The 101,027-nt window shown below is 44.4% G+C and overlaps 1 protein-coding gene and 3 long non-coding RNA genes across 5 annotated transcripts; 1 reads left to right on the top strand and 3 right to left on the bottom strand.

The window, feature by feature from the left end:
- Positions 1 to 7,080: 7,080 nt before the first annotated feature.
- On the bottom strand, positions 7,081 to 10,834 carry LOC101787181 (uncharacterized). The gene is made up of 3 exons (XR_216217.4): positions 10,629 to 10,834; positions 8,085 to 8,192; positions 7,081 to 7,918 (listed from the first exon to the last, which is right to left on the bottom strand). It is a non-coding gene; the product is annotated as an uncharacterized LOC101787181 (long non-coding RNA).
- On the top strand, positions 9,060 to 45,081 carry LOC134470986 (uncharacterized). 2 transcript variants are annotated; one of them, XR_010040277.1, is made up of 4 exons: positions 9,060 to 9,454; positions 23,047 to 24,849; positions 35,980 to 37,230; positions 43,468 to 45,081. It is a non-coding gene; the product is annotated as an uncharacterized LOC134470986 (long non-coding RNA). The 2 variants fall into 2 exon arrangements; XR_010040278.1 differs by lacking the exon at positions 9,060 to 9,454 and adding an exon at positions 16,858 to 16,988.
- Positions 23,028 to 71,340, bottom strand: LOC134470984 (eukaryotic translation initiation factor 3 subunit L-like). The gene is given in 10 exon segments (XM_063228183.1): positions 23,028 to 23,463; positions 23,466 to 24,660; positions 24,663 to 26,558; positions 36,199 to 36,322; positions 38,437 to 38,556; positions 45,975 to 46,031; positions 49,661 to 49,804; positions 58,067 to 58,161; positions 59,200 to 59,283; positions 70,989 to 71,340. Coding segments are annotated over 3 exon segments (1,926 nt in total). The 5' UTR covers positions 25,014 to 26,558; positions 36,199 to 36,322; positions 38,437 to 38,556; positions 45,975 to 46,031; positions 49,661 to 49,804; positions 58,067 to 58,161; positions 59,200 to 59,283; positions 70,989 to 71,340; the 3' UTR covers positions 23,028 to 23,083.
- Positions 71,341 to 73,595: 2,255 nt separating this feature from the next.
- Positions 73,596 to 97,836, bottom strand: LOC134470985 (uncharacterized). Its single transcript, XR_010040276.1, has 7 exons — positions 97,778 to 97,836; positions 96,905 to 97,002; positions 95,705 to 95,848; positions 92,128 to 92,184; positions 79,967 to 80,086; positions 76,626 to 76,746; positions 73,596 to 73,754 (listed from the first exon to the last, which is right to left on the bottom strand). It is a non-coding gene; the product is annotated as an uncharacterized LOC134470985 (long non-coding RNA).
- Between the last annotated feature and the right edge of the window lie 3,191 nt (positions 97,837 to 101,027).

The following is a 101,027-nucleotide window of genomic DNA, read 5'->3' as shown; positions in this document are numbered from 1 at the left end:
TGTCTTTTTGAGACAGGATCTACCTGTGGAGTTCAGTCTGACCTTGAACTCACTATGTAGCCCACGATGGCCTTGAATTCACAGCGATCTTCCTGTCTCAGCCTCCCAGGTAGTGGGATTATAGGCTGTACCACCATGCCTGGCATCTTCCTGGTAGTCTCCTCTGCCAGGTCAGCAACCGTCAAGGCTGGGGACTGAATGGCATCACCAAGGCTTAGAAAATGGGACCCAGAGGGTGGCGCTGTGGTGCCCTGAGGGCTGGGAGTGCAGGAGCCAGGGCTCCTCTGACCTGCTCGTCCCTCCTGCCTCTGCTCCTCCTTCTGCCCTTTGCAGTTCCCTGCTCTCTGCTGTGTCACCGACCAGGGAAGAGGAACTATACCGGGGGCCAAAGGTCAGTGTCACTGCAGTCCAGGCCTCCAGCTGGTCTCCTGCGCCTTCCACCTCAGTTAGCACCGGTGACCCTGTGGGGACAACCTCACTCCTCTCACGGGAACCTGCCGCCCCCCAGCGGGCAGCCCCAGGTCTCGCTTCTGTCTGAATGCTGCATAGATGAAGAATCAGGCCTCCTGGAGACTTCCTTTGTGGGCCCCAGTCTTACCTTTGAATATCTTTTCTCCTGCTAATCTGTCTACTACCGCTGATTTTAACACATGATCACAGAGACAGAATTCTAACAATGAGAGGTGAAGTTTCAGTAAGTAAATTAGAGCAAAGTAATTTGCAAATGGGATAGGGACCAGGAAATGGAAGAGGGAGGGGTGAGGAGGCATAAAAAGAATTAAGACGTGTTAGGGGCAGGTGCCAGCGGCCCACAATGCACATCCTTCTGTAGTCTACCCCTGTACTAAGGCAAACATTAAAATAAGAATTGGGAGCAGAGGGGGAGAGGAGCAGGTCAGAGGTCAAGCCCAAGGCTCAGCCCCATGCGCCCCACCTGTGAGCTTCAGCCAGCCCTGGACTTGGTGCCCTAGTGGTTTGGGTCCTGGAGGCAGAGAACCCTCTGGCTGTGACTTGACTCATTCCGTGCTTTTCCTCTTGAGAGTGCTTGGTTCTTTCTGGTCAATTTCCACGTTTCACAGCAATAGGCCCGCCCCAGCCAAAGATGGTCAGAGATTTATTTCCTCCCTCCCTCCCTCCCTCCCTCCCTCCCTCCCTCCCTCCCTCCCTCTCTTCTTTCCTTCCTTTCATCCTTCCTTCCTTTTTTCTTTCTTTTTGGCACTGAGAATTCAACTCATGACCTTACGCTTGCCAGGCAGGTGCTTATACCACCAGAGCTTTATTTTAAAAAGATAATTTGGAGGCCAGGAGTTTCACTCCACTGCAGGCACTCGGTGGGCTTCTCTTCTCCATGCTGGAGTTTGCTCCTTTCTTGGCTATAGTTTTCTTACAGACAGCAGCGTATAGATGGCGTTGCACAGTGTGTGACATTTTAGGCTTAGCTCTTTAGCTTACAGTGGTGCCCCTGAGAATCAGATGGTTGTGTGTACTGAAGGTAACCAGAATACGCCTCTTTGACCTGAGATCTACCTTGAGCTAAAGGCAATCAGGAAGAGACTTTTCTACCTTCCTTCTCCCTCTCCTTCCTAAGGAAAGGCAGGCTGTCTGTCCATCCTCTTCTGGACATCACTGAGATCCGAGTGCTGGCTGCAGAGGAGGCTGTAAACAAGGCTTTCCGCAGGAGAGGGTCTGAGGTGAAGGCAGAGATAAGGACCACACACCTGTCCCACCCACCGAATAAAGTTGCAGGCTCACAGACTCTGTGGACTCCATCCCAGAGAAAGAATTTCAAGGATGCATCCGTAAGAGGCATAGGAATGCAAAAGTACACACTCACAGAAACAGATCAAGGGGCCTGGAGAGGGAGGCGAGTTATTTCTTGGAACCAGAAACATTTACGCTTCTCTTATGGGAGTGGAAACCCCAGAAAGGTTGCCCCCTCCCGGAAAGGTGTTGGCCAGTGTTGCGGGTGTGAGTCCAGTCTTTTTAAAGAAGTGGATAGTTTAGGCACGCTTTGAATTCTCTCAGCCTGTTCATCTTAGAATCACATTCCTGCTGTTTACACTCTTTAAGGCCATCTTGGGACTTACAGTATTCCTAAGGAAGCCTAAGTGTGAGGATGAGGCAGGAGATTAGAAGTGGGCGACCAGAAAACCAACTGGCCGGAGTGCTCCGGGATCCTAAGACCGTGACTAATTCACCGAAAAGGAGTGACCAATCAGAAAGCGACACTCTCAAATCCTTCATTTCCATATGGGCACAGCCAATCAAAAGGCACTGTTGCCGATTATTTACATAGGGCAGGAGGCCACCGGAGCTTTTGATAGGAAGATTGTCTCAGCGCTGAGCTGCTGCGAGGTGGAGGCTGTTGCAGATGACGACCCCAGGGCCACACGGTCCTTTTCAGGGACTCAGTTTCGCCCTGCAGACTGCACTTCTGTTCTGTCTTCCCGCTGCTTTTTTCCGTGTGTACTGTCCGAAGATAGGAAAGAAGCCTTCTGCGGTGACTGCGCATCTGAAGGGAAGGAGCCTGCTAGCCTCCTTTTATTTTGGGGCGTTTACTCAAACGCAACCAGTGAAGTTTAGCAGCACACAGACTCTAGCTTGTTTGTTAGAGAAATCCAGTTTTCAACAGCAGTGAAGGAAAAAGCTAAATAAATGTATCTGTGTTTTTGTGACCGCAGGGCTCTTAACAAACATATTTTACTGGAGGGCTTAGAACCTGTATCACGTCTCCGTTTTGTAGACCTGAAGACCTTTATAGTGATGAGCTCCAGATAACATAAACACAGCCTGGTGTAGGCAGCCAAGTTAATTTATACCACAGAAGTAATAAAGACGAGGAGCCGGAATACTTATGTTGCCATTTTCCTGGTATGAGTACACCTGTAAACAAGAAGCTGACTCTTTACCCTAGAGGTAGTTGAAAAGTACACTGAAATAACTCGATGGGAATATACTAAGAGGCTGAAGGAAGGGGTAGTGGGACTGGGTTATGATTTCTTGTGGCTGTGGGATAATGCATTGCAAATACAGCTGGAGACAGCCAGTGGGGGCTGCTGCAATGTTTAGAATTCCTTGCAATATCTAGCCTGGCTTTCTATTTAATATCGTTATTACTGTAGTCTTTTTTTCGAGCTGGGCATAATTCCAGCATTTGGGAGGCTGAGGCAGGAGGACTGCTGTGAGTTCTCGAGGCCAGCCTGGGCCTTACTATGGGCTATGGAACTGTTGGATGTTTAAGAGCAAGTTAAAGTAAGATCCATGCCAATCAAAATTTCCACCATTGCTTTGCCGTCTGCCATGTGCCTGTCTGCCTGTCTAGCTGGCTAGGTAGCTCTTCAGGTCTATCTGTCAACTTCTACTAAGGCTCCTCGGGATTGCTTTTGGGGTTCTGTGTGGGGCCCTTAGCTCCTCTACCAGCTATGTCATCTGCCAGCGTGGGTCACAGTGTTGTTTGCCTCATGGATTCCCTTGGAAGCACGAGGGACACTTCTCTTTAGTAACTTTCTTTGTAGCACAGTGCACTCTGGTCAGTTCTTGTCCTCTTGATTGGCCAATGACCTGGACACCATATGACACTAACTCTAAGACATTGTCACTCTCGTCTTACCAACCAACCTGAGACATCTTATTTTATTTTATTTTGGTACCAGGGATCAAACTCATGACCTTTCACTTACCAGGCACTTGAGCTGCTGAGTTAAATCCCCAGCCCCGCCATCTTACTTTAAACCATATGAACAAAGATGAAGGATACAATATACCTGACAACAAACATGCAGAAACACACATTTTAACCTAAGTCACAAAACTTTTATGTTACTGAAATTTAAGATTCTTATTTGCAAGTTTTACATAAGTTTTGAGCCTAGTAGTTTCATCCTCTGTTTTAAGTGTGTTTGGTAATCTTTTAATGTCTGTATAGATATATATTTTTTTAAATGGAAGGGCCTAACAGATCCAGAAGTTTAAAAGGGGGAAGAAAAGAGAAATTGATATGAGCTCAAGAAAAAACAATTTAAATGAAGCAGCTGTAGGTATTTTAACCAATTGTTAAAAGCATACATTTGTTGGCAGATAAAACATGCATGACACAAAACAATTACTGTACATTAAATCAGAGCTCACTTTTATATGTTAAATTAGAATAATCTTTTTTCCTTAGTTGTAGGTTGGGCTGGGGGTTTAGCTCAGTGGCATAAATGCCTATCTGGCAAGTGTGAGGTCGAGAGTTTGACCCCCAGTATCAAAAAAAAAAAAAAAAAAAAAAAAAAAAAAAGTCTACTGTTGTCCTTAGTTTTAGGTTTATAAATACAGATCATCAGAATTTTCCCTAGGAGGTATCATTTAACCCATTTTCCTTATGTAAATTGTAACAGTATTTTTTAATAAACATTCTAAGCTCCTTTGAATACCTTTTGCCTTTTAGTTAACACAATAGACTTACAACTAGTAAGAGCTGTAAGAGGGAAAGAGAATGAGAAAGTAGGATGGGATCTTTGTTCATTTTTTCCTGTATTATAAAATACCTTCGGAGACTGCCAAGCTGCATTTCCCTGAGACATGAAGCCCTTTGCTTCCGTATTTGCCTGGTGTTATGGTCTGTGCCTGGATGCCCCCGCCAAAGCCTCATGCAGTCATGGGGGACTTTCAAAGGTGGCTGAATCCAGAGTTTGTGATTGTCTAGTGCTGAGACTGGTGGTATGAGTGCCACACCTGCCCTGGGGTGGGTAGCTAGCATACAACATCAGGGAGGAAAAGAGGCTTGCTCCTTTTGCCTTGTAGCTCTGGCTGTTTTTGGTGTCTGCGGCAGCCACCATGAACTGTTTTCCCTCAACACACTACCCTGCCTTAGAGCCAGCTGAGTATGGACTGAAATCAGAAAACTGTAAGCTAAATAAACTTTCCCTTCCTTCATTTTGGGTGTCAGGGATTTTCCCGCAGCAATGAAAGAAAAGTAACCAAGACACCTGACCTTTACATGCTGAGATGTGCAGAGGTGGCTAATAGAGAAGCAGATATTCACTTAATTGGCCAAAAGAAGTGACTCAGTCTGGCCAAGGTGCCAGTGAATCTCAGCAATAACAAGGCAGCACCATGCAGATGAGAATTCTCCTCCACTCCAAGGGCTGGAATGGTGATTCCAGCAGAAGCCTGAGAGATTCTAGGCCTAAGACATGATATAGTATCTCAGCTGAGGATGAAGAATTATACCTTCCTGGCGGTAAAGGCACCAGTCTTGCATCCATCCCTGTATTGCCAATTGGAGACAAAATTGCTGTTTTTCATTACAGTCAGTGCTTGTAAAGTTACTTTTCCCTAGTACTCTGCTGTGACCTACACCCATGTCCCTGATTGATATAAATAAAAACTGTGAGCTTTTGGGCTTGTGGCCCTTTGTTCCATATAGAACACTGTGTCATCCCAGAGCTCCTCAACTGCAGAGCTTTCTGTCTTTGTCTTTATTTTGTATCTGTGTTGTCATATTGACACGTAGGTTACATTGACATGCTCCTCAGGGGTTTTGGTAAAATACATTGTGTCTGGCCTCTAGATTCTCCCACTGGTGGCATGCAAATATGTCCCTCCAAAGTTCTCTATCTTATTCTCCCAGAAACCAGCCCCAGCACAGGCTGCCCCAACCAGCAGAGCACTGTCTACTTTTTCCTGCTGCGGCATAGAAATGGGAGAAAGAAGAACTCCGCAGGCCAGCATGGTGCGGTAGAAGGAGAGCTGGGCTGTGTATCAGGAGGCTGGGAATCAGCTTCATATGCACAGACTGTGAGTGTGTTTCCAAGAGGCTCCCTTGGAGTCTCAGTTTCTTCATCTGTGAAATGGGCTGAGGATATCTATCTCCATATGGCAGTTAAACTCCACTATGTCACCTTGATCATTGGGATTCACCCAGAAGATTGGTGGAGCACACATCTGGGTGTGTCAAGGTGGGTCACGGAAGTGTAGCCTTGGATAAATGGTATGTTTGATCCCTGCTCCCTTCTTCTCTGGTGCCACTCTTCTGCTCAAATCACCCTTCCCTTTCCATGATGTTTTTGCCTTGGAGCAAGCTGACCTTGGCCTGAACCCTCTGGGACCTTGAGCCAAATTCAACCTCTCCTCCTTTAAGTGTTGGATGTTGGCTACTGTGCACCAGAGGTAGGCAGGATGATTAGTATGCTGTGTGGTTGGGGATCAGTACCCATACCTAGCGGAGTACAGGTGCCAGGCAAACATTAGCTGCCCTAACTCTCAACCTCAGGCTCCTCGATTATGATGGCCATGGGAGCCTATTCTAAGGTGTGTAGGTGGTCATGGGCCCTCTGATTGGTGGTACCAGTGTATCACCGGAGGTCATGACTGTGGGGAGCTTCAGGTCCGTGAGTGTGGCTTCAGGGGCCCTTCCTACCCTTCCCTCGAAGTGTAGTAGTAGCTTTCCTCACCGAGGTCAAGTGAGAGGTTTGAGCACAGCTCCTTCCTGAAGTGAGGAAAAGGCAGTGGGCACATTCACAAAAGGAAGGTTCCCTGGCCGCCTGTAGATGCCTTAGTTGGGAATGACCTTGTCCGTAGCCACTGCTGCCATCTTGAGTCACCAGGGATCATGTCCACCACCCTGACTATGTGACCTGCTTCAGGGTGCCTTCTGGAAGAGGACAGATGGGAGTGAGAAGGGGTTGGAAGAGCAGGTAAGGGCACTGTTGGTCTACAGGGCAGCTGGGGAGAAGAGCCCTGTGGTGGGTGACAGGGTGGTTCTGAGTTGTGCATCTGTGGGTGTCCAGCCAAAGCAGTTCCTCCTCTGGAGCAGGGCAGGCTGTGGCACCCTCAGCTGCAGTGATCACTGCTGCCCACTGACTGCAGTGGCCTCTGTTGCACGCAAGCTCGCCGGCAGGAGAGACCTGAAACACCGTGCTCCTTGTGAATGGAGACGCCTGGCCCAGCACCCCTGGGTGTTGCTGTTGCTACTTAAGCGCTAGGACATTGTACTCATCCAACAGTGTTCAGGCAAATGTCCAACAGCTGCCTGTGTAGGCTCAGTGCAGCCTCAGGCACCTCCAGTTCAGATAATAAAAAATTACCACAGGCCAGTGCCCAGAGTCCTTACTTTATTGAGAACCACAATGCACAGAATTTTGGTGTAAGTTTCTTTATAGTACTTGCTGTATGGAATCTGAAACTCTTAACAAATTAAAGAAGTTATTAGTGCATATTAATGATCCAGAATAATGGGTCTGTGTCAGTTTCCAGGCTTTGTAACATGCTTTATTTTCCCTCCACCCTCCCCTTCCCCTTAACTGCCACCCAAGCTTTCATTGTTTTTGTACCATATAAGCCAATGGAAGTGCCATGGCTTTGACCCTCCAAAACTGTGAGCTGCATAAATTGCTCTTTTTGTGCATACAAGCTTGCATCAGGAGTTTTGTAAGAGTGAGGAAAACTGGTGAATATAAGCTCTCGGGAGGCCAGAAGTCCTTGAGATTCAGGATAAAGGTCACATTTACATCTGAACAGATCACATCAATGCTCCCCATGGATTTATGAGATACAGCCTTTGCTAAATGAGCAACTGAGAAGAGATGATCAGCTGCAAGCACTGGGGTCTCCAGGGATCAAGGGCAGGAAAGCACAGGGTGTGGCCTACAGGGCTGAGTTGGGAGCTACAGCCACACAGAAGCATAAGACTGGGGGCGGCGACATGCTGTCATGGGCCCCTCGATTTCTGCCTTCTCTTTAGCAGAGGGCAGCAGGATCTCCCAGCTGAATGGAAGCACGAGGTCTAGGGTACAAGCGTGCGGGAGCCATTTGGGACCTGGACAAGAAGGACTCGACTTGGTCCCAGTGGAAGACACTTGACATGCTGGGGTCAGTTGGCACCTCTCCTGTTGCTCGGTGGTGTCTGAGGTCTCCTACTGTTATTCTGGAAGCCCTGGAAAGCAGCTCAGGTTAAAGAAGGCCAGCGGCTTGGGCAGTGGAGGCCCTGCAGGCTCCTCCTGTGCTGGCCAGGGAGAGAGAGACCCGGCTGGTCTCACCTCACCCTCTGGGGACATCCCTGCCGCCGCCCCCCCCCCCCCCCTGCGCGCTTCCATACTTACAATGCTGCCTGCAGCTCCTGGAGCAGCAGCAGTGCTCCCTCGCCAGATGGTAACCAAGATGAATAATACGCCTCCCACCAGGAATCTGAGAAGATGTCCCACAGGGCTCTAGAGACAGAATGGGGGACAGGACATGTTCTGTGCTCCCAACCCAGATGACCAGGCCTGAATCGGGCTCTGTGTTGGGCCATCTGAGGGACTTTCCCAGGGCCTGGCCTCTTGGCTTCCTGGGGGAGCTGGCTTTGTGTGAGATCAGAGTGGGGGATGAGCTGCTCACACCCCCCACCCCAGGCAAACCCTTGGTAGGTACGTGGGTGCCTGGGGGCTGAGGCTGGGGCATTGCACAGAGAGAGGGGCGACTGCTTAGTGTAGGAAGGTAGGGGCTGGGGTTTGGGGTGCTGTCCAGCCCTAGGGGACAGAGCTCCTTTTTCTCCCCTCTGCAGGCAGCGGGAGGTGGGGACTTTCCCTGATTCCCATGAATGCAGCCCCCAACCCCCCAGGGAACACTACCACAGAGACAGGGAGCTGCGCTTGTACTAGGGTGGGAAGAGCGGGAAGCCCTGCAAAGCCGAGCAAGGGCCGACCCTGAGCCCCTGACCCTGTGCTTGGGCAGGCCTGGAGCCGTCTCCTGCTGTCTGCCCCCCAGGGCCACCGGAGGACAGAGGTTTCAGGAGGGCTCAAGGACAGTGTCCAGGCCTGGAGCTCAGGCCTGGACAGGACAGGATAGGACAGATCAGAGGTGTAGGCAGCTGCTCTCTGCACTCAGGGCCCCGGCCTTGATGCTGCCTCCCAGCCTCCTGTGTGCCCCTCTGCTCCCCGCCCGGCTCCCCACGAGTGCCCTGATGGGCTCCCTGTGGGTTCTCCATGGTGGGAAAGCCTGGGTGTGCTGCAGGAATTCGGGTCAGGGTGAGGGGACACTGCAGAGGTGTGGGGAGCAAGGAGGGGGAAGGGAGGGAGAGAGAGAGGAGACAGAGAGACAGAGAGATAGCAGATAAAGGGGGGAGAGAGAGGGAGGCGAGACAGAGACAGAGAGAGGCAGAGAGAGAGACAGAGACAGAGAATCATTGTTCCACTTAGCAGAGGAGAGGCCTCTGGCTCGGCCCCAGTGGAGTGTGAGAGAGGAGTTCACTGGGGGAGGACACAGGACATTTGGGGTCACTGTCACAGGGAGGGGCTTTCCAGCCTGACCAGGGAGCGATTAGTGAGCCAAGAGACAGGAGAGGAGGATGGGGCCTGCAAGACTGAGGAAGAAGCTCTTGGTAAGCGCTCCTGGTACCAGCTGGCTGGGAGGAGAACCAGAAGCAGCTACCTGTGACCCAGCCAGTTGGGACTTAGGCGGCTGCACAAGAAAGCAATTTGCCTGCCTCTTGGTAAGCGCCCCTGGGGCCAGCTGGGAAGAGAAAGTCAGCTGTTCCTGTGAGCCTTCCAGCGTGTGGGCTGAGAATCAAACATCTCCCCACCCCAGCAACTGGGGACAGAGTTCTGAGCATCTCCTGGGAGGATGACCACATGCAGTATGGCAAATAAGGGGGATTTCCTTCTATGCTCTGTTTAAAGGCAAAGGTTATTTTCACTGTTACGTTTTATAATGATTGTTATGCTCTATTCAATATTCTCCTTCAATTGGTTTTACAATGGTCTGTTATTGGTTTGATTTCGCTATACCTAATTGATTGGACAACTATTGTGAAGATAATGAGATGTATTGTAGTACCTCTTACTACTATCCCGGAATCCTGCTTTGAAGTTCTGTACCAATGTCACTACATTGTCTCAATTGGCTTTGTTTTATCTTGTTCTGTTGTATTTTTACTACATTCTAATGAAATTAAAAAAAAAGACTGAGGATGGAGAGAGGCAAGAGAGAGAGAGGGAGACAGACAGACAGAGACAGAGAGATGGAGACAGAGACAGAAACGGATGGACACACACACACACACACACACACACACACACACACAGAGGCAGACAGCAGGCAGGTCGTGGACTGTGAGGTCTGGGGCAGGAAGTGGTTGGGGCCAGGAGCAGAGTGAGGCTGAGAATGCTGACAGGGTGGCTCCGGAGAGCACACAGAGGGGGCAGCATGATGGGGGCAGGGAGCAGCGTGGGGGGGCAACATGAGGGGGGCAGGGACTGCGTGAGCCGGGGTAGGAGACAGGGGGCAAGGAGAAGGGGCTTCTGGGAGAACCTATGGGACAGAGCGGCTGACCAAGTGAGGCTCTGTGCCTCTGAGCAGGCTTTAAGCAGGCTCCCCTCGAAAGAAGCACCCAGCTGGGGCCATGGGCACCGAGACTTAGGGCAAGGCCATCTCTTTCCTTCCTTCCCTGCCACCCGCCTGCCACTGAGCCCCGTGGATGCAGAAAACGGACCTGTGCTCTGCAAGTGCCCACTGCCTCCTGGGAAAGTGGACGTGGTGTGAAAGGGGAATTTTCCTGGGAGTTTTAATCAAAGCTGGTGCTCGGTCATCCCAGGGTGGCCCAGTACCGCGTCCTGCTGTGCCACGGACCTAGCATGGATTTCTTGTGGGAATCTAGAGGCACTTACTGTTATCATCCTGAAGGCACAGGCACTGCACGCGTCCGCTGATCTGCCTGGCGTTGTATTAGAAAGAGCGGCTTGCAGAAGGAAGGTAGACTTCCTGTGTGTGAAAAGACAATATGTGAGCTGTGGAGAACTAAGCCAGCCGGGGCAGAATGTGCACACGGAGCCTGTCTAAGGTTGGTATTTATGAGGCAAAAGCGAAAGCAAAACAAGGAGCTGTGTGATTTGCTGAACTCAGGAAATTGGAACTTGAAACTCCATTTGCTTTGTGTGTTACTGGGTGCCGATGATTGGCTGAGGCTCAGTTGCATTTTCCTCTAAAGCGAGCCTTTGGAGGAAATGAATGACCATTTGTTTCTCTTATGATTCCAGTTATGGTAAAGTTTAGGACACTTCTTCCTGCAATTGGTTTTGCTTAGAGAAGAATTATTCAGGCTCAGTTTATTTTATTATTTTAAAATTATTATTTATCTTTTTTAAACACAAGTTCTTGCTATGGAGCTCAGGCTGGCCTCAAACTTACAGCAATCTTCTTGCCTCAGCCTCCTGAGTGCTGGAATTATAGACATGTACCACCATGCCCAGCTCAGTTTGTTTTAATTCTGTTCTACTAATGAGATCCCTGTGTTTTCATGTTTAGTTTATTTTTCATTGCTTGAGTCCATTATCCATTAACGGGGCATGGAAAACACACACACACACACACACGCACACACACACACACACACACCCCACACAGTCTGAGGTTGCAATGTGGTATCAGTTGGTCTAACACATGTTAATGGAGCAAGAAGAATAATTTCCACTGAGTACTCAAAATACACTTGGGGTACAGCCAGGTGAGAGTGGGAAGCTGCAGGTGCAGGGACAGGAGTTCTGACCTCAGCCTTCTGCCCCTGGCCAGCAGAGCTCTGCTTCTGGCTGTGCGCCCTGCTGGCTGCTGACCCATGAGACCCTGTCCTCTCCTTCTGTTTCTGTCTGTCCCTGGCAGAGTGACCATGGGGCGCCAGCTCTGCTCAGGTTTCAGTGCCATGGCTGAGGGTGCGTGTGGAGAGATGAGGGCCCTACAGAGACATGGTTCTGGGGATGCTGCAGGGACTCCGCAGGGGCACTGCCCCCAGGGAGCAGTAGGCTGTCCCCCAGGTGCTGAGGGGTCCTTGCTAGGAGAGGCATCTAGAGGCTGGGATCAAGAGGGCAGGCAGAGGGCAGAACATGGGCTCTGTCCACCAGCACCCTGGTGACTGCAGATGGAAGCAGGCAGTGGAGGGCTCCTGCCTTGAGGCTGCAACTGGGTCACAACCTGCTCTCTCTGTGACCCTGAGCACAGGGCACCAGGACAGCAGGACTGAGGGCATCAGGTCAGGGTGAGAGGAAGCAGTGAGAAGGGAGCCAGGCCAGGCTGAGGTTCTTGGGCAGCAAGGGCCAGTGTGTGGGCTGGGAGAGGCAGCCATAGGAGCAGGCTGGGGAGAGTGGGCGGCTGTGACCAGTGTCCCAGGTGTGGCCTGCACTGCTGGCTCCTTCCAGGAACTCTGGTCTGGTGCCCTGGCTCCCAGGAGGTGTCGGGAGATGCCTGTGTAGCATGAGGTGTCCCAGCACTGGACTCCACAGTGCACAGCTGTGTGTGTGTGGCCTTGGGCTTCTCAAGGCCTCTTCAGGTCTAGGAATGAAATCTCCAGGAGGTCCTGCAGCCCAGGTCCTTCCTGACCAGCTGATGGCATGTAAAATGCCCCAGGTCACAGAGGGGCAGGGATGCGAGGTCGGGGTGTGGGACAGCCTGCCATTTGGCTATGTCTTTGGGGAGAATTTAGAGTCTAAAGCTATTGCCCAGGGGAGGAGCACCTTTGGTGTTTTGTAAGCAGAACAAACACAGGCTTTCCTTGCTGGGCACCTGTCCTGGTAAAGGGGATTCTGACGGCCTTGGGCCTCGCCCTGTGGGGCGAGACCACTGGCTTCCAGGCACCACGCAGGGACTGCACCATGCAAATCCTACTGTGGGAGGAAGATGCAGACACCCTGGGCCCCTCTGGAGTCTGATCTGGCCCGCAGATTGGTCCGTAGGCCTCTCCTGGAGAGGGGACGGGGATGGAGGGCTGGGCAAGAAAAAAAGAGAGACGGAGACAGGATGAGATTCCAATCGAGTCTCGTTTATTCAGGAAGTGTACATGGCTTATATAGAGTCAAAGGGGACGTGGCCTTACAGGATGGGCTGGCTTGGATCTCCTCATATGCTGTGGGCCTATCAGACTAGTAGGAAGTCATACTAGGCACATAGGTAAGCGGACGTGATGTCAACAAGAGGGGATTATGGGAGAAGTAGGCTGAAGCGGGAAGGTGCTTACATCATGCGTATTGTAGGCAAGGGGAGGATCATGGGAAATGTAGGCTGACACACAAAATGCCCTCAGGTGGGAGGGGCAGGACAGCGGCACCCATTCTGAGCCGCTCCCTACATCTCCTCCCTTATTATTATATTTTTTAGGAGTATGGCAGGCCCTGCGAGGACAGCACCTGTCTTGGGTCAAGGACTCCTCATATGAACCCATTCGAGCCTTACCGTCGTGGGCCTACAGGACAGCCGTTGGTCCTGGGCCTGTCTTAGGTGGCCGATGGTGTAACATATGTGTCCTAGTTGCCCGTCTCTGACTGCCTGTCCAGTGCCTCAGGGCATTTGGACCACAGTATCATGTGGGCAATAGGTGGGTGTTTTTTCCCGATAAGTTTGTTGTTCTGCCATCTCCAACCGATGGTAATATACCTGAATGGGCTTTGCCATAAATGTATCAATCCTGTTTTTAAGGAGTGTCATGATCCTCTGAAAAATACAAGGTCCTACAGTAAATAGTAACAGCAAGGCAGCTAGGGGCCCCAAGAGGGGGTCAATGTAAAGGAAGAGATCCCCCACATGGAGGAGAAGGTGGTTTTTCCGAGGCGCTTTTTTTCTCTCTCTTCGAGGTGTTCCCTTAGCTTAGCTGTGGACTCTGACAACTCCTGAGTGGTTGGCATAAAAACAACACTCTTCCTTGAGGGCAGCACATAAGCCACCCTCCTTCATAAATAGGAGGTCTAGCCCTCTTCTATTCTGTAGGACTACCTCAGATAGAGACATCAGGGACGCCTGTAGAGCCATCACAGATGTTTCTATTTCTTTTAAATCTTGATCTACTGCTGCCTGTAATTGAGCTAGATGCTGATTTCCCAACACTAGAGCTGTAGTCCCTGTTCCTATTCCTGTTGTGACTCCTAACCCTAGTAATACAGCTAAGGTGAGTGTCGTGGGTTCTCTCTTAGATATATAGCTGATCTGCGATGCCTGGAGGTAGTAGTCTCCTGGGTGGAAGGTTATGCGAGGAAGAACCTATACAAGAACACAAAAATCTGTAGACTTGTTAAAAACAGTGGTTGCTATATAGGGTGAGGGGCCAAAATTGCAGGCCCAAGACGTTCCTGGGGGTGGAATGAGGTAGTTATTTGGCTTGAACTCTGAATGAAGCTGGGCACAGAGTCATGCTGCCAGTGTTGGTGGATGGCTGGAGTCCCCAAGACAAGTCCCTCTACCTGAGACGTCAGGGAGAGTCAGCTTGTGGTGATTGCCACAGTCACAGGCAGATGAGCTAGAAGAACTGTTAAAGGTTAAATTGAGGGCCTTTCCTTCATAATATGGGGGAGGAGCAGCCAAGCATAACCAACAGGAATGGGTGAGATCAGGTTGGGTATGATTTAAAGCCATGTATGCCCCTTTAATCAAACTGAATAGGTTAGAATGTGAATATTGAGGGGCAGGTACATGATCTGCCTGGTGGGGGGGGGCTTGATAAACACTTATGGTTGGGTGACTTACTGTGGTTTTTTGAACAACAGTAACAGGATCTGTATTGGACTGATTGTATTTTGGATTTGGATTATATTTTGGCTTTAGAGAAGGATTTGGGCCTATGGGAGCAGATGAAATCTGTAGGCGAACCTTTTTTATGAGAATAAGATTTCCCCTGTCTTTGCCTGACTCATAGACTCGAAGTCCCCAGGTGCATCCTGTCAGCCAGCCAGGGTCTTCAGGAGTGGTGACAGTGATGTTTAGAACCTGACAGGGTCTTTGATTGGCTGGTAGGTAGTCATCTAGGCTGCACCCCAGCGGCCCCAATGTCAGTTTAAGGTGTTTATCGGGGAAGGCGGGTTGCCATCCTGTTGCAACTGTTTCACAGCCCCAATGAGCACAAAAATATTCTCCCAAGGAATTACAATATGATCTGCCCCCTGTTGCTGCGGGACAAAGGTAGAATTGACTTTGTCTGGGACATTGGAGCCCTGGAAAGAACCAACAGGGTGTGGGCACAAACCATGGACTTCCTGATCCTACCCAAGTCTAAACCGTCTCTTGGTCATTCCAGTGGTTAAGCTCCCATTTCCAGGGTTGATAGGGTGGCATGGAGGAGGAGCATGGCAGCACCATTTTGAGTATCAGGGCAGTGCATGCCATTTTGAGTATCGGGGCAGTGCACACCATTTTGAGTACTGGGGCAGTGCATGCCATTTTGAGTACCCTCGTGGCCTCCAGAAAAAGGAAGTGGCAGCAAGTTGCTATCTTAAAAAAGCTCCGGGATATCAAGAACCACAGAGCTGGGCGGGCTGGGTGTTTTAGATAAGTCCGGTGGTTGTGGAGTACAATTGCGGGAGGCAGATAATGCAGCCTCACCCTGAGCAAGCATCTCTGCAATCTGGGGATCTGTGTGACGTTGTGTCAGTAGCTCAGAGATTAAAGTCCAATCTGAAAAGGTGGTTACCGGGACCTTTTCTGGGCCAAAAACCCCATAATAGTCTTTGAGAGCATCTCCTACTCTTTTCCACCTATTTGAATCGATGGTGCCTTCTAGAGGGAACCATGGACACACTGAATGTATAAACTGAAAGTACTGAAGCAAATCTTTTGTTTTAACCTTAATCCCTCTAATCTTGAGTGCCTCCCTGAGGCCAATCACGAACCATTCATGCTCACTAAGTGCTGGCCCCATGCTAATCCCGTTCACCTACCGTGATTCAGGCGAGACATAAGGTGGCCCTCCGCACAGATCACAGGAACGAAGTCCCGAAACAGTCATGCCGGCCGGCGATTTACTCCCGTGAATGGTCCTGCGTCATTATCCCTCGTGCCAGGTCGAGCCTCCACATTGGGCGCCACTTGATCCGGCCCACGGATCAGTCCGTAGGCCTCGCCTGGAGAGGGGACAGGAATGGAGAGCTGGGCAAGAGAAAAGAGAGACAGAGACAGGATGAGATTCCAATCGAGTCTCGTTTATTCAGGAAGTGTATATGGCTTATATAGAATCAAAGGGGACGTGGCCTTACAGGATGGGCCAGCTTGGATCTCCTCATATGCTGTGGGCCTATCAGACTAGCAGGAAGTCATACGTAGGCACATAGGTAAGTGGACGTGATGTCAACAAGAGGGGATTATGGGAGAAGTAGGCTGAAGCGGGAAGGTGCTTACATCATGTGCATTGTAGGCAAGGGGAGGATCATGGGGAATGTAGGCTGACACACAAAATGCCCTCAGGTGGGAGGGGCAGGACAGCGGCACCCATTCTGAGCTGGAGTCAGCCCTGCACCCCACATGACCAGGCAGCACCGTGGCTGCACAGTTTCTTCACCATCCCTGGAAGCCATCATGATGGAGGATTTTAAGGGTAGACCACAGATAACTGGGTCGAAGGTGAGTGCATGTACTTTCGCTGTGGCTTGCCAGTTTCCTCCAGAAAGTTCTCCTGGGCAGCATGGTTGACCGTGTGTGGACATTTTTCCTTCCTACAGCCTCATCTATAGGACAGACCTGTCATTGTGTCAAACATTTCCCCAAACTGCTCAGGAGAAAAGTGGTGTTTCAGCATAGTGTCAGCATGTAGCTCTCTTATCACACGATAAACACACTTTTGTAGGTTTAAGCCTGCTTTAATCTGGTTAAAATTAAATTGAACGGCCTATGCTTGACGTTTATGGCTTTGGTTTCTGAAGAGACTATTTTAGGAACCCTGGGGGCAAGAATTTTCCAAGCAGCTTTCCGAGGAAAAAGGAATTTACATAATGTTAAGTGCTTCCGAGGCCAAGACCGTGGGTGGGCACAGAATATTCCTCCTGAGAGGGCTCGGTCCCAGGGGCAGAGGCAGCAGTGGGCCAGACACTGTGTGGTGTGAGGAGGCGTGGGAAGCTGGGAGGTGGCCTGGGCCATCTGGAACGTAGAAGAGGAGAGGAAGGAAGTGGAAGGAAAGGCAGCACCAGGGGAGTGGTCCTGGCCTGCAACAGTGGGGCTGGACACTGCAGAGGACACCGGCAGAGCCTGGGGTCAGTGGCTGCAAGGCCCAGGATTTCAGCAGGGTGAGGGCTGCTATTGCTAGTCAATGTGCTGAGGGCTGGGGGTCCTGGCTGTGAAAGGGTCCCAGGCAGCTGAGCTGAGGCCAGGGAGGAGGCAGGATGCAGGTGAAGCTGCATGAGGAACTAGGGTGTGGAGATGGTGATCAAGGTGGTGTGGCTGGAGAAGGGAAGCTCAGTGCTGCAGGGCTTAGAGAGGTGACCCTGGAATCCCCTTGTGGGAAGGGAAGAGGCCTTGTGGGAAGGGAGGTTCCTCTTCAACTTCCAGCTACTGGGGTGGTGCATATGGGGTGGTGCACAGTCTCTCCATATGGAAAGCTGAATAGGCAGGTGGGGCGGGGTGCTGTGGGGGATGTAGCACACTGGAACGCAGAGAGAGTTTGGCTGGGGCAGGACACTTGGGGGGGTCACTGTCACAGGGAACAGCTTCCAACCCTGGACAGGAAGAGATGGGCTGGTCAGTGAGCAGAGAGAAAGGAGAGGAGGATGCAGGCTGACAGATGGGGAAAGGGGTGAAGCCGGAGATGGGAGACAGAGATAGAGAAAGAGACAGAGACACAGAGAGACATAGGGAGACAGAGACAGAGACAGAGAGACAGCAGGCAGGTGGGGTGTGGAGGTCCAGTGAGGTTGGAGTGGGGTGGGGTTGGGGGACAGGAGCTGAGCAGGTGTTTGCAAGAGTGAGGCTGAGAGTGTGGACAGCGCCGGCTGGGGAGGGTGGAGAAGTGGGCAGGGGGCTGCGTGAGAGGAGGCAGAGGACAGTGCGAGCAGTGCAGAGGTTCCTTGGAGGATCTTTTCAAGGAAAGGGGCTAAACACAAGGGCGGTAGCCGGCAGGAGAAGGTGGCTCTGCTGGCTTGTTGATGAAGTGGCCTGGCCGGCCCTGTGCTGTCTTTGGCAAAAGGGGAAACTGGCCAAGGAGGGCAGGTGAGAGCCAGAGGCGCCGAACTGGTTTGGGCAGAGGGTATGTGCGGTTCTGGTATGGAGGGACTGGAGGGACCGGGTCCAGCTGGCCTCAGGCAGCAGGCACAGGGCTGCCCCATGGAGTTCTGGTCTGGTCCTTGACTCGGGGCTGACATGAGATGCGCCGTCAGTGCAGAGTACATGCTAGGTTTCAACACTTGATACTCAACATGCCACATACCAAATCAGTGCTTCTCTCCTGGTTACACGCTGAGACGTCATACTTTGGATATTAGTGTACATAAAGTACAGTATAAAAGTTGGCTTCATGTGCCACTTTCTTCCCTTGTCGTGGCAGCTGAGACACTTAGGTCACTGCCCATGGGACAACGTTGTCCACAAGGCATGGTCAAGTTCAAGGTGATTCCTGTGCTCTAGCACCCAACGCACCCGTAGCTGCTTTGCTGGGACACAGCCCTGCTCAGGCTGGCACTGTCTTCTGCCGCTGCTGAAGGCCTGTAATGCCCTGGGTCTGTACCATGTGCCTGCTCTGTGTCCTGGGGCAGAGGGCCTCAAGCTGGCTGGTGGCACGGGGCACCAGGTGCAGGCTGTGCTTCCCTCTCCAGCTATACCTTGCAGGGTGCACTGGCTCACCAGGTCAGCCAGGGGACCAAGGCACAAGCCAGTGTCTGGGTTAGGCCAGGGCCTCTGAGCTCAGTCCTGATTCCTTTTTGCTGCCCAGTTTGGGGAGGATGCTTGGTGACTGGGCCCTGTGAAGTGGATTTCTAAGTGCTAATGAGTGAGAGCCCTAGGGTCTCAGGCAGAGGGGGGGCACTCGCCACCCACGGTGGCTGGAGTGGGTGTGCATGGCAATGGGGCTGAGGTCTGTGGTGAGGAGCAGGAGACCCCTTGTGGGACAGGTGGTGCTGAAGACATCCAGGCCTCGCTGCTTCCCAGCTGCAGCGGATGCCGAGGGCTACTGAGCGGTTCCTGAGAGATCAGCAGAGACTCATCTTTGTTCTGTTAAAATTCACATGACAGAAGTTACCATTTGAACCATTTTAAGCATCACAGGGCATGGGATGAAATATGTGCAAATAGCCTCACCACCTAGGCCCAGGACGTTTTTCATCAAAAAATGCTTTTTAGTGTGAATCTCCAGAACTTTGGCTTCTCATCGTGTTCTTCAGCAGTGTCCTGCAAGAAAGGTTTTCAGAGTAAATTATCTTGAAGAAGGCTGGGTTGATCAAAGCCTCATGGGGCTGCAGGGAGGGGACAGTGAATATCAGCCTCCCCGAGGCCCCTGTCTGCACAGAGCACTCTGGGGCTGGAGTGTGTCCAAGGAGTGTCTTCGGGAAACTCCACCCACGAGTCCTTGGGGGGTGGGGAAGCGGAAGGATGGTGTCTCAGGTGAGTGTTTTGAGAGGACAAGCTCCCTGCTCCCTGATTCGTGGTGGAGTGCAGAAAGCCCTCCCCACTCACAGCGCCCCCTTTTGGAGAGAGCTCTTCCAGTTACAGGGCCCAGAGGTTCTAAGACCCGTGGCATAGATGGTCTGCTTGATGTTGGCCACAGCCAGAGGAAGGCCTGATGCATTTGCTTCTCCTGGAAGCAGTGCAAAGATCATGGGCCTTGTTGTGAGCACGGTGGCCAGGCTGCTCCTTGCTCTGCCTAGGGGAGCCTCGTCCCAAAGCTCTATGAGGCCCCCCAGGTGAGTTATACTTTCTCTCTCTCTCTTTCTCTGTATTCCTTGGGTGTCAGCTCCTGTGGCCAGGATGCAGGAGTCAGCCCATATGTCAGTAAGCACTGGTCTGGTGACACTAGGTATGAAATGTGGAGGAAGTGTGTGTCCCCTTTAGGTTTCCCTCAGGACATAGCCTATATGACATCATCTCTAGATATGGCTTACCAGGCAGGAAGAGTGGCTGATTTTCTGCAGTCACTGAGATGGAACCTAAAATGATAAATGGTGAAGAAGAGAGGGCCCTGGAGTTGAGCTACCCGGTTTCAGGAGTCTGTGGTTTTGGGTACACGGGTTCTTCCACATATGCAGAGACCCTTGAAGGGACCATAGCTCACTGGGGGAGACGGACCAATGAACCCTGGGCCTGTGCTTCCACTCAGACCTCTCTGCAACCTGGAAGCCCATGACTGTGCCTGCCCTGATTTACTCAGTATGGGAGTAATGTGGTCTGAGAGAGAGAGAGAGGAGTTAACAAGAGTTCACGCTTGCTGACACCAGCATGAAGGGCTTTTGAAGGGTTTTGCTGAGACACAACTCACATCCCACTCACAGAACTCATTTCAGCTGTTTCCTGTGTTGCATTGTGCAGCCCCCTACAATCCACAGTGGGGTCGGCTCCCTGTCCCTCTCCCTTAATCAAGACCATGCCCAACCAGCAGTCCTGCTGGCTCGCTCAACCACCCAGGGCCTCTGCCATGTACTGAATCCCCTGAAACTGTGAGCTCCATCCAACTTCACCTTCAAGTGATATTAGATATTCTGTCTCAGTGATAGGAAAGCCGACAAATACAGAAAATTGATACTGACATGGGGTTGAAATCCACAGAGGTATATATCCATTAGAGGAAGTGTTAAAGAGGTCAGCAGCTCTGGGCAATGGGCATAGAAAGGAGCTGGCACAGCGGAAGCTCTTGCCACCCCTCACAGCACATTTCTGGTTGGTGTGGTTGTCTGCAAGGTCAAAGTCTCGGAAGTGGGGTCTCAGGGTATTTTGTAAATGTGGCGCCTACAGATCCCGCCCCCCAGACTCACCCTCCAGCTGTCAGTTTATGCGAGCAACATTTGGGTGCGGGCTGGTGGTGCAAGCCTGTCAGGTCTGGGTCAGAACCCTGGTTTGCCACTGTGGCCTGCGGGGTCCCCACTGACCCAGGCCTTCTTGGTTGTGGTGAGCCCTTACATCCTTGGGTGTGTAAACTGCGTTCTTCCCCTGCTGGGCAAGGACTTCTGCCCTCAGCCTGGGCTCATGACCTTCTGCCCTCACTGGGCCAGCTAGTCCCAGGCGCGCCTGCGCCTGGCATTCCTCTCCCTTCCTGGACAGCCTGCATCGGAAGGTGAGGGCTCAGAGTGCTCCTGTTAAAGTCTGCGTGCTTGGGGACTGAGCAGAGCAAGTTGCAGGGACTGAGCTGGGGACAGCTGGGCCAGGCCAGGCTGCAGGCAGAGGACAAAGACCAGCGATGATGGTGTGATGGTTTGTTCAGCCCTGAAGGGGAGTCCCAGCCATTGCAGGATGGCAGCGGATCTCCAGACTGTGAGTGCAATTAGCCTGCCATGGAAAAGGAGATCGGCACACACAGTTTTTCCTACTGCGAAATTCAAACCATGGATACATCAAAAAGTAAACTACAGGAGTGGTGGCGGGAACCAGAGAGGCAGACTCTTTGGAGATGGGAGCAGGTCCCATATGATCATCCCATGACCCACAGGCGCCTGTCCGTCCACGTGACAGTGAGTTTTGTATACTGCAGACTTTTCCACAAATGAGCAAGCCTGGCCCTAGGCCCGAGGCAATTCCTGCTGGCCTCTCTAAAAGACTCGGGTTTGGTGGGGCTGGTCAGTTCCCGTGGCTGTGGGATTTGGGATTCCTGTCCCAGCCCTTTCCCTGCCCTCTCCTGCTGGATCCCACCCTGGGCTGCAGAGTGAGAAGGCCTCACTCACTCCGGAGCTTCAGGATCTCTGGGCAGGTACCAGAGCTAGGGGTCCCCAGGAGCTAGGTGGATGTGACCGTTGGAGTACACAGGAGCTCACAACACAAGTCTTAGGGCCACAGGATTATTGGGGGGTGCCACAGACATAGAATTGGCCACGGGGCCCGCTGACATCCTACGATTCATGTTGCTAGAACGCTGCCACGGTGGAGCCACGCTTCACTCCTGCACCGGAGAGTCCCCATAAAAAGAACCTTTTTTGTCCTGGGATCTCTCCCTCAACCCAAAATGATTAGCATGCAAACCCTTCTGTGTCTGCTTTTGGGCCACGTAACAAAGATGTCCACTGAGTGGTTTTGGAAATAACTGGCAAAGAGTAGGAGAGCAGAGACTCCAAGGACTGGACAGGTCACAGCTGCTCCTCCTCCCCTTCCTGGCTTCTCAGCCAACACTGACGCCTTCCTGGTGTGGAGAATGTGGAGGATGTTCCCTTTTAGGGGAAGGTGAGGAGTGGCGTAGAGACCCAGAGAAGCACAGGTGTTCTAAAAGGTTGTCTGTTCACTGCAGTTCTCCCCTAGGGATCCATAATTAATGTGTCAACTTGGCCAGGAAAGCGTGCCGGACTAAGTGTCATTCCTGGATGTATCGGGAGGCCGTTTTCCAGGAGACCAGCGTTTGACCTGGGGACTGAGTCAGCCATCACTCTGGGCTGTCTGGCTCCATCCAGGCCAGCAGTGATGATGAATCCAGCTGCATCTAGCCTGAGTGCTGGAGGGATTGCTAGGCAGCCTCTGCTTTCCTTATAACCCTGTTGACTGTGAGTCCCGAACTCCCCAGCACCGTGACAGCTGGCAGTCACCACAATGATGACCCAAAAGAACCACAAAGGGCAGAAAGAGATGGTACCTGAATTCTGGGAGAATCTCTGCCCATCCCTAAAAGTCACCAACATTTCTCACTGTGTGAGCCTATCCTGCCCTCCTTGCTTTCTGCTGACCTAGGTGATTTTTACTGCACTTGATTCTGTACATTTGTTTTCGTCTCTACCCATACTTTTTCTTTTTTTGTTTGTTGAGACAGGGTCTCCCTATGTTGTTCCTGCTGGCCTCAAACTCACAGAGATCCTCCTGCCTCAGCCTCCCCTGTGCTGGAGATACAGGCATGTGCCACCACTCCCAGCCCTACACATACATTTTTATTGTGGTAGCATAATACATAGTATAAAAATTTACTACTTTGTTTTAAAGTGACATTAAGTACATTCATGCTGTTGTCCAATTGGTAAAAATATAAAATGGAAAGAATATAGCATGAATATTTTTGTTATTTTATTATTTATTATCAGTTAGTTTTAACTAGTATATACAATCATTAAAAATGCACATCTGAGGTAACATGATGTTTCAGGATATGTATACACTGTGTAGTGTTTAAATCTGAATAACTATTTCCTCAAACACATCATTTCATGTGGTAATTTTCTTTTTTTTTTCTAGCTCCAAAGACCCTTTACTGAAATCAGCATGTAACATTTTAGTCCTCCATTTGAATAAATTTCAGCTCTGCTGATGGCTGATGAGGTAAAGGATTCACAGGGACAAGAACTCTTCCCAGCCACAAAAGAGGTTCCAACTGACCACTGCGGACGTCCTCAGGGCTGCTGTCCCATCTTCTTCTGGCAACCTTGGTGTCTGAGGTGTGGATCATGTCCTTATTGATGTAGAAGTCCACCTCAGAAGCAGACTGGAACTCGCCGTCCAGGGTGGAGATGCCACTGGTCCACACTAGGTTCTTCATCTTGTGCTTGAAGACAAGCAGCTGAATGCGGAACTCCTGCTCAGTGAGGTCCAGGAAGCCAGCCAGCTTGGCCACAGGCATGGTGGTGTAGAGCTTGAGGAAGCTGCGGATGGTGAGAGCTGGGCCTGCTGCTGCACCTCGTTGGAGAACACCTTGAGCTGCTGCAGGAAGGGCTCCTTGTGGTAGTTAGGGTGCACGTTGTCCATGGGTGACAGGAACTTGGGGCAGGAGTAGCTGAAGAGCTCCTCGTAGACCTGCGGGTCGCCCTTCTGCATGCGCAGCATTTTGTCCCCATACTTCTCCCGCAGCTGCAGGTGGATGCTCTCGTCCATCCGCATGGGGTACCTGGTGAGGGCGATGGCCAGCAGCGCGTGCATCTGCTCGTTCTGCTTGTTGATCATCTCATACTTGTACGTGGTCCTCTGGAACATGCTCTTGGTCCTCTGGATGTAAAGGAGGATGTTGGCAAAGACCCAGATGGCATCCTGGTAGCGTCGCATCATCAAATATGCAAACCCCACATAGTAGTAGGTGGTGACCTGGCACTCGGGCACACGGGAGTACATACTCTTTTTGTTCAGCTCAATGTTCTCCAGCACCTTGATGGCCTGGTAGTAATCCCCCAGCAGCGAGTGCAGGTGCAGCAGTCCCACTAGGCTGAAGTAGCCCAGCATCTTGTAGAGGGAGTGACATCCATACTCCCCTGCCACACTCTCGGGGTCACCTCCGCTCGTGTACACCTCCAGCTGCCGGTTGATGTTGGATTTGTCCACCAGGGAGTGAAGGATGTTGAGGACACTGTGGACATTCCAGATTTTGGGGTTGGATCACAGGAAATCAATCTCCTCCTCTGACTTCTTGGCCGTCTTACAGTGGTACTGACTAAATGACTGGAACTGGTACATAAATTCATCGATGATATCCCAGAGCCACTGGTTGGGCAGTTTAAGGGGGGCAGGCCCATCTGCACTGAGGATGTAGTTGAAGAGGTTGCAGTAGTTGTAAGAGGACTCAAACCTCTGCTGTAAGGAGGGTCCCCCTCTGACTTTGGCATATATGTGTCTGTAATATAATTCTTTGTACAAAATCAGGAAGACAGCATCGTTGCCAACCTGTGGAGCTATGGCTTCGGCCTCAGGCCAAGTAGTATTGTTAAAGAATCTTTTAGTCAGCTTGGTCCAGCTGTTCTCATAGATGTCCTGGATCTCATACACCTTCTGGTCAATGACATCACTAGAGATGCGACTGGCCTGAAGCTCGTATACCTTCTGGTCAATCAAATCTGAGACAGTTTTGTGGAAATAGTGGGTGAAGAGTTTTTGATCACTTCAGGGATCACCTGATAGGTCTGTTGTTCATACTCATGTTCATAAGCAAGGTCCTGCTTTGGATCTCCTGTGTGCATATCATAGTTGCCAGGGTAAGCGTAGGGATCGTAAGCAGCCTCAGACTCATAGTCATCAGCTGGATAAGACATGGCTGCGGCACGAGTGAACCACCAGGTAATTTTCAAAACCCTTTCTTCTAGCTCTCTAAGGATGGGATAGAATTTACTGCTAAAGTACTTGGCCTCAAGTTTTAAATTACAGATTCTGTCTCCTTCTGTTTCTGTCTCTGCCTCTGTCTCTTTGTGTCTATCGCTGTGTTTCTGTCTCTGTCTCTCCATCTCTCTTTGTCTCTATTTCTGTGTCTGCCTCAAAATGTCTCTCTCTCTCTGTTTCTCTCCATCTCTTTCACTGTCTGTTTCTCCATCTCTGTCTCTCCATCTCTCTCTGTCTCTTTCTTCTCTGTCTCTGTCTCTGTCTCTGTCTCTGTCTCTATCTCTGTCTCTGTCTCTGTCTTTAACCACACATAGGGCTGTTCAGAGCTTTTGTTTCTTGTTGTGTTAGTTTTGGTAATTTCGTCTTTTGAGGAATTAGTGCATTCATTGAAGTTGATGAGTTTATACTATCTGAATACCCACCCAACACCTTTAGGATCCAAAGGCAATGAGTGAGCACCCTCCCTCTGTCACTTAGCAAGGGGTGGATTCAGTGAGAGGTGCCCGTCTCCATGTCTCCATGGATGTGACAGGCAGGTGTCCTCACACCACCATGGGGCCACAGCCCCATGATGCTCCGGTCACTGTGGCAGCTCCTTCCTCACCTTTCCCCCTGACATCTCCTGGCTGTGTATGTCACTCGAGCCTGCCCTCGCCCTGTGGAATTGCCTCTGGGTGCTTGCACAAGGGGGCATCCAGCTGTCCCTTTGAGGAGGACACGGGGCACAGTGGTGCATCATCATAGTAGGTCCTGCTCTAATGATTTATCTTGATTCTCTCTGTAAAGATCCTAAGTAAGGGTCACTTTCCAGGGTGGGGTGGGGGTTAAGACCTCAAAGTGAGGGACACCATTAAATGCAAAACAGCCCCTTTCCGAGGCTCTCTGGGCTTAAAATATTGGCACATTTTCTGTTTTTAGACGTGAGCTTTCATCACCAATACTGGGGAATAAGAACTGCCTGCCTGGTGGCCTATGTCACTGCGCTGCTGATGTAATGCCAAGCACTGGTAACAATAAGCAACACAATTTATTGAGGCATGAGTATGAGTTAGGAGCTCTTCCTCTAAGGCCTTCTAATGATACGCTATCGTTTAATCCTCTGGTCTACTCTGTGGGCTAAGGACTGAAATTTATTTATTTATTTATTTTTGGTACTGGGGATTGAATTCACGACCTAGTGCTTGCCGGGCAGGCACTTATGCCGCTAAGCTAAATCCACCAGCCCCCAGGACTGCAGTTTATGTTTTATCGGTGAAGAAACAAAACCACAGAGAAACTGTGAGTCTTGATGTTGCTATGCCAATATCATGCCTGCCTCCAAAGCCAGGGCCTTTGCTCCTCTCAGATCAAGGAATCCCTTCGGTCTTCCCTGTCTTCTCCAGCGTGAGATAAAAGGGCGCTTAACTCAGATCTCAGATCTGTGACCCTAGGTTGATCCATATTGGCTTTTAGAAAGAAAAGAGTCCACTTGTGATCAAATTGTGTCCTTTACTGAAGACCTGGAAAAGAGAGAACTGGGAGAGATTTCATTAGAAGGCATTTTCTACAAGGCTTCTTGAAAAAAATTACAGAGTTCTCCACTGATTCACAATCTTTGGGTTTGGACCGGAGTCACACGCGTTCACTCGAATCCTCTGAAGGCTGTGATGATTCCATGACAGTTTCGAGACCTGTGGGTGGTGAGATGACCATTATTATCTGTGACATAAGAGCTGTGTCCTGGGCCACTGAGTCAGAACAACACCACCAACCCACAGACACGTTAGCTCAGAGTGGGACCACAGAGAAACCTCGCTGAGAAAGTAGCACCTGCTCTGTCCTGGGGTTCCAGCTGGGGGTGTGTGCCATGGCTCACAGGGTATCACAGGTGACATGAGCTACAGCCATGCTAAATGGAGACACTGTCCCCCTCCAAGGGACCCGTGAGTCCTGCATGTCCTCGGGCAGAAGAGCTGTGCAATGCGCCTGGGGTGCAGAGCCGCCTGGGTAGGCAACAGCCTCACTGATGGACGGGTCGTTTTCCTCCTAGGTAACCGCCTGGTGTTTCCTTTCTCATGTTGTGAGTCCACTGCACAACACTGTGTATTCTTAAAATGTGGGGGCGTTTTGAAAAGAGGTTCCTCATCAAACTAAATAAAATCTGTATTTCAAGCTACAGCCAACTGTTCCTGGAAAGCACGGGAATTAGAAAGAAGGGCTGATAGAGGGTAGTCTCAGCCACCCGGCAACTCTGAGCACCAGGCTCATCTGTGTCCACGGGGTCAGCCAGGCTCCTAACTGCCTCTGCCCCTGCTGCTCACAATCAGATTTAGAGCACCTGGCTGACCTCTCAACCTAGGTATCCCCATCTCTGGTCTTGCTCTCTTCTCGGATTCACCTCTATTCTCCTGCCAGAACGACGATGGGGACAATGTGGTGGACGCCTCCCCGGCCCTGGAAAACAGCCTGCTGCTGGTGCTCTGCTTCAGTAGGCCACAGCAACCCCACTCCCTTTGCCATTGTGGAGTCCAGAGCCGGGCTTGAGGCAACTTAGAAGATGGGCAGTGAAGAGAGGGTTCCTGGGACTTGTGAGGAGGAGGATGAGAAGCACGAAGAGGAGGAGGGGGAGAGGAAGAGGAGGATGAGTGCCAGGAGGACAATGAAGAGGAGGAGGAGGATGAAGGAGGGAAGGGGGAGGAGGAGGGGGAAAGGAGAGGAGAAGGGGAGAGAAAAGGGAGTAGGGAGGAGGAAGAAGAAGAAGAGGAAGAGCTGTGTTCTCTGCTGACCGTGAGCTAGGAGCTGCTTAGCCTGGGCTGTCTCCTGACCATGAGGTGGGACAGCCTCGGGTGAGCGTGAGGAAGTCAGAGCAGGAAGCTGGAACCCTTCTGGGTCCCTGGTGAGTCCCTGAGCTGCTTAATCCATCGAGCTGGAAGTCCTCTGGCTTTAGTTCTGCTGGCCTAAGAGATGCCAGCAGATGCCAGTGTGATATGGGGAGAGGGGTGGTCTTTTAATTCGCTGCAGAAAATATTGTAATGAAAATAACTATATAAGCCCACGTTTGGATGAAGGCACACTGTGTTACAGACACGGCACTATTGACTGAATTCAGAATTCTTTAACAAGGGAGGTAAGCTCTGCTAGGGTGTGGGCTCTGGCCGCCTTCCCTGCCCGATCTTGATTATAGAAGAATTCCACACACAGCTCATCCTTTGCACTGCAGTCAGAGTTTTAGGCTGGCTCAAAAACACAGATATGTTTTGAGATTATTGATCTATCTTGAAAAAAATCAGGCAAACAGGATATGTAAGGCGATAATACTGTAAACCGTTAAACCTATTTTCTCCCTCTTATTTTTCAGTGATTATGTTTCTGTCCTTTATTCATGTAGCCTATTATACCGATTACTTTTATCTTAAACGAATCCGGAATTCCTAGGATAAAGCTCACTTGGTCATAGCATATAATCTGTTTTTATATGCTACTGGATTTGCTAGTTTTTTGTTCCGGAATTTTGTGGCTATTTTCATCAGGAATGTTGGTCTGTTGAGGGGGTTAATTTATCTGTTTAAAAATTTTTTTTGTCAGGGTGTGATGGCACATGCCTATAGTCCCAGCACTTGGGATGCTGAGGCGAGAGGATCACTATGAGTTTGAGACCAGACTGGGTTACAATGGGAGCTCAAGGCCAGCCTGAACTGCATAATGAGACACTGTCTCAAAAAACACACACACACAAATTTTTTTTTGTGCTTGTGCCTTTGATGTTGTATCCAACATACCATTGCCTAACCTAGTTATAAAGAATTCTAAGAGTTTCATGGTGTTCTTGTTTCTAAGGGTTTATGCATTTTGAATCAATTTGTGTACACTATGGAAGGTAGTGGTCTAACTTCATTCTTTTCCATGTGGATATCCAGTTGTTCCAGTGGCACTTGTTGCAAAGATTATTCCTCACTGACTTGCTCTGATCCTTTAGTCAAAACACCAATAAGTCATATAAAGATTGATATGTAAGCATTTTTTTCTGGGCCTGACTGTATTACTGATCTTCGTCAAGACTTATGCTTGCCCTACAGTATCTTTTTTTTTAATCGGCACGGGGATCAAACTCACAACCACGTGCTTGCAAGGCAGGCACTTATGCCGCTGAGCTAAATCCCCAGCTCTGCCCTACAGTATCTTGATCACTATAACTTTGCAGTAAGTTTTGAAGCTAGGAACTGTAAATCCTCCAACTTTGTTTTCTTTCAAGCTTTCTATTTCTTTCAGTAAGGCTACTTGGTTTCCTTTCCATTTTCTTTTTCTTTTTTCTTTTTTCTTTTGAAAGTAGTAAAATTCAAAAGAACAAGAAAGAATAAAGCCAACTGAGACCATGTAGTGAAATTGGTATAGAACTTCACAGCAGGTTACCAGGATAACACTAATAGGTATCGCAGTATATTTCGTTATCTTTACAATAGTTGTTCTTTTGATCACATATATCAAAATAAAATGAAATACAGAACATTATAGAACTTCTCAAAACAGCATATTGACTAGAGCAGAACCATTAATTAGAATAAAGCAAAACAGTAATAAAAATATTTGCCTTCAAAGAGATGGCAGAAGGAAATCCCCCTTCCAAGAGATGTTCAGATTTCTGGTTCTTATTTGCTAACGGGGGGGGGGGGGGCAGGGGAAGGGGAGTAGGGGAAGTGGGATGTTTGACTCTAGGCCGTGCACCAGTAGGTTCACTATTGCTTAGTAGGGAGGCAGGCTGGTTGCTTGGTTTCCCAGCGTCCTAAGTTCCAACATGGCGTGGATCTCAGAAGACACTAGTGGTTCTCCTCCTGGAGGGGCTGTAGTCTGCCACACCACAGCCACTTACCAGGGAGGCAAGCTGCTTGCTTGGTTTCCCAGTATCCTAAGTTCCAACATGGTGAAGATCTCAGGAGACACTGGTGGTTCTCCCCCTGGAGGGGCCGCAGTGTGCCACTCTGCCACTGCTTACCAGGGAGGGGAGCTTCCTTTCCATTTTCATATGCAAGTTAGCATAAGCTTGTCACCTATGAGAATCTGAGAATCAGTAGGCGTTGTGTTGAACTCTAGACTAATTTGGGAGTTGCTACCACCTCTGTAAGTCTTCTGATCCATGAACATGTAAAATATTTCTTTTCCTTTAATTTTTTTTCTTTTTTTTAGTACTGGGATTGGAATCTAAGGCCTTCACACTCCTCATCCCTTTTTAAAATTTATTTTTTACTTTGAGACACAGTCTCACTACATCTTTAAATTGCTCAAGCTGGGCTCAAATTTGCAATCCTCTTGCCTCAGCCTCCCAGAATTCTGGGATTTCAGGTGTGCACCACCACAGCTGACTTGTTTAAATCTTTAAAAATTGCTTTCAACCATGTTTTCTAGATTGTAGTGAGCTCATTTTACTCTTAACTTGTTTCATTGAATTTATTCCTGAATATAAAGTATATAGATATTTGTTACTTTGCTATTATTGTAGTTGTCTTATTTTATATAGAAACAAATCTGATTTTTATATATTGATCTTGTATCTCATAATCTGTTTGAAATTACTAGTTAAGACTTTGTGGATTTTCCAGCAGTTTATATGCTTAAGACAGAGTCACTGGCAGCGTTAGTTTTATTTCTTTCTTGGCTTCATCCTCGATCCTTTCTTTTCTTTTTACCACCTGATTTTCCATGCAGTACAATGTTGACCAGGAGTGGCACTGATACCCTGCTGCTGTTGCTGGTCTTGGAGGAAAAGGACTCAGTGTCTCCCATGAGAATTAAGTGAAGTACGATTTTCTCTTTATGCCTTTTTTCAGGTTGAGGAAATTGCACTCTATTTGTAGTTCGTTAATTTTTTCTATCAGAAACTGTTAGGTGTCGTGAGGCCCTTCTCTGTCTGCTAAGAGGATGGTGGGCGTGGCTTGCTACATGGATTGGTCCTCCGAAAATGAACTGGCTTTCCCCTGGGGGACGCACTGACTGGTCTTGAGGTAGAAATTGTAACTATGTTGCGGCTCTGTTTGCTGAAGCACTGAGGACTCAGAGTTTGAGGGCTTTTGTGCATGTTTATGTGCAATGCTTTCCTCGGGATCTCTTCATGTGAGGTTAATGTTAGCTTTGTGGGACGAATCAGAAGTTTTTCTCTCTTCTAATTTTTGGAAGAATTTGTGAAGGATTAGTGTTAATTCTTTAAACATTTGGTAGCATTCACCAGCTGTCTGGGACTGGGCCATATTTTAAGGACAGGTTTTATTGTTGATCCATTGATAGGTCTACTGAGAAGACTTGTCTCTGAATCAGTGTCAGTAGTGTCTGTCCCATTTCATGTAAGTAATTTAATTTGTTGGCATATAATTTTTATAAGAGACCACGGTAGGCTTTTTACTTTTGTAAGGTTGTTAGCAATATCCCTTCATGTAGTCATGACTTAGCAAATTAAATCTTTTCTTTTTTACTTGGTCTTGTAAGAACCAGCGTCGCAGGGAAGAAGACCCCAAGGACTCAGCTCCTAGTGAGGAGTAAAAAGTTTATTTCCATGCGCATGGGGTCCCCCAGGCAAACAAGTGCGGAGGGCCCTGAGGGGGAATTGTGCAGGGTTTTTAAGGGCGCAAGCCGGAGGCAAGCAAGTTTACAGAAGCAGATTGCATTGGTTAATTTTGAGCAGCATAGGACTTGGCAGAAGTTGATTGGAGGGGTTTGGGGTTGAGTAACCATGGAGACTGGGGGTCCTAGCCCAGTCACTATGTGCCCAGAACAGAACAGTTACTTGTCTTACTTATCTCGTTGAGACAGAACAACCTTGCAGGTGTTCGGTTCTGATAGCTCTGGGGAGTTAGGGAGTTAACCCTTTCATCACCCCTTTCTTCTTGTAAATGGCCTTTAGGAAGTTAAAACTTAACCTAGTTAGATTTTAAAAAAAAAGGAGAAGAAAAACAACAGATAAAACGAGCTTTCTTGGTCTCTTCAGTCTGTGTAACTGAAGGTTTGTCTCCCCACCCCTTTTTGAAGAATGAACTTTGAGTTTCTTTTTCTGTTTTTTCTTTGTTTCATTTATTTTCACTCAAGTCTTTATTATTTCCATTCATCTCACTTTGAGTTTAATTTTTTTCTCTCTCTTTCTAGCTTTCAGGATGGAAGGTCAGGTTTCTGATTTGAGGCATTTAGGATTTTTTTTCTTAGAGGTTTCAGTTGCCCAATGTTGCTTTGAGGATCCCCTGGGCTTCTGGCCCCCTCAGCTCTTTCCTCCCCTGCGCAGCCCTCCCCGTGTACACATGTAGAGTGTTTCTGGGATCTGACTTGCATTTTACCCTGTGCTGGCCGGGATGTGTGTGTGTGTGTGTGGGGGGGGGCTTGGCCAGAGCTGCTGTGTCCCTCCCCCTGCTTCCTCCCCACCTGGGAGACTGGGCAGTTTGCTTCGGTGACCTTTCCTGTGGAACTGCCACTCGCCACTCTGACTCCTGCCACTCCGGACTCTACTGCTGCCTCGTGGAAGGGGTGGGGAGCATGCTGGGGAGGCTGAGGTCACGGAGGGCGGTGTATGGCTGGGTCTGTGCCCAGAGCCTTCCAGAAGGTGGTCTGGTTCCAGCCCTGCCCCTTCCTGACCCAGGTCTGCAGCTGCTGTGTGAGCCATGCTTCTTAGTCGTTCTCAGGCTCTGTCCACAGGGTGTCCTGTGCCCTGGCCCCGGCCCCCTGTGCTGCTCTGCTGACCCTGGTGACCCTTCTGTGAACGGTTTCTGCAGCAGTGTGGGCCAGAAAGTCTTGTCAGTGGACTTGAGATTTTTGTCCTGAGTATCACGCATGGAGTAGTCATCTCAAAGAACAGTGAACACTCAGAGCTGTTGGCACCTGAGGGCTCCAGGGACCAGTGGCCCGCAGAGGCCAGCTGTGGACACTTGGCATGCAGCACAGGGTGGGTCAGATGGTGGAGGCCTGCAGTGGCAGTGACCAGGTCTCTGTCGGCTGTTGGTGCCCAGCGTTGCCTGGGGATCACAGGATGGCAGCCAGGCTGCCCTTCACCTGTCCCTGATTTCCATCCTGAGCACTTCTGCTGACTGGCATTGGCTTAGAGATGTCCAACTCTGTTTTTCAATTTTCATTCTGGTTCATACATTTGATAATTTTAATTCACTCTCTATCTTCTGGTAATTCAGATTTTCTGCAGAATTATTTTAAAAATTGTTTTATATTTGTGGAACAGGGGATTCAACTCAGGGCCTCCTGCATGCTAGGCAAGTGCTCTACCACTGAGCTCCATCCCCAGCCCTTTTTGTTTTCCTGCTGAATTCTTGCAGTAAATATTTTACTTAGTTATCATACTTTTCTGCTCTAGGATTTCTGTTTATTTATATTTTCCTTTTGGTTAGACACTGCTCTTGTAACTTCCTTTAAAAATTTCTAAACTTCTTTCATTCTCTGGGTACACTTTTATTTATTTATTTTTTTCTCTTTAATTTTTTTGAGACAGGGTCTTGCCATGTAGTTCAGGCTGGGCTTGAACTCACTATGTAACCCATGTTGGCCTCACACTCATGGCAATCCTCTTGTCTCAGCCTCCTGAGTGCTGGGATTACAGGTATGTGCCACATGCCTGGCCTGGATATACTTTTAATTGCCAATTGAAAGTTTATTTTTTTGATATTAAGTCCAACATTTAGGCTTCCTCAGAAAAAGTCCAGTCTTATCCCTGTTGTAACCTGCTAACCAGTTCCCTTCACCACCTTGCTGTTCTGTAAAGCGCCAGCCCCTCTCTCCCCCCCGAACTGCTCCATAAAAGATGATAAAATTGTTTGTCCTGATGGAGACATCTGTTCCAAGAAATGACCCACCACAAAAAAACCACAACTTTGTACTTACATTAAAAACATGTTATGTACATGAAAAGTCCCCAGGTCAAGCTGTACCCAAAACTATGCTTGAGAGCTTTCCAAAGGATACCCACTGGCACAAACAACCCCCCTTGCTTTGCGGTTTTTGTCTTCAAAAGCTTCAGACTCCTTCACTCGGGGTGCTCAGTCTAGCAACTGCCTGACTGACATCACTGGGTACCAGCTAAAATAAAGCGCTTCTCTTTTTCTATTTTTTCTGTCTTGTTGTTTTTGAGAGTTGCTGGCAAGGGGACTAGGGGCAGAGGTCCACTCTTGGAGTCTGGGGGTGCCACAATCCCCCCAAGGTTTAGGCTATTTTCCATTTCTTTGCACACCTAAGAATGTATTTGGTTGAAAACTGGACATTTATTTATTTTCAGGACAGGGTCTCACTATGTAGTCCCGGCTGGCCTTGACTCTGTGGCAGTCCTTCTGCCTCAGCCTCCTAGGTGCTGAGATTACAGGCGTGTGCCACCATGCCTGGCCAAAAACTGCACATGTAAAATGATACAGTAGTAACACTGGTACTCACAGCCCACTGGAGGTTAGGTTTTGTTGCTCTATTTGTGGGTTTCTAAACTAATTATGCGTGCATGTTTTTTGTGTGTGGCAGAATCTCTACCCTTAGCTTGCTGGTCACCTGATTGGGTACAGATGTTCTTAACTGCTTTCAACTAGTGAGTTTTCCAGTCTTTGCTGAGAGGCTGTGAGTGTATGTGTGTGTTCACGTGTGTTCATGCACGTGTATATGTACATGTACATATGTGTATGGGTATATCTATGTATGTGTACATATGAATATTGTGCATGTGTGTGCACTTGTGTGCATGTGCATGTGTATATGCATGCATGTGTATATCTGTGTTTAAGTGTGTATGTATATGCACATGTGTGTGTATATGTTGAAGTGTGCGTATGTGTGTGCATGTGTACATATGTACGTGTGTGCCTATATCTGTAGGTGTATATGTGTTTATGTGTATGTGTGTGTGCATGTGTATGTGTGTGTGTGTACATGTGTGGTCTAGCTGGAGGAAACATGTTAAAACTCCGGAAACAGCCTGTCTCTCAGCCCTCCCTTTCTGCTGCAGGTAGGTCCACCAGGCCCTGGTCAGGTGCACCTAAGTCTTCTCAGCAAGCACACACCCTGCTGTCTGTATATCTGCATAGTGTCTGAGTGTCAGGTGTTCGATGGAATCTCGCTCCTCAGTATTTACGAGTTTTTGTTGGTCTTCAGTTTCCCCCAGTGGGTGCCTGTGCCCTGGGCAGCTGTGATGTCCAGTGCCACCAATTGGCTCTCAAACACCCTGCAGGGGAAGCTGTTTGCGGTGACTGACCTCTGAGTGAGGTCCAGCTGGAGAGACCTTGCTAGTAGGCAATTCTGGGGAGCTGCCGGACAAGATGCTATGGTCTGGAGGATATGGCTTCAGGGTGTCCCCAACAACAGCCATGCGCTAGAGGCATGGGCCTGCGGTGGCAGCACCAAGGTGCAACTTGGCTGAGGTGTTGGGATCCAGGGGATGAGTCCTGGTCTCACATAGCAAATGAGTTCATGGCAAGGCTGCTCTGTACCTGACCCTGGCCACACTCTTTACCACCTTGTGATACAGTCTGGGGTGGGGCCACGGGTCTCAGAAAGGTCAATCCAGTGGACCCACTGGACCTGGATTTTCCATTTCTAAACCTGTTAGCTAAACAAACATCTTTTCTTTATAAAGTACCAAGCTCTGGGCATATTATTATGGCAAGTTAACCCTGACCAACACACGCTCAGTGACGTGGCTGCCGAGCTGGCATTTCTCACAGGGACTGGGGTTGGTTGCACTTAAAGCCCACTGTGGGGAGAGTGCTGGGGAGAAGGGGCAAGGCCAACTGTCACAGCACAAGAGGTCACTGGTTTTACCAAGATTTAGCCATTTCTCTGAGTAAATGCTCCCTGGATTCTCGCAAGCCTTTGGCTCATTTCTAGAATTTTAAAAAAGTTGGTTTTGACAACTCTGCCAGTGTTTTATTATCTTTATGGCAGAATGTATTTTGGGAAGTTCTTGCTTTTTTTCCTATTCCAAAAGTATGCTAGATTTTCCATGTTCTCTAAGAACTTTGTTTCCTAAAGAGATTCGAAATGTCAGAAACCAACACTTTAAAACTAAAGCAGCTCACAGCCTATGGCATTCAGTGCCCATGTGCCTGTGTGACCCTGAGCCATCACTGACATACACATCTTTTTCTCTTAATCTTCTAGGAGACTAATGGCACGCCTACCACATGGTTTTCCAGGGACACTTGTACGACTTCAATTTCCTACGAAATCAAGTGGACAGTATCCTAGAGGGTCTCCAGGCACAACGGACCTTACTTTAGAAGCAAAACATATGTGTTTACCAATTCTAGTTAAACCTGAGACCCTCAGAGAAGAATCCCCTCTTATCTTCCTTTGAAAACCAGAAACAAAATTACTGACCAAGTTCTTCAGAAACTGCTTCGTGGTGAAGGGCTCTTTCCATCCAGTGTAGGACCACGGTCGTGAGGATCAGCTCTGCGATGGTGCTGAGCAGTAAATAGTGTATGAGCATCATGCCAGCCATCTGCAGTGGGAAGACGAGATATTCCACACGTCAGCAAGCCATGGAAAGCCGCGCTAGAACAACATTTACCAAACAGGGAGTAGGTATCATTTATCATGGCAGTTTCACATGACTGTGATTGTTTCTGAGTATTTTTCATAACAACAAGTACATTTTAAGTTGACTACTTCTGTACATACCTCTGAAGCACTTTAATTCTAAGAGCAACCCTGCAAGCGGACACCAATATTCCTATTTTACACAGGACAAGGCTGGAAAGTAGAGATCAGAGACTGGCACCATACTCAGCTGGAGCTCTGCAGAAGTTGGCCCCGGAGCTCTTGTGTTTCTCGCTTGCTTCAGTGAGGCTGATCAGATGACTATGCCCAATGCTATGTGGCTTAGCTGTGTGTTCTGTTTTCATTACTTTCCATGGCCTGCGTGTTATTTCATGAATCAGGTGCAGTGCTCTCTCCACGTTCCTAGCAAAACCTAGAGGAAGTGTTTCTTCTTTCTCAGAAACAGGTGAAAAGAGTTTGCAGTATTTCTCCTTTGTGTCCACTCACATCTCCCCACATCAAGAGCAAGGACTTGGGTGAGCAGTAATTTGGAGAGAAGGAACTCAGACCTTTCCTCTTTCCCCCCACCTGGAAAGGGCTCTGTTTGTAATGCCAACTTCTTCCCTTCAATGTCAGATAATTGTCTGCGCTCCAGGAAACCCTGGCCTGCAGTCTCTCTAGGTGGAGAAGCCTAACTGGGACCTACCTAGGTGAATGTATTTAAGTCAGGAAGGGCAGTGCCAGCGAGTTCATTTGGCTAAAGACTTGAAACTTGCTCTCCCACAGTGATCATCAGCACAAAGGCTGGTAGCTTTGTCTACTTTCTCTTGATCTTGTATCTCATTTTCCTTGGTTCAGGACGTGAGAAAGGTAAGTGACCATTTACTGGCCGCCTGCATCCCCTCCTATGTCTGCTGTGATAAAGGACCACAAACTGGGTGGCTTGACACAACAGAAATTCACTGTCTCATGGTTCTGGATGCTGAAATCCCTAGTCAAGATCCTAGCAGGACCACGGTCTTCTCAAAGCTTCTGAGGAGGGTCTCCCCTGGCCCCTAGATGCCCAGGTTTCCCTTGGCATATGGCAGCATAGCTCCCATCTCTGCTGCATGTGGTCATCTTCCTTATGAACTATCTCCCTCCTTACGGTTTGAATGTCCCTTTTCCTTTTAGGGTATCAGTCACATTTCAACTTTGCTAATCACATTGTCAGTGACTTCATTCCTAAAAAAAATCATATTCTGAAGTACAGTGGATTGGGATCCAAAAATTTATTTTTGGAATGCAGATCAACTTGCAGCCAGTTCCCCCAAATCCATGTCTTTCCCACATGCAAAATTTATTCACTTTCTCTTAACATCTCCAAAAGTGCTGACCTACTTCAGTATCAATTTTAACTCCAAAATCTACCCTAAGTACCATCAAATCAAAAAATCTCAGACTGTTATTGAAATCATTTAGGGGAGAGAACTGGGGATGGTTCATCTCAGAGAAAATTTTCTTTCCACTGCAAGCCTGTGAAACTAGAAAACAGGTTATTTCAACATTGGAGTCATTCGTAGTATCAAAAGAATTTATAATTTTTTATAGGTTTTCGTTTTATCCGGGTACCTTCGTAAAATGTTTTTGTTTTTTGTACTTCTTTTTGAGGGAAGTTTCTAGACATCCTGTCATTTTATCTTTTTAAAACTATACTACCTAGTATTATTTTCAAGGTAGTTGTTCAGATTGCAAGATATAGGCATGCATAACTGATCAAACAATATAAGCACAAACTATTCAGTGAACTAAAATATACAAACGATAACTAACATAGTTATACTACTGGTTTCATTTTATTTTCAGATAATTTTCTCTCTCTTTGAGGATTCTGATGTTTCCAAATTTTGGAAGGAAATTAATTTTTTAGTACGCACATGAGAAAATTGGAAGGAAATGCAGTTGTTTATGTTTATATTCCTAAATGGCTTACACATTCAGTGGCATTTTCTATGCCTAATTCAGTTCAACATACATTATTCAAAAAAGGTTTTTCATTTATATCTAAAATTTTGACTTATTAAAATTGGTACTTACATTTGACCAAGTGTATATCGTTCCATGTGATTCAAAAATTGCAAACGCTATCCCTAATATCACTAAACCAAATATAGTCACCAGGACACTTAAGAGGTTCAGGACAGTTGCTAAGATAATCTGTAACAGACATGCAAAGAGAAACTGGTCATGGAAGGCATGAACAGATTTTGATGAATCAGTCATTCTGCCAGCCTGCCTAGAACATGCAAGTTGGAGTTGTTTTTTTTAAATGTGTGTTTGTGGAATCTTAGAGTTGCTAATAGCAGGATTCCACCTCAGATTTATCTAGAAGCCAGTAGGGTAAACCATTTTTATTTTCAGAAGATTTATTCAGGGATTCCACAAACAGTTACAGAATGCCTACAATGTGCTAAACGTCATGCAAGGACAGTGTCATGTTTCTACTGGTGAAGCTTCTAATCTAATGGGGGAGATGAAACATTAGACTGAGTTTGTTTGCTTTTTTTTTTTTTTTGTACCAGCGATCGAACTCATAACCTCGCGCTTGCCAGGCAAGCACTTATGCCACTGAACTAAATCCCCTGCCCAGCTAGACTGAATTTTATCTAATGAAATTCAATAAATATGGTATGACACAGATGATGGCAAGGGCTGGAGTCCACTCGCATAGCATGCATAAGGCCTCGAGTTCAATTTTCAGTACCCTAAAACAAGCAAACTGAGAACAAAATCCCTTTTCAGGGGTTTCCAAACTTGCTTTGAGACAAAAACTGCAGTATTTTGAATGATGCTGAAGGCTTCGCGTGAGCTGAGCAGGACAGTGGGGCCTCTTTCAGCTGACGCTGTGTTTCATGTGTGTGTGAGAGAAACAGTAACACGTTAAGGGGAAGAGGTTTCTTTTTGTAGAGATGTGAACAAGGATGCAGTTTGCTGCCAGTCGGTGAGAGGAAGAACGTCAGTGGACCTATGGGTGTTGTCTTCTAGGAAGCCTGCTACTATTTTAGGGGCTTTCCTCATTGGTTTTATGATAGCTTTCCCAGCTTCTTCCATGAAAGCCAGAGGAAAGATTTCCTCTTTCTCGTCAGTCTTGCAATGCTATTACAATGGGACTGCCACTGAAATGCTCCCCTGGGATTATCAATCTTGAGCAAGAAACTTTAAAATGAAGAGAAAAACACTGAAATCAGTTCCAAGCTTGGGCAGCAATGATGTCGCATGTTGGGGGCAGTGGTGACTGGGTGTTGGAAAGCAGCTGTGATTCCTCAGGACGGAAGCACCCAAGCCTTTCACCTCCCACAGATGCTAGGAGCTTGACGTCTCAGGAGGTCCCATTCATGCCTAACAGAGCCAGATGCAGCTCATAGTGATGGAGAAGATTGGACAAGCACGTTATGAAAGAGAGGATTATGTGTAGACAATTCCAAGAGCTTGGAGAGCAGGGGTTCAGGGAAACATTTGGCATTTGGAGTGCTCAAGGGCAGATGGAGGAAAAGTGATTAGAGAGGTTGCTGAGGATATAAATGGGGAATAATCATGATTAGTACGATGTGACAGGAATTTTAGATTTTATTTTTACAGATATATACCATTGGAGTTATCATGCAGGCAGCTACAGAAAAACTTCTACTTGGTGCAAGTTCGGGTTGGGATATGCTCCAGAAAATGCACGCACAGTGTTTCTCCTTGCTCACCTTATTTCCATTTATGAAGACAAAGAGGTTTGTGAATCAGGTTTCTTATACAAAGCTATTTATGCTTCAGATTTCCATTTGAAGGGTTCTTCCAGCATGAAGCTATAAAGAACTCTGAACCAACTGCCCAGCCAGAGTTTGAAAAATTGCAAAAATAATTTTGATCATTTACAATCTCTGGAAAAAGCTGTAAGGATATACAGCAAGTGAAGATACAATTACTCAAGGACATGCCACGTTTTCTAGAGAATAAGAACCACCTGGAAAATAATCAGCCTTGAAAACTGGAGAGAAAAAAATACCAGCCCTGTCAGCTGACTTAGTTTATATGAGTTCACTCAGATGATTCTGCAGAGACAAGAGTGTCTGAATTGCCTGACATCCATTTCTCAATGTATCCTCATTGTTAAGAGTCATATAACTATAGTTATAGTAGCCATAAATGTGGAATTGACTCAGATGTGCATTGTCTTAGTTACTTTCTGTAGAGGTTTCAGTTTGTAGCTGGCTGGCTCCAAGGCAGGTTGGCATGTTGGAAAGGAATCACAGAGGAGAAATAGTTCGTGGCAGTGGAAGGCAGCAAGCAGCAAGTGACAAAGTGACCCTTTTCCTGTCCTTTATATCTTATCCAGCCTACCCACCCTTAGGGCAGGTACCACTCACACTCAGAGTGGGGCAGCCTTAATCCTAGCATTGCATCATGAATCAGTCACAGCATCAAATCCTTGATCCAGCAGCACACCCTAGACCCAGCCACCTCCCAAAAGTCCCACCTATGACAACATGAGACTTTGGTGATGGTGAGGGCAGCTAGATGCAAGCTGTGACATCTACCAGCTGACATGGAAACAGGCTTTCTGCAACTCCATAGGTAAGAAGAGTCAGGGCAATAACAAATAATCTATAATCTAGGGAAAGAATACAAAGAGCAACTCTGGGAATCAGGAAGATTTAACAGCATAGGGAATCATAAAAGCAACTCAGGCAAAAGCAGGACGTGAGTCACACTTCAACGCCAGCTCCCCAACAGTTGGGCTTGGGGAACCCATATCCAAAAGTATTTGGCCACCAGAGCACGCAGTTGATACCAGTAGTTACAACAGACTAGAAGTCCAAATGGCAGGAGAAATTTGTAGTTCTTTACAAGTTTTAAATCCAGTGTGGGGATTTGGTCTGAGAACAGCTTCTGCACAGGAAGCTATCTTTTGAAAAGAAATTTAGTGTACTGCTGAGCAAACTCTCAGGACCATAACCAAGTTCATCCTGAGAAAGTTTTTTTTTTTGTGTGTGTGTGGTTAGGACTAAATTTTGGGGAATTAGAAAAATGGAGTAATCAGTTGAGGACACCCTGCTGCCTTGATCGGTGAGAGACGGTTGTACAGGACCATTGGGTTGAGGTAGAATCTCACATGACTTCTGGAGAGGGCTGAGCCATGGAGACTGTGGTCCTGCCCTCTGCGGTGAGGAGCAAGACCTGGTGGATGCGGCTTCAGGAGGAAGTAGGGTATGAGAGCGCAGAGACCGTGGTGATTGGGTTGTGTGTTTCCCTTTCTCATGGACTTCAGAAGCACATGGGATGCACTTGCCCACCCAGAACTCAGTGGCTTGTTGGCTCCCCCAATCCAGAGGCATTCTGTGGCTACATCATGGCTTAGACATTTGCCACAGCTTGGGAGCACTAACTAGAGTCCTCTGTGATAGTCCTCCCCCTGGTGTGGCCACGTGGCACTGAGACTTGGTCAGTGAGAGGGGCTTGCTGAGGTCCAGGCATTTGATATGTCCCTTGGTGTTTAGAAAGCCTTTGGAACGCTGACCCTGACCCAGCAGGTGTGGTCCAGGTATGAGTGCTGCGTGATCAGCAAGAAGTGCCGACATTTGCTGCCCTCCTGGGTGCACACTTACAAAGCCTCCATGGGGCAAAGGGTGGTGGTTCAGCCAGTGTTCCCTCCACTGGCCCTCAGGTAATGCGGGGATGGCCCGCTAGAGTGCAGCAGGGTCACAGGTGTGGGCTGAGGGGAATCATCATAGGCTCCCACAGCAACACACACGTCCTCCCACACCTGATGCATTTCAGCAGCTGATGACCCAGAAAGAAGTGTCTCAGCACAAGTGCTTGGCAGGAGGGACTGGGGACTCAATTCTTTTCTCTTTTTCTCCATCTACCTTATATTCTTTTTATTTGCCACTATTTTTATGTTAACTTATTTAATAAGATTCTCCATTGTTCTCGTTTCCCTCCTGCACTTTACTTTTTATGTTTTTGATCTAAGGTCTCAAAGATTGGCCTTCAATTTAGTATATATCCCTGGTTGACTTTGAACTCATGCTTCTCCTGTCTCAGCCTCCCAAACTCTGGGATCAAATTTTATTAGTTTTTAATGTTTTAGTTTCATTTGTAGTATTTTTGTTCCTTTATTTTCTATCATTTTTTTTGTCTTTTTGAGACAGAGTCTCACTATGCAGTTCAGGCTGGCCTTAAGCTTTGTATGTCAGTCTGCTCTTGAATTCACAGTGATCCTCCTGCCTCAGCTTCCTGAGTGCTGGGATTACAGGCGTGAACCACCACACCCAGCTTTTTCTATCATTATTGGTGATACTTTTTTTAACTGGCTGCCACTGTTTTTCCATATCTGGTTTATGTTTTGGTTATAACTATTATTTGTTTTCTTCTTCCTGAAAGTTTCTAAGAATCAAGCCTGGGTGGCACTTTGCTGATGACTTTCACCCCAGTCTGAGAAGAGAAACTGCACCTTACCACAGTCACAGTCAGGTTCCACACTGACCTTGGCAATGTTTCAGTGTAGAGAACAGGAGAGACTCAAATCCTTTGCTGATGACTGTGCCCTAGATAGGCACGGCTGAGTGGGGCTGAAGTTCTGCTCCTGAACATGCACCAGCATAGCAACAGTAGATAGGAATAATACAACTGTGAGGGACATTGCACACAGGAGGGACCTCTGCACAGGTGTTATGGCTGTGTCCAGATGTCCCCCAAAGCCTCTTGTGGTCATATGGGGCTTTTTCAGAGGTGACTGAATCTAGAATGTGTGGTGGTAGGATTAAGGGTGGTTGGTAATTAAGGGTGGCTGGTTTGGCACTGCTATAGTCCTGGTCACCCGGACAGAATATAAAAAGGGACAGAAAGAAGCTGCTAAGGTTGCTTGCTGGTTCCCTCTCTTGCTTGTTTTTTCTCTTTTGCCTGTTATAAACTGTGATGCCCCTCTGCCATGTATCACTCTACCTTGGAGGCAGCTGATTATGGACTGAAACCTTTACAAACTGAGTTAAATAAATGTTCCCTTCTTAATTTTGGGTGTTGGATATTTTGTCTCTGGAGTGGGAAAAGTTACAATAAGTGACTCTGATATTCTTCCAGGGAGAACTGGAGGTGCAACCCGAGACAGCACACTTATCTGAACCACCAATGGAACCCCACTCTTGCAAGAGAAAGTGGACTTCAGACTCCAACATAACATGCACTGTATCAAAACCATCAATCAGAGCTAAAGAAGCCATAGGGAAAATGTACTGAGAAGTCCAATTGGAATGAAGCTCAACACTACCCAACAAATCAATATCCCAAGACATATCATCAAGAAAAGAGTGCTCCTCAAGGAGGACCTTACATAAAAGTGGGAGAGATCCAGTCCCACGGATGTGCATATCTCAACAGAGAAATACAAAAAATGTGAAAAAACAAGGAACCACTGATCCTCCAAAGATTCCTAAGTCTAGTAACTGCTTCCAAAGTTGCTGAAGTAGATAAAACATTTACAAAGAAATTTAAAAATGATTTAAAATGTTAGATTCAAAAGGGATATAAATAAATAGCTGAATGAATTAAAAAAGATAATGTGGGCTATGAAAGAGCAATTCAATAAAGAGGTAGAGATTTTGAAAAAAGAACCAAACAGAAATCTTAGAAATGAAAAGCTCAATAAGGCAATTAAAAAAAAACTCAGTTGAAAGCCTAGTAGACAAGGCCAAGTAGAAGAAAAAAATAGCAGGGCTTGATAAAAAGGGGTGATGAATTATCACACTCAGAAAGTAAAGAAGAGAAAAGAAACAGCAAAACATGCAAGATCTACAGAACACAATTAAAAATATCAAACATGTATAACTGGAATAAATGAGTGAGAATAGTTACAGGCTAATAGCATAAGAACCCTAATCAGTGAGATAACAGAAATATCTCCAAATCTTGGGGAAGGTGTGGATGTCCAGATACAGAAGGCATTTAGAACTTCAAACAGACACAGTCAGAAAAGAACCTTCCCTGGCATAAGATAGTAAAACTGCTAAAAATTTAAGAACAAAGAAAGATTGTTAAAAGCTGCAGATGAGAAATGTTAAGTCACATAAAGGCAAACCCATAAGAAAAACAGATTTCTCAGCAGAAACTGTAAATACCAAAAAGGAAGGGAGTAATGTATTTCAAGATGCAAGAGAAAATACTGTCAACCTAGACTACTGTATTCAGTAAGGTCATTTTTAAGAATCAAAGTAGAAGTAAAAGCCTTCTAACATAAGCACAGACTAAAGGAATTTATGAATACAAAACTAACATTATGTATACAAAACTGTGAGAGTATAAGAAGAATAAAATTCATTAGGATAGTAAATGAGCAAATAAGAATTAGAAAAGAATCAAACATTATTCTACTGAAATCTCTAAGATAAACAGTAGAGAAATAAATGAACATAAATTATTCAAAATAACCAGAAGAAAAACAACATGACACGAACTAGTATACACATTCAATAATAAACCTGAGTGTAAATGGTCTGAATTCTACAATGAAGAGCTGACAAATGGCTGAATGCATTCAAAAAGAAAGGCCCAACAACAAGCTGCCTTCAAGAAACTCACCTTGCTGCCAAAACCATACACAGACTGAAAGTGAAAGGACAGAAAATGACGTTTCATGATGTAGTGGCTACCTGGGTAATGTTAGAACTTAAAGGTAAAATAAAAATCCCTTAATGCCCATGACTGTAGCTGCCAAGCTGCTTTTGAACAAAGGAGCTCTTGTACCTCTTTGGCTCTGTCTTATTGGAGAAACAAAGGCAGAGCTTTATTTGAAGTACAAAACAAAAATTTTACGTTCATCTCTCACCAACCCCTGAAAGCACACACAATTTCCTCAGAAGGTTTTGATAAGCACAGAGTGTGCTGCCCCTATGCCAGGAACTTTTCTTTTTGCTTATTTACTCACTTAATGCTTACAATCCAAGGCAGGTACTGTTACTACCCATGTATTTTCAGATGGGATTGAAGCACACAGTAAAGTCGATTGTCCACAATCACACTGACAGGAGTAAGGAAATCAGAATGTGAATCCACCTAGTGTGTTTTCGCCAGGCCTGTGATCTCATTCACAGCAGGCTGGTGGGAGTGGAAAGCTATAAGCAAGGCAGAGACCATCACATGGAGATTCTAAAAAAGGACCTCTGGTTTTGCATTTTAATAGTATTTCCTAATCTGGGTTTTCTCTTTTCATTCATTATTTTTCCTACCCTTGTTCTAAAATTAAACACCAACTCCAAGCACATCCTAGCCACCTTTTCTCCTTTCTCACTGCTTTGATCAGGTTAGAGTTTTGTTTGGTCATAGATACACCTTTCGAGAGCTTGAGATGGTTTATTATATAGAAACTTTCTTATCTGCTGCCTTACTGCTCACATTGCAACGTACTTTAACACCCACTCACAAAAAGGTACCAGAATGCATCCTTATGAAAACTGAATGACTCTTTTGCCATCCAATCATCTGGAAAAGATTTCTACCCTCCAAAAAAGTTGGTTCAAAAGCCATTGTATCTCCTACTCCGTTGCACCAGTAACATTGCTATCTCTGGAGCCACTCCAAAAGGTTTTACATACCTGGTATATTTTTATAGAGGCTTTATGGAAAACAGTGGCGGATCCGGATAGGATGAACTGGGAACAGAAACAAACACTGGTAAACACGCAGGCCTCATGATGATCCCCTCAAAAAGATCTTTTCCCTAATGCCAGTGGAATTCCTGTTTTCAAAAGTATCACTGCATTTTCCAAAGAAAGTACTCGAAACATGAAAAGCCCATTTCAGTACTGTGGTGATCACTAATAGAATCTGTAAGAAACAGGCTCACTATTTTTCTGCTGCCAAAATGAACAGATATTTTAGTCTCAGGTCATTAATGAGGCCTTCATGTAGGTAATGGAGCTTAGGGACTTCACAGTGATTTTATGCAGGATGAGTGGGAGGCCCTTTACTTGTTTGGATTGTTATTTGTTGAACTATGACCTGGATTATTAGAAAATAATCCCCAGTGGTGAGTGTGGCAGATTTCATTTGCAAGAACTCCTATTCCTTTGATAATGCTGTATAGGAAACATTTCTTTAGTGAAAGATGATTTTAGAAGGCATTTGATCAGAAGATATATGGTTTTCTTTTTGTAAGTGTCATGTTCTAAGCCCGTGAGTCCTGTTTGAAAGGATCTTTTCTGGGATAGCAAGAATTTATTCTTCCTGGCCATGCATGGGCTGCTGTTGGTGTGCGGACAGCCAGATCCAAGCCTCTCTCCATCAGTTAGCGACATTTGCAGACTGCAGGGGGAGAGAACAAGGCCTCACCAGGAAGCAAGTCCTGCCTGGTAGCCGTATCATTTTCTTTGTTTTGTTGGGTTAGGTTTTATTCTCTTTTGTTTTATTTGATTATGTTAAATCTGATAGCACGAGCATCTATTTAAAATATAGCAAGACATATTATGGTAGCCATTTTGGATTTTCTATTGTCTTGTTTTGAAGTCTTTTACTATATTCACTGTTTTGGTTTATTGTTTCTGTTCTTTTCTGCTTGATTTTTACTACATCTGAAAGTACCTGCAGTTATTTTGAAGGCAAAAAAGGCATTATGGTAACCATTGCTGATTTTATAAGGCTTTAAAGTCCTGTAGCACTTATACTAGTTTATTTTGATTAGGCTTATCATTTTACTTTTCTTGTTTTTATCTTCTTTAAAAAAAGAATTTATTCTTCCTCCAGTGGCTCCTCTTATACCTGCCAGTAGCAGTCAGAAAAGATGACTCTACTTACTAAGAAAGGGCTCAGGGATCCCTGGACCTTAGTGCTGAAAAGTGAGAAACCATCATGAAAATAGAGGGATGAGGACTTGATTTTATTTTTTGTGATCTCTGACACTTTACTGCTGTGAAGAGTTTCTGTAGGTGTCATGTTCTAAGCCTGTGAGTCCTGTTTGAAAGGACTCACTGTAAAGAGTGCTGCTGTAAAGAGCTATAAGAGTTACTTCGATTCTCCAGGCCTTGGGTTCCCCTTTTGTAAAATGGGGATCATTTCATGAGGTTGTTGTGTCACTGGGTGCCTGATATAAAAGAGATATAAAATTGGATTATTATTATTTGTGGTCAACTTTTGACATAAACACCTTATCTATGTCTTAGGCTTAAGGTTCTTTCTAAATGTTTTGTGGTGCTGATTCTTTGTATTATTCTTTGCATTATTTCAATTCTCTTAAATGTATATTATATATATTATATATGTAATTAAGAGAATTGAAATTATATGTATATATATATATATATATATATATATATATACCCCTTTCCAGAGTTCCCATATTGTTAAGCAGTTCCTCTTGAGGGGTGGCTTTCGAGGACTCTGAGGAGCTTCTCTGTCCTTAGCACAGTGACTCCTAGGCCCCTTAGTAAAGGAAATGGCTATCCTTTTGTGTCTCAGGGGCTTTTCCCCAAAGCACAGAGATCAAGCTACCCCTCAGGCTTGGTTGAGGAATGTGGAGAGGTTGGTAAAGGTTTTTTGAAACCTTTTTCCTCCATGGAGAAATCTGACTTTAGGTTAACTTTTCAGCTGTGTTTGTTGTACTCTAAGAAAATAGTTTCAATATATGTGTATTATAACAAAACCTGTAACGAGGCTTACTGAGTGTGTCTTTTTTCCTTTTTCCGTCCCAGTGACCTAATTGATATGTTAAGCAATGCTCTCCTCTGTAAAGAATTGCAAAATCTCACCTAATTGATATGTTAACCATTGTTGCCCTCTACAAACAACAGAAGAGGTGCTAAAACAAGCTAACAAGTGTTGTTAATCACTGTTAGGCGCCTCTATTCTCTGCTAAAGAGCTAAAGAAAACCAGGGTGGCCCTCTAATTTACACTTGTTTGAAGTAACTTGCTTGTGTGCAGGAAGATTTGCTTATTAGCATAACCCTTTACCTGACCTTGATCCCCCTCCCCAGAAAGAAAGAAAAACATAACCACCATTTTCTGTTCTGTAGCACACCTTATTGCCTCCCCTCTCCCCTTACCTATCTAACTAGGCTAGGCCATAAAAATTTTGGGTTTCTGGTGACCACTTCCCGACCCAGTGGTGGTCTGTCATAAAATGAGCCTGCTCTGTGTTAAGAACTGCTTAGCTTCAAAGAAATTACAGGAAAATGTTGTGGCTTAACCCTAATGCACCAAAAGGGTTAAGTTCCAAATCCTTGTGAAAACTTAAGTTTCAGCTTCTTGTAACTTTCGACCCTTCCCACCTGTTAGTGTTAACGAGCTGTCCTGAGATAATTAACTTTCTATTTTCTTCTCCAAATGTTACTGCAGATGTGCTATTCTAAGATAATGTTTATCTGCAGGATGGGAGTAACTTGGAAGGTGCCAAAGGCTCCTGAGGTTGTCAGAACTAAGTGGACAGCTATACAGTTTCCAGATTCGGGTCAATAAGTTTGATGGCTCTGTGTGTTTCTTTGTTTCTCTCCCTCCTTTTCCTCCAGCCTCTTTTTAAAGCCCTCCCTTCAGTCTCTGGGACGCAGTCTCCAAATTGGCTCCTGGAGACTCATCTCCAGGCCTGGCCAGGCCTTTGCTCCCCATATTTCAGTCTCTTGCTTCCTTGGATTTTATACCAGGGTCCAAGTTATTACAGTGTTCAGTTGGAAACTTGGTCCAAGAAGATGGCTAGCAGTGTTAGGAGGTTATACAGTCTGTGTCTAAAAGACCTCTGACTGATAGATTGCTTCTGAATGAAGGGTGAAGGCAAAGAGCTTGTGAGGAAGCCAGGATTTAGAGAATAGTAAGCTATGTCCTTGCTCTGTGCCTTGATGGTGAGGGTGAGTTATTATAACACATTTACTCAAAATAATCTACTTTAGCCATCTCTGTTTAATTTCCCCAAGTTCCTCTTGGCTCCTGAAGTTTCTTCCCTTTTTTATAAAACTTCTCTAAAAATTGTCTCTTCTACCCCAGTTGTTAACCTCAGGCATTTGCATTTTTACCTACGCAAAAGAAAAGTCTTGTAGTTATCCAGATTACCACTTTCTGGATTAATCTTTGAGCGTCCCCTCCATCATCTTTTTTGCATGTAAATTTCAGCCTCTCGAGAATTTGCCAAAACACGCAACAAATGCAAAAATGACATTTCCGATCTGTTTCAAAATTTAAAATGAGCAATTTAAGTCATAAACTGGGTCTTTTGTGTATTACCCAGCAACCTAAGAAATTTCTTTATTCATTAGAGAAAAAAATATCCAGAAGTAAATAATACCATTGTTTACTCACAAATATGGATGATGAAAATGAGTAAATTATTAAAACAAGCATAGCTGTAAAACCAACACTGTTTGACTTCTCTTCTAGGTAGAACAGAAAAATCCAGAAAATTCCGAAGGCAATGTGGAACAAGGCAATCATTATTTGTGAAGCCTGCAAGAAAAGAGTCAACATTATTATTCAGGCCAAGTCTATGACAGATTATAACTGAGGCAGCAGAGAGGTGACAAGAATGTCCAGGTCACCCTGGTATTCTGGGGCAGTGTTGAAGGAGTTATGTGCAAGGAAAGAACAAAAGTGGACAGAGAAATGGTAGCCAGTAGTGTGTGTGTGTGTGTGTGTGTGTGTGTGTGTGTGTCTTCTCACCTCTTGGAATATTTGCTTTTGTTTCATAGCAACCTTCCAACTATTAACATTTAATTAATTAGTTCTAGTTAAGTACAAAGCAGAAGCCTATTTATTTTGGTGGAGGACACACAACTCAAAGGAGTGATACTGATTTTGAGTGTCTCCCAGGCTCTTTATTGACAGCTTCTTTATGTCCTTTAAGCCCATTCTCTGTCTCTCAGATCCCCTTGAAGTGACTTAAATCAGATCGGTTTAAACTTCAGGTTCAGGGGGAGCTTACACACTCCAGTTCTGGTATCAAGGTGATGGGAAAGTGTATTAGTCAGATTCCGGGCCCTGTAGAATACTGATGTAGTAACAGAGTCCTTGAAGGGCCATCCTGCCATTCTGCCAAACTGGTTGGTACAAGATGATAAAGGACATGGTGAGACCAGTGAATTGTATAAGCGTGGGATCATTACTGCAGCTTGTTTGCTAGGAAGTGATTTTCTTGGCCAGAAACGATGGTGTATAGAATGAAGTGGGAATAGTAGCTCTGGTTATTGGAAGGCAAATCCATAGCCACAGTGAGTGTGCATTATAGTGCAACAAAACATGGCTCGTTCACGGTGGAGATGGTTTGATGGGAAGCTGGCTGTTCATCTTGGGGAATGGTGCTGCGTGAGGGCCTGGGGATTGGTCTCTGCTGCTGGCAGATTTGGTGCTCAGGAGTGACTGTAGTCAGCACATCCTTGGTCAGCAGGAGCAGTCATGTTGCTGAACTTGTACATTGCCTAAATTCCTCATGGTCGCTTTGGGCAACAACAGAGATGAGCAGTAGGCCGACTGGTACAGTGGCACAGGTCATCATATCCACTTGATCATTCAACTTCTCCTGTACTGAGGTGGTCCTGTGTTGGGTCATTCACAAGGACACACAAGTATCTATTTCGAGATTTGTACACGTGTGCCTTAGACTTCCTTGATACAAGTTTTCCTGTCATGATCCTTCCAAGTCCCTGGCTATCCAGCTAAACACTTGACCATTTCTTCTTCTAAGAAAAATATGCAGCTAGGGCCATTTACTGAATTTCTGCCTATCAGAAAGAGTTTCCTTCCTCTTTCTTCTTCAAGGATGTCCGAGAAAGTGTCTGAACTACTGCAATAGTCCACTTTTGGGTGGTGCTTGGATATTAAGCAGAATCATCCATGAACCAAGCCTGAATTTTTTTTTCCTGGGTCAAGTGACCACAAGGAACTCACTGCGAGACTGTAGGTACAGGCTGGGAGACAGAAGGCACAACACCGAGAGTAAGCTGTGGCTTTATGTAACCGCTCAGGTCTAACCATGAATTTAGCAAGTCCACTTGTTGCTGGCTGCCGTGCAGTCCCAACTTTATGGCGTTGTGTGCCAAGTAACACCTAGTTCATGATGGGCAGCTCAGGGCAAGCTATGCTCAGGATTTGCAAGGGAATGCATTCAATACAGGACACATACTTTTTGAATTGTTTTATAATATTCATCCAAAAAGTCAAATGTAGAAGAGTGCAGAAGATCTGTTGATACGTTCAGTTCCAAAGAAACCAGCTGAGGACCTGGATCCCACAGCAATGACCTACACGAGTCCAGCTGAAGACCTAGAGCCCATGGCAATGTCCTCCACAAGTGTAACTGGAGACCTAGAGTCCACAACAATATCTCATGCAAGTCCGCATCAAGAATCTGCATTGGGAAGACCCAAGGTCAGGGGTGGAAGCTAGAAAGTCTGCACTAGCCGGGTGAAGGATCTATGCCAGCAGCTGGGGGATCTGCACTGGACCCAGGAAATGATGCTCAAGCTCAAGACCAGAGCTCCCCAAAGAGAATAGCAGCCATCCTGTGATAGCAAGGCCCTGAGCTTCTCTGACAGTGAAAGAATGTGAGCTCATATCAAGAAAACCAGCATGACAAGCTCCTCCAGGAGAATCACAGCACACCACTTCCCCTTCAGGTTCTCTTTTTATGCTGTTGGCAACAGTCCTCACACCAGCACCATGCTGATTCAGCTCAGCTAGATGTTCCAAGTTGACCAATAGCTGATCTACCATAGATCATGTGGTCATGTGGTTAAATATTCAAACTCTATTAAGTCCCATAGGCAGCTAAGAGTGATGATCTACACACAATGGCAGGATTTGGCTCCAGAATCCTGCAATAAACCTATGGGAGCCTGCAAGAGGCTTTGATATGCATCCCTACTAGTCACCAGCATTTCCAGCATGGTGGAAGCTGCTGGTCACATAGCCCAAGGACAGAGTGGCTTGCATAACCACCTGACCTTATTGTAGACTCTTCTGTTCTTGAACTGGCCCCTCCCCGCCCTGCAAACTATGGGCATTTTGGTTTGCTTTTGAAAATGAGTAAGAGGCCCACTACGTATTATGCCTCTTGTTTTGGTCATGAGAGAGGCCAAATGCAGCAACTCATCCTTTACCTTAGAGGGAGAAGGTTGACGTGCTCCATACCACTGGATCCTTAGAATTCCATTGGGTTTACTTTCCAGTCCCTGGCCCATCCATGTCTTACAGTAAGTCTTGAGTAGCTGCTATGCTCACTAGGTCCAGTTAGCATACTCCCATCAGCAGAATGGACCAATGTCATGTCTTATAAAAAAATGATCAAGACCTTTGCGAAGTCAATGATGATCTAGGGCTGGAGAGCTGATGTATCAGGACAGCAAAGGGCACTGCTGACCTTGCCAGCTGAGGCCAACTGCTTCTGGTGGTCTCAGTTAATGGGGATGGAGAAAAACCATTTTCCAGCTTACTAGTTAGTTGCCTACTAGGTTGCAGGGAATGTGTTATTTGTAATAGTTAAGTCGCATCTGATACAGAAGCTGCAGTTAGAATTCCTGCTTGACTAACTCTACAATAATCTGTTACTATCCATCAACACAAGTTTCTTCTGTGTAGACCAAAAAAGAAAGCTGAGTGTGGTGGAAATCACCTCCCCTGTGTCTTTCAGTCCTTCCACGGACTAACCAGTGGGACTGCTGTGTTGCATTTGATTCATTATTGTTCTAGATAGAAGCAGCTCCTGTGTTTTCCACTTGGCCTGTCCCTCTGAAATAATCCTTATTTCTCAGGTCAGGAACAAATGTGGGGCTCCATTAGCTGCTGAGTATACCTGTTCCAATTATGCATTTTGGAACTGGAGAAATAACCACCAGGCCAGTGTGATACAGATTTGAGGGGAAACTCCATTAATCTCTTGATTTTTATGAATGCCCGTTCTCACTGTGGGCCACAGTGGTATCCTGGGCTTAGCGTCAGTCCAGGGTCAGTACCTTGTAGTTTATGAGAACGATTACTTCCTTTCCCTCAATGGTAACTGGCAAATGACTCTACCAGTAGGTCCTTGGGGAAAGGCTCAGGGTAAGATCGATGGCTTGCAGCTCTGGTAGTGCACGGGAGTCCCCATTCAGGGAGACCCTGCCTTACTTCAGGTGTGTTAGATCTGTTAAACAGGTTGTAGTTTGGGGTTGATTGAGAGGCCTTTAAGATTTATGCTAGATGTTTTTTCACTTGATCCGTAACTTTTCCACTTATATAGATTGGTTAATAATGTAGGATGGTTTTTATTTCCTTTCCAACAATGCCATGATAAAATAGTCAGCACCATAGGCTTCTGCATGGCAGACTCTTCTGTCCATGTTGCTGACCATGGCCACTCTTCTTTTGACAGATGCCGGCTTCCAGGGGTACCTACCATGCCCTGCTGTCACAGAATCCAGGGACTCCTACTGCATCTGGGTGTCTCCATTCCATGGCTGCTATTTGCAGTCTGCCCTAACAAGAGAAGTGATTGCAGAGCTCAAGAACGCTGGGTCTTCCTCGCAATTTTATTTCTTACCATTGCATAAAAGCCATGTCTTGTGGACCCTGCCAAGGTGGGTGGTGAGTAGATCTAAAAATGCCAAAAACCTCTAACATCGTAACCTCCTAAGGCCTTTCCCAAAGCCTCTTCTCTACAGTTAAGTGGAGGCTGGTCTGGTATTTCTAGCTTACTTGTGTGGGCTACCTTTCAAGTCTGTGGTTCAGCCAGCCAACCAAATGACCCATGCAAGCGTCGTCATCTAACTCTGGCTACAAGATTAAATGCCGAGTCCCTGCTTGTGGGTCCACAGCTGTAAATTCAATGGGTCCAATTTTGTCCCCTCTGCCACTATTTCCTGCACCCTTCATCCTCACATATCTCCCTCCCACAATCCCTGGGCCTTTTAAACTTCTGCCTGTTTAAACAGATCTAGAGACAAAGGGGGGGGGAATCAAATGCCGTCCTGGAAGTCCCTTCAGGGAGGACATTGCTGTTCCTCTGGTGATGCAGGGTTTACTTCACCTCACTGGAATTTTGGGGCTCAGTGTGCTGGATTGGACTCCTCACAGGTCTCCCCTGCAAGTTTCAGGGCCATTGTTTTCCTCATCAGTGCCCTTCCTGTAACAGCAGATACGCTGGGAGTTCAGTTTGTGTTAAGCCGTCCACCTGCCCCACGAGGTCTCTTTCAGGGCAGACCTAGAAGCTCTCAGGTGGCATATTCAGCACATGGGTGGAGGGTTCAAATTCTTGAAGTCATCCTTTATTCCCCCTACTCTGCCTTGTACATTGGGAACTAATCAATATCACTACACCTATTATTTTGGAAATTGTTCAGAAGTTTAATACGCTTGAGAAATGTAACACACTCACTGATCCTTGCGCCTGGTAGGCGTCTGCTGGGGAGCATCCAGTGGTGATATTTAACGTAACTGGCCCACGGACTCCTGTGGCTCCTCCCCCTACTACAGCCAATTGGTGTATTACAGAGCCCCAAAAGCCAGAATGATTCTTAAAATTATTATAGCCTACACTTATTCTTGGTACAGAAATCTATGTTTTTTTTTTTTAAGAGATTTTAGAGATTTCCAGAGAAACAGAATCAACAGGACAAACACAGGCAGGCAGGAGGCTCAGGAGAGCCTCCTGAAGATGACTCAGTCAGGCCCAGCCACTGTACTCAAGGCCCACTGATACATATCTTTTAATTATAAAAATTTATTTCAATCAGATTTTATTGGTACATCTTAGATATCCATAATGATCACATTCATCCTAGAGAATTCGCAGCTGCACATGACTAGTTTTTTTTCCATTCCTCTCTCCCTTCCTTCAACCCTCTCCCCCCTCCCCATTTACAAAAGCTTTCTTTCCATGTTTTCTTTCTTTTTAACTTTTCCCTTCTTTCCTTTTCTCTTCTGCTCTCCCTTGTTCCTCTCCCCATTTGAACATTTTCTTCCTATTTCACAATACCTGTTAAACATTTTGGTCTTTATTCACACTTTTAGTGTCTCCTACCAGAGAAAAAATGCAGTATTTTACAAGTGTGTCTTGATTTATTTCACTTAAGAATATTGGCTCAAGGCACATCCATTTTCCTAGGAATGTCTCAAGCATATCCTTCTTTATGGCAATGTAATCTATGTATCTATGTATCTATCTGTCTGTCTATCTTTTTGTCCATTCACCAGTTGATGGACACTTGGGTTGTTTCCCAGATTTGACTATTACAAACCATGCTGTCAGAACCATAAGTACACATATTTCACTGTAGTATGATGCTTTTAATCCTTTTGGGAAGATATCCAGGAGAATACCTCAGTTAAATGGGACCTTCGATCTTAATTTTTAAAGGAATCTCCACACTGATTTCCACAGTGATTGTACCAGTCTATACTTCTACCAGCAGTGGAGAAGTCTTCCTTTTCCCCCACAGCCTCTCTAGCATTTGTTATTGGTTGATTTCTTGATGACAGCCATTTTTCCTGGAGTGAGATGGATCTCAGTGTTACTCTAATTTGCGTCTCTTGAATGACCAGTGAGGTTGAACTTTTCACATATTAGATTTTTTTATTAGATATTTTTATTTCTTCACATTAGAAGTGTGTATTCACATCAGATGTCCATTTTTGGATTGGATCTTTAAATTGGAGGTCTTGATTTTTTTGAGTTCTTTATATGTTATCATTAGTAGTCCTTTGAGGAACAACTGGCAAACATTTCCTACACTGTGGGTCGTCTCTTCATTCTGTTGGTGATTTCTCTTGCTGTGAAAAAGCTTTTTAATAAGATGCTATCCCAGCTTTGATTCTTTGTGATAATTCCTGTGTGATCGGGGTTTTATTCATAGAGCCTCCACAAGTGGCTTCAAGTTTTACCTATTCTTTTTTTTTTTTTTGGTCTTTTTCATTTTTATCGGTACCAGGGATCAAACTCACAACCGCCTGCTTGCAAGAGGCAGGCACTTATGCTGCTGAGCTAAATCCCCAGCCCCAAGTTTTACCTATTCTATCATCCAGCAGATTTAATGTTTAATATTTAGATCTTGATCAATTGCAAATTTAGCTTAGTGCATGATGAAAGATATGGATCCAACTTTAATCTTCAGCATGTGCACAGTCAGGTTTTCTAGTACCACTTATTAAAGAGATTATCTTTCTTCCAGTGAATGTGTTTGGCACCTTTGTCAGAGAAAAGGTGGCTAAGTGTGTCTGGAGTTGTTTCTGTGTTTTCTAATCTATTCCATTGATCCTTGGGTCTGTTTTCCCCCTAGTACCATGCTGTTTTTATCACAGTAGCTCTGTAGTATACTTTTAAGTTGGGGATTGTGATGTCATTTGCCTTGCTTTTATCACCAAGAATTTCCTTTGCTATTCTAGGTCTCTTTCATTTCCAAATTAATTTTAGGATTGTTTTGTCCAAATTTGTGAGATATGCTATTGGAATTTTGATCAGAATTGCATTAAATCTGTGTGACAGTTTTGGAAGTATGAAGGCCTGCTTATTTATTTATTTTTTTTGGTACCGGGAATTAAACTCATGACCTTGCGCTTGCCTGGCAGGCACTTGTGCCACTGAGCTAAATCCCTGGCCCTAGGCCCAACTCATTTAAATGTTAATCTTTTTCACAGTACATTCATGGAAATAACTAGAACATCCTTGCCAATATCTGCATCCTGTCTGGCCCAGCCAAACTGCCATGTAAAATCAACCACTGCAGAATCTCAAGAAGATGAGGTTCATGTCAAGAAGACATGAACCTTGGAGCAGTCTAAGGCCAGACATTTATTGTGGATGTCTGCCTTCACCTGACAGACGAGGGCTGGAAATCTGAGATGCATTTGGACATTTTGACCACTTACCATGGTCTTTTGTTTCAGCTCCTTTTTGGGCCAGGAAACCACTGACCTACTCTGCATTCAGTGAGCAGAGTAGGTCAGTGAGAGGGACAAAGCCTGTAAGCCATTCATTTTCTGTGAGGCAGTACATCTCTCTGGCAGGTCAGTGGTAATCAGTAATAGGTGTATGTGCCTTCTCAGAAACCTTCCATCACTACTTCTAGGCCATATCAGTAAGTAAGGAGCAAGCCCAGGGACTGAGACAGGGTAAAAAACCAGCAGCCCTCCACCCTCACTATACACAGAGCTTTACTGCATGCAAGGGTGTCCTGCATCGTTGTGTGACAGGTATGTCCCAGCCAGGGGGAGATAATCATAGGCATAGTATGTGGGGAATTTTCCTGGTGCTGGCTTAGACATACATGTAAATCAAGCTCCCCAAAATACTGATGGATACCACATAAGGTCGTAGGATTTTAAATTTGAGGAGAGGCAAGAGGGAGATCAGTGATGCATGACAAGAATGACCCCCTGGAGCAGAAAGCGTACTGAGAGTGCACTGGCCGTCCCTCAGTGCCACGGCCACTTTTGACTTTGGGACCGCGATCTGACCTTCTTGTTTATGACCTACAGCTTTGCTTCGGCAAAGTTTGCAAACAAAGGCAGAAACGGAATCCGTTAGCAGGCTCGGAATGTTTTCTAAAGCCCCGGGAAGCCTGCGAGTGAGCTGTGGATTACGGATCTGTCATTTGTGTCTGAGGGTCTTCAACTCAAAGCACTTACATCAGCTTTCCTCACTGGGGTAGCTCACTGCCAGTGAGGTCAGTGTCTTCTTATTAGTAGGAAGCTTACTTCATTAACTGTTTATTTATGAACTCAGTAGCACTAAAGCCTTACCCCCAAGGCTGTGATCCCCTCTTTGATGTAGTATCTTCTTGCCATTGTAACTAAGGTGTGACTTAGGAGTTATAGAGGATGTGTGGACTCCTTTTCTGTAGAGAAATATAGAGAAAAATGATACTAGTTATTTTTCAGAAAGGCACTTAAAGTGGGAAGACTTTAAAAGCTTGTGGCTTCAGCCCACTGATATCTGTCTCTACCAAACAGCTAATCATTTCCTGGCAAAACCCAAGAGCTGTCTCTCAGATTTTCTCCTTATATCATGGCCTTTAGAGAAGGCTAAATAGATACCTCTTGAAGTTGTCACCTTGCTGTCATTATTTTCATCTTTTCTAGGTATTGTCTATTCTCCCAAGTCCAGGGGGGTTGCTCAAGTTTGGCTTCCTAATCTCTGTGTTTGAGGTCTACAAAACTACCTGTAACTACTCACAGCTGGTTTGACAAGGGGTGGACATCCGGTTCCAGCTGTAACAGTCAATTCCGTCCCTGGAAAACTGCATTTGGCATGAAGATAACATGTCTGACCATGAGCCTGTCTCTTGGACCAGAAGGAGTAGTGCTGCTATATTCTACCTTGTGGAAAGAGGCGTGGAGGGGAGCCCAGGGTAAGGAGATGGAGAGGGGTTTCCTTAGAAATTCTGATGGCTCATATGCCCAGGATTCCAAATGCATCTTTGAAATATATCGCCCTCTCCACTTATAAACCCCAGTGTGAGAGGATAAAACATCAAGTGAGAATTTTCAGTGTTCCAGAATAGAGGCTGTATCTCAGGGCTTGGAACAAAAGGCAGTGTTTTACACCTTAAATTCACAGAGCTGCCGAGGTTAACAGTTGGTAGCTTTCTCCAAAGGCTGATGGAAGGTGCTGGCTCAGAGGAAAGGCTGAGGTCAATTGAATGCCTGTCCCCAGCTGTCACTTCTCTTTCCCACGCTAGCTTCACATGTTGTCTTGGGATTCACAGTGCTTCCCTCCCTGCCGCCCTGGCACTTGTAGGAGAAGGCTCTGTCCTACCTTACTGACACTGGACGTAACACTGGGCTGTGCTTTGACTGATGGAACAGCACCAGCCAGGTCTGAACCAGTCTGAGTCAGTCTGCTAAGCACCAGCCAGGTCTGAGCCAGTACTTACCTGTGCTGCGAGATGGTTGCTTTCCAGGAGCTGCTGCTTTTTGGTGGGGATCCCAGAATGAAGACACATGGACCAGGGCTGCAGCTGTGTAATGGCATTGAACAGGTAAGTGGGGGGCAAATCTTCATCCTCATAATTATGCAGTTTTGTAGTTGTTACATCAGAGAGTCTGGCTGAAGTCCTAGTACAAAGGAACACTGAAGGCTGTGTGGAAGGGAGACACTGGGAAACCACTGTGTCTGAAGCAAAAGAAGTTCAGGTCAACTCTCAGAAAATAGAGGAACCCTTTCCCTTCTCTGTGGATGTCTGTCAGTGGAGAGGTGCTGACTGCTTGCTTTGCATTGACTGCACAGCAGAAGGGAGAAATGGAGGACACTGTCCAGAAAGAGCACCCTTCCCCAGCAGGAGCACAGGACTCAGCCGCCCCTGCAAGTGTGGTTGCAAAGGAAAGGCTGGTGGCAGAACTTTGGAGAAAGCTATGAACTTGTAACCTCAATAACTCTGCAAATTTAAGATGCAAACCATGCCTTTTGCCCCAAGGTGGCCATAGGAATAACAGATGAGAGCAGGGCTACAGTTTTGCAGAGAATTCCATTAGATCAGAACCGGATGGCCAGGAAGCCAAGGAGGCTCAAATCTGAGGAACAGAGCTAGCCTCTACCAACTTGCATGTCCAGAAAGCAGAGTTTTGCTAATGGATGAAACCATCAGAAGCAGTGTTAACTCCCATTCCTAAAAATCAATGTCTCCATAACTGGGCCCCTAAGCTTGCCCCAGTGAAGTAGATTTTTATGCTTGGTATCAAGTCTCATACACAGCCCTGTTTCTGCTTGGTTCATGATTTTTGCTCCCGAAAAGAAATTGAGACAGTGGCTGATGGAGGTGAGCATTAGTAAGCACAGAAATCCTCTTCAGCCAGAGTACAGCTGCTGTAGGGAATGGTGTAGATGCAGCCCCAAGGACAAAGAAGCCAGGCAAATGGCATCCCCTCCCTCATCCCAGCAGGTGGCAGCCCACAGACGCCATGATCCTCAGGATGACTGTGGGAAGAGCAGAGCCTTAACTGTGTCTACAGACTGTGACATCCATGTCACAGTGGCTGTGACATCTATGACGTGCCCACACATCGAGAGGCTTCTCATCTTTCATTGGCTTAATGTGGCAGGGGGTTGGAACTCACATAAGTGGAGTGTGTGACTTCTTTTGTGTATGTATCCATTTGCAAAGTATAAGCAAGCAATAATTTTGTAAATAAATTTGATATGTCTACGCACGAAAGAGGGAATCAAAAACTGTGGACGGGCCACATAGGCTCCTGGCAGTTATCCCTCTAGAAGGGGCGAGAGCTGGTTTGTACCATGGGTTCAACAGGTAGAAGGGGTGGGTGGTTAATTACCACTGGTGGTTGTTTATCAGCAACCACTGATGCCATTTGTAAGCAGTCACTGAGTGAATTAGTGATGAGTGTAAGAAGTAGCCAAATGTCCCATGGGAGGAGACAGCTCACATCCAGCAGACACCACGTGGCCAGAACAAGCCCTAGATGATTCTCCACATTGCCGTGAGGACTACAGGGGCTCACCCGATTCTTCGCATTAACTGTGTTGGTACATTTTAATGGTGAGAGAAAGGGTACATAGATAAGGACCAAAACCTCCATTATTCTGGGAGCACACAGGGGTCCATTTAAGGAAATACAGCAATATATTGGAAGACAAAGAAAGCAAGCCCAAGAAGACCTACAGAGAGTTTAGGAAGCACAGTTTCCTTTGCAGAAAGCACGGTGTGCAGCCAGCTTGGCCTCCTGGCCTTGGAGCATCACACTGAGCTCTCTGGGGATGGCAGAGCTGAGCATCTGGAGGCCCGGGATGGAGGAATGAAGGGGGACAGACCCTGCAATGTTGCGGGAGCTGCAGTGACCCGAAGGGGGACCTGTTCCACCCAGGACCCTGGTGGATGTGTCCCCAAGAACCCTGATAGTCTCTTAGTGCGGCTTTTGCCCTAGGACCCCAGTGTTTGTGACTGTGAGCCCCAGAAGCTGCTTCTACCAAGGAGCCCAGCAGCTTCTGCAGCTGAGAAAACCACCTGCTTCCACCCTCTGCAGGGGTCTCAGCACTCTACCTTCCCACTCAATGGAGCCACCCAGGGCCATGCGGCCGCTCCAGCTGTGGCTAGCAGCACCAGCAGTCCCGTCCCCTCTCCCTGGAGCCTCTGCAGCTTTCCAATCGTGGCCACCAGATAGAGAGACACTTGCAATGGGCTTTGGATCCTCCAGGTGTCTATCTATACTGCCCATTTCCCCAGAACCAGCCGCGACGCTACTTCTGCAGGTTTTCTAGCTCAGGCACCCAGTGCAGCTGCCTGCAAGGCTCTGGGGCTCTCTGCAGGCTCCGATGCCACTGCTACCAACAGAGAGAGATTTAACCCCTATGGCCTGGCAGCTGCACGCTGTCAACTTTGGCCTGGACAGGCCACCTTGTCCACAGAGCTGGTGCAACTGCTAGCCCCACTCTCACCCACGTGCCCGCACCATTGCAGATCCCGCAGCCTCACGTGTGAGCACCTCTAGCTGAGCCTAGTCGCCACCCATGATGCAATCAGTCTGCTGCCTGTGCTGGCCACTGGAATCATGCACACGCAAGTCATCAGCCCCCTTGCCATGTGTGCATCTGCAACCAGCTCCAGCCTCTGCCTCCTGTGCGAGTCTGTGGCTGACTGTTGCTTCCACACCTCAGTAGACACCACTGTGTACAGAGTGTGTGCACAATGTCACCTCTAGTCTCCATTTCTTGCCATCGCACAGCCTGGGCTCCAGACGCCACACACAGCCAAGGTGCCCACTGCCTCGAGCAGAGCTCTCATAACTCTTGTCCTCAAGACCTGTACAGGTGCCAATGCTGGGGAACCCAGCTGCCTGGGCAACGAGACTCAGCAGCCTTCTGGACCTGGAGTCACCACCTGCCCCAGTCTTGGTGTCCCACGATGTTACAACCAGCACATAGCACATCAGTCTACCTCCCTTCTCCTGCCTGCCTCTGCTGGGGGAGACCTTTTTTACTGAGGCCAGTCCCTGTGCTTTTGAGAGGTGGCTCCTCTATCAAATGCACAGGTATATTTATAAAGCTATAAAGCAGCATGTGGAATAAGAACGACATGGCACCACTAGAGGAAAGCAATGATCTTCCAGTGTCTGGTCCCAAAGAATGGACAACCTACTGACTGCCTGGCGAAGAGTTCAAAATAATTGCTCTAAAGGAACTTAGCAAATTATGAGACAACATATACACTGTTTAAGGAAATCAGGAAAAGACTATAAGAATGAAGGAAGAAGCTAAACAAAGACATTGAAACAAAAAGAACTGACAGTAATTTGGAGCTGATGAATAGAAGGACAAGTGGAAAACTTCAGTAGAGAACTCTGACTGCAGTGTAGACCAAGCAGAAGAGTAAATGAGTGAACTGAAGATAAATCATTTGCAATTATTTAGTCAGTGGAGAATAAGGAAAAAGAATGAAAAATAATAGAGAAAAATTGTGGGATTTATGGGACATTGTCAAGAGAGCTGACATTCATATCATGAATTCATATGACATTCTTATAATAAGAATGTCAAGGGGAGAAGGGAGAGTTTATTTACAGACATACAATGCAGAAGACAGAACAGCACAGAATCTGGGTAAAGACAAAAATATCCAGGCAAGGGCTTAGAGATCTCGGCAGTGAATTCAGAACACAGTCTAAGTGTTGAAAGGAAAAACAAAGTAACTGCCAAAAAGCACATTTTACCCCAGAAAGCTGTCCTTAAAGATGAAGAAGAAATGAAGACTTTCCCAAACAAAAGCAGACAAAAAAAAAAAATCTAATATCATGGCTTGCAATGGTAGGAAGAATTCTTCAGGATGATGAAGGCTCCTAATTAGTGTAACATGAAGACATATGAAAACATAAAGCTCTCTAGCAAGGTAAATACTCAGACAAATTAAGAGCATTCTATGATTGCGCAAAGCCTTATAATTCTAGTACCAGACTATTTTTTAAAAATTTATTTTAAAGAGGATAAAACCAAGGAAAATAAAACAGAATAAAACCAATCAAAACAAACCAGTATAAATGATACAGAACTTCAAAACATGAAATCAACAATGGCTACCATAATGCCTTTTATTGTCTTCAAAACAGCCGTTTTGAATATAGTAAAAATCAAACAGAATAGAAACAACAAAAACAAAACAACAAATTCAGTAAAGGACTTCAAAACAAGACAATAGTATATTCAAAATGACTACCATAATATATCTTGCTATCTTTGAAACAGCTGTTCATGCCATCGGATTTAAAATAATCAAACAAAACAAAAGAGGATAAAATTCACCCCCCCAAAAACAATGAAAATGATATAGGACTTCAAAACAAGGCAATAGAGAATCAACAGTGACCATCACCCTCAGAAGATCCCCCTAGATGCCACATTGTGTACCACTCTCCTCTGAACAGACGACCAGCCCACTGGTCCTAGACCTGCAAGGTCAGTGAAACACCAGTGCACCACAGGCATCTAATTGCATTTCACCTCAATAGTTATCATCACAGCCTGTGTTTCTCTGGATCAGCTGGTCACTTATGGGGTTAAGGGGGTTGGCACTTCTTGTTTGTCAGCCCAGGTGGGGCTTGCTTCCTGGTGTGGCCTTGTTCTCTCCCCCTGCAGTCTGCGATGGCACAGGGACTCATGGGGAAAGGTTTGGGTCCGGCTGTCCCCACTCCAGGGGTGGCCAGTGCCTAGTACCAGACTATTAAAGATAACTAGAGATACATTAACCTGATAAAGGATAAGTAATATAAAAAGATGTAAATTGTAGCATCAGAAACATGAAACATGAATGTAATAAAAATGTGGAACTTTTGCTTGTGAAAAGTTAGCTTTTATCAGCTTAGAACAGTCTGGTCTAGACAATATGTTTTACGTAAGCCTATATTGACTACAAAGGTAAAACCTGTCGTAGATGCACAAGAGGTAAGAAGGAAGGAATCAAAGCACATCACAACAAAAACTCAACAAATCACAAAGAAAGTGAGATCTAAGAAGGAACAAAGGAAACACGAAACAGGAAATGACTGAAACAGCCACAGTAAGTTCCTACCCGTCTGGATTAAATTCTCCAATCCCAAAACAAAGCATTAATGGATCAAATCAGCAGATAAACTGGGGATATCGTTTTGTAGCACAGCACCTGCCTGGCAAGCTCAAGAGTCCTGGGTTTGATTCCTGGTACTAAAAACAACAACAAAAAAAAGGTAAACAGAAAAGATGAAACTTAGTGCTTCCCCCAAGGGCATAGGTTACCTTTAAAGAGACACAGGCTGAGAGAGAAGGGAAGGGGAAAGATTCTCCATGTAGATGGAAACCAGAGGACACAAACAGCTCTACTTACACGGGACAAAGTGGACCCTACGTTAACTGTAAGAAGAGTCAAAGAGGGTGATGAGATGATAAGGGAGTCTGTCCTCAAAAAGGCATGGCAATGCAAATATATACACACCCAATGCCAGAGCATATAAATAAACAATGGAAATAGTGATAGGTGTGAAGTGAGATAGATTAATAAATACAATAATAGAAGGCAATTTAGTTTTTCTTTTTTGGGGGGGGATGTGTGGGTAGGAAAGGGTCTTGCTGTGCAGTTCAGGCTGGTTTGGAACTCAGTATGTAGCCGAGGTTGTCCTTCTGCCTCAGCCTCCTGACACCTGGCTTTCAACAGCAGGCAATTTCAGTGCCCCATTGTGGCAATGGAGAGATGGTTCAGAACCCAAATCCCTCGAATCTGTAAGGAAAGAGCAGGGGGCCCGAACTACACTTAAGACCAAATGGGTCTGACAGATGCACAGCAAGCAGAGTGCATGCTCCTCTCCGGTGCAATTGGGACCTTGCCTAGGGCATATTTTGAATCAGACCTTTGAAGCAGTTTTTGGACTCTGTCTCAGAATACCACAGACCGGGTCATCCACAGTGGACAGAGCCGCATTCGCTCACTGTCTGCAGGGTCAGAAGGCTGAGGAGGGGCTGGCATGTGGCGAGGCCTTTTTGCTGCCGCATCTCCCAGAAGACAGATGGCCAGAGGGCTAAAGGTCAGAGCTAGGGGGCTGACCCCCCACCACCACGAACTCACCCCCACGATCAAGGCATTAACCTGATCACCATAGTGGCAACCTCACACCTGCCTGCAACTTCAAGATGTCACTTCTTACAACACTTCATGTAGCAGACATTCAAAAGATAGCACAAGTCTGAAAGAATTCAAGATTAAAATTATCTCAGCCCACTTTCTCAATCACCAGGGTATGAAACTGGAAATCAATCAAGAAAACTGAAATTCTCATAAATCTATGGAAATTCAACAGTGTGTTTCTGAACAAACCATGTTTTAAAGAAAGAATCTAAAGACAGAATAAAAATTATTTCATTACAATAAAGTATCAGTGTATCAAAGCTTATGATATGCAGTAACAATACTTCTAAGAGAGAAAGTTATGGAAATAAAAACTATGTGAAGAAAAATAAAGGTCTCAAACAACCTAACTACACCTCAAGGAACTAGAAAAACAAAGCTCAAAGAGAATGCAGGGAAATAAATAATAAGGATCAGAGAAAAATGAATGAAATAAAGACTAGAAAAATAACTGAAAAATTTAAGAACAGTTTTTGAAGATAAGTCAACAAATTTTTAGCTAGACTAGCTAAGAAAAAAAGTAAGACTCAACCAAAATCAGAAGTGAAAGAGGAGAAATGGTGATAACAGAGAAATTCAAAGGATCAGCAAGCCAGTTTTTAAAACATAAGCAAATCAAAACATCTTTAGCATAGACCAAGACTCAACTAAAATCAGAACTGAAAGAGAAAAAATAATAATTGATAACATGGAAGTCATAAGAAGAATTATACACCAATAAATTAGGTAACCTAGAAAATCTGGATAAATTCCTAGAACTGTTATAACCAATCAAGACTGAAACATTAAGAAATAGAAAATTTGACTTCCAGGAGAACATGGCGGACAGATAACAGCAACTACCAGAGGCTCTCTGAAAGACTTGGCTCAGAAGCCAGGAATGGTGCGGACTAAGGAGACATAAGCAGGTGGAGATATGCTCTGCTGACTCAGGAACGAACTGGGCTGAGAGAAACCAACTTGGAATGCAGTCCTGGTGCTAAAACATGAAGAGAAAAGCCTCGGTGTGGAGGCTGGACCCCGCGCCATTGTAAGCCGCGATTTGGGTTTCCCGGGCGGCTGGCTGCCTCTACAGTGGCTCGGCAAGGAGAGAGAGGCGCAGAAGCTCTGAGAATGGCAATCTGCGAACGGCAGGGAGGCGTGTACTGACTTGTGGTGAGGTGAGTGAGAGAAACTGACACTCTACCACAGCTTGACTCCAGCGGAGGACTTTCTGGGCCCGAGCAGTCCTGCGGGAGCAGGGCGCTGTGGCGACTCCAGCCACACATCCCCCTCTCGGGCGGGATTGGTGAAAAGTGCCTGGCCTGCATGACGCTGCCGGCGGACCTGGTAGGCTGTCCCAACCCAGATCCCAGAGCCTGATGGTGGCCGGGAGGGGAGACGCGTAGGCTGCCTGGTCCGTAACTCCCTGGTGCGCAGCGGTGAGCGGGAACACCTAACTGGCGCAATTCGATCAGGCTGTGGCTGACTGGGAGAGAAGCTGGGCCTCTTATATAAGCTTGTATATATAAGGAACAGAGAAGAAGAGGCAGCATGGGAAGAGGCAGCAACAAGAAAGGCTCCTCGGCCCCCAATTCTGAGAAACAGGCAATAGCAGACACCGCACCAATATACATAAGGCACCATATAGAGAGCCTCATAGACCAATTCAGGAATGAAGTTATCAACGACCTGAAGCTAGAAGTAGGCAGAATAGTTAGAGAAATGCTAAGCACCACCCAGGAAAAAACAGATGGTGGAATGGAAGAACAGAAAAAGAGGGGAGAATTGCTTGATGGAGAAAACAGAGAAAGCATTGAGTATGTGAAGCAGGTTCAAAGAGACTATCAAGAAATTAAAAAGTCTATCCAAGACTGGCATAACAGCTTGAAAGAAACTAAGGACAGACTATCTGAACTGGAGGGCAGACTTGTAATATGGGAGAATGAAATGAAAAACTTCTTAAAAATAACAAAGAAACAAACAGCAATAATACAAAGACAAGAAGATGATAAGAGGATCCATAACTTAAGGATTAAGAACATAAAAGAAGAAGTAGGGACACAAACAAGTGAACTACAAAAGCTACTCACAGAAATAATCCAGGAGAATTTTCCTAATTTAGCAAAAGGTAAAGATACTCAGATGTATGAGGCATACAGGACCCCAGCTACCTACAACCCAAACAGAGCAACACCCAGGCATATAATAATAAAAATTCCAGAAATTCAATACAAGAACAGAATATTAAAAGCTGTAAGAGACAAGAAACAGACCACTTACAAGGGAACATCCATCAGAATTACAGCAGATTTCTCTGCACAAACCATCAAATCACGAAGAGCGTGGGGGGAAATAATTCAAGCTTTGAAAGATAATAATCTCCAGCCAAGATTGAGATATCCTGCACAACTGTCCCTGGAAATTGATGGAAAAACAAGGTGCTTCCAGGATAAAGAGGAACTGGGGGAATTTGCAACCACCAATTCAACTCTAAAGAGAGTATTGCAGGATATTCTAAAAAAAGAAAAATACAAAGAATCCAGAAATAATAGCAGAGAGGCCACAACGAATGGAGCAGAGAACAAAATGAAGAAGACAAACTGACAGCTACTGACAGAAAAAGAGCTCAACAGAAATGAGGCAGAGAAGATTGGATGATAGGAACAGCTATTTTGGAGAAAATGACATCTTAATAGGTAATACTGATTTAGTATCATCTTGTTTTGAAGTCTCATCTAGCTTTTGTCCTTCTGTCTCCAATGGTCTAAATAGGCTGCATCTTATTGGATTTTATTATGTACGATAGTATAAGCAAAAACCTTTTAAAGACAAGGAGATTATACAGAAACCATTGTTCATTTTCTGTTAGTCGATTCTAAATACTCTGTAATGCTGTCATTCTCTTGAATGGTTTTACATTGTTCTGATATACTTAATGCTACAGTATACGAAGTTGTACTCAAGGATTTCAAAGAAAGAGACAATATGGTAACTACTTTTAGGTTAGGATTATCTGGTGGTGAAACACTATTCTGCTTAAATGGTTATGTTTTGATCTGCGCTGTTTCGTTGTTATGCCCTCTTTTATCTCAATCTCCACTCCATTATTTACTTTTTTATCTTTATCCTTTTAATTAAAGGAAAAAAATAGCAGGATATATTATAGTAACCCACTTTGACTTTTCATTACCTTGATTTAAAGCCCTGTATTACTCTCACCATCTGGTTTTTAACTGATGTTCCCCTATTCTGTTTTGCTGGAAAGTATCAGGTTCGAAAGTTTAGGCATCAGCTGTAAAGATAATGAGATTCATTATGACGCCCATTCTTGTTGACTTTTATCTACTTTTTTTTTTTTTTTTTTTTTGTCTTTTTTTTTTTTTTTTTTTTTATCGGTACCGGGGATCGAACTCACGACTGCCTGCTTGCAAGGCAGGTGCTTATGCCGCCGAGCTAAATCCCCAGCCCCCACTTTTATCTACTTTTGAAGACCTACAATGTCTCCAATGTTTTGGTTTTGTCGGTTTTATTCTTTACTGTTTTGTTCAATTGTATTATAACTTATTTTTTTTTTGTCTTTTTCCTTTTTTTTTATTGGTACCAGGGATCGAACTCATGACTGCCTGCTTGCAAGGCAGGCGCTTATGCCGCTGAGCTAAATCCCCAGCCCCTTCAATTGTATTATAACTAACGATATAGGCAATTCTATTAGAGATAGCGGGAGGCATTATGGTAACCATTGTTGATCACCTTGTATTATGTTTTTACATTATCTATTATGTCCACCCTTTTGACTTGACCGATTCTGTTCTGTTATGTCACATTTGGTTTTACTCTCTTCCAAAAAAGTAATAAGAACCGTGGGAGCAATGAAACCCAAAATGTGTAATAGTCATGGTACAAACGAGAGGAAAAGAAAGTGCTCCAAACTATATAACTGCATGTATATTTAACTGTATAAGATAGAAAATGATATCACAGAGTTTTATTGGATCAATGAACAGAACTGTTTGCAGTATCATTGATGGAATGTCCACTTTACAAGCTTTAATTTTGTGACTTGAACAATTATTTCTAAGATGACAATATGTAATCCATTAACTAGTGATTTCCTACTGTTCATTTTTTTTCTGTAAATCTGTATAACTTGTACCCTTTCCCTGCTTTTTTTTTCTTTTCTCCTTAAATAAAATTTTAAAAAAAAGTGTTCAAAAAAAAAAAAAAGAAATAGAAAATTTGAACTCATAAATAATAGAAACCCAATCAGTCAACAAAAACTAATAAAAAGTCTCCCATCAAAGTCAAGGCAGGAACTGTTGGTGTCTCAGCTAGCACCCTTTAAAGAACTAACCCAACCCTTTTCAAACCCTTCCAGAAAACTCAGGTGCAGTGTTTCCTGTATGGAGCTGTTCAAGTTGGAGATTGATTGCACGTGTGGGGCTAAACAAGGCCAGCCCAGAAAAAACAGAGAGACCAAAACAAGCTATGTAAACAAGTTGTTCTAGCACTAAGAAGGCAAGGGTCCCAGGCCTGCCAGGCAAACAAGTTGCTAGGCAGAGGGGTTGAAATTGACGTTCTTCCTTGAAAGGTGTAAATACACATGCTGCACTGGTTAAGCAGTTCCTTTCCTCACCTCAGGAGAGTAAGGGCTGACCCCAGCTTTGTCTTTATTTTTGTTATCCTCTCACCGTCCTTAACCCCAAGAACCTCAGGAGCTGCATTGGGTCACAGCAATTCCCAAATTCATTCCATGAAGCTTACATCACCCTGATTTCAAAGTCAGACAAAAGGTCTACAAAAAAAAATTAACGATATCGGTGATGACCTTTGATGCAAAAAATCGTCAAGAAAATATCAGCAAACTAAAGCCAACAGTGCGTCAGAAGGAGCAGGGCTGGGGACAGTGGGCCGCGGCCTGGGGCAGAGTCCAGGGGCTGGGTTTTGCTAGCTGGGATTCTTAGGGAAGCCAGGTCGGGCCTTTGCCCCGCTGCCCTTCAGGGTCCTTTCCACCGCACCACACAGAGCTCCTTCCTGTCCCAGAGGAAACTCCCGCTCCGCATGGAGGCAGGCACATGGGCCCTGGAGCCGGGCTCTGGGCTGCCTTTCCCAACCACGCTCTGCCCCTTTCTAGCCTTGTTCTGATCAGGTGCAACTCTGTACTGGGATGCGCACGCGGACACACACACACACACACACCCCACAGCGAAATAAATGCTTTTTGGATGCTGGCGCCATTTATCTTGGTAACCTTGGACCCCGGGGCCTGTGCGTGGTAGCTGGGGTGCTGCGGCTGTTGGAGGTGAGGTCGGGGGACAGAGCTCCCGCGGTCTGCAGAGGCCTGGTCTTGCTCTGGCCTGGGGCCCTGAATCTGGGAGGACAGAGCCCTGGGTGCGGGAGACTCCCGACGACCAGATCCGCGGCCGCAGCGCCCTGACTAAAGCCGGGCCCTGTGCCGTTTTCAGGGATGGACCCCAGGGCGAGGGCCGGGGTCCCAGGCGCCATCCGCCCCGGCCCGAGAGAACACGCGGGTCCGCCTGTGAGAGACGCGGAGGCCCAGGTCCCCGCCCGCCGGCCTCACTCACCGACACGGGCCCGCGTCCCGGGTGACCGCGCCTCCACCTACACGCCCGCCTCCTCGCCGCGACGCGGGGTGACCATGGGGGTCCCCTCAACGACCGTCCGGGGGAACGGTCCCCGCGGGGCGAGGCCCGGGACGGGGCGGAGCGGCAGGTGCCAGCCCTGACCGCAGGTGACCCCGCTGTGCCTGGGCGAAGCTCACTGGCGTCCCCGCGCGCAGGGCGAGGTCGCGTTCGCCGCCTCAGCACCCTGTCGGCCCGGCCCGGCCCCGGGCCCAGCCCCGGGCCCAGCCCCGGGCCCAGCCCCGGCCCCAGCCCCGGCCCCCGGCCCCCGACCCCGGCAGCGGCGGGCCGGGTCCTCTCCATCCCCGCGCGGCTCCAGCGCGCGAGGCCAGGCCGCGCGAGCCCCGCTAACTGAGCTCAGCGCTGCCCTCGCCCGGAGAGCACACGCCGCCGGGGACGCGCGGCCCGGCCCTGCGCCGGCCTCCTCCGGGCCCGGGCTCCAGCCGTGCAGTGCAGAGGAAGAGGACCGCGCCGAGGGCTGAGCAAGCCGGGGGCGGAAGGCGGCGCTCTGGGGCTCCCGGAAGGCTACGGCGGGGTTCGCTGCACAGCTGTCCAAGCGCCTTTCCGGCGTGGGCGCCCCCTGCTGACCCGCGCAGGAACCCCGGCAGCTCCAGTTCTCACCCGGGGGAGGCTGGGGCCCTCTCCGGGTGCTGCGGTGCACACGGCGCTGGACTCCCGGGTAAGGGCGCCTTTACTATCTAAACAGACCGCCCAGTATCCCCAAGGTCCCCAGCCTCCCGCTCAAACCGAACCATGCAGTCTTAAAGGAAACTGATTGATTGATTGGTAGCTGAGATCGAACTCACGCTTGTGCCGCTGAGCTACATAACCAGCCCCTTAAAGGAAATTTAAAGTGGTGAAAACTGGGCACTAAACCTTCGCTAAGCACTGTGCGGTGCAGATGACTCGCTCTGGACCTCAGTGACAAAGTCCTTGGGACGCAGTAGCTTAGCACAGAAGTTCCCTTCTCACGTGTCCAGGGCCCGTTGCCCGCGGGAGGAACCTGCCCAGATGCAGACACCGAAAGGCCGGGCTGATCCTCAATCTCTGCCCCGGGCCAGCCTCTCGGCCGGCTTCCTATGCCTCCGTCTGTTTCTTCCGCCAGCGTGGCAGTCCCGGGGCTGTTTTAAGGAAAAGACGTTCATTTGGCCTAGGGCTCTGGAGGTCCCGGGGGCAGGGACAGCCCCTGGCAGTGGCCTTGGATGGGCAGAGTCCTGGGAGTGTGCGGTGCGTCACTGTCTCCCTTCCTCTTGTTACACAGCCTACGGGGCCCAGTCATGCGGAGGGGCCCCCACGATGCCCTCGTCCAAGCCTGGTAGCTCCCGAAGGCCCCTTCTGGACCCAGAATGGGCCAAATATTCACCCTCTTGTACCTCAGAGTGGGGAGAAACCCCCAGAGACGCCGAGGCTGAGTAATAAAGAAATCTTTCCCTGAGTGACAACAAAGCAGCCCCTAGTGAATTGGGTGAAATAAGCCTGGCGCAGAGATGAGCAGTGGCCACGGCACTACGTGGAATTCAACATGTCAGATCTTAGCAGCAGAGAGCAGGAAGATAGGTGTGGGGGCCTGGCAGCAGGGGAGGAATGGATCAGTGTGGGGTACGGGGTGCAAAGTTTCAATCATGCAAAATAAGTCCTGGAGATCTACTATAGAGCCTTGGCTTTAGTTAGTACTGGGAAGAGGGAAGGGCAGAGGGGAGCTCTGCTCCACAGGAAGGCCTGTGGCTTAGGGGAGGGGGTGACCTCATGGATGTGAACGCACCCACAAGTGCGTGGTGGTGTGTTCACAACGTTTCAGATATTAGTAACAGAAAGCAGTTTAAAAGACAAGTGCACTGGAAACGGGATGGCTTCTATAGAGGGGAGGACAGAGAGAAGAGAAAAAAGCGAAAGTTTATTAAAATTGCATTTAACCTGTCTAACAACTTCATAAAATCTCTCATAAAACTCATGGTGTGATGAGACTTAACACAGCACTGTTTGGGGGCAGGCATAGGATGTGGCACCTCTTTGGGAATTGGACCTGAAAGCTTCCCTGATGTTGAAGTCTGGTGAATGAGTGAATCTAGTGGGCATTCATTCATTCATTAATTCATTCATAAGAATGTGGACCATGAATAGAGGCCTTCTGCCTAAACGGGCAAGTAATGCAAAGTCCAGGCAGTCATTGAGGATAACTTACAAAGGGTGCATTTAGGGTACAGTGCGTTCAGGGCTGTTGGAAACACAGACCAGAGTATCCAGACAGTGAAGCTTATCCTTCCTGCTAATTTCACTGCTGATAAGGAAATGATGATTTCCTTGGGCCATTGTTTAAACTATCACCCATTGAACATGATCCATGTTTCCTGCCTCCACCTTGCTTATCAGTACACCTCCCCTGGAGCCTGCTCCCAGGGCGGAGGAAGACTTCCTGGGGGAAACAATTCCTTAGCCCCAGACAACTGGATCCAAACAGAAAGAGCTGCGCCCAGCACCCCCTGCACAGGGAATATAATCAGAGGCATCCCATTCCAATTTTTATTTACAGAATAGAAAAAAAAAGCAACATCGGGACAAACTTCACTAATGGATACTTTCTGGAAAACATCTTGAACAAAATGACGATCTCTTTTTCATCCAATTTAAACTGCCTTATCCTGGAGTGAGGTCAGGATGGTTCTATTCCTTAACATGTTAAAGAAAGAAGGGTCTTCTGGTGCCGGGAACCTGCAGTAGGTGAATAATTAGCAAGCTGGTCATTAATACATTCTGAACAGTGCTCTTGTCCTACGTCCCTGAGTTACTCCACTAATTCTTCCCATTGATCTCCTGCTTCTGACCTGACACAGAGTCCCGGAATGCAGGGACTCAGGGAGAGAACAGTCCTGAGGAGACACAAGTGACCTATCCCCCTCTTCTCTTCATATCTTACTCTTTAATAATGACACTGAAATGGCCCTTTGGAAGGGATGATACAGAAGACATTCTCACAGTGAGTTTTTTACCCAAGAAAGATACACACCTGCTTTGGATTCCTTCCTTCCTTCCTTCTTTCCTTCTTCCCTTCCTTTTCTCCTTCCCTTCTTCCCCTCCCTCTCTCGGGTCTTTTTTCTTTCTTCTTCCTTTCCTCCCTCCTCTCCTTTTCCTTTTTAGGTTGGAAATGTAAAAGCCACACTTTTATCAACAGTCCACCTCATGAATATATGTGCAGATTTAGTTTTCAAGTCCAACTAACAGAACTTTTAATCGCTAAGCGTAAACCCTATGCTTGATTGTTTTGATGTCAGGAAAGCATTTAGAATAACTGGAAAGCAGCTCAGGACTTCAGGATAGTTAAGTAAGGGTGTATTTTGTCATGTGCCGTGGGTACAGATTCACACAACATAATTTAGTGTTCAGGACTGTCCTGACAGCTCTTTGGGGTTCTACAGTCCATTCTCTGCTGGTCTCTCCTGACAGGAGGCCAGCTCTCCACAGAGACCCCAGGAGCAGCTCAGAACCCAGGGACCGGCATTCTCTGGAGGATTTCAGTAGCTGGTTGTATGTGTGGTTTGCTTTGCTTTTGGTTACGACCATGCTTTCTTTGCTTCTGTTCAGGGCCCTGACCTAAAACTTGGGCCACTCTACTACTCGGCTAGTGCTTTCTAGTGTCATGAACCTGGCCCTTTACCCACATTTTAATTCATTTTTCCTGCCATTTAGGTCCTTTGTAGTTTTCACCAGTGGCTTCTTGGTCTTTTCATGGGCAATGCTTTTCACAGCTAAGGTTAGTTGATGATCTGCAAATTTATAATTCCCAAAGTTGAATTATAAACTTCTGTCTATTGAACGTTAGGTAGACACTTCCAGATTCCCAAGTAGAAGAAATAGGAGTACAAGCTGGGATATATTTGGATCCAAAGCTGTTCTTTTTCCATGTTAGTCATGAGCCCACCACTCACTTGCTTCCCCTTTCCAGGGCGTGGAGCCCACCCCCCCAAGTTGAAACAGTGGTAGAAGTCCTCTGTGGTGTCCTTAGTACATTTTAACCTGTCCTCTTTCGCCACTTCCCCAGCCCCAGCGAGGGCAGGAAGCCTTATCACCCACAGGAGCCCACAAACTTCCTCTATCAGCCTTATCTAGCTCCTACCTTGTGTAGATTTTCCTTCTTTATGAAGACTTTTAAACTGTTCACACACTCTCAAGCATTTTTCTTTTCCTTGACATTCTCATACTACATCCTTATTTGCACAGCCAAACTATTTTCTTTCTCAACATACTTAATGGGTTGAATGTCATTCCAGACAGCATGGGGCTTAGAGATCTCAATCTTTTGGCCACTGATGGCTTTTAAATTATATTATCTAAGTTTTTGTCTTCCTTGCTGATGATTTTCCAGCTATCCGGTGAATATCCCTTCGAGAAGTTGTCCTTTACTTGAGAACACCATTGTTACGACTTGTATCTAGATGTCCCCACAGAGCCTCATGTGCTCATAGATGGAGTTTAAAAGGTTGCTGGAATAGGGTGTGTGATGCTAGGATTAAGGGTGCACGCTGACTAAATTAGACCATCAGCTGGTTTAGCACAGTTCTGGGTGTGGATAATAAGAAGGTCACTCTGAGTGTGGGTGGCACTACCCAAAGGCAGGGAGCCTGGAAGGGATAAAAGGAAGAAGCAGACTGCTTCTTCTGCCCTGCCATGGACTGTATCTCCTCTGGATGCCCCTCTCACGCCACCCTGCCGTGGAATCAGCTGGTTATGGACTGAAAACTCCACACACTGCAAACTGAAATAATCTTTCCTCCTTTAACTTTGGGTGCCAGGTATTTTTGTCTCAGCATGAGAAAAGTAACTTAAGACAACTATATTCCTGTCACTTGTATCTCAAAGGTGCTGGGTAGGATTCGGTATGTGCGGAATTACTGGGGTTCACTCTTCTATTCATGTCCACACGTGACCTGATATTTTCTTGCATTTTTCTCATACAGTTTAGAATCTTCACTTTAATTTCCTTGCTCCTAGCTGACTAAAGTTTGACCGTCTTTCAGGCAGCTGTGAATGAGTGTGAACGAGTGTGTCAGAGCTGGATGGAGTGGAGAAAGAAATCATTGCTGAACCTCTGGTCTCCTCCAGGACTAGCAGTGTGGAAATGGTGTGTTCCCTCTCCTTTCCCAACACGTCACTTCCCTTAACCCCTATTTATTTCTTCTAAACATTACATTTCCTTAAACAGTAAATATACTGTTACAGAGTTTGCTTTCTTTTTTTGGTTTATACAGCTCCAGATGGCAGAGATTTAACGGTACTTGATCATCAGAGGCCACAGACCCAGTGGACTGAGCTCCATAGGACTGTCCTTCAGATATTCTAGATCTGAGCCAGAAAATGATACAGCTCTGAAGTACTGCCTCCTAATGATATGCATACCTCTAACTCTAAAATCTCATCCAGGAATAACTTTTTTCGTTTGTGAACAGACAGTTTTGGTCCAGACCTTTCCAGCTCAGTTTTAGAGGCAGCACTAAGTACAAAACATTCCTGCCAGGACTTGACTCCTTAGCCTGGGTTCATAACAAAGCCAGGACTCATAAGTAGCCACAGTAGTGAAGTACTCACGCTATATGTCGTGATTGCTCTGGTAAAATGCTTGCTTCCCCCATTGGGTTACTTTCCAGGCCAGTACCATCTCTGTGCTGGAGAATATCCACAGATAGGCTGAAAGCATCATTCCGCTTTTCTAAATACAAGAAGAAAATCTATTTTCCTCACAGATCTTTGCCTTCCTAAAAGTTTTAGCAACACAAAGGCAACGCAACCTTGTGGAAAATTTAGAAAACAGGGAAACACCTTATAATGCTAACGCCCCCACCTGGTACCATCAGTAAAACTGTGGTGATTTTGTCTGCTCTGTGATCGTAACAGGAATGACAGCACAGACTAGATGGCCAGACCGGTGTGCAAAATGCTTTGTATGCATTGTTTCACAGATCCACTCAACAAGCCCTTGTGGTAGCATTATCATGACCATTAGCATGAGCATTCTCATCTTGAGTGGAAGAACTGAGACTCGGGAGAGGTTAAGATAAAAAAATGCCATCATTTTATCACTGACTGCCGGGGTTGCTTGGAACTTGGTTGCAGACGCGTCTTCTTTTTTTCTACTTTCTCTTAGCTGTCTACCTAGTTTTGACAGACTGTCAAGTTCGTGATGTCTGTTTTCTTATATGTGTATTTTTATAATACTGTGAGTTATAAATAGTACACCTACATTTAAAACTGTATGCTTGGCATTGTATGTACATGGAATCTTTTAACTGCAATGTCTAATATCTATATATTTTAAAAATGCAAATATAATGTTACTGAGTTTGTTTTCTTTTTATGGTTCATAGAGTGCTTTCGTTTGGATGATTAAAATGGCTGTCATGAAACCTGGTTTGTAGGAGCCATTGCCAAATTGTTTCCATGCACATGATGATGCCAACATTCACAGCGATTGCTTACGACCTGTCTCTGTTCTCTACAAGCTGGAACAGACTACAGAGAGACTGTAACACATAGATTTATTATCCTTGGCGATCCTGCCAAGAGTCTTTCATTTGATTGTGACTGAGGGTTTGGGCAAGCAGGAGTTGATCTCTGACAGGTAGGTAATTAAGATCTGAGTGACAGGGATAATAAAAAGGGCAGTGTTTGGCCTTGCTTGGGCGCTTGGTGATGTTCTAGTGACTGGAATACCTTTTGGGAGACACCTAGCTACACATTACCACCATAGACAGTTGCTCTTGTTAAACTGGGTTACAATTACCAGTAAGAATATTTGATATCAATCATTTATAATTAATTTGGGTACATGTGCCTCAATTCCATTGTTTTTAATCTAATAACTTTACACATTTTCTGTGTCAGTTTCTTCTGATTAATCATCACACAGGTTTCTTGGTGAAATTACTAGAAGTTATGATCCTCCTTAAATCCAGATTTTTTGGGGAGAGTTATTATTTCTTTAAGATTGGTTTGGGACAGACTTTTCACCAAAATATTCTATTTAAAATATTTTCATGGTATAAAATACTGAGATTCTCATTTCTGTGCCAGAATGGATCTAAGAAAAGTTCCAGTTATAATTGTAACTGAGAGTGAATAAATATTCAAACCTACACCAAAGCCTTACTTGGGAGGATGTATTAAAGAACCTGAAACTTACTGTGGTTATTTAATTTTAACATCTTTATGCCATTACTGATATCTTCATGTCCCAGCTAGAGTAATATGAATATGAGAATAGTTTGATAACCATTCTTTTTCTTTTTCTTTTTGGTACCAGGGATCAAACTCACGATGTTGCACTTGTCCACCAGGCGCTTATGCCACTGGCCTGAATCCTTGGCCCGTGATAACCAATTCTTTCGTAGACTGATGGTCTATGAAATACGGTTTTAGGCGTAGGACATCATCAGTTTCTCTGTCTTTTGTGTTTGTGCAAATATATAGTGACATCCTTGGAGAGATATTAGCTAGCTGCTCAATTAATATTTAAAGTGTTCTTATGTACTTCTAAAACCTGGAAACACAAAACCTTCACACGGGTAGAGAGCTGCTACATGAATAAAGCGTTAGCAGAATCAGAAAGGGGTGAACACATAATGGACCTCTGGAGCCCTCCACTTTCCCTTCCCCACTAGGCCTGCAGTGTATATGGGACCACGAAACACTAAGTGTATTCCTGACACAAATACCAATGATGCTTATGGTAGCAAAAATCCTCAGTGCAAACATCTGCTCCCAGCATCCTGTTGTGGTTTATGCCTAGAGGTCCCCCCAAAGTCTTGAATGGTCACGGCTGGGGCTTTGGAGAAGTGACTGAATCATAGGGCCTGATACTCATCAGTGTTGATTAGTTCACTGGTGAGTTTATAGTTAAACATGCTATATGGGAGGTGGAGCTTAGTAAAGGAGACGGGGCAGTGGGGCGTGGCCTGGGAGGATCTGTCTCCCTCCTCCTCCCTTGATCTCTCTGCTTCCTGCTGCCCTGCCTTGGAACCAGCTGACTTTACAGTGAAACCTCCACAAACTGTGAGCCAAACTAAACCTCTCCTCCTTTAAGTTTGGGTCTTGCGTATTGTATCTTGACAATGAGAAAGTAAGAAACATCCTGTCATCATTTTACATTTGTCAAAAAAGACTTTGCTTCCTTTCTTTGTCCTAATTTCACCAGGTCTATAAAATCTTGATTTCCTGGTAATCCTCTCTGAAGTAGAGGGTTTTCAACAACTTAAAAACTGAGAACCCATGATGGAGAAATTCATCTTTGCTCCATTTCAATTTTCACTTGTGGTGTACACGCTTCAGCTGAAATGAGATGGCTAACCACATATCAAGAATTTATGGCACATTTGGGAATGTGGTACCTGTGTGTTGTATGCTGAGATTTTCCAATTTCTGATTCTGAAATGTATTTTATATGCAAACCTGGAAATAGTATCCAAGGGATAGTTCAGTAACAAAAATCCATTCATTTATTCATTCAGCAAACACTTATTGGCCATCCTTTTAATTCCAGGCATTGGAGTTGGGGAGATGTTGGCCTCTAAATTGTATCTAGCAAATTGAGTCCATGAGCAGCTTCTGATCTGTATATATTTGAAGAGATAATGCTAGTTTTTAAATGTGTGTATGTTTCTTTACCAGTGTCCCTCACTCATCTCAATAATCTAGGTTTTGGCCCTTTTATTTTACATAGCACCATTAATTTGACATCTTGAGAGACTTTGAGGCCACAGGTTTAGGGATCTGCTTGGTAGTCTGCATTAGAATTTGTGGTCATGCCAAATACGAGTTAATGATATCAGTACTGCCCACAATAGTCTAACAGCAAAACAATAGCCACTCGTTTATAAATATTTATACAATATCAGCATTTGTCAAGAAAAAGTATTGTAAAACTTTGTACTTACATGCGGCCATTCAATATTCTCATTGCTCACTAAAAAGAATATAATTTCCAATAAGGTTAGGAATATACCAAGTATTGCTAAGATAAAACTGTTGACATTCATCTTTATGGTGTACACTAGCTGGAATGGATACAAAATATCAACAAGTCACTTGGAGAACAAACAAATTGTATGAAACTTAATCTGCATTAGTGACAGGTATGCTAACCATGATTTGTCATAATTTCAGATTATTTTCAGAAATGAATGTTACTTTTAGGGCTCCCAACCTCCAAGTTCATACATCAGGATTCCAGTAGGACTCACTGGCTTTCTGGGATCACCTGTGCCCATTTCATTCACCCACTGAACACAAAATTCTTATCTGCCTGAATTGAGGCAACTACAAAAGTGCTACTGTTTAATGGGAAAGAAAATCAGAAGACAATGAATATGAGTAGATAATAATAATATAATAATAATAATAATATGAGTAGATAACAATAATAATAATATCACTGATAATAATAATAATAATAATAATAATAATAATAATAATGAGTAGATAACAATAATAATAATATCAGGGATCAACCTACGGTTATCTGTGGATACAGATTATTGTATGGCCCTAGAAAAGTCATGAATATCATTGTAAAACACAGTTTTTGTCCTTCCTTTCCAGTATTCATATTTCTAATGTTTTCTTGCCCTATCTCTAATCAGGACATCAAATTCCTGTGCTGATTAATGTAGTGAAAGTTTATCCTCTTTTACCACCTAATTGTAATATGGGCATTTTCAAGTTTGTATTATCAAGTGTGACATTTGCTTAAGTTTTTGACATGTATCATTTACCAGCAAAAGGACACCTCCCGCAGTTTTTAAATCAGGAATATGTATGGATTTTATTCAGTGCTTTTTCTGAGTCGATTTTTTCAGTGTGAGTATTTTCCTCTTATATGTTATAATAGATTACATAGAAGTGGTTTTGAACCTAAAGACTGATGTGTAACATGCTTATTAGAGAGAGAATGGATTCTGGGTCTCAGCTTTGAGAATGATCTGAGAATGCAGACATTCAGGTGAGCACCACATCTATAAAGAGATCATCCCAAGCACCTGCAAGTTACTTGCATCTCTCTCCACAAGAAAATCTACCAGCTGACTCCCAAAGTCTTAGCGTAGTTTTCCTTTTATGTAAATGGAGTCATGCAGTATGTATCATTTTGTCCCTTATTTGTTGCTCAACACCATGTTGGTATGACATATATCATGTTGTGGCCTACAGGAGTTTTGTTCATTTTTTATCTCTATAGTATTTACTACTCTGTGAATGTACTGAAATGTGTCCCCAGTTAATGCACTGTGTGCAGTTCTGGCCACTATGAGAAAGGTTATAAACTTCTGTGTTCTTTCACAAGCTGCAGGCCAACATTTCTCTTAGGGTCTCTCTAGAATTAGAATCACTGAGTCATGGGTTACACAATGTTCAGCACTGGAGGACCTCGCTGGATAAATTTCAGAGCTGGTTATAGAAATTTAAACACCCTCCAACAGTTGCTTCACATTATTGTCAACAAATTTACAGGTCCGGTGAGTTTGTTGGGGTATTTCCTGGTGGTTTTCATTTTCATTCAATTCCCTGTTGGTTGGTAAGTTTGAGCACCCTGCTTGTATTTTTAGTACATATATTTAAGTTACATGGCACATTCTGGTATCCATATGCAGGTTGTAATAACTACTATAATAAATAAAACGAACACATCTGTCACATCACATAACTGCCTGTTTTGTGGTAAGAGCCCTTCAAATACACCCTCTTAGCAAACTTGATATACAATACCAGTCTGTATCTAGAGTCTTTGATTTAATAACTGTGAGTTTGTGTCCTTGGACCTGGGTCTCCCACCCCAGGACCACTCTTCTGCTTTTTGTTCTGGTGACTCTGACCGTTACTACACCCTACCCACAGGTGACATCACATGGTATTTTTATTTATTTTTAATGCTATTGGTACTCTTTTGATGTACAAAATGATCATATTCAGCATCGGCATTTGTACCCAAAAAGGATATACCCTGATTCTTTTTTTTCCCCTCATTGCCCCTTTTCCTTCAATCTTTCTTCCCTTAAAAAATTTTGTTTCTATTGTTTTCCTTCCATTCTTTTTCATTTTTAAAATCCCTGTTCCACTCCTTTTTTTTCCTCTCCCCCTCCCTGTTCCTCTTCCCACTTGAACATCTTCTTCCTATTTTTTAGTATCTGTCATTCATTTTGGTCCTCATTTACACTTTTGGTTTCTTGTACAAGAGAAGCAATGTGATATTTAAACATGCATGTCTGATTTATTTCACTTAAAATTATGTTCTCAAATTGCATCCATTTACCTAAAATATCTCAAGTTAACCCTTCTTTATAGCAGTGTAATACTCCACTGTAAAAAATCACATCTTTTTTATCCATTCACTAGTTAATGGACACTTGGGTTGTTTCCAGTATTTGGCTATTACACGCTGTGCTACTATAAACACAGATGCACATATATCATCATGGTATGATGCTTTTAATTCTTTTGAGAAGTTACCAAGGAGGGGAATAGCTGGATCAAATGGAACCTCTAGTCCTAGTTTTTTGAGAACTCTCCACACTGATTTCCACAGTGGCTGTACTAGTCTATCCTCCACCAACAGTGGAGAAGACCTCCTTTTTCCCCACAGCACCTCCGCATTTATTATTGGTTGATTTCTTGATTACAGCCATTCTTTCTGGGGTGAGATGGAATCTCAGTGTTTTAATTTGCATCTCTCAAATGACCAGTGATGTTGAATATTTTTTCATGTATACATTTGCTGTTTTTACTTTTGCCTCTGAGACGTGCCTATTCATTTCAGATGCCCATTTTTGGATTGGGTCTTTACATTTGGGGGAGGTATCTGATTTCTTTGAGTTCTTTGTATTTTCCAGATATTAGTCCTTTGTCTGAGGAATAGCTGGTGAAATTTTTCTCCTATTTACACAGTATTTTTATTTCCTTCAGTATAATATCCTCTACATCTGTCCATATTGTTGCAAATGTCCTTGTCTCCTTAAAATACTGGACAGTATCCCATTTTCTGTCTGTTTTGGCTGGTACCTGGATGTCCACTCAAAACCTCATGCACTAATAGGTTGGGCTTTTTGGAGGAGGCTGGATCTAGGGTGTGGGAATGTGGATTCAGGGTGCAATGCTAGGGTTAAGGGTGTGTGATACTAAATCAGTCTGCTGATTAGAATCAGTATAGTTCTGGGTGTGCATAACGAAAGCTCCACCTTGGCTGTGGGTGGCACCAATGCCAATTCTATCTAGCCTGGATAGAATATAAAGGAAGAGAGAAATCAGTCTACTGCAGCTATTTGCTGCTTTGCTGATCTCTTGCCTGCCCTGCCAGGGACCGTTTCTCTTCTGTGATGCCCCTTGCCATGCTACCCTGCCTTGGAGCCAACAGACTATGTATCAAAACCTCTATAGACTGTGAGCTGAAGTAAACCTTTCCTCCTTTAATTTTGGGTGTTGGGTATTTTGTCTCAGCAATGAGAAAAGTTACCAAGACACCATCTGGATCACAGTTTATTCACTCATACATTCATGGGTGTTTCCGTACGTGGCCTGTGGGGGATGGTACTGCAGTGAACATGGGCACAGATATGCCTGCGTGGTACTGATGTCACTTTTGGGCAGGGGTAAGCACCATGGCTAGGTCATTTGATATTTCTACCGGTACAAGTCTTTTGCTGGTGTAAAGTGTGGAAACAATTTTCTTTCTGTGGTGTACTTTTGTTTTCTCTTCTCTATTAATAATGTCTTTTGATGAATCACAATTCTTTCTTTTTATTTTAAAAAGCAAAACAGAAAAAAGAATAGAAATGATAAAGAATTGCAAAAAAATAGTAGGAAATTAACATTAGTTAATATGTTACCTATTGTTATTTTAGAAGTAGTTGTTCAGGTTACAAGATTTAGGCATAAAAATGATCAAATAATCCAACAATGACAGGACAAACTGTTCTGATGAACTAATAGAGATTCATAGTACAGTTATATATTTTGCATACATATACATTTACATATGTATACCTGCATACATTTAATCTTTTCCTTTCTTCCTTTTCTCCTTTCCCCTATCCCAGTTTCTATTTCCTTTTGAGAACTTTCTTTCCCTTTGATGAATCATAATTGTTAAGTTTCATTTAGATTTGCTTTTTGGAATAGTGTTTTTCCAGTTAAGGAAATTATTACTACAAGATCATGAAGACACATTCCTAACTTACTGTGTAGGAGCTTTCTGTGGTTGTTTTCAATTTAGATCTGCAGCCTTTCTGGAACAGATTTCCTGCACGTGTCTCCCACGAAGCATGTGGAGATGAAGTCCAGCCTGCGCGGCCGTGATTACTGACACAGCATCTGTCCCTACTACTGTCCAGTTTCATGATGGCCAGCAGAGACAATCACCATATGCAAGTGTCTCTTTCTAATCTGTTCTATTCTACTGTAATGCCATGCTGTTTTAGATTATAAAGTTTGAATAAGTCTTCAAAATAAAGAAAGATTGTTTTCGTATTTTTTGAGATTGTCTTAGTATGAAAAACCTTTATATTTTGGAATCAGTTTGACTTGTTAAAACATTTTTTGGAGTAGTTTGAGGCTTTGTCTATTCACACTCCCTCCTCAGTGTCCTGGAAAGTGCTGGTATTTTTGTTATATCCATAGTTTGGCCATTTGCAGAACGTCAGATAGTTGGAATTGTATCATATATAATTTTTTGAATTTGGTTTCTTTTATCAAGTAATATTCATTTAGAATCCTTCACTTTTTATGGCTTGATAGCTCATTTCTTTATTAATGATTAATATTCCCCTGGCAGGATATGCTCATTTATTTATCCATTTACCTATGGATGGATATCTTGGATATTTGCACATGTTGATAACTATTAATAAAGTCCTTGTAAACAGCTATGTGCAGGTTTTTCTGTGGGCATAGGTTGTAAGCTCATTTGGATAGACACAAAGGAACATGATGGTTGGGTCACATGGTAAGGATATGTTTAGCTTTGCAAGAAACTGCTAAACTGGCTTCCAAAGCCACTGTGCCATCTTGGAATCCCACCAGCAGTAAGGGCTCCTGCTGATCCATATCCTCGCCAGTGTTTAATATTGTCGGTGTTATTCTGTTAGGTGAGCGGTAGTCTCTCTCTCACTGTATGTGTGTATGTATGTGTGTATTTTTATTACCACATTTGCAGAATTCATTGTTTAAATTTGTAATTCCATAATGACATATGTTGACCATTTTTTCAGGTGTTGATTTTCCACTTGCATATCTTTTTAGTGAGATATCTATTTGGGTATTTGTTGATTTTAAAATCAAGCTGTTCATTGTCACAGAGTTTTAAGAGTTCTTTGTGTATTTTGGATAACAGTCTTTCACAGATTTTTTTTGGCAAATATTATCTTATACCTTGTAGTTTTTTCTTGTGACAGTGACTTTCACATAGAAGACATTTTTAACTTTACTGAGGTTATACTTCTACATCCATCAGGATCATACAGATTTTGTCCCCTGCAAGCTTCTGTTACATTTCACATTTAGGTCTGGGACTCATGTTGTCCTTAATTTCTGTGAAGCATGGAAGGTCACCGTGTAGACTCCATGTGTGTACATGCCCAGGTGTTGCAGCGCTGTGTGCTGGAAAGACTACCTTGTCTTCACTTTATTACTTTGACTCCCTAGTACAGGTAAGCAGCCCGTATTCATGGTGTATTTCCGGGCTCTCCAGTTTGACCCATTAATCTGTCTGCCTGTTCTTCTGCTGCTCTCCTCCTGTCTTCATCATTGTGACTCTCTAACCAGTCATGAGCTTCAGTGGTTCCAGTCCTTTGAATTCATTCTTTTTCTTCAATATCATGTTGACTATTCTGGGACTTTTGACTGTCCATATGCACTTTACAACTGATATTTATAGAATAATTTGTCAAGATTTTGATTGGGATTGTATTGACTCTATAGATCAAGTGAAAAGAACTAATATCTTGCCAATGAATTTCCCTGTTTATGAACATAAAACATCTTACTCTTTTTAGTTTTTTGACTTTTTTAAACTAGAATTTGTGTCTTTTGTAAGACATGAACATTTCTTACATTTTTGTTAGCTTTATATCTAAGTATTACATTATTCTGGGTGCTATTTTTTTTTTTTATACTGGAGATTGAACTCACAACCATGCACTTACTTGCAAGGTAGGTGCTTATGCTTCTGAGCTAAGTTCCCGGCCTGGATGCTATTTTAGATGACAACTGTTTTTCCTGGTGTTGACTGTTGGTACACAGGAAACCAGTTAACTTTTGTCTGTAAACTTTGCATTATCCACCATTGCTATGATTATTTATGTGCTCCCGGAATTGTATTTTATGATTCTTCCAAAAACTCTATGTAGACAAATACGTAGCATGCAAACAAAGATAGCTTTATTTTTTCCTTTTCGATCTTTATACTATTCATTTAATTTTCCTTTCTTACTGTAGTACTTAGGGCATCTGGTCTGATGCTGAGAAGGCTCACTGAGCAGGAATACACTTGCCTCACTCTCGATCATGCTGTCTTACAGGTACTTTTTACACAAAGATATGATCGCTAGCCTGTCCATAGGAGAGAGCACACTGGTTGATTAAAATGCTCAGGCAGTCTTGCATGCTGCAAGGTTATGTTGTAAAATTATGTTGAAGATTTGTTGCACTTGATGGAATTTCATTGAGGAATTTTGCATTTATGTTCCTGAATAAAACTAATCTATGGTTTATTTCAGATCATCTTCTTAGAATTAGTGTAATAATAGCCTCATAAAGTAAATTAAGTACTCTCTCATTCTATGTGCTTGAAGATACTACAAGAAATTGGTATAATATTTCCTTAAATATTTGGTATAATTCACGCACTGGTCATTGCCTAGTGATTTCTGTTTTAAAGATTTTAAGTTGTTGATTTGATATCTTTAATACTTATAGGTCTATTCAGGTTATATATCTTATTTTTAAACAAAAGTTGCTTGCTGAGATTTGATTGGCATTGCAGTGAATAAAAAGAAACTTGTTTTAACATTGAATTTGAAAATCCATGAAATGGATACATCCCTCTTCTATTTGTTTGGGTTTACTTTAGGTTTTGCTCAATAAAGTTTTTTTTTTTTAAGTTGTTTTTTTTACTTCCATTGCTATCATCTCGGCCTGACTTCCTCGGAATCAGCCCACTACGTACCAGGAGTGTGTGTGAGAGGTGATGGTTGCTTTTTGTCTCCCAGCCTGCACACCTGCAGCTCATGGGAAGGCATGGTTTGTTTCTGGATTCTCTTCCCATTCCCCATGGTGGTTGTTCAATGAAGTTTGGTGTTTTGTGTGTAGACCTCTGACACATTATGCACACCATTCAATGCCTGCCATTTGCCATGTTTTGATGCCATTGTAAGCGTTGTAAAGTTTTAATTTCATGTGTAGAAATGTGTGATGGTGGTACCTTTGTCAAAATGAGTTAACTGTATACACGTGTATTTCTGGGCTGTCTTCTGCTTCCTGGTTTATATGAACGCTATGTTTCAGATGGAGAATGTCCTCCAGGGGCCCCAGGGCCTCAGAGGCTGGGCTCAGGAAACTGAGTGGATCCTGGGGGCAGCAGTAGCTGACGACACCCAGTTGGGGTGGCCCCTGATCTGCTTGCTTGTGTTTGAAGTGAGCACCATGTGGCACCTGCTCTCTCTCTCTCTCTCTCTCTCTCTCTATATATATATATATATATATATATATATATATATACATATATATATACATATATATATATATATACATATATATATATACATATATACATATATATATATGTATATATATTTGGTACTGAGGATTAAACTCATACCTTGCACTTGCCAGGCAGTCACTTATGCCACTGAGCTCAATCCCCAGCCTCTAAATAGATATTTATATTGATATATAACGCATATATTATCACATAAATACATGTTTATGGAGTTTATAACATTATATTATAGTATAATTATATTATGTAATGTATAATCTAATATAATATACAAAGGAAATATACATATTCCTGTGTATATATTTATGGAGGTTATCATATAATATATAATATATAAATACATTTGGCCTACATTCCATTTGATTCCTTTTATTGCCTTTCAGATGGACTATCCTATTTTAACTCCTTATCAAGAGTTATACACATTTTCTTTTTGTATGTGACTCCTCTAGAGATACAATAATCATCTTGAGGTATCACAGTGGTAATAGTGGTTGATTCTTTAATCTCTACCCATAAAATGTAAAAACCTTCCATCACTTTTACTTCAGCCCATATACTGTTATTGCAAATTTCAGTTTCTTCATATGCTTTTTAAAACTTTTAAATTTTATTTAAAGTTTTTTATTTTTAAAAAGCAAAACAAAAAAGAGTAGAAATAATACAGAATTTAAAAAAACATAACAGTAACAAATTAACACTAGCTAATATATTACATTTGTTATCTTCTATGCTTTTAAATTTATAATGTGTAATTTTAAAATATTGTATAGAGTCAATATTCATTAATATTTGCATGCTTCTGCCAGTTTTGTCGATTTTCATTGCCATGACATAACATTCTAAATAAATTAAACCCCCCAAATAAAATAACATCCATAAAACATTTGTAAAGATTTCCATTTCACACAAGTGAAGTTTGGGCTTTAAAAGTGTTACACAATGAGCATTCTTTTCTCTTTTGGTACCGCTCCCTGAACATGTCCTATGTATTCTTTTTTTGTCCTATATATTCTTAAGGAGTGCATCGCTATTCTTCCTTCCTTTCCATCCGATCCTGTGTCCAGCGCTACACTTATATCCCGCAATGCAGTTAGCAAGCCACATAATTCACCCTCGTGAATGAGGGAGGGTAAAAGTGATGAGACAGTGTCACACTGCAGCCCATAAACATGCAATTACCACTGCCAATTAAGAACACAAAGGGCTTGATCAATGGGCACTAAGTTGCAGGAAAGGAGTAAGAAATCTGCTGTTTTTAGGCGGTGATAGGCAACTGCAGTGTAGTGTGCATTTCACACAGCTAGGAGAAAGTAGAGAATTTTCACCAAAAAGAAAAGATAAATGTTCTAGGAGGTAGCTATATTCAACTTGATGTATATCTATCATACATGAGACACCTACTGAAATTTCACATGGAGTCTTGTCATAGTAATATGTCAGTAGCCCCCAAGCCGCGTGCAATTAAGGGTTTGTGATTGGTTCATCATCTAGGGCTTGGATTGGTGGTGTCAGTGCTGTACCCGCCCGCCTAGGGGTGGAGCCAGGTTATGCTGTCAGGACAGGAGGAAGGTGTGTCTCCCTCTTGCGTATTTCCGCCTTGCTGTTTGCAGCTGCAGTGAACTGCAGCACCCCCCACGCAACCCTGCCTTGTAGCCCACTGAGATGGACTGAAACCTCCAAGAACTGTAAGAAATAAACCTTTTCTTCCTTCATTTTGGGTGTGGGGTATTTTGTCCCAGAAACCAATAAAAACTAAGTCAGTTCTCCTAAATACGTACTGTTTTATGTAAGCTACTGTTTTATGTAAAGCTAAATTACAATTTATTTAAAAAGACTTACGTCCCTGGTATATTGAAAAACACTATAGTGGATTAATATTCCCTCAAGAAAACTAGAAAAACAGGATCCAACACAAAAAGTAATCCTCATGCTGTTGTAAACGCTCATGCTGTTCTCATGAAAACTGATGGAGCAAGCCACAGTACACAGGGACCGAGAGTCTTGGGAGGCAAGGCAGTGGAGAGCGGAGGAGATGTGACTTTCTTTGGTGTTTTTTTTTTTTTGTGGTACCAGGGATTGAACTCAGGCCTCGCACTTGCCAGGCAGGCATTTATGCCATTGAGCTAAATCCCCGGCCCCTCTTTTGCTGTTTCTTATAGGAGGTATCGAGTTTTGCCTGAATAGGGGTTTGCTGATGGAATAGAGGGATAACTGTAACTTTCAGTGCCCTTTCTGGTCTAGAAAGAACAAAATGTAAACAGGAGCAGAGACTCTGAGCAAAGGAGGGTCAAAGAAACGATGCAGTTACATACTGATTTCTCTCCTAAGATTGCCAATCATGAAACAGGCCTGCCAGGGGATTCTCTCACAAACATGTCAGGCTGCCCATTGAAAGTCTTGGAGGATTGTATGCTACCGGAGTGTGTGTGCGTGTATGAATCTTTGTGTGAACTATCATACAGCCTCAGTCTTGGTTTGTCAGCCCAGAGAGGAGCAGGAGAGTTTTCCAGCAGAACAAACCACGAGTTGACGCTGCTATACATTTTCATACACACTTTTTGTTACTCAGTCAATCTACTAGATATTAAAGACAGGACAGGCCATATTAAAAATACTGGAAAAAATATAATCATATTTATAGTTTCAGAAGGGATCTAGTTCATTGACTTCAAACTAATAAGAATTTTAAAGTAACAGTTGCTAATCTGTTCTAGAAAAAATAGAAAACATTGGAGTAGATCAATGAACAAGAGAATTTCACAGATGAATTAGAATCTAAGAGTAGAATCAAATGGAAGGCACAGAATTGAAAGATATAATCAGTGACACGGAGAATTCAGTAAGTTTCACAGCACAGTTTCACTGAGTTTAACTTCACAGCAGACAGCATTTGTGTCTCAGAGCGAAGGGCAACACAATATGTTAAATTTAAGGAGAGAGACAGAGAGACAGAGAGAAAGAGAAAAAATGTTAGAAACATGGAACACAGTGAAAACACCTAACAAGCATACAGTTTGAGTTCTGGAAGAAAGAAAGAAGAGAAAGAAAGTCTTGCAGAAGTCATAGTTGAAGGAACCATGGCCAACAGTTTTCCAAAACTGGTGAAAATTTCAACCCAAATCTTTAATCCTATGGATATGTATACGTGGCAAATTTCCAGTGAGAGGGGCTGGGGATTTAGCTCAGCGGCATAAGCACCTGCCTTGCAAGCAGGCGGTCTTGAGTTCAATCCCCGGTACCGATAAAAAAAGAAAAAAAATTTCCAGTGAGAGAATCATAAAACAAGTCACACCTGGCAATATGATAGGCAGTCTATTGAAAACTCAAGGTAAACAGGAACAGAAAAGTCACAACATTAAAAGGAGCAAAACAATGAACAGAAGCCTTAAGCTGTCAAGGCTAGAAGTCTGCAGGCAGAAGAATCACATTGTTAAGGTAAAATACAGTAACTGTCAGCTTGGTATTCTGTACGTAGCCAAGAATTTTACAGAATGATGACAACACAAGGTTGTTTTGAAACTAACAAGCTGAGATAATTTATTATCAGTATATTTGCGCTAAAGTGAATACTCAGAGGAGCCTCTCAGCTAGCTGGGGAGGAACCCCAGAGTGAAATGATGAAGTTCAAGGAGAAATGGAGAGAAATAAATGGGAGGCATGTGAATACATCTAAACAGTGTGCACCGTCTTACTTTGCTCCGCTGGTCTGTGGAGTCCTTGGACCATATTTCATGACCACTGCCTGGACCTCTCTTTCATTCTCCCCAGCTCCAGCCTTCTTTCCTGACACATTCCCCAAGCAATGGCTCAGTGTTTGAATTGGAGAACTGAGCTTTCTTTGTTCAAAGGTCAGCCCTGTCACTTCCAGTCTAGATATAATTCTAGATCTGTGGATATTTGCTTACACTCTTAATATAAATTACCTACCTAATAGTAATTGGTGTGAAATAACAAAAAAAAGTTCAACAAGTCATCTTGCATACAGGAACCATTCAATAAAATTCAACATTATTATTCTGATCATATTTCTTTGTGTTTAAATACATGAATGGGTGATGTTTCTATCATAATTGATACATCAACTGGAATGGCTTATCTCTTTTTTTGGTACTAGGAATTGATCTCACAATTGCCAAAGTGAGCCCAAGGCCAACCTGAACTGCATAGCGAGACCCTCTCAAAAAGACAAAAAAATATTGTAAAGAAAACTTTTACACTTCTGAATTTGTTTAGATTTCTGTTGGTTAAGAGTCAGCACTATCTCCTTTTGATACCTTTTGTTTGAGAAATGAAATTTCTTTCTCTGGAATGGTTTCCGCCATTCTTACTTACCAGCGAAAGGGAGGGATTCTTCTGTGTTCTTACTGCTAAAGCTCCTGATGTGATGAACTGAGAATAGAAAGATGCACATGTAAATACATAGTATTTGCACAGTCACCCAAGAAATTATTGTCAGAACTTCAGTAATTTTTGACATCTATGCAAAGACTATTTACATTTGAGATAAATTGGGCTGAGATACCAAAATCCCCATTGTAAACCTAAGGTCTCCCCTAGGAAAAAAATCACCCAATGATAAATCCAGTGTTTCTTTATAATAGAGCTAGGAAAACTGTTTTTGGATTAATGTAACTCTTGGATTAAGGGCAACAAAAGGGTATTTTCTAACATACTTGGTGTCATAAGCTCTTAATGAACCTATGAGTGGAAAGATAATGGCACAAACACACATGTGCATACACATATGGAACACTTATCAGCTTTAAGGAGATTTTGCTATTTTCTATAATCTGGATGAATCTAGATGACTTTACACTCCGTGAAATGATCTGGAAACAGAAAAATATTCCACGGTCTTGCACTAATTCTGCAATGAATATATGGTACAGACGTCTGATTGACATACCGTATTTTTGGATATTTATCCAGAGAAGGAATTGTTGGAGCAAATGGTAGTTCTATTTTTAACTTTTTGAAGAACACATATACTTTTTTCATAATGAATACATTCCTTCTATTTGCACCAACATTATATACAGATTTCCTTTTATCTATATCCTCACTAACATTTGTTATAATTTTTATTTTTGATAAAATTCACTATAATCTCATTGTTTTAATTTGCATTTCCCTAATGATTAGTAATGCTAAACATTTTTCATGTGTCTGCTTTCACTGAAAAATGTCTATGTTTTTTGTCCATTTCTTAATCATGTTATTCACTTACTAGTGAGCTACTGATGTTTTTGACACATTTTTGATGTCAGCCATTGTCATATATTTGCAAATGTTTTCTTCCAGTCTGCCAGTTATCAGTTCACTGTTGATTGTTTCCTTTGCTTTTTAAGGGCTTTTTGGTTTATGTATTTTTGCTTTTATTGCTTGAGTCTGGAAGTTATTGTTATTTAAAAAACTAATTTTCCAGAACAACATCAAAAAACCTTTCCAGATATGTTTTCTTCTAGTAGTTTTGCAGGTACTGGCTTACACTGTAGTCTACTTTTCTGACCCATTTTGAGGTGGTTTTTCATGAGGTACAAGACAAGGGTCCGATTTCATTTTTCTGCCTCTCAATATCCAGTTGTCTTACTGTCATTGATTTAAGAGATTGTCCTGACCATCATATTACATGATTTTGGCATTTTTGTCAAAGATCAGTTGATTGTAGATGCACAAGTTTATATTTGGGTTCTCTATTCAGTTTCATCAGTGTACATGTCTGTAAATATGCCAGTACCATCTTACTTAGAATTTTGCAGCATACTAGTAAATTTTGAGATTGAGCAATTTTCAGTCTGATGCTCTCAGCTTTGTTCATTTTACTTAAGATTATATTTTCTATTTCAAGTCTTTTTGGTTCCATACAAATTTTAGAATTTTATTCTACTTCCATGAAAAAAAAGTCATTGGAATGTTGGGTCTATAGCTCATTTGGGGCAGTATGGATATTTTTACAATGTTTAGCCTTCCCAACTATGAATATGGGAGGTCTTTCCATTGATTTATGTCTTCTTCAAATTTTAAAAAATTAATGTTTTATAATTTTTCGTGTACAGACCTGTCAGTTGAGTCATCCTTGCCTTCTTGGGATGAATCCTACTCTATCATGGTGTGTGATCCTAGCATTTTAATGTCTGTGTGCATCAAAGGTATTGTTGGAATGTACTTTTTTGTTTGTTTGATTTTGAGACAGGGTCTTCCTGTATAGTTTAGCCTGCCACTTAACTTGCTATTGTAGCCCAGGCTGGCCTCAAACTTGCATCTATCCTCGTGCCTCAGCCTCAGAGTGCTGTGCTTATCAAGCATCACCACCACGTATGGCTTGGAATTTTCTTTTCTTGTTGTAATTTCCTTGAGTTATTCTTTTCTGGATTTGGTATCAGGGTAGTGCTTGTCACACAACATGAATTTAGAAGTATTCACTGTTCTTTGTTTCTTAAGGAGGAGTTTAAAAATTGATATGAATTCTTTATATGTTTGGTAGAATTAACCAGTCAAACAGTGGGATCAGTGCCTTTTCTACGTGGGAGGTTTTTGAGTATGGATTCCATCTCCTAATTCATGTTGTTGTATTCCGATTTTCTATTTCTTTGTGAATCTTTTTTGGTAGATTATATGTTTCTAATCCTGGTGTGTTCTACTCACTGCTGTAACTGAAGTACTTAGTAGAACAGAGAGAGCCTGATACTTAGATATTCAGTAAATGTTTGCTGAATGAACTAAATATAACTTTGTGCAATAGATGTTACTCAGAAGTGGCTGAGAAAATGGAAGAAGGTGGACTATTTCACCATTCTCTGTAAGTCACAATAGAACTCCATTAGAAATCCTTGTTGAACCCTTCCAAATTTCTCTCAGGCCAATGGCATCCTGATCTTCCTTACTTATGCTGAATTACTTTTAAAATTCCTTCTGTGGTTGTGGATTAACTAGTGGGCAACTTGTGACACCTGGCTGAGCTGAATCAGGTGGTTCTGGGTATGCAAAGCCCACCTGAGAATTGTTGCCAACAGCATAAGGGATACGGAGGGGAAGGTGGTGTGCTGTTGAGTTTCCTGGAGAAGCTTGTCATGCTGGTTTTCCTGATATGAACTTGACTGTTACCATTTTTGGAGGGGCTTGGGTCCTTGCTGTCACTGAGGATGGCTGCAGTGCTTTTCAGGGGAGGTCTGGTCCTTATTTTGAGTATTGTGTCCTGGCTCCAGTGCAGATCCCTCAGCCTGCTGATACAGATCTTTCGCCCTGCTGGTGCAGACAGACTTCCTAGCTCCGCGCCCCCCCCACCGACCTTTGGGCCTTCCCAGTGCAGATCCTTGATACAGACTCGAATGAGACATCATTATGGGCTCTAGGCCTCCAATTGGACGCGTGGAGGACATTGTCATGGACTGTAGGTTTTCAGCTGGACTGTACAGGACATTGCTGTGGGACCCAGGCCTTTGGTTGGATTCTTTGGGTCTCTAGTGTGTGGACAGATTTCCCGCACTCTTTTGCATTTGACTCTTCGGGTGAATATTATAAAATAATCCTATGAATTAAGTGTCCTGTATTAAATCTTTCTACTTGTAAACCCTGACTAAAACACTCCAGTAACTTAAGTCCTGGTTCTTGGTTTGTCAGTATACTGGGAAACATGATTTTATAAGTAAGGTGAGCATTCACTAAACATTTGTCTCATGGTTTTTGGGAATCTAATCATTCTTTGGATCCTGACATTCACTCAGCTGAATAGACTTTTTATATGGTAGAAGTAATTTTAAACAGCTTCAAAGATACAAGAATGAATTCATTGACAGGAGGGATTATACTTTTCACAGATGGTATCATTGACACATTGATTGGCTGGATAAGCAGACATTAAACATACCAGTAAATTCATGAATGATTATCAGCAAGATAATTTACTCACACATATGAATGAGACAAATGGGTATCCTGATAGGATGGTTATAGGATGGTAGACTTCTGAAAGTACAGAAATTTGTTGAACATATAAATATAACCAGATGTATCCCAGAGAACAGTGTATTATACCAATCATTATTTGAGCAGCCTGTAAGAAAAGAATGTCATAGTCAGTTACACAGGACATCACATTTTAAGACAGTCACAAATTAGGTGCTGGGAAGGGCATAGGGGAGTTTAGCTTTTATGTTTTGGAATCACCGGGGTCTCTGTTACTACTCTTGTTCAGCCTTAGAAATTACCAAAAAATGGGAAAGAGTCAAGGTGATAGAAGAAGGTAGTAGCCATACAAGGACTTTGAATCTCTACAAGTAACACATACATGGAATATTCGCTAGAGTAATTAGCAACTTGTAGAGGTGTGGTTGTTGTTGTGTACGTGAAAGTGTCTTATATAGCTTATTTCTGGGCCAGAGCAGAAGGACACAGCTAGGAGCCTCCAACTTACAAGGAGAGAGTAATCTGGTGTCCTATCCCTGCTTCGTTTTGTCTGTTTGGTCTTGTATGAATCAACTTCAAGCCTAGCTCTGTTCTCTGACCCATTCCTGCTGTCCATATCCACCAGCGAATGGGACACTGGTTTTTCTTGGATGACATTTTCACTTTAAATGCTGTGGAGTAGGAGGATGCATTTGCAACCAATAACCCTGAATCCTAAGATTCTGACCCCAGTGATCACAGGCAATTTCTTCCTATACTTTATTTTATAGTCCTGGTTTTAGACCTGTCTCAATGCTCCACTAACTAGGATCTGTGATAAGATGGAACATGTGATGTGTGTGGCTGGGGTAAAGAAATGGGAATAATGACTCAGAAGATCTCCTCACCTGAAACAGTGGAGACCCGTGTCAGGAGCATTGTGCTCTGAGGTGAGTGAGGGCCACAGTCCTGATCTAGATTATTTTTTTGATAACAACCCTTGATCTTATCATCTCATTTTTTAACCCAAGTTTAGATTTACTCTCAAACTCTTCATTGATATACAAAAAACAAGGGAAAGTCACAGTGGCAGGATTTCTGGGCCTCAGTTTATTCTTTTTCACTGGTAGTTGAGATAGAAGAATCAATCAGTGTCTTTGATTTTCAGTGTTTGGAACTTGCAACATCAAATCATTTACCGGCTCAAGTGAAACTCAGTCCTTACCCCAACCATTCTGGTTTCTTCTTCCAATACAATGTAGGTCGATGACATATTACTCAGATTATAATGTGACCACTAGAGAAAATGAGTGGAAATTATTTCTGAAAAACAAGAACAATAAAAATAAACATGCTTTTTTCAGACCAAGCACTTAAAGTCACTGGGAGATCTGTTACTGCTTTTTCTAATTTCTCACAATGAAACATTTCCCTGAACTAAATATTTAAAATGGATCCACTGAAATATTCTTTTGGGCATAGCTAACCATTTGACAATTCTGTTAGATTTTGTTCATATGTACCAATTTTAAATGACTTCGTTAAGAGTCCTAGGTGCAGACAGTAGAGTTTGACAGCTGGCTGGCTCAAAAACAGGGATGTGGGTGAGTTCACAGAATCTTAGGAATGGTGAAGCTTGTTACCAATCTCTGATCCAGATGAAGGAACATGGGACCCGAAATCACTGTTCTTGGCCACCACTCACTCCTGTAGGCCAGAGGGTGAGTTTCTGTTTCTATAACCTCTGTGACAAACACCAGGGCACTATCGCCAGGGCACATCTCCAGCCACCGCGAGGATGAGGCTGTGGTGAGAGGGCAGGCACGCAAGCACCTTCCTGACTGGACTTGCTCTGTGGCCCTGGGATCCCCGAGTGGCCTTGGGTTCTCTTCCTGTGAATTTCCCCACGTTTACCCGAGCAGAGGCTGCGCATTTAAACCAGGACCACTGTTGAACGCACACATAGGAATGAGGGGCACACACAGGAATAAGGGGCAATGGGAAGGATTCTTCCGACAGTACCCTGCCGAATTCCCCGGGCTCTTCTCCTCCTAAGAGCTGGGAGGGAGACTGGCTAGGAGATGGTGGGCTTACCTACCCTGGCACGCCCTACTTGCGCTCCAAACACAGTAGCACCGGCCGCCTGCGGGTCCCCACTTCCGCGTTCCAGAGCCCAGCGATTGGTGGAGCCCCCTGCCTGCGTCCCGGACCGCCCACCCCCTCGTCCCTCGCGCCTCCAACGCCCGGCCTGTGGCCGCGCGCACCGCTCTCCGCTCCCACCCGTGACCCCACGGAAGGCGCACCGTGCCGGGATCCCTGAGCCACGGCTCTTCTGCACCGTGCTGAGCACAGCCCCGCCTCACTCCCCTGGTCCTTGCCCTCATGCCCTCTTGCCCTCTTGCTCTGACACCTGCTCTCCAGGGTCTCCAGGTGCGCACTGCCCAGCTGCATCCTGGATCCCTCCTGCTCTGAGGCTTCCAGCAGCTGGCTGCAGGGCCCCCTCCCTCTTCCCCTGCAGACAGCCACTATAGACCACCCAACTTCTGATCCCTAAACCACCTTAACAGATTCACTTTTAGGATGGAGTGTATTACTTCTGTTTCCCCAGAGAACCCTAACCAGTACGCTGGCGTGACAGTTGAGAGGACTGTCAACTTGATGGACCTGGGAGCCACCCACGGGATTAGTGTGTGTGTGGGGTGTGGCTTTGCGTAGTATGAGTCAGTCCCCTTCTTCCTCTCTAGCTGGTTTTCCTGGATCTGCTTCCCTACTGCCAGGAATTGAGGAACTTTGCTTCACTAAGCTTTTCCACCACGATGTGCCAGTCAACTATGGACTGAACCCTCTGAAACCACAGACCAGATACCATCCCCCATCCCTATTCCCATCCCACCTCTGCCGCATTGCAGGTGTTAAGTCTTGTGTTGAGCAATTGGCTTTACCGCCAAGTGTAAAATGCTGTGGAAAGTTTCGTTGTTTCATTTTTTAGTGGAAAATGTCAAGCATGCAGAAAGATATGATGAATTCCATAATCTCACATGGACTCGGAAGCATGCATTCCGGGGGGCGATATTATATGTCCCTTAACGCGAAAAAGTTTTTTTATATAAAAATCATGCTATTATTATAAAATTGACAGCAGTTCCTCAATATTACCTAATACCTGATTCATATTCAAGTTTCCTTTGCACCTCAAACACTTTAGTTGGTTTGTTTAACTACAGGGTCTGCTTATTGCATTTAATTATCTATCAAGTCTTATTAATCTGCCAGTGGATTTTTTTCTTTTAAAAATACTGTATCTGTCATAATTTCTAATAGCTAAATCTTGGAGACAGCCAATATATCCATCAACAGATGAATGTATAAAGAAAAAGGTATTTATACACAATGAAGTACTGCTGTCATAAATAAGGATAAACTTGAGGTATTTGTAGATAAATGGATGTATTTTAATACCACAGTTAAGTAAAATAAATCAGTCACACAAGTTTAAATATTGCCATGCCTTCTTTTATATAAGAAATCTAAAATATAAAAAAAAATAAAGGATAGATAATGGGAAGTAGGGAGACCTTTTTTCAAATAGGACGGGGAAAAGAGATGGGGGAAGATGGGATAAAGGGAAAAAAGACTTTGAAGAGAATCAAACAAAAAAATGAAAACAGAGCTTTTACACATAGGAAGGGAATCAAGAGTTGGAAGGAAGGAGGGGGATGGGAATGGAACAAAACAAAAAAGAATTATGATGCACATGTACAGATTTCCCATAATAAATGTAATCATCATGTATTGCAAAATGTACTAATAAAAATCCATAATTAAAAAAGAAAAAAGCACTGTATGTTACCTGAAAAAACTGTTATTTTTCTTTCTGACTTAATCAAGTTGCCTCTGTTCGGTGTCATTTAACTTGTTTCTCTATCCCCATAATTCTTGTAAAATATTGCTTACATACAAAAGTTTAAGTAGACTTTGAGTCATATTTTCTGGCAAACATTCCACAGTTGGAACTATCTACTTCTTATTGCATTGCACTGGGATGCATATGTTGACTGGTTGCCTCTATTTTGAAGACATTAACATTTAGGTTTTATCCTGATCTATCTATTCAATTCTTGATGGGAATTTTTTTTTCTTTTTTCTTTTTATCGGTACCGGGGATTGAACTCACAACTGCCTGCTTGCAAGGCAGGTACTTAGGCGGCTGAGCTAAATCCCCAGCCCCTTATCTATTCAATTCTTAACTGAATCTATTGATGATCTTTACTTAGACTCATCATTAGGGATTGCATATTAGTACTTTTCTTAATTCTATCAACGTCTATTAGTGCTTCTGAATTTATTGTCTGGTATTTTTTCCTGAAAAGTAACAGTTTTATTGAGGAATTATACTTATCACAGAAATACTTTTTTTATCGGGGCTGGGGATTTAGCTCAGTGGCATAAGCGCCTGCTTGGTGAGCATGTAGTTGTGAGTTCAATCCCTGGTATCACACACAAAAAATACTTTTTTTTATAAGAAAGGCAAAGGAGAAGAAACTTACCTTTTTCTCTCCAACAAGTTATGTTGGGTTTTGAGTCAAGGAAATTAGGTAATTAAAGGAAATAAAAGGCATCAAGATTGGTGAAGGAAGAACCAAAATCTTCATTCATGAGTGGCATGATAGTGTATATGTAAAATTCTGAAGAATTCATGTGTGAAAACTAATAGTCCAGCAAGTCGGTGGAATACAAGAGCAATATACAAAATCAGTTGCATTTCTATATTTCAAAACAAAATAACAAAAAGGAAATTAAAAAACAAATCCATTTATGATAGCATAAAAATATAAAATATCTTAGAGTACATTTAAAAAGTACAAGGCATTTACATTAAAATAGAAAGTGTTTTTGAGGGAAATTGAAGATGTGAGCTAATGGGAAGATATCACATATTGATTGATAAGATCACTGAGTATTTAATGATTGTCAAGATTGGAAAAGCAGTAGTATTTTATACCCATAATGAACTTGCTGAAAAAGAAATCAAGAAATTAATCTTATTCACATTAGCTACAACAAATAAAATATTTAGAAATAAATTTAAAAAAAGTAAAAGATCTTTATAAAGAAAATTATAAAATATTGGTGGAAGAAATTATAGAGAATACACACAAAATGAAAATTCATGGACTGAAAGAATTGTTAAAATAAACATACCACCCTAAATTATCTGTAGATTCTATGAAATTCCCATCAAACTACCAATAAAACTCCTGACAGAAATAGAAAAAAAATCCTAAAATTCATATGGAACCACAAAAGACTAAGTATTCCCAATGCAATGCTGAGGAAAACAAAGTAAA

The sequence above is a fragment of the Cavia porcellus genome, unplaced genomic scaffold (assembly GCF_034190915.1).
Source record: "Cavia porcellus strain 051 isolate PalLab524CR breed Dunkin Hartley unplaced genomic scaffold, mCavPor4.1 scaffold_17, whole genome shotgun sequence".
Lineage (NCBI taxonomy): Eukaryota > Metazoa > Chordata > Mammalia > Rodentia > Caviidae > Cavia > Cavia porcellus.
Note: the sequence above shows the minus strand (reverse complement) of the source record. Positions and strands in the feature narration are given on the sequence as shown.